The following is a 144179-nucleotide window of genomic DNA, read 5'->3' as shown; positions in this document are numbered from 1 at the left end:
GCTGAGAGAGTCTATCCTAGTGACGTCATGAAATCCTCATGACGTCACTAAGATCAAAACTGCAGAGCTGTGAGGTGTGTTCACCTATCCAACATGTGAAAGTTGCGTAAATTGTAAGGTTTCTGTATGTTGCGAACAACATAATAAACTACACTTATAACTAAAAGAACATAATACCATGTTGAGGTATATTACCTTTACCATTTATTTATTTAGTATTTTTATGACATTTATTCGAAAATAATATTTCATGTCACAAGGAGGATAATGTGATTTGGGATTGCCGATGGCCAAGCGGAATAATACATGGACCTTAAATCTGAGTTAAAGATAGTGCAGGTTCAGTTCATGTCTGCTACCGTAACATTTTTTATCAATACCATCGACTTTGTATGATTGAAGAAATAAAATTTATTCATTTTGGGGTCAAAAGGTTAAAGGACAGCAAAGTTTCCCGTCGACTTTCGTTATATTCTGTCGGATCCTTCGGTACTTTGTTGTATCAGTTTATTAACTCTAGTTTAAATAGTAATTCCTCTTTGTTTACATGAATGAAACTAATTAATAAAAAGTATCATTAATGTGGACAGTTTATATTCCAAATACTTTGGTCAATACAAATAGATGTTTTAAATTAGTTGTAGATGTTTTTAAATTGTATTACACCGACCTACGCAACATGAAGATTAATTTCTACGTTACGTTCTGTTTTAGCCATATAAACTATGTTCAAACATTTTATTGAACTTGGAAATCAACATGTACATGATACTTGTGTTTAATAAAGGGAATGTTCTTTCATAACAATTAATGTCTTGAAATGTGGAGACGTCCGTTGGAGTATGTCCAAACAAAGGCATATTTTACGTGAATATTTAATAAGGGTGGGCGTGATCATTGCAAAGGATAAAATGATATGCAGCCTCGTTTCAAGATGTGTTCAGCTGTTCTATACCAAGTATGTTTAGTTAATAGCTTAATAATCAATGGCAACCAAGGGAGTTCTTCAGTTTTTATGAGGAATCAGAACCACAGATATTTTGGTAAGGCTGTTGAAAGCCAATTTTCAAGGCAAAATTTCACCCCTTCACCACCCATAAATGACTTGAAGTCCTTTAAATGACTGTATTTAAGCCAAAGAGTTGAACACAACACTGATTTAAATAACACTCTTCCCTCAAAACAAACCTTACAATCCGATCTGCCACTCCTAATAGTACGTAACTTATGATGCAGTTACAAAAAAATAACTTTGTTAAGAAAGTTGGAGTGAAGATAAAACTTTGAAGAAATAATTCGAGAAAGGAGAGCTAATTTGCAATGTATACACACACATTAACTTTAAATGAAATCGATAGAGGAATTCCTCCGACTGTTGTTAGCATCAGTGAATAGTCTAATATCTGTGAAATCCTCCTAAGAAATAAATCGATCGTCAGTTGCACTAACTTTGGTGGAGGCCTGGATCAAAAGAATTTTAAATGCAAATGACCATTTTCGGACTCAGATTGTTCAACTTGTCTCTCTTTTAATCAAACGTCTGACGCCTAAATAATAGTTAAATGAGCGTCAGCCTACGAGATATAAAGACATAGCCGGTCTTTTCTCGGTTGGATGACGTTGATGTAACGTTTTATCTGGTGGAAGATTGGTTTTGAGTGTATCGAACTAAAATTATTACTTTAGAAAAATTATTGATTACAATTTTAACCATTTTAATGCACTAAAACTATCGTGGCTGTCGATGTATTTCTTTCGTGGGGGGAATTATTCCTACCTGTATATCCATATCACGTAAAACTAGATTATGTGCTTATAATATACAAGTTGGCACTCGTCTCCCGGATGACCAATGGATTAGGAATATTCCAAAGGTTACTGGAATATTATGCATAGTGGATATATCGGATATAGGACAAACCGATTCAAATTTATAGATGGTTACTGACGATAAAAATGAATCTAATTAAACAAATATATCTTGTATACTGATAATAAGTAACTGCATAAAAGAGTTTTAGTGCAGAATAATGACTGAAGGTTATCTGAGCTTGATGAATCCAAATTAACAGAATCTGATTTTATTCGAGTCATTTTACAAACCCAACAAACACTAAATTTGTTTAGTACACATGCCAATTTAGGATGGATGTCACTAAAGGTTGGTGTAAAATTTCCGACAATAAACGTTAGATTGCTAAATGCCAAGAGAAAGTAGCAATATATTTATGCAGACGAAAGCCGCTTAGAGGTTATGAATGTCGTATCGCTGAATGATGATCATCACTGACTGACTGTCAGGCCTGCTAACTGTTGAAAGAATAATTACGCGACATTCTCCTGTCGGATGTCGCGGTGTTTGTCTCTTTCTGCGGTTATCCAAACACTGGAGAAAGTGTTGAGATATTTCAAAAGTATAATACGGATATCTATTATAAAAAAAGTGAAGCTCTATTTTGGTCTAAGCTCGGCCTCCAAGACACATATTTATTATCATATCATATTATATCTCATAAAATAACTTAAATAACTTGTAATAATACAATGTGTACATATCCGTTGATAAGCAGTTCTTGGCTTAGACGGTATACAACGTGCCATTGACAAAATACCGAAGGTTTAGTTTACATGGTAAGACCAGATATTTATCAATATCACCACAAAACGTAATTGTTCATAGCATGTGTAGTTAGAATTGTGTTTTATCACTAAGAACAACATTTAATTGTATTTACCAAACATTAAGACTTTTCAGGCAAAAGTTTACAGAATTCTCAAAAGAAAATTTAATTAGTTAACATAAAATGTGTTCTATGAGTGAAATGTAAAAGAAAGTGAGTGATTCCTGTGACGAAGCATTGAGTTTGAGTGCCTTCATGTAGGATTATTCGATATTCAAATTAATATTATTTAAAGAAAAAGTAGGACTTTCAAGCTCAACTTCAGAAGATAGAAGGGATTTGTAGTGGCGGATAATAAAGCCAATAAGAAAGCGTGCAGGGAGGTACAATGTCTAATGTCTTCATTTGGTTTTGTCAAAGTGTCAACGATTTGGATTGAGCCAATCTGCGGAATGAGGTATAGTTTATTATTTTTTTGTAACAATAGACTGTCACTTGAAAAGGGCGGATCTTTTCGTGATTTGCTGAAGATATGATGTAAGAAGACCTAATATGCTCAAGCTTAACCAATCAACGACCAATATGAACAAACGTTATCAATGATTAATATCGTTAGTATTTATTTATATTATATAGATTTTATTTTTTTACTACTACTGTTAATATTTATTACTAAATTATATAGATTGTTTTGTTACTACTTTCGTTAATATTTATTACAAATTATATAGATTATATTTATTGTTGTTATTATATCGTTTTTGGATTGTAAATTTATTTTCTATTTTATTGTTATGTTTTCGTGTATTAGTATTGAAGTCCGGTTCCATGTTTGGCTTGTCCCTTAGCTTAAGATTAGGTTACGCAGTTCCGTTGCATGTTTGGCTTGACCCTTTATGTTTAATTTAATATAGTCATCTTGTACATGAAATGAAATTATGTTGATTGTGAATTTGTCTTTTAACCGTTGGAAGGAAATAAATAAATAAATGTGGCTTCTTTATCACAATAGGATTTGACAAAACAAACCTACTAACAAAAGTTTTCTACCATTATAACACGGACACCCTTAGATGTGATTAAGAGCAAAAATTAAAAGAAAACGTCAATACAGAAAATACTGAACAAATCTGGCAACTTCTCGAAAAGTTGGCAGCTTAAGGTAATTAAGCCAACATATTGATCATGTTATTTGCGTCATATTGGTCATTAATTTGATGGTTAAGTATGAGCCAGCCACAAATGCTCTGCTCCTTTCACCTCACCTTTACATATGAAAACGTATTATTGGCAGTTTTGGTTTAACATACAGGTATGTTAGCTCTCCCAATAAGGCAGAAATATTTCAAAACTTGAATTGTATAAGCGAGTTTTGGCGTAGCGTGAACCGGGAATAAGTAGATGTTAGCTAAACCAAAATGGTTAAAAGTCAAGACTATTGTCATTAGACTTTATTATTTATATATTAACACTCGTAAATGTTACATTTTTGTATGAAAAATGTTTGATTAAAAAAAATTTTATCGTGAGGTTTTACCACTGTGGATAAACCGATACAATCATGATACGACAGAGTATGTCTTATGATTGAAGTCAGTTTTATTAAAAATTTGTTCATTCGTTGTTCTTCATAGTTCGTTCATATCCATAAACCCTTGTAAAATTTAGAATGTTATTTTTACCTTCAAATTTGACCTCTTAATCCAAATAAACAGATGTTTTCTTGAAACGTCACTACCAAGTTTCAAGTGTCTAGAACCTTTCATCAAGAGTTATTATATATTATTTATATATAACAACTCTATTTATATTTATAATAACTCTCAGAGTTATTTATGTATAATTTCAACAATCATTAAATGTAATCACAGAAAGTACTTGCTCCGCCGGGACTCTAACACGGATCTTTCACTTGCCGGGTGAGTGCGCTACCACTACACCACTACCACTGGGCCCTTACTTTTTACGATTTAATAATTTTATATTCAACCGAATGAAAAATAATTACATAGTTACATAATTGCCATATAAGAAGTAGTTACTTTTGTCGGTCAGTCCCGTGACTGCCTTTCTATTTTTCTGTTACAATTTAAATAGTAATTACTTCGTACATATTTGTTATATCTACAACACTGGTTACTACAGTTTATTGCTTCGTTATTTTATGGCCTTGTTATTTATTATTGCCACAAGTGTTGTTTTGTTATCTTGATATATTTCTCAGTTTTTTTTAGTTTATGTTGAATTGTTGCACTAATGATTATATCGATAGATCTATATATATATATATATATATATATATATATATATATATATATATATATATATATATATATATAATATCCATGTTCTATAATTATAGTTCTTTCGTTTTTTTAATTTTATTTATTTGTTATAAATGATTTCACGTTAGTGCTTGTAATAAAAAACCAACAAGATATATATTTTAATTACGTATTCTATAATTATAGTTATTTTTTTGTTAATTAGTATGAACCTATTATGTACACACATTGAATTCATTTATATATGCAAATTTTTGTTGTTTAATATCTTGGTGCCTGAATTTTGTAGCCAGTTATTATAGACTTTGATACATTTGTATTTTCTCTTTTCGAACTTAATGTAATCTTTACTATGTTTGCATATTGTAAAAATATATTTCCGTCAAATAAAATTAAATAAATACTGGGTATAAGAGGTACCAAAACTTCCAGGCGACACTTTGCTGAGTTGGAAATACTTACTGTAACATATCTTTATATTTTGCAACTACAACTTGAGAAGTCAAACTCATGATCACAATACCAGGAAAAAAGACCATATTGATTTAAACTACCTTAGGTCAAGTAAATCACAAAAAGTGTCAATAATATTAATATTGTTATTTAAAACGTTTACCAGTATATGCTAGTGATGTTATTGTTAAACATTTTAAAACCCCACCGGAAAGGTGGGTGAAGTAAAAATGCTTCTATTACACAATCATATTATTATTTTAATAAAAATATGGCTGATTTGTATTTTTAAAGTCATTTTTATGTGTGCATACAGAGTAAATAGACGTTTGCAATTTGTATAAATGTGTAAAATGTTTTTAATTTACTGATGGATATAGCTTAGATTCTTTTTTTTTGTATAAGTTAACTGTTGTTTTTATTTCTCAAGATTTGTTTTTGTCCAATTCTAAACATTGTATTAATATATTTTACGTACAAGTTATTGAAAAAGGTACTGTGTATTTTAGACTATTACAGGTACACATAGAACACACAATAGAAAAAAGTTATATTTAAACTGTAACTCTACAATGATTTTATATATGTGTAGTACGTTTTGTATTTACAATTAGGACTGTATACCTTAATAGTGTTATAAATATGAGAACTTCTAACAATAGACCAATATCACAAAAGTAATTTTTAGATTTATTACATTTATGACATTGTGTGTTCCAGCCTGTCCTGTTTACTCACAGTAGAATACTGACTACTGAGTACAATATCCACCACCACACTAACACTAACGCGCTTGTCAAACGATTTCTTTCTTAGAGAAAAACTTTCCCACGGAATATCAGGCTGTGTGCTTATAAAATACGAAGTGTCTCTCTGAACGGAAGCGCGGGAAAGGTGACACCTGTGAATGATTGTCCAAAAACAACCAACAATCACCATGTTGATAATAGTGGTGACGTCACGAAACAGAGGGCCAATCAGAGGCCGTGTTGTGTAACAGCTGGTTGGTTTCATTACGCTGAATGGAGAAGAAGAACAATCAAGAAGAAAGGCGGTTCCCATCTCTGTTTGGACCGGATATTAATTATTGTGACAGTGTACATCTAATTTTACATTTTCTCGCCATTGGATATAACATCCTGTTTCAACTGATTTATTTATTTAGTTTTGATTTCCAGATCTTTTCCTTTTGGGAATACCTTTTTAACGGAGCCGTTTCTCCTGTCTATTAACTTACTACTGAACTACAGTTCTGATGAGTATTTGTCATTTTGGGTTTTAAAATAACTTCTGTATGTTACATAGGGTTTATATTTCAAACAATTTATATGTATTATTAAATATATGATTAATTATCATTGACACTTCAAATGCTAGAATAGCAGTAGATGATGGGGCTATCAATGTAAATATTGCTGTCATTTTTAAAAACGCAGTGTTATACATCATAGACCAGTAGTAGAACACACCTTAAACAAAGTTTATTTTGTGTTTCTAGTTTTTCTCTGGACTGCTAAGGAAATACCTGTAATTGAGCTTATGATTCATGTTTAGATTAAATTTAAGATAAAAATATTTAACTAAATGTAAATGCAAAATTTGATATGTCTTTTATGAGTATAAAACTAAATACATTCATAGACATAGATGTTTTAAAATTTGGATCATCTGCCAGATGATTATGCTATGCGATGCTTATTTGAAACTCCAAACAAATAAATGAACCAATATGTACATATATTTTTTAAAGACTACAACAGAACATTCATGTCGTTAGTATAGAAGAATTAATGTACTGTTCATCTTGTATCCCTTGTCATAACTAGGATAATTCAACTTCTTGTACAATGTAACGTAGTAAAAATGAATGAACGGTCAATTAAAAGTTAGGATTAAAAAATAAAATCTAAAGTCAAGAAGTAGAAGTAATATGCATTGTGCTGTAAGAAACATTTTCTTAGGCACGAAATTTTGTCATTGTTGGATCTCACCGGTAAATTAATATATTTAGGCGGCGAAGACAGGGAAGATGAAAACAAACAATCATAAATCCATGCTCTCTCTGGTTTCTGGCAAATCACTGTTTGAAATGTGGATTTCTCTAAGAGCGAAAACCACTAAGTCATCATCAGGATCTCCGTGGGTGCAAAGACAATAGGCTCTCATCAGAGAGTGGAGTCGGCTTCATCTGATACATCATCAGTCACTCCTGGAGAGACGGAGGCTTTCATCGATAAGGGTTTTGTCGAGTGGTTCCAAGAACATCGAGAGACATTGACCTTGAGGTGTTTCAGATTTAATTAACAATTTAGAATATCTCAAGTTGTAACATACTATTCACATCAATAGCTTGCAGCCAAGGTGTGGCTGAGTGATAGAAAATCCGAAGCATTAGAAGAGATAATGAAAGCTTACAAAATCAGCCAGCTATTGTATAAGAAGATCAAACAGAGGTAGAGGCTATGAATGACGACAGGATTAATTATAGGGAAAGCGATATCGGTTATTGGAAGACCGATAAGACAATAGTCGGACGAGATGGATGGGACTCACCCTAAAGGGATCGCAAGTTAGGAATCGATTCATCAAGTGAAAGCGACCTTTCCCCTTCGACCGGGACAATGCCACTTTCCTGCAGTCACGAATACGACGGTAGAGTCGTGCTAGGGCTTGCGCAGTCATTGTCAAGATCACTCACTCCCCACGCAGGCGCAGCAGACGTCATCGAGTAGATGTTCCATTATTTGTCAGATGATGTAGGGGGAACATGAGTCCCTCGTGTTGGTATCTTGAGACATTCGTAAAGTGCACGTTAGAACGTAGCCTACATTACGTCTGCAATCTTATCGTAAAGAGGCTGCATGGTTGTTTTCATAATGAAAATGGGAATTAGATCTCCTGGGTTTTGCAAATCACCTGATTGTCACAAGTGGGTCATGTGCGAAAAGTAGCCAACACACCGAATATGACTCAGCTGACCTCTGAGTGCGCAGATTTCTCCAAATATGGGCGGAATCTCATCATTAATGAGTACGGTGTGTGATTTACTAATAATGGCAATCTCTACGAAAAAAGACTCATGTATGACGATGTAAACACAAGAATAATTTCTTTGAGATTACCTAGACGAATTAAGTGTCCTGAGTTACGTAATTAGGACTTAGGTTTTGGTGAAGGAAGCGGGAGAATCAGTCTAATAGATAAGCACATAACACCGGGTAGTATGGAATAAACCAAAATATATCTAAATCTTAATAAATTAAATAGGCCTAATTTATAGAAAACATTACTCATTGTTTTATTTTTAGGCTATTTGGGCGTTCTATCCCCCTTCCTCCATAGCTACACCTTGATTACAAACAAGCGTATAGGATAACCCACATTTTAAAATTGTAAAAAAGTGATAAAATGGACTTTTCTATCATAGCAGCAGCTCGTGTTTGCGTTTTATTTATTTAAAATTTACTATCGTTAATACGTGACGACGATGTTTACTTCACATCTAAGAAACCGGTTTCACCATTTGTTCTTTTGGGTCATCACATCCTTAGGTGATATCAAGAGAAGTGGCGAAATGACATCCTGCCTTGCGAGAATCAGAAAGCCTTACCTTGTCATCCCGAGATAATACATATACTTAAGGCATACATCTTATTATTGTTTATTTATAAACTTTACACTGTCACAATATGTTCTCATAATCACGTGCAAATGACACACATTGTGTATCACTAACAAATTTTCTGCTGTATCCCCGATCGTGCGTGGAAAAGTGAAAGCAGTCCTTACGTAATTGGAGTTAAGTGTAAATTTGGAGGCCCCGCGCCGACCGTTTATTCAATGCTAATGAGGAGCCACGTTATATTGGCGGGAAAAGTTCGCCGGTTGTAACAGATGATACCCTTCACCGCCCGCGTTGTAGAGTAGATGTTGTCCGTATACGATATATGACGAAAACACTGCTACTAGGCGTGTCTGTGACGTCATCACGTGTAATACATCGGAAATTGTGTCAAAGGCTTTAAACCAGTCACATAGTGCTTAACGATTTGGTAACTATTGAGGCTTTTTCCTGCACAAGCTGCAAAGGCCTTTAGAAAATTAGGCTACAATATGAACTTTAGTTCTTAGTCTTATGCGGCTGGAATCAGGCTGACTCCTGGAATCTGAAATCATGTTCGTCTGAATAGGTCCAATCGTAGTGCACTCAACTGTGCACCAGATGAGACAATGAAAAAAGCCTGAATTACACTTTACTTTGTAGTCCAAGTGTCTCTGATGTCGAATAGCTGAGATAACCAGTTTACACAGCGCCAAAACATTGTTAACCAGTTAAAACCATTGTTAAGATCAGCAAAACTCTTGAAATAATAAAGCTCACTATGAAGAGCCATTTTCAGTCAACAGATGTTACACAGAAACTGCTGATAAACCATGCCTGCTTTTATAGGTGATTTTATGTAGCAAAAGGTTGACCTATTTTGATTAACATGACAAAAAGTCATTAATATGGATATTTTACAAACACGTAATTTTGATAACTTCTATCTTCTTTGTTGAAGTTATTTAGGTTCTTCATTTTTTCTGTGTTCCTCTTAATATCCTTGTATTGACCATTTTCAAGTAATTATTAGAACTTTCTATTAGAATGCCATTGCATGTTGATTATTGCAATCATGTTCCGCTATGGCCCACTTTTTCGTACCTAACTCTTTGTGTCTAATGTGTTTGCGATACGTGTGTAAATATTTGTGTTCCCAATATAAAAATCAAATAATCATCAAAGAATTTCCAATGCAAAATTTAGAATGTCATGGTACATATTAATCAGTATTCGCGTGATTTTATACAGTGTGTGGGTGGAAATGTGTGATATAATTTATTCTATCTAGGTCGCTGTTACCACGAGATCAGAGGAATTTGGATGTTTTTCAATCTGAATACAATCTTGTTGACTTTTGTTTAAACCTTTTTTAGTTTTCTGCTGGGGTTATTAAGATTTTAATTGAAATACCATTGTTATATAATGTCAACAATGGTAGTTCAAATTTCTAGTCCTAAATTTCTTGGAACGGCTTGATATTTGTAATAGCTTAATTTAAAATCCTCTGCACTTCAATTCACTAGGAATTAAAACATTTTTAGACCCATGAGTTACTTGATTTGCTAAGGGGTTCGGTCCGCGAGGAGTCAGTGGAAAATATTTTCTATCGCTGTCTTAATACGAAAATGGATTAAAATAGTGTTAAGTTTCTTCATAGAAGAACAGTTACTAGACAAATAATATTTTTAAAGATTTAGTGTGTTTTGTTTTTGTGACGAAAAGTATCGTTCAACACTCGTCTCGATAGTACTATATGGTGCTCGATAGCAATTCCTAAGCTCACTTCGCCTTGCACGTAGGCTATATGCAATCTCGCCCCGCAACAAGCCACTTTCGAGTATAGCAATGCAATTTACTTTCTAACTTGCAGCTTGCAATACATTTTAAACTAAGCAACTTCACTTATGCTTTTGTTAAAGAATGTAAATATAAGTCAAGTAGCATACTTATAGGCCTTAATAAAACAAAAAACATATGTAAAAACAAGTATTTTAATTCTTGAAAAATGATGGCTATTATACGTTGTAAGTATTACAAAACAAACTTTGAATTACAATAACCTGAGCCACGTTATATGGGCGGGAAATTTCCATGGGTTGTAACACACCCTTTTAACGAACTTATAACTTTATACATGTATTCATAAAACATTGAAGTCAAAACTTGAATCTACTGCAAGGTACGTTAAAAATAAATGTGTAACATATAGTAATTCTGTAAAATATTACACTAACACGTATTTTGAGGAAAAGGGGGAACTGAAGGTAAAATTTGTTTTTTAAGTAAATTTTACTTTGACATAATTTACTAAGTTTTTAAAAAGAAAACTAGGGTTATCTGAGTTGCAGCTTTGTAACCATCATGCATATAATTTTATATTATTAACTATTTAATTTTTTAAATGTAAAAATTTGTGAGCAGTCTCAATTTTGTTCTGGGACGTCCCATTTCAATTTTCTTATTTTCGTGCTAACAATACCTTTACAGAAATTTGCAATATGACCTTGTATTTATATCAAAATATGTTAACCTACCCTTCACGAGGCAACCTCCTCGGATAGCGAAGAGCTAACTAAAACAAATAGTATTTGGTTCCATATTGATATACTTTCTGTGATATGATATACAAATAATGACAAATACAAAGCCCTTCCTTCTGAACTCAGATTAAAATTCGCGACTTGATAATTTAAAAAGACACATTCCTGGTACCAAGGACTCAGAGCGAAGAGGAACCATCTCTACAGTACTCGCTCACCACCGATCATAACAGGATGTTTGCCACTTTCGATTTCTGGCTCTCTTCCGTCATTAATGCATTATTAAGTTTCCATTGTGGTACATTCACGGTGTTAATTGCAAATCACTCTATTGGAGGTAGGAACCACGCCAAGTGGTCAGGGGTTCCGCGTACTCAACCACTCCCCGGTGTTCTGTTCCATATTGTTCACCTTAAACTTGTTCGCCTCTTTATCCTCGAATATTTGTTTAACTCCCTTATCTGATCTGTTATGTTATCTATATCTTCTCTTTTTATCTACCATATCTTATGTCAACTAATTTGTTATCTTGCCTCTTTGTCCTATATAACGTTACTTTTATAAATCCTATTTATGGTAATTCTTTAAATTCATGAACACGGTAAAAGTAAAAAAAGAATGTTATTAATAATTCCATGAGAAATTGTAGAAGTTCAAAGTACTATTTAGGATCGTAAGAAATAAAGAAATAAGAAATTAAATCCTTATTTTCGAAAAAAGAAACTACTTTAAGTCATAATTAACAAAACATGTAATTTTTTAACAAATACTTAATGTAAAAGTGCTACTCCGCTACATACTACAAAATTCAAATTTCCTGCTTTAATTACTGTAACTCTTTATGTAGTGATCAAACACTTTTATTCTGAAAAATTAACAAAAATTTAACTTGAGCTTTCCATTCTAAGGCCAATGTTATTACTTACACTTTACATTATGAATTTTGATGGTGATGAGAGATTAAAGATATACTAATACGCATTCAAAGGAATTCAGTTTTTTTTGTGAAGAGTATAATTTTTGCTTGTCTAAACAATGAAGTAGTGAACGGTATGGTATACGTTTTCTGAACAACCTTCAAACATATCGAAAAGTTAATAAGTGTTTGGATGCGTATTAATTATATCTTTAAATTATACATCTTCCATAATTATACGACTTATGGGGTTAAAATCAAGGCCACCAGAACAAAATGGCTCCTAAGGGCTCTGAAATTAAAAGGAAGAACCAAAAGCGATTCCACCGTGTCGCGATTAACATCAGTCTAACGCCCATTGTATAGTAAGTTCCAGGTCCCCTCCATATATAGATAACAGACTATTAAAGATACTTTTACTCGAAATGTATTTATTGTAATGAAAAAATTAAACCTAAAAATAAATAAAATTGTAAAATATCTAGACTTACTGTAAGAGTTTAATATGAAAACTTGCACATAACGCAATCGTATAAATTGTAACGGATTTCAACGAAATTTTGGGAGATTAGGGCAAAACTATACAAGCACGAAAGGAATATTCTGAAAATGTTAAAACATTAAATGTAACTGTCACACTTCATATTCGTAAATTACTTCAGGTAACACAATTACCTTATTTTGAAATAAAATAAATTGTTTCAAATTTCGTTGGAGTAACCTTCAGTAGATAAATAGAATGTTCTAGATGAAATGTGTGGATGATAGAGTTGTGATTTTGAGTAAATGTCAAACTTCAATGTGAGCATGCGTTGATAGTCTGCACGACAAACTTTTGGATTCCCTTAAGATGGTGTAGTATGTTTTTAAGTTAGTTTTTGTGAAATTTAATAGTCACGATCTTTAAAAATACCTTAATTGAAGACGGGGAAACACAAACACAATTTTACATCATTTAAAGTGCTAATTTTGGACAGTTGTGTGACTAGGCTCAAGAAAAAAAGGTTAAAATAGGAATATGAATTTTTACAGTATGCACATTTTACAGTAAATGAATTGTGATTACTTCTATTACTTCTAGTTATAATTCATACATATTACGCGACTTCTTATATAATCTTCACCTATATTGATTTAATTACGTAATTATATACGTATCTCTAAAACAAACTATAATCTTTAATTTTTACATGAACCTTCTTACTACATAGACAACACCGTGTTAGAAGATGCTGCATGTCAACCCATGGGATTTGGCTGAGCATTGGCGAATAGTTTTTACATTGGTCTTATGGGTAACTATGATGACAACGAGAAAATAGCAAAATAGATCAATTTGTTAACAAACTGAGTACAATCGTATGAGACATGTGATATTTTTATTCATAGAGTGAAAAGGAAAATAATAGAGTAGAAGATTAATGAAAGTAGGTGACAAGATATTATTTCAGCTTACTCTTTCACTTTAGCATTTATTTCCTATTATTTAAACACTGAAATGTAATTTAATTTAATGAACAAAAATGTAATTGTATGATTTAGCAAGATATATCGAAAATATTTTATCTATAAACTTGAAATGTTGCATGAATCTTCATTTTGATATCAAAATGAATTCTATGATGGTGCATGTCCAACCAAAAATTGGCCGAGAGTCATTGAGTCTTATCACTCAGTAGGTTGAGATAATCTCTTTTGTCTACCGGGGAAAATATTTTTTTTGCGATTGTTTGCTCGACTAGCTGTCCGCAGGACATCTCAAGAATGAAATGAGCTATAGATTTGAAATGTTGCAAGCACCCTCACCGAAGCCTGTTACGCGACACGTGGTGGGGTGTACTCCTGCCTTGTTTGTATTGGGAATGAATTAGAGTGAATATCAAATTATACATTTATAGTTTAAAAGAGCAAGACTAGGAAATTATTCCTCCAATCACCAAATCTTTCTTTTGTTGCTATAGAACATCTTAGGCCTTGTTTATTCTTGCAGAGTTGTTTACGAACGTTCGAAACACGTCTTTCTCCCCACATCTGTCTCTAGATGTAACAGGGGGCCGCTGAATTTCCCATGGCTCAGCTGTGGGATGGGCCTAATTATGACGGAAGTGTGCGATGGGAAGCCGCCACGCCGCTTTCTTCCGGTCGAGGCCGAGGCTGACTCATTGTCAGGATCATGTTGAGTTTGCAGTAAACGTAACATTGCAAGAGGTAGTTAATAGTCACTTTATGACCTCGGACCTATATGAGTACGGCCTCCGTCATTTCCTCACGGACTTGCTTACATGTAGCGGTGAAATCTTCCAGATGATTGCAAAATCAAACTTGCCTAATACAAAAGTCTATTACTTATTTTTTGTATAAGAAACAAATAGTATAGTAATACATACCATGTTTGTATTTTTAACCGTACAATTTAAATAATAATAGGATCTAATACATTTTTAAATTGAAGATAGAGCAGTTTAAGTTAGTTTTAGTTAGTTAGTTTTTAGTTAGTTTTTATAAGTTAGATCCATATAATTGAACAACACCGCAATTGACATAATGAAGCTGATGTTAAATATGTTTTCATATAAAGAAGCATACAGAGCCTTTATATCTAATGAAGGTCCCCGAAAAGAAATCTTAATGTACAGGGTGTTTCTGATTACCCGGACGCAACTCCTGTGGTTGGACCGTTTGATATAGCGCGATGCAATAAACTTTAAATCTAATAAATCTCACACGGCGAATGTTGCAAAACTGTTTTTGTCACATTTAAATACAAGGTGTGCCCGAAAATGAGGGTCACAGGTTCGAATCACGAACATTTAAAATAGCAACATAGATCATGTGGCACATCAGTTCAAAGGTATTTAAACGCTGAGCAATTTTGGTACATAAAAAGACACAATTAAAAAAAGAAACATTAAAAAAAAAAACATTTCTATCTCTTCTAATTTACAAGTTATTTGGAAAACCCCAAATTTTAAATACGATTTAAGCATAATTCTTAGTAATTCCAAATAACAATAATGTAGTGAAATATGTATGATGTAGTAAATAGTGCTCATAATTTGCTATAAAAATGCACCGATAAAAAATAATACACTATGCTATTCTCAGAAGTCCTATAATTGGGATAGAGAGGTTGGTATCTACACGAGATCCATTACAGCGTTTTTAAACATCCTTGTACAAACTTTAAAACAGCTGATCAACAATGATATATTACGATAACATGTGTTTTTTTAACGTATGCAATCATTTTATTAAGTTATTGTTAACTTTAGTTTGTTTGGTCATTTAGCTTGTTGTTCGTCTTAACATCAATATTATTTTCTATATTTTGCAGTTTTTGATAATCGTGACTCGGAATGTTTTCCGTGTGGGATGCTCACACTCGGGATATCGCTCTGCGTACAAGCTAGCAGCACCTGTACAGTCCTGAAAACATTTTCCTAAAACCATAAGAATATCAAAAGCTAAAGCTTTCGTGTCATTTATTTCCAAGCAAAATGTACGTGCTTTATGTATCACAAGTGGATTATAGTACAAAACGAAAAAAATAATATTCGTAATTAAGTTAAACAAATAGGTAATGGTAAAAGTAGATTTTGTTAAAGCAATTGAAAACTAAGGCGTTTAATATACGTGATCATTGCATGTTCATGTCCATCCTTCGCTCAGTTATCCAAATCTTTGAGGAAACAGCTTTAAATAAAATTGTATACTTTATACATGAAATTTATTTTAAATTTTGATGGTAATGTTATTGCACAATTGCTATTGGAAACGGTGTGAATGGCGCCAGATATACGACCATGATAACCCACGGTCGGCTGCGGCCACGGTTAATGCACTCTTCAGGTAAATGTAGGCAAGACCCAATGGTCGGAGAGTGAAAATTGCAGGGAACAGAAACAACTTCTTCACGGGTTAATACACCTATCGGCAGTGAATTGCGCTGTTGCTTCTACAACTTCCATTGTGTAAGAACGTAAAATTGATTCAATTCCTACTTCCTCTAACATGTGATGAGAATGTTAGACATGTTATAACACGAACTGAATGTATCAGGTACGATCCCAGCAAATTCACATTGGTTTTGGGCCCTTCTGCGTCCCTTTAATTGTAAAGTAGTGAACATGTAAGACCTAAATGTTGGACAAACCGACATTTAAGTTACAGAGATAATTGTGTGTGTATTCAAATTTATTGTTATTTTGATTTTGTACTCATTTATTAACCTTTTATATCCGAGAGCAAAAAGTGTTTTATTTTATAGATGAAACTAGGTTGCATACGAGATAACGCTTACGAATGACTTGCATGGATTATAATGGTGAGAACACAAATAATAACGAATCAGTTTGGTTATTAGTCATGTTTTTGAGTGAACAGGATTACTTAATATTGTAATGAGTTAGATTTTAAAATAGGAGTGCTCAATAATTTGTTCTAATACTAATTCTTGACACTTGTATATGCTAGTTTTAACACTTAATGATAGTGTTATTAGTAGTTATTAATAATTACCCATACTGCCTCATAATTAATTAATTGTTATCATTGCTACCAATTCAAGCAAATCAAAACTTTTTCGTAGAGATTATTTCAATTTGTGTTGGTTACTGCCTCACATAAATTTGGATTGGAAATTGTTGTTTCAACGAATGAAATTATCTTCTTTGGTGGTTTATTATGGACAACTTCATTGTACACATTACATAACACAGCAATGTTAAAATTTCACTTTATAACCCTATGCTCTAATATGAGTAATTTTATGATATTATTCATCGCATAAGCGGTTTCAGACCTCTAAAATCAATTAGCATGGTCCTAAAAACTAGATAAGTTAGATAATATTAAAATTGTATCATTAAGCTATATGCGTAACCAAGTGTCGACAAAAATCCGAAATAATACACTTTGATGGGTATGGAAGGCCTTTTTAGTGATTACTTGATTCAACAAACAATTACAATATTAAAGTTTACCAGCGTTTTAGTTTGATTTTCTGAAAATTAAAATGCCAGAGCGTAGTTTCTTACCAGGTATTTGATGTATTCACATTGCTCTAAACTTGACATTGAAGATATTTGTGTCTCAGAAAACAATTATTTTCCCTAAGAGAAGGATTTTGTCTAAACGACAGAACAATTGTTTGTGCGGTCGTCGACAGCTGGACCTAGTATTGGTGGAACGTAAAAGAATTAGTTCTTGCAGTATCTAGCTGTAGCGGCGAGTGTACCGATTGATAGGTTTCACACGTAACGAAGTCGTGCACGAAGTTCATTTAATGCTTCACGGACGAGTGAGTCTCCAGACGTATCACTACAGTTCGGCACGAGATGAGAGGTGAGACGTACCCAGGTGGTGGGAGTGTACAAGTATGTGGCTGGAGCGGGGTCACTTACTGCCCAAGTAAGTAATCATCGTGTAACATAAAAACGTTTATAAGCATGTGAATATTTTCATTTCTTTTTTGTACAAACATCGTTTTTCACTTAGTTAAATTACCTTTACTTAAGTGAAGTACTATTTACTTCACTTTATATTTTATGTCAGCATATAAGTAGTTTTGTTTTCAAATTTTTCCTTTTGTGATTTTCCGAAAACTTTGATTTTTCCACTGTTTTCTCAATAACTTATAAACTTATAAAGGTATTAATTTTAGCAAAGAAATGTACTCAAAATTTACATCAATACAGATTTTATACATGTGTACCAAGATTTCCCAAACTAGTCAAAACTCTTTATATATGTATATGCATCATAAATTACTAAAAATTGTTGTTATAATATTGTTTACAAATTCAGACTATGTTCAAGATTTAGATCTAAAACACTAACGACAGTTTACTAATTCATGATCATAGGTTTATCCTTGCTTGAGTACGTCATCATTAACTGTGAGTTGCATGTTAGGTACTCTACTGTTTAAAATCAGCCCGGTCATAGTACACAACTCAAACAGGACATTTATTTGGAGGTAAACAAATACAAATACAATCAATATTTAGTGTTCTGAAAACGTTAAGAAATTCAAAATATATCAAAGATGTCGTATAGAATAGTTGTAAAGGTTTCTATGGTTCTTGATCTATGTAAAAGAACTATCCTTTGTTTAAGATTTTTCTTTATGTTTCTAGAAGAAGACTAAAATAGCATTACATCTTTACGATTGATTACGAAAAACTTATGTAGACATTAATAATGTAGTGTATGTACGACTTTGATAAGTTTGTAATCTAACATTACCTGGAAAATAGTTATGTTCTACTTTTTAAATCAATAAACTGTTGTTTTTGCAGTATGCGATTTTGAAATACAATCTAACTATACTAATGTACTACACCCAAAATGCCACATTGTTGACCCGTTGATAAGAGAAATACTGATAAGCAATAATGTCAACTGGAGACTTACCGTGCGAGGGTAATCCAAGAAGAGCACACAGACAGACAGACAGACGGGCGCACAACGGCACCTATATTTATATATTCACCGAGAGAGGGAAAGTGAAGACGCTCCGACCTCCCACCTCACCTCCTCTCTGAGGGCACCTTCGCAATCGGCTAGGGGTTTTATACGTTTTTGAACAGTTTTAACACTAGGGATATAATAAAATACGCTATCGCACAAATATTTACTTATACCATCTTCAAACTTAAAATCTTACTAATATTTTCATGATCCACTGGAAACACTCCTACAAATACATACTGTATAATGGAGAAAATACTAAAAATATTGGTTGCTTTTGTTGTACTACTAGAAAAGCTACACAGTCTAAAATGAATAATACGTGAACTTTAGATACGAAAACATCAGATCGAACGCCAAAACGTCTTGTCGTTATAATGACATTTTAAGCATTAAAGATTTGCAGTGAAATAAAAACAAATCCTTCTAACTAAATTTCCAATAATTTGGTACCTAATATGTTGATATTTTTCATTTAATTTATATCTGTATACGTTAAAAAATCTTGTCTGGCTTACTTATATTTTTAAATATACTAATCCACAAGTAAACACTTTAAACGGTATTTCTTAAATCACAATAACATTTAAAAAAAAATACTTATTAGCGTTTTAGCGTGAGGTTGTTATTGATGATGAAGAAAAGGATACTTGTGTAAAGTTTCGAGCGTATAATATGTCAAAGCCTTTCGACACGGTTGTCCATAACTGACTTAGTAAAAAGCTGTCATATTATAGTGTTCGTAAGATTTTTGAAGATGCTATTATGTCTTATTTAATTGAAACGAGACTTAATTTTATTATAAAAATGCTGTTTAAAAGGCAGATCAATCGCATTTGGTGTACTATAAGGTTCAATACTTGGTCCACTATTATTTAATGTTCACATAAATGACCTACAAACAATACAGACAATAAATGCAATCATGAATTACTATTTGCAGACGATTTTGTTTTGAAGGTAACGTGCCACAGGATGTTGGAAACAAACTAAACTTTATTTAATGGCACTCATAATTTAAAAGATCGGCGTTCCACAAATAATTTGTCATTAAACATTTAAAAAATCTGTGATTTGTATTTTACAAGTGTCAATAAACTGTTAAACAGTTTTCAAAACAATACATTACAGTTCATAAGTATTTGGTTAGAATCTAACTTAAACTGGAGTACCCATGTAAATCACGTAACAAATAATATGTCTATGAATATATGTTGTAAAAAGGATTCCATATTACCGATGAGAACTGCAGCTTAGATCAAATCAAGAACAATTAAACTTGTAAACAACTGAGAACAACGATATGACATTTTAACAAGTGACGTAGTAACACATATAGCCTAATGACAACGTACTAAGCTATAGACTTATAATGTTACATACAACTTGAGCAAGGCTTGTTACGCGACACTTGGTGTGGTGTTCTTCTACACCGTTTACAAAAAAAAAAAAAAAAAAAAAAAAAAAAAAAAAAAAAAAAAAAAAAAAAAATTGGTCTTGATATACATAAAATCGCCCTCATCTGATGTTATTATATCCCCAGAGATACAGATTTGAATATTGTCAACAGTCCAAATATTAAGATGAGGGTTGGGAATTTTGAGGCAACCGGTATACATATCTTTAAACGTTGAATAGGTATACAACTACTACATAAATATCGATATAATTTAATATAACAGTTTAACATTTTGATACGTTTTGTTTTTAAATTGAACCGGTATGGTTATGCACAATAGTAATATTATTTATTATTATATAGTTAACCACATAATCACTATTATTTCAATGTTTAAAACTCACAGTATATTGTTATTACACCTAGGAACCGAATTTGTTTTGTATCTATATTCAAACGTAATACTCTTCATTAGCTGAAGAATTTAAGACATGCTGAATAGCAACTAGATACTGTTACTTACGTCAAAGCGTGTACAGAATGTTTGACTGTTTACAATCAGTTTATGGAATTTCAATTTGATTGATGAATCTTATAGCTTATATAGAACCTTCAGTTTAAGTGCGGACATCTTTAAAATCTAGTCACGTAACAAAGTACAAATAGCAGAGCAAACGACGAATTCAAACGAGTAATCCAAAAGTCAAAGACCTTACAGTCACAGTGCTCTCGACAAGCTGGCGGGAGGGGAGGTACCCTTGAACCCACGTCGCGCCGCTCCCTGTAAGTGTCCAAGTCAATATTTATTCGAAAGAGTGCCGATGCATCCTTACTTCGCCATCGCATTTATGTAAATCCCATAGTTGTTCATCATTGCCCAATTCAATAGGGACGTATTTGTCAAAGAAATATTTGACTGCTTAAATAACCAAATGAGAAGGAGATGCGAGATTTAAGAAATACGTTTTAACTAATTTACATATAACGATTATCCATTGATTAAGATGATACCGTCCATATAGTGTCATATTTTAGTAAAACAGTGGATATAGAGAAAAACAAAATATTTAAATTGATCTACTTAGAGTAAATTTTTATTTGTTTAGTTGAAATTGTTTTTCAAGTCTAATTTAACAAATACATATTATTGTTATACAATACAAATTGGTGCTTTGATTTAAATCAATTTGAAGTGTGTAATACCTTAATACCACCATCGGGTGAGGGGAATAATGTGTAGGGGGGATGTCTTACTTTGCCTAAGAATAGTAGCCGCTTGATTCTCCGAGTTTTACGTTTATACAAGTATTATGTGTTTTATTTGTCCTATTCATTTTTTTGCCATATTAAAGGTTGATTGATATTTTTGTGCAGATGGCTAGAAACAGGATTTGATGGTATGGTTGATTTTTATTATCAATACCTTTGGTATTGGGTTTAAAGTTGTATTCTTTTTATTAATTCTACTACTTCAAAATAAGATTGAAGCACATAAACTGTGACCTCAAGTTACATTATGACAAATATCCAAAGGTCATTTAGAAATTTAAAAACGTTATGGGTAAAAGACTTTAGGAATGACACAAAGCTTAAGAGTAACAATTAATTACTTTACTGAACATCGTTGTTCACAACCATTATTACCACAAACGGAACACTTTGATGATGCTTCCATTCTTGGAATTTGTTTACGTGTAAGTTTCAATACATCACCGCATTAAAATGTTATATTATTAACTAGTTATTCTTAAATTACAGCTCAAATTTTCTTGTGAAAGAAAGAAAATACTGAACTACTTTATATTTTATTAGTATACTTTCCGTCGTACAATTTTGAATCATTCAACTTCCATACTTTACGTAACAGCGAAAGACACATGTTAGTATTTTTGGACAACTGAGTAAACTTTTAAAGATGTATTTACTTCGTTATTTTAGAATTGTATACTAAATATTAAGTGACTAATTGATAGTAAATTTCATATTTTCAATTTGGGTTTTTAAATATCAGAAAAATATATTTTTAGAAATGTAGTGGAATTGTCTCAGATGTACATGTAACTTGCAAGATTAGGGTATATTTTGAACACGGTTCTCTACAACTTAGATTGCACAATTAATGAGACACTGCTGCTGCATCAGAAGTGCACTATCATCTCCGTCTGCATATACAGTAATAACAGATGTCTGTAGGTTGTGTACGCGCTGTAGTCCTGCAGCATCATTGGAGGGTAGATCCCACCGCCGCTGCCATGCTTTGCGGCACCCTGTACTCCTACATGCTGTATGTTGTGTAATGTGTCGTCACTCAAGATTTATGGCCAATCACGCAGAAGAGCAAGCCTTTTGGAGTCTAGTTAGTTACACGGGCATGTCATTACCAGATGTCTGTACTCATAAAGGTCTAAAGCTTGGTTATAAATCTTGAGACATCCTTTTTATTCCTTTGACCCGCATTTTCCCATGTATGTATTAATGAATAATAACAGAACATTCAGTTAAACAACCTAAAAATAAAATTATTACCTAAAAGACAATTTCCTAATTCAAGATCTGCGTGATTATAATTTTGAATTGAAATTTAACGACAGAGACTTTAACGAATGGTCGCATTAATTGATTATATTCATTGTGTGGCATAATAACAGTTTTTTGGTTGGAATATTTTTTTTAAATAAAACATAGCTACATCCCTTTTTAAGATACTATATCTGAAGACAGGTAAAAATATAATGTAAATAAAAAATAAATTTGTCATTGTTGAATAAAGCTTGACACAATGTTTGAAGTGGAATTAGGGACATCTTGTAATCAGACAAAAGTAAAAACAGGAGAAGATAAAGATATACACTTTTTACAGTACGTACATGAAAGATATCTGAGGATTTTCAGTTGTTGTAAGAACAAATTTATTTAGAAAATGTAATTTTCATAACTTTTAATAAAAGATATATTTAAATAATAAATCAATAATTACTTGATTGCAGATCTCCTACGTCTACTTTAAATGACTGTAACTCTCTACTGTTCTGTCTTCAGAAATTATCTAAAGGGCTGAGAATTAAAAAAAGTATTTTCCAACTAGAAACCGAAGCCGATTGTACACCTTAAATGTCTACACACCAACTACCATAGTTACATTATCTCATTTATTGTTTTACTTCTGGCAGTTAGTTGTGCGTGTGAAATTAAACGTGTCTTTAATAAAGAAACGATGTTAGGGTTTAAGCGTGCTTTTTAGTACTGTATTTTTCATATGGAATAAAAGTGTTGTTTTTTTATAGAGGGCTAGGTTTTTTCGGCCTGGTAATGACCTCTCAGCCGGCAAAATGTGCACTCTATTCTAGGTTTAATCTATGTCAAATCCTAAGCCTTTACAAAAACCTCGAGATCTTCTGTACAGTGCTTACCTGGCCTAATCTCTCTTCAGTATACCTAAAAAACCAAGGGATCTAGAGCGTTTGATCTGTAACGCAGAACATTCAAATATGCTCAGCAGTTCATCAATCTCGCAACATGAACACCTATTCTGTTCATATGACTTCAACATATGACTTCGGAATATCCAATGTTCTGTAATAAAACCAGTCACCTCGCGGATATCCCTCCTACTCATTCGACAGCCATCTGCTGTAATGTTCCTTGATGATCCATTAGTCAACCGCTCTGCTTGGACGTTTCCTTTAATTCTTTCCCAATGTATTTGGTGTTTGAAAAACAACCATTCTCCATACTAAACTATAGGAAACTCCATACGTTGGTACAGGACCAATTAGAAGACAATAAGCTACAAAGTTAGGGCAACTATCTGTCCCCTCATTACCTATGATTTCTCTGTGCCCAGGAACCCACGTTAGTATAACTTTATTCGTTTTCGCCAGTGATTTCATAATCATATGACATTCCCATATTGTCTTTGGGATGCAGCCATGGTTGGCAAAGGCCTGCAGAAGCAGCTTTGATATCCGATTTAATTTGAGATTGTTTTGCCTTTATAGCATATTTCCACAAAGGCACTTTTCGCAAGGCAGTGAATTCAGCTCGAAAAGCAGTTGCCAGTTTGCCTAGACTAAAGCTAAAGCTGTCTCTACGTTTTGTCACCGAGTACCTGCCTCAGTGTCCTCCAGAGTATTCGACCCGTCCGTGTGCCAGGTTAGAGCCTTCTTCATTTAGGCAGGCTTTCCATTTGAGCATAATTTTTTCAACATTTTTTCACTTGAAATGGGTTTTTCCCGTCCGTAACCTTTGACATTTTGTCAGACATCATCTCTAGAATGAATTTAGAAAATCAGAGATCTTGGAGTGCTTGCTAGCATTGCGATATTAGCAATTGCCATTGCACTGCAGTCTTTAGGCAGCCATCGTAGCATATACTACGACAGTTATGTCAAGATGTGGGAAGTTTAGCACTACTTCCATAGTAGCGGTTGGTGTGCCCATATCTTGAATAGCGCCTATTATCCTCAAGCAAGCTAACCATTGGACACTTCATAGGCTTTTAACGACAGTCACCTGTCGAACTTTCGGCCACTAATACGCCGTATACCATCATCGGTCTTATAAGCCTGGTGTACAACCAATGTGACATGTTGGGTCGAAGCCCTCATCCTAGCAAACGTCTCACTATCATTAACGTAGTCTGAGATCGGCTGATTTTGTATTTTAGATGACTTTCCCTGGTGATTTTATCGTCTAGTTTGACGCCTAGATACTTGAACTTCCTGCTTACCTGTATCTGTCCCCCACAGAACAATGACTGTGTTAATTCCAGTTTCTTCTTATTTTCGAATGGTATTATGACGGTTTTAGAATGTCAGAGATCTTGGAGTGCTTGCTAGCATTTGATAATGTCAGTTCTCATTGCACTGCAGCCTTTAGGTAGCCATCATAGCCTCTACTACGACAGTTAGGTCAATACGTAGGAGGTTTAGAACTACTTCCATTAACTGCTAGTCCACCTACGTTACACCACTGCTCCACAATGGACAGTGATCTCTGCATAATTTCCAATGACCATATGTTTACCTCTAATGAGAATGACAACATCGTTTGCATGGCCCTGAGCATACATGCCCTGATCATTCAGAGTTTAGAGTAAGTCATCTACGAGTATATCTATGTTCCACAGGCTTGACAATACAACGCCTTATGGACATGCTTGCTGCGTTTTCACCTCTTGTAACTCCACACAGGGATGTCTGTGATTTTTCTGCTAGCATGTTGTGTATCTATCTATCAACAGATTTCTCAGTACCCCTGGATATAATATAAAGACACTATTGAGTGAGCACTCGTGTTATAAAGCTCCTTCTATATCCAGAAATACTGCTAAGGCTATTTTCTTTTGTGGAATAGCTTGCTCAATCTTACCAACCAAACAGTGAAGAGATGTTTCACATGTTTTACAATTCTAATAAGCATGTTGGTTTGAATGTCAGGTACGAGAACTGTGTCCCTTAGGTGCATATATAAAACCTTCTCCGTGGTATTGAGGATAACGGATGTTAAGCTTATAACAAATAAAACCAACACTTTTTCAACATCATAGGAGAACTTATTTGGCTTCGGGATAAAAATAAATCTAGAGGTCCTCTAGGATGAAGGTGTAATTCCAGTAGCAGGCATGGTTCTTGTTAACGGTCGCAGGAGCAAGTCCGCACTTTACTGCAAGAGAACAGGGAACATTAAATCGGTACATGGTGGTTTAAACTGTTAAATAGACCTCAGGGCCAATTTAATCTCTGAGAAGGCGACGACATTTTTGCACAGTTCCAGTCCTTCTTAGACGAGCTCTCTTTAAGTTCTCGCCGGCTTTCACTAGCAATTATTTCAAAGGTCTGAAAAGATCCTGGGAAGTGTGTGTTCAGTAAACATAGAAGGGTCTCCTCAGGATCTTTCGTGTGAGTAAGATCTTTACAAAGTTTGGTACCTACTACATTTATGGGGCGTGCTTGGACTTTTTAAGGTTTTGAACAGTACCTTTTCAATACACTGACAGAATAATCTCCAATTTCTCTTGGCTCTTCTCATCTCTTTATAATATTCCTGTTAGAGCAAGAGAGTACTTATCCCAATTCCCTGTATGTTTGCATGTATTGTATGCTCTGCGGAGGGGTTTCCTCAAGATTGCCTTGGTTCCACCAAGTGTTCTTCCTTGAGTTATTTTCCGTTTCAGGGCAGCATTTATGGTACGATTATTTTGTGGCGTGTTGCAATGAGTTATAGCCATATCATCGAATTCTTGCCCTTGATAACCATTTTCCCTTTTCAGATTGATTCTTTGCTCTGCATTAAAAGCTGCCCAATCTGTTTTCATTGGATTTTTGTAGGTCTCATATACTCGTATGTTTTTCTACCTCATTATAAGAGATATAGTTATGATCTGAAGTAGATGCTTCATCTAGCACACACACTCCAGTTTAGAACTTTAGTAGCAATTTAGCTGCTAGCCAAAAACCTCTTCTAAGACCTATAACAATCTAAGATCTCTTCTCTTATCCATGTACTTTCTCTTTGTACCAAAGTTAGTCTACGGCCTTGTTTTAGAATAACTAAATTAAATTCTGCTACAACGTCTAAGACATACTCATTCTGGATGTTGCTGCTTCCCCAGCAACAACAATCAACCAACCAACAACAGTTTTTTTACTGTTTTTTGTGGCAACCGACAATTAGGTGCCTTTTAATTAGAGTTCCAACATCCTCAATACACCTCATTTTTTGTAGTTGGCGGTGGTTTTTAATCTATTGTATAGAATTGTATAGGAGGTAAACTGCTGCAAACAGGATTCTGATGTTGCCATCACCTGTCTGCAAGTGCACCTATGTCAGGGTTGTGTCTGTGGAACACATTTGTGCCTTTTTAATGATTTAATTTTCTTACTGACATAATATGTACATGCCGTTAGGGTTGATACTGCCAGCATCATAAATCAACTTACCTTTAGCAGTGCTCATCCCCATCACTTGGCTGCCGACGGTCCATGGTTCTCGCATTTGGACCTAGCCTATATCATCAGCCAGGACCTTCTGGCAGAGCGTTGTCGTAGCTGCTCTGCTGTGGCGAACGTTTATCTGGAACACCTGTATCATCCTCTATTGATCGTTTCCTCCCTGCAGCTTGAAGCTATCGAAATAAGTATACTATTTTGAAACAAAATTAAACAAATGAAAATATTATGTCCATAAGGAGTCTTATAGCATTTAATCTCCCACTACCTAAAAACGTTTATATATAATAATAACTCCTAGAATGTAACCGTCCAAGATGGCCGATTATCTTAGTATCTAATATCACAGCACCTACAAAATTGGCTGTGTTGTACATACGTAAAGAATAATGCAAATTTAATGTCTGGTACTGCATAAAGTGCGTGTTTTGTGTCGCCTGTGGTATGTCACTTTACACTTGATAGCCGGTGGTATACGATTATGTGCTCTACCACTTAATGTTACGAGGCCGCAACCTTGTGTGGTTGGTTGTTTATGCCTCTACCATAAATACGAGTATGTTAACCACATATCTCAAAAATTCTATGTTCATGGATGTTGTGGGGTTTAAAGTTAAATCCCAATCACTTTTAGAATATATATTATTTTCAGAAAAGTATAATAAACAATATACATAATTCAAACAACCAGTAAAATAAAGGTGAGGGATACCACCTAGGACACTGGTGATAGACCAAGATGAACGCAAGCATACACAACTACACCAGACAAAATTTGGCCTGAGGTGTTTATCTGCCACAGACTCTCACACTGGGTATTCATGGACAGTTAGAGTTAAATTAAGGCAAGGCCTAATTTTTTGAATTTAATAGTGCCTCATTTTTGCAGAATTTTTATTTTTCCTTTTTCAGAAGAGAACTTTGATTATTTTAAATTTGTTGCATCTGACATTTTCAGAGGTCAATTTTGGTTACATGCTATTCAGACACTCTAATTTGTACTAATTTGTACCATAATTGGTTTTATAAGAAAATCTCAATTTCTATCTTGGCTATTCTTCAAGATAGAATAGCCAAGACTTAAATAACAACTATAGCAACACGAAATCTATACCTTTCTACAAATGAATCTTCATCAATAAACCGAAGCTCCTCTCCTTACAATTTATAGTTTGTACACAATGCAAGCTGTAACTAATTTAAAAATCTCTACCACAGCAAGGGAGTTTATAATCCTTTAAAGGGAATTTTAGGTACTAGTATAGTATAGTGTAAAGTTGAGTGGCGGTTTTTACACATTTATGTATAATACAACACTATCAAGTTCTATTGAGTCCAAGTATAGATAGATTGATTCATAACCACATAGAACCACTTAACTTAACAGTAGTTGTATAACCGAAGTCACTGCACTTTCCCTGTTCGTACAGCCAGGACTGGTCGCTTCAGTCGCTCCACCTCGTACATGACGCATACGTACACACGTACACTGTATAGCTAATCACCCTATTGTCCGGCGGTTGCATACTCCATACCTGCTTTAGTTATGCTGTATGCAGTTAGCACTCACTATCTGTTAAATGTAAGTAGCTGACACAATACTTATAGTATTTTCGTGAGGACACTAGCTTTAACAGGTATGAAGACACTAAAAAATTGAAACAAAATTAGACAACAGTTGCAGTTGTAGCCTGTTATTTTCTATCACACAATGCAGATTCCTATTTTAAATAAAAATAACGGGATTGGTGCAAAGGTTTTATAAAGGCCATTTTCTATTTTAATTTAAAATTTTTTATCATGTGGTAAAAGAATTAATGATTCTGTTCACAAATTGAATTTCGAATAATAATTTTCACGTAACTGATTATCTTTTGCTCATTTACTGAATTGTAATTAATCATTCCAACTAATTGTTATTAATATACAAGATTTTATAATAAAATCGTATATACCTTTAAGGAACCATTTGCAGCTTTAAATTTAGGTACAACAATTTAGATGCATAGCCGAAATTCACCAATAACTTTATTTAAAAACAATATTTTACTTTAAAGAGTTTTACTCTTCGAAAGAGAGGGAACAGTAATACGTTAACTTGATTTAACACCTTGTATTTCTTGTGTCGATATTCAGAAATAAAATAACAACTTAATAAACAAGAATAATCAATTTTTATCTTTATCTAATTTTAAATAATTATTTAACAAAACAACTAAGATAAACTGCAACTAAAGCATCAGAACTCTGATTTTGAAGTTAGTAAAAAGTCCTTAATTTTAAATGAGATCCTTAGTTCCTTGCAAGTGCAGTACATTTTAAATGAAAACGTGTCCTAGGTATAGTACGAATACAGTGAGGTGTTTGTTCACTTGAAAGATCACTCACCCAATTAAATAGTGTGGCAATACCAGCGCCGAAGCAGATTAAGACAGTTTGTAGAATTCCCAGACCTAGATTGTGAAAGGGTTGCAGATAGGGCCGGATGTGTGTGGCAAGTGTGACCTGATCTCCAGGTAACACAAGAGTTTCCACTTGAAAGTTGCAGCCTAAGATATGAAACTGAGCTTAATCATTAAAAATTCAGCTAAGGTTAAAGTAATATATCAACAAAATTAATAATTTACTTTCTTACCTTAAGCTAAGTTATTTCTGAACTTAGAAATAAAAATATGTGCATATCTCCATTAACCCTCTTTGAAATATAAGTAATTATATGCCATTGTTCTGAAACAATCTTTAAGATTTCAGATCATATCCTCGCCATGGCTAGTTCTCCACTCGCTGTCCCCGACTACCACTAGAGAAATCTGACAATCCCTGTGTCGTGTCCTTGTGTAGTGCAATAGTATATGTATTGAAATTGAGAAGGTAAAAATAAAACTTCATTTTACATAACTGGTTTATTTAACATTAGATTATGAAAACAACAAGGAGTTACCCGCGGCTTCACACGCAAGTTTCAGGTTTTGCACCAGTATGAGCACGTTTGTAAGAGAATCGAGAGATTTAGTTTAATTAATATAATTGTATAACGTGACTTAAATTATTTACTTATAACTTTTTACGATGAATTGCTTTTCACTAAAGTGCCACTTTTAGCTACACATATAATGGAGAGTAGCTACACATATGATGGACACTAGCTACATATATGATGGAGAGTAGCTACATATATGATGGACACTAGCTACATATATGATGGACAATATCTACTTATATGATGGAGAATAGCTACATAAATGATGGAGATTAGCTACATATATGATGGACACTAGCTACATATATGATGGACAGTATCTACATATATGATGGAGAGTATCTACGTATATGATGGAGAATAGCTACATAAATGATGGAGATTAGCTACGTATATGATGGGAGAGTAGCTACGTATATGATGGAGAGTAGCTACATATATGATGGATATTAGCTACATATGTATATGATGGAGAGCAGCTACGTGTATGATGGAGAGTAGCTACATATATGATGGAGATTAGCTATATATATGATGGAGAGTAGCTATGTACATGATGGGTGGGTGGTTTGGCTGACAAAATTCTACAAAATATAAATGCAGTATATCCTAACATCATGTTTACTACACACGTAAGAGCAGTTGTTTACTATGTTCAGACGAAAGGTCAACAAGGACATCAAACAAGAGTATAGGTCATTCGGTATGTATTCACTATGGTTCAAGTGAATATTATTTCCGACTTCATTGTTAACTTTGCCTTCTTCCCACGATCAAAAAATGTGTTAAAAAGTGTATTTTTATGGTAATTGTACTTTTATCCGATCTTATTATTTTTGTTCCATAGCTTCTTTTGCCTCTTTCTCGATGAAGAAAAATATATATACATACGCAGCTCTGACAACCTACTTTTGTTAAAAGGCAACTAATTAAGGTTTCATAACAGTCTTTAAATGTAAAGTAAATGTTACACTACATTGTCTCTTATATCTGCACTGCTAGCAGTTACCTACTGCTATTTTGCACGCAATTTAGTAATTGTTGCACGTGTATGACACTGCTGGTTCGATACGAATATATCCGACGCCAATGTTGAGTTTGCCTTGTTGCCACAACGATCAAGAAAATATGTCAAAATGTTTATAGTTATGGCCATTATTATTAACTTGTTCTTAGCATGATATGTTCCATATTTGATTTTACCTTGTTTCCCGATCAAGAAAATATATATCATAGATCAGAGAAGCCCACTCTGTCAAAAGTGAACTAAAATGAGTTTTATATCAGTCTTTACATTTATAGTAAAAGTTAGATGGTGACCTTATCTTTTAGATCTAATGCTTAGTATTTGATAAAAGTGTACAGTTAAAACTACATTATTAATGAGACTAAGCGTTTTTTTTTTCTTTATAAACTGAAAAATATTGTTTAATATTTTAGAACATTTAGAGCTGGAATTAGTATATTAGTTCAAAAGCACAGTCACGCGAACTTTAAACTAACATCGTACGTGCCGACTGCTTCAAAGACAATCTTCGGGTACTTGAGTTGATGAGTACTTACCTAATCGCTGAAATCTAAAACGGCTTTTAAAATAATGCTTAATCCTACCATTATTAAAAATTCCTCATATTAGAATGTACTCACTATAAATGAAAACGAATTGAAAATAGTATACAATTAAATGTTTCAGATTTTAAAATTATTTTCAGATATGTTTTATTTCGTTTTCAGGATTTCGTTGATCTTCCCAGGTGGTTTTAAGATTTTGTTGTGTTCAACGACGTGGTCTAGGAACTTTATGCGTTCTTGAAAGAAAGAACACTTTTCTTGGTTGAGGTGTCAAATTTATGCAGTTGCTTGAGACAAACGTACAAGTTGGATCTGCATTCTCTCATTGTTGAGCTGTGGACAACGACGTCGTCAAACTAGTGTTTGGTCTTGGGTACCATTTCCGAGAATTTGGTCGATGATACGGTTGAATTCTGCTGGTGCTGTTCATTCTGTACGTTCCTCGGTGAGTTGTTATTGTTTGTATCGTCGACCTGGATGTGTAGATAAGCTACACCTTGTATCGGCAGACGTATTTGGAGTTTCGTATATTGTTTAGTAGAAGTTCGGTTTTCTTGATTTGATAGAGGGAGTTTATCAATGTTTTGTTCACTCCTACTTTATAGTCGACACAGAGGCACACTGCACTGTCTGCTTTAGGAATGAGTACAAGGGGACAGCTACTTTCCCCTACTTTGCCCCAATCGCTAGTGTCGCTCTTTCTGATTATTCCTTTCGCTTCGAGAGAACCTAGCTAAAGATTTACTTTTCTTCGCTATACGTAAGGAACATCACGTTCTCTGTTATATACGGGCTTGGTGCCTTCTCGTAGCTTGAGTGAAACTTTGAAATCAGGTACGCTACCTATTTTCTGTCCAAACAATACAGGGAATGTTGATGACACGTCTTCGTTAATGATAGATTTGTAGAGAAATTGCTTGCTGGTTATCGATATCAAATAAGTTATGTCGAGGTTGCGAAGCCATATCCGTACCCCCCCCCCCCCACCAAAGGTCTCGTATAGGCTGGTAGTTGTCGTTTACGATGTAAAACTCACCTTTGAAAGCATTCGATTTGTAACTCACATAATCCACTAACTTCCCACATGGAGTCAAAACATTTTCGAAGTAGATCTAAATGCTATGTTTGTAGTCTTAAGAGGTAAATTTAGATTTAGTTGATTGAACATGTTTCGTGGTATAATGGTATATCCGGACCCTGAGAATACTTTAACTTTTAATGGTGTGTCTTCAATATTTACTACCCTTTTCAATGCTCTGTGATAACAAAATGATCGCTTTCCAAATTCTTTCTACTCTACAAAATAGGTTCCATTTTCTTACAAACAGTTGTTTCGACTATGAAAGTGTTCAAAATTTAGAAAGGTCATAGATTTTAATCGCCCCGCTTAATTTTGTCAGTAGTCATAAAATAAAATCTAAGAAGTTTGTAACCAAGTTAAACGCTAAGTTCTTTAGCCTCAGGCGCAATTAATAACCATTTCTAAGGGCCAGTTAATTTTACAAGACATTCCTTACAATAATAAACTTTTGAAACAATAAGACATTCTAGAGCTCATATTTTATTTTAGGTTCTATATTTTTATTTTTGTCAGTTAAAAATATCACGATAAAAAGTATTTATGAATTACTTTTCTTCGTTTAGGACAAGAAGCCGAGGAACATCTTACTACAATCCTAAAAGAACCTTTGCGCTCGCTTCTGGGGTGATAGGATATGTAGGATGGGTAGGGTTGGATGAGTAGGGGCTGTCTCGTGTCGAAATCCCATGACGAGGGATAGCAGGTACTGTATCTCAATCACGTCGCCGTAAAGAAGGGGAGGCGAGATCTGTTCCATCAAAGAAGATCTGATCCAGTCAAAGCGCAGAGGACAATATTCCCTCATGTTTAGTTTAGCAACAACCATTAACACACTAAGGGAGGTCTACTCACTCCAACAGTCATCATCCGCAGTAAATCGACCTTTACTTTTATTTATGACCTTCCTTTATCTTTGCTTGGAAATTAATTTCTTATAATTATTCAATGGACTAACAGTTTTAAAGTAAACTGCTTTTTCGTACACTATTAACAAATTTACCTTCATGGCGTAGATCGTTTACTTATATTTCTTTTGACTATACCCGGTGTAATCTATAGACAATAATCAATCGTTTGACTTAAATGTAGTAAAAGTAAAAATGTATAATGTATGCCATCACAATGTCATAACATCCGGCATATCATGCACATCAGCCATTAGAGTAATTCAACACTAAAAATGTAAAAGGGGTTTAGCAACACGTTTATGTCCTCAATGTTTTTACGGCTATAGTTGTGAGAAAATGTTAACATTCAGGTGATGACTGTTTAAACTTTATGATCCGTGAAGTGTAGATGGTCCATCAGTGCGAATAAAAACAGCATAAATCTTCCTGCCTTTGGCAAGAAACTCTCGCGAGGAAACTCGTGCTAATACTTTCACACTTTTTTATCAAAAAATACTCTTACAACAATTACTCCAAGAATATTAAATTATTACAATAATTTTCAATTTTATTTTATTTGCAACTCATTGATTGTATAACCTGTTTTGTTTACTTAATTACATTTAAAATTTCGCAGAAAATAAGAGTGACAATAATTCACTTTTTTTAAATATCGTTTTTAAATGGGGAAGTTTCTACGCCAGTGTCATCTTAATTTATTATAATAAATGTTTTAAGCGTAAACCGTCCAAACATATTCGTAAAATTGTTGTGATCTCTTCGAGAATCGAATTCGTTACCTCTTAGTGCTCAGAGAGCAGCTGCTTTGCAATTACGTTTATTGTTGAGAGAAATTAAAGCACATATCAATCAGCATGTTATTTGTATAACATAAAATTTTCATTTAGTTTGAAAAAGTTCTTTAACATAAGTCACAAACTTATCAAGGCTTTAATATTAGGTGGATTGTATAGAAACTATTCAAATCTATTAAATATTACTTCAGGTTGTAAGATGGTGGGTGTTCATTTTCAAAACGGATGATTACAATTTAAGTTCCAAAGGGTTGTAAAAAACGAAAAAGTATTGTCTAAACAATTCTTGACTTTTTCTCACCTTTAATAAAATCTAGACGAAACCGTTGAACAATAAAAAAAAATGTTTTTAGACTTATAATCCTATTTTGAGCATACAACTATTTAGGTATTATTTAATGTTTCAAATTGAAGGCCTTAATAATTTTAAAGAGGAAAATTAATGTCAACTACTCAACAGTTGTCATAGAACGAATGTATGAATTAACCATTACTGTAGTTTAAATCTGATAATTTGAAAATGACACTCGGACATGACGTAGGTCTTTACCTTTCTTCCGACCGCGCCGAAAGGGATATCTTAGTTATTTCAATAAAATGATAACTATCCGTAGAGGTAAATATGAAGATGTCTCGCTGAGGAAACCGATTAACTGTTAACGACCATTAAGAATATAATGAAGTCACGTTATAAATATTCGACATACACTTTACATTGTCTGTACGTAAGCAAGCAATATGAAACTTTGAAAAACCAAATCTCAAACATTGCATCTTGTATAACGGCATGTTGTAAACGAAAAAACCGTCCCTGCTTTGGATGTCCAAAAACATGGTTTGCCCAAAAAATATAAATACTTTCTTCTTATTTCATTCTACACTATACTTTATAAGTTTGAGTAAAAACATGACATGTATTAAAAAGGCTCTTATTGTCAATGTAGACATATTTTTGGTTCAATAGTTTAAAAGTTAGGAAAATAAAATAAACTTTTTTGCCTAAAAAATACAAATACCTTAAAAAACCTTTTTGTTTTTTATTTAATAGTGGTAAATAACTGTTATATTCCAGATAAACACTGCTTTCAGTACTTCGCAGTTGTAAGTTTTGTTTTGAAAGATAAAAATGCGCAAGATTGGGATATATTTTCAAGTAAACTCTCAAGTAGAAATATTATACAGTGTTTTATACATTTCCTAGAAAGGTGTCTCAAGTTCCATCCCTCCATCTTTATCCATCAAAAACTAAACAGAATGTATTCGTACTTCTAACTCACACTGTATATCATACTCGGAAGGAAAATTGTCAATGAGGGCATTCATCTTAAAAAGATAATGTTAAATTAGTTCAAGATCCAAAGAAGACGACTTAAATCCTTTGGTTATTGATAGTTTCATTTTGTAATGAAACAATACGTGATCTATAGTTTACTTCCTGCAATAGCCTGTTGTTTATTGTAAAAGGCTTGAGGATACAAATCATAGAAAATAGAAAGCAGTAAAATAAAAACCGTGACGAGTAAAGTAACTACTGAGTAATCGGACTCATAGAAGTATGGAGCAGCTAATGCGCGTGCGCGGCTGAGACAATAAGTTCCGTGCACAGCACCGGCGCGGCGCAGCAGAGGTCAAGAGACTGTGCATGCTCTGACACTGCGCATGCGTGACGGCAATAGCTCTAGCACCTCCTGAGAAATGTCAGACTATAGAAAGCGACTAGTCTGTTTACGACATTTACGCATACAAAACGTTATTACGCGTAATAACCCTAATGCGATGCGCGTAATGATGAAAGGTTCATCAGTGTTTCGTGGAATATGTCTGTCTCTTAGACAAAAGTAATGATGTTGCCTACTGAGAAGACACGTAACGGTTCCAATCAGCTCCTTATAAACGGCATTAAAGATGATGGCGATGTGTTTCAGAAATTAGATTTCTTATAGGAACGTGTGTATTTCACACTGCAATATATATGTTTGTACTTTTGGAGGTCATCAGCAATTGGTGTTGATTTTGGAGAATAATTGGTGCTAATTAAAGTAGGTACATGATACGTAAAAATCCTTTATGTTTTGAACTCATATTTCATTGTTGTAGTAGATCACAGTGAGAAAATATTAGATAAATTTTATGAAAAACGGACAAAGGCGTAGTTTTAAAACTTAACAACTTGGAAGTCGGGCTTTCAAGATTCCTTCAGGCTACGATATGTGAATATTTATGTCTCATGGAGCTTTGTAAAGTGTAAAAGTAACAATCTACGCAGAGGTTATATTTGGTTTTGGAAGCTGGATTTCAACATCCTAGTAATATATCAAAGACGCTCCTGAAGGGTTCACTTCTATATGTAGCTTATGTAGCAAGTACAACCTATACTGGGTACAGCAAAGAAACGACGTGTCACTTAAATATGGGCAATCCAATGTATATCTAGGAATGCACATCACTAACCACAAACGGCGAGATAATGGGGTAAAAAGTTAGTCGACTCTGAAGGATTATTGCATGTTGGAGTGGATCCTAAACATGACATGTTTTTAAAACCCTAAACACAAAGAAATATGACTTCTCTGGCCCACTTTAACGGGAAGAGGCTAGAGCAGAGCCAGCCAGTAAGCAATATGACTGAGATAGTGTCCCGTTATCCCTCCTCATGGGATATCGATAGGAGGCGGCCCTACCCCCAACATTACCCATTTTGATTATTCTGTCACTTCCGGAGCAGCGCAAAGGTCCATTAAAGACTGAATGAAATGAGAGGAATAATGTTAAAATAGGGTTTTCTTACCCTATTTTAACATTAAAGGCAAGAATTAAACTATCGTAGTTGTGATTCATTGAAAACTTCGTCGCTTTAAGGAATAAAGGGCGTATCTCAAAAATGTTCAATATTACGACAAGACTACCATCATGTTAATGACGACGCGCTCTATCCATCTGTATAGTCACCTTAAAGCTGTTGAGATGGTCTCTTAGCCGTAACCCGGTAAAAAAGACTTTACAAGATTTCTTCTGAAGTCTCCAATGCGTGTGATATATAACTATGTGTAGCATCTTCTGCGTTCTGGCCATGGTATGTTCATAGAAAATGAGGGAACTTTTTTATATTTTTGAAGGTACTCAAGGAGTGAAGTACAATAGTATTATAGATAATCTCTGTGTTGTTTTACAGTATTACAGTTGTAAAAAGTTACAAACAGTTACAAAAAGTATTACAGTTGGGATACGTTGAGGAGATATTGCATCCTAGCACATGGGTATATCTAACAACTTCAACAAACTATCTCAAGACAAACTGGTGTATATCGAGATAGTATGTTTGTGATGAGCGGATTTGGGGGATATTTCCATTAGCTTAGGGCGTAACTCAAAATACGCCTCTTCGTCATGAAAATATGCAGACTCCCTCGATTTCAAAGTGAGTGACGTCCAGAACACTTAACATTGCTGTGCATATTCAGTAGGTTTTTGAAAGGCGAAAGACAGTTTTTGTTAACAGCTTTTATTGGAATATGCCATTTACAGCTACAGCTACTGACGTCAAACAACAAGATGCTAAAAATAATACAATGTGTGATCCTAGGAAGTCTAAGAGTGTTTATTTTTCCTTCTTAAGTATGGCGAACTACAAACAGTATGTAAAACAATGTTTTTGAGTAATTTATCCGTTAGAAAATTTAAGTTAAGAATATGTATTTTTATGTTATTACTTTACTGTACTGTACTTTTATGTGTATACTTTAGCATTGGCTATTTTTCATAAGTAACTTTTATTTTTCCTTTCAAATTATTAGCTTAATTGGAAAATAACTGTTTTATAACAAATAAATTCGTCTTTTTTAATGACATTGTTTACTTATTACATTATAAGTCCATTACATTACAAGTCCTTCCTTGGCAATGGCAATATTTTTAACTTTATATTATTCTTCTAGCACAAGTTTTACGACCATAATAACTTCATGAATATTTTAAATATTTCGTTCCAACAATCAACAGTTTCGTTCCTACTTTAACATACCAAATTATTTTAAATTACAATTTTGAAATAAACAGTACTACACATTCTTATTTGTATCTAAATGATGTAAACAGTGGCCTTTATTTTTTATACTTAATAAATTAAGTACATTATTATTTATTTAGAAATATGCGCATCTAACCCCTATGATTACCATTCAATAAATTAATTTTAAGACAGTAGGGCATATCTCAATAATTTGTAAAAAATCTGTAAAACCAAAAACGTGTTTTGAATGTTAATTGAACATAATGAAATTGAAAACGTGATATGCATATTTTGCCGATAATTCAGCAATTCGGTTGATAAATGACTATAACAATTTCATTAACTTGGGTAAAATCACAAAATTGGCTCTCCTGAAATGTAGCAAAAAATGAGACACCTCTTTTTGTCCTGAGAGCACGACTTATTTAAACCCTTCAGACACCTTTTTATTAGTAATCAACACTTGTTATGAAACGTTCGGCCTCAAAATAAAGTTTATACTTACATCTCACTCCATTCTTATTCCTCTCGAATAAGAATTTGGGTATGTCAGCACCTCAAGATATGATCACTTCAAGTGATTAATTAACACGGTATAAGCAATAATTGGTATTTATAATCACAGTCTCCTTTTTTAACGTAAATATTAGTTTAAATACGACAGAGTACTCACATAAATGGTTTTCAATTTCTCTTATTGCCGCGCTTCCTGAATGAAATGTCAAGAGTCGCAGCGAATCTGCAAGGAAGTCTCCAAAACCACTCACGTGACAGGGCCGTGTTATCTGTGGGGTCAAGGGGCAACCGTGCCTCCCTCCCCCCTCAAACAAACACACTCACACACGTGAGCTTGTGCAGTGGCACTAATGGGGATTACACAACGACTCACACACCTCTTCGGAGACAGGTGTTATCAAGACGTCTCGTGGGAAGTTTTACATTCTCAGAACGAAGAGAAAACACTAAACCATGTTCAACAGATTATTATTTTTTTTACTCAAAACACAGTGTTGCTAAACACTGCATGGATGATTATTATGGTGAGTTGGTCTCGGCTATCTCTAGATTCTTGGAGCAATTTTAACGGTAAAACTGAGTAAAAATTCAAAAAAGTATATTTTTTATAGTTTAGTTATAGTTAACTTGTTCACAGCAGAAAACTTAACTGAAAATATAATGTTGCACTCTATTAAATTATTATGATATCAACATAAATAGCAAAAAATATCAATTGAATTCAAAATATAATGGTAGCCGAGTTAGTAATCAACAAAACTGAAGACAATTATTAAGATTTGTATTAAATATATTTGTAATAGGTTTGTAATTTTGTGATATAAACTAAAATATTTATTTTCTTAACATTCTGATCTAGAGCAACGGGAAAATCATTTCAAGTAATTTTTACTACGGGAATATTATGTTTGTAACAGTTACCAGTATTGTTCAATTTGTATTGTATATTAAATTATACTTTCTCGTCAGTATTTTGTTTGTTACGCTTTTCCCCAACAAGGCGGTAGATTGGAGAAGATTAATCCGTTTACAAATCTTACTTATCTTTGTTTTACGGAAAATTTAAGTTACAATCTAAAGATAGACTAAAACATTGTTAGCTAGACTGAAACAGGCAGTAAAAATGTAGGTATAAGAACAACAACACGGATGATAATAATTCGATTTAATTGCCAATTCCTAGTATGTGTCTTTCAAGCGAGAAGAGATAAATCGGTCCAATTTAGAGAAAGGTGGGCCTTTTCATTCCGTGCAATGGTGTGCGTGAATCCCACTTAAATCAGAATGTTCTTCCGAGATTTAACACACAATAGAAGTGTCAGGGTTCAAGATGAAAGGTAATCTGAGAAGATCACGACCGGTTGTTGGTATAAGGAAAGCGCAAGTTCAGCCCGGCTACTGAAGGCGGAATAGCGGTAACCACCTGGCGACTGCACCATTCAACCTTCGTGCCACACAACTGGTTTGTGCGTCCCATTCTGTAGTATGGTCTCTTCGCCAATTGCCGTGTTCCTGCGGCACTTCCGTAGCCAGACCGACAGAGGATGCTTGCTTATGTAACAATCGGTGCTCACTTGTGTCACTGGATCCGTTTCACGTTTATTAATGATAAACATACATACACATTGACATGTCTAGTAGCCAGTAGACAGTCACACAACAACATACGTAACAATTCACACTATTACCTTAAGCCCAGTCATGCGTAGACTGTAATAGAGTGTACTTGGTATACTGGCGCTCTCATGCGTTTATTGGATAAAGCTAAAGAATATAAATATTCCTTCCAGGTAATCTTCAGAACTTCATCGGTATATACCTATATATCTTCGTAGCCCAATGAGGTTATATGAATGTTGAATTTAACTCCAGTTCACCTTCCTCTTTGTGTCTAGAACTGATGCTGTTACTTCTGGAATTTGGAGTCATGTTTGTCTAAAGAAATCAGCTCTTGATAGAAAAGTCCTTGATACTTAAAACTTGGTACATAGATTCTTCTGGGTCCAAGGAAGAACTCTTGAGTTTTGTGTTTGGAAGGTTTATAGAAGGGAAAAATAAAATTGTAACAATTTTACATTTGTCTTATCATTAACCATGATGGTAATTATAGAATAATCCGAATGCATTAGATCTTATCGTGTGGAACAGTAGCAAAACTCTTGGAATTAATTTATTGCATTGATTAACAAGGTTTTGATCAGGTTCCGTCGGATCCTTTCGGTAGTTTTGATTTATTTTAAACCAACTTTAGCACTATGATTGAATTCCATTAAGGGTATTTCAATATGAAGCGCCAGTGAAATTTATTCATCAAAGTTGCAATTCACGAATTGTTTAAATTGTTAGTGCAGTGAAGCCAATCCTTTATTGGAATTGTGTAGACTATTCTTCAAAATTTTACAGCAATATTTATTATTAACTACTGCCAAGACACTTCAGTAGACATTGTTCTGTCGATGGCAACACAAGCATATTCTGTCTTTATTACTGCCTTGACCCATGTGACATTTCTCTCCTTCGGGAAATGAATTACACATTATTGTAGATGAATTTCACATATGCTTTATTTTTCATGTCCGTATATAGAAAAATACGATTATAATGAACTCTCTTGTTACTAAACACAAAGGTTCGTTAGTAGTTTTCGTTATAGGACTCAAAAAGTGACGTCAACTACAGTTAAATTTTAAAACAACATGATACTTTATGTCCTGCATTAAAAACTGAAATATTTGTATCATTCTTGAGCTTGGAAAACATATACAGTTAAATTGATTTTTACTTTATCGACATTGTACTAGTGCTGTATGTGAGTATTATATAATTATATCCAGTAAAGCTCTCTAATAGCTACATTTAAATACTTTTACGATTAAAAATATTGAATTAACCACTATTTTGAACTGGTTTGAGATACCGAGCAATAAGTTTCATTGTTAGTTTACTTTTATATACGTATAAAAGAGGTGTGACTTGATTGGAGTGTTTATTTTTTAAAATTTTAAGTTGGGTCTAGCATTTGATATTTTGTGGGCAAGGACAATCATGTGATACTAACCAAAAGTGCAATTTTGTACCCTATATAGATATACTGCGTTAGGTTTTTCTAGGTGCGGTCGTTATTAGTTACTAACCTCACTTTTATTCGCCCCGTAGAGGAAACACGTGAGAATTTTGTATCTATGTCATAAGGTACCTAAACGCTTTAAGTTAATCGATACTATTTTAGCCACTTTTATTGTAAATATCGCATTATGATTTGAAGTATTTTTTATGAAACATCATTACATCACATGAACCTTGTCTTCACGCCTTTACGTAATGACAGTGAGTTTTACATTCTTAATTGATTTTTTGATTGTAATCTTAACAAGTATAGACTAAATATTGAGTAGCAAGGAAACGAAAAGAGAAGTTTGGAAGTGGTTTCAGTACCTACATCTAAGTGATTCGTTGACATAAAAAACTGCTCTCAGAGACCCGCTATTTCAAACCGTCATTTTTCTTGTCCCCATATTGCAATTTCTAGAAAAACATCGAATGCAATCCATGTACAAATGGAGCAAATATTCAGTACAGTATTAATGAGTTTACGTAAGCTCATTCGCCCTTTGGAACAGGTTTAGACATGCTGAACTAGATAATTTCACTGTCAAGGTAACCAGTGGTAATCTTCTTACCCCACTGAGCTGAATGCGGCAGCAACAGAGCCAGTTCCACGCCTGAATACACTGACTGATACATTTTGTAGCACAGATTATGCTCGGTCAATATACACGCTAATAATGCACTGATCTCCTTTAAAAGAAAATTAAAAACAAATAAACAAACAAATAACAAATAACATACTAACACTGTAGTTCAAAATTAAATAGTTTTGGGCCGCCCAGTCAATAATGCGTGAGGCATAATCTAGCCTTGATATTATAACATTTATACTTTCAAACCTGTTCATTGAATTAATATATAGTCATAGATCATAAGGAAAGATAAAACTTTGAATGGACCGTACATTCGAAGAAAAATGAAAATTTTAAACAACAAAAACATTGCGGTTATTGTACGGTTATTATACGAATAATGGTATTAACTTAACATTAAGTGCAGATGTTCAATGGAATACTAGATGTCTACTTATAATCAATTATAATATGTCAAGTAATAATTTAAATTGTTATTGTTATTAAAGGCTACCGTGATACATAACTTTTGGCAAATCATCTTGAATAAGAAACCAGTGTGACTATGCAGATAAAAATTTCTACATTACCATTGATAGTTAAAATACAGAATCATCCTCATTCACAGACAATACTACAAATTTTAAAGCCTACGTTGGGAAAGTTATTTGAATGTAAAAATCTTAGTTCTTAGACTTATGAAGTAGTATAATAACTAGTATTTAAATTTTCCGGTTCACACTATGTTGAAAAAATATTGATACATTTAAAAACTTGTAATATTTCAGTCTCGCCGTAGAAATACATTTTCAATCAGCAGATGTTAAACCGTAACTGCCAATAAAACATCTGCGTATACAGGGGAGCTGGGAGCTATCTGTAATAGTTAGATTGTATATATGATAAAACAGTGGTCAATATGAACCCTGACGTAAAGCCAAAATACTACCAAACACCCCTCCAAACGTTACAGTCTGGCTCGTCTTCCACAGGCTCATGGGGAAGAACAAAGGAGACTGAAATCCCCAATACTCGACAAAGAACTCCCCCACGCGATTTGTGGAGTGGTAATCATGACCTGGCAATTCCAACTCTGTATTGAAAGCCTGTAAGTTGGGAGAATTGGTCGGTCCCTTGATATTAGTATTAAAGGCAAAACAAACTTACTGTCGAAAACTGAAGGGATATACTGGAGGCGACTACGCGGGATATACTCCCGACATCTTGTCTTAACTGTTTGTTTAGCCTTGTTTGACCTCCCAGTTATCTCTCTCAGAGAGCTGATCGTAACGACTTACAGCAACTTTCAAACTTCTTAACCAAAACTGGGCGAAATCTCCTGATTTCTCTCGTTCGGAACTATAAAGCGGTGAAATCTTACGAATTCCAGTATCAATATTTTTCGTTACTAATGGACGTTTATGATGAGGTTTATGATTATGACCTTCTTTGTTTGAAGTTTGTTTTTTAAGTTGGTTAAAGTGTGTTTGTTTGAACTGACGGAAAAGTGTATAACCTTTATATACTCTTAATTGCACGTTGATTTTTTAATATATGAAAAATAAAATATTAGCTTTAATTCAATAGGGTGATTGGGTTGTCTTTCTTTAGTTTACATTTCCATTCTACTTTTAAGCTCTAGCTAGTGTGGGAAATTTTCGATAATAACACAATCTGTTAAGACAACTAAACACATGAGATAATTGAGAAATGGGTCAACAAAATGCAATCCCTTCTACAAGAATGAAATGAGACGGAACTATCTAGATTTAGAGTTTTTTCATATAAAGGAACGTGTGCTTTCCAGACGTTAAATATTCCATTCTTTCATAGGGTAATACGAGATGTTTGAAATCTTCAGGAAGAGGTGTAATTTTATAAAGTATGCGTCGAACTTATAACTGAGTAAAGCTGAGAGTATGTTCGAATCATAGGTATTCAATCCCTCCACACATTGTGTTGTAAGTGATGTAACAAATCAATCGTCAATCGGTCGTCTTAGCACACAAGTAATTGCAGCCCCCTCGTGGAAGAAAGGGCCAGCCTCTCGCACGGAGAGCTTGGAGTGGATTCCGAAGATGTGGCAAGAGCGAGATGGGCCTGTAATTAGTGGTAGTGTATCGGATACTATTGTACCCGCACTTTCTCCTTCCGGCCGGGCCGATTATGCATACTGTCCGGCAACTTACCTGTTACCTCATGTTCCCATGATCTTTGTCAACGAAGATCAACTCAACATGCAGTTTTGTCCCTGAGACTTTCTCTGCTGCATATTGCACTAGGTCGCTTCTACTGCATCTGCATCTGTATTGATTTTCAATTAGTTACGGAAAGGTAGCTCAAATGAGAAATACTCATTGGAAAATACAACTTACCAATGTTGCATGAGTAATTACCACTATTTTAGGATCGTGCCGTTTCTTTATTAATTTTCCTTTGATGAAATCCAACATTAATATAGATGATGTTTAAAATCAATATAAGAGTGCAAAATAATTCAATACAAGATACCAGATAAACGGGAACAACAAAATACTTAGATATGGATTAGAATTCATGCAATGCTGGATAACAAACTTCAAAGATAAATTAAGAACAAGTTGCAATAACGTAACCAAATTGCAGTGGTAGTGCAATTGAACACATAGTTTATTTATTGGATTAATATGTTTTTAGCGTAATCAACGAACTTATTTCTTTAAAAGATTAAATATAATATTACTGCGTCTCAATCCCTTCTATCTATTACAATTTCGGAGCAGTCAAATTATATATGTCCAAATTTAAATATTAAAATCAAAACATACGAGTATTTACGGTGCAGAAAATTCAGAATACTTTAGAGAAATATTACAAGTTACAATACTTTGTGGTTCGGTGTCCTAGAATGTCTAGTCTCACAATCTTATGCACAATAAGAGGTTTTGCTTGAAGGAACTACATACTCTGCTTTTTCGGGGACTCCTAAACCGTTCACGAAAATTTTATCTTTTGCTTGTATAACTGTTGATGGCTGAATATTTTAGCAATCCCATCATCCTCTTCTGCTGGGTAAAGCAATATTTGAAACACATTTATAAAATTAAGATTGTTAACAATGTTAACGAAGTAATAGACATTATGAACCTCTTTTAGTTTGTGTATAACAGTTAAAAGTATAGGTGTTCCATATGAAGACAAACTTTGTCTATGAGTGCTCTTAAACTTAGTACCCTTTTACTATGAGTGAAAAATGTATTATCTTGTAATTAAATCACAGTTTCATGTTGATTTCCCTTAATTTATACGACTAATTACTCAGTATAAACATGATTTGTTTCGGTTATATGCCTTGTTCGGGTTTAAAACAGGAAATAAAATATAAAAGCAGATGTTTGATAAAAGTACAAACAGTTTAATACTTTTACAAAGAATAAAACCTCTCGTATTGCAATTATAAGCTATCAAGGACAGTGTCAATCTAAATATACCTTAAAATTCCACCAATTTTAGTTTTAACGAATTTTCGTTCTTTCAAAATATACAATGTTGCATTATGCATTGTTGAAATAGTCTAAATACCTGAAAATGCTCATGTGTTTAACTGTGGTGGGAAGTATTCTTGGAAGTAAGTGCAGTAGAAACAGTGTTTCATTTGCTATAAATCATAATGATTTAGCAGCCATTGAATTTTAAAATCTTGTCTTCAAAATGGGTAAAGACCTCAAATGCCTGTTTGTCTAAGTACTGTGATAAGTGCCAGAAGCATAGCTGATTCTATCGACCTAGAGATTTTGAAACCAAAACCTAATTAATCCGTATATGTTTTTTCAATGTTGAAGATAAGATGAAAAAGTCCCATGATGATAATTTTTTCAGTCAGAATTTTTAACATCATAACTGTAACGTTTATTTATCGTTGAAGAAGATTAATGTTGATTCGATATGTTTAAATAGTTGAATATTGATAGTTTGGTAAAATTTGTGTAAATAATATTTATATCTATTTGATGAATACAATAAAGTGTTCTACTCTATCCAATGGATAAACTAACATTGGGCTTGTATTTTCCCAGTAACATAATCAAAGATTCCAGCAGCTTTTATCTGTTTGAGGATTCTTGGAAGCAAATATTCACAAAATTCCTTGTTATAATACATTTCAAACTCATTTCTGACTACAATTTCATCTTCAGACATCAGTGCATTTGGATTTAGAAGCCTTTGACTGGTTACGGCAGGGTAGAACACGGCACACATCAATAGAGCAAAGGGACTTAATATTTTTACATTTTCCAATAATTGCTCATATGTTAATCTCTCAGGACATCCAAACTCTTCTAACTTTTTATTTAAAGTCTCACAGTAAATTTGGTATAGATCTTCTAATTTACTTTCACGAACATCATGGATTGCGCTTGTCCACAGGAAGAAGACCAAATCATTAACAGGAGAAGAATATCTCAACTGCTGGAAGTCCAAACAGTTTGGCATCTATCACCTTTCCTGAAGAATCGTACTTGAACATCATGTTTGGGGTCCAAGGGTCTCCTTGGTGAAGAGTATTCAGACTTGCACTAGGTTTAAGTGCTTCAACAGCCAAGTCCCAAACTCCTGATGCAGAATTTCGTAAAATGTTTGAATATCTCTTGTATTCGTCTAAAAGCTCCATTTTATCTGCCAATACACGCATCCCAACCAAGTTATACCTCTTTATTAATGCAGCAGGTCCAGGATCGTTCGAAAACGTTTTCTCAACACCAAGTGATTCAACCAGATTCGGTTGAATTTTATGGATGGCAACTGAAACCGCATGAAAGGAAGCTGTAGCAACAACATAGAGTCGGCAATGGTCGAAATCTAACATCCTGCACCGATCGGCCATCAAATATCCACAAGCTTTTAAATCCTCTAGTATGATAACATCGGGAACGGTTGATACATAAGTCTTTGGTGCAAAATTAATATTTGGTGAAATTTTGTAGGCTTGTGGCATGAACGATTTGTAAAATGTAGGCTCTACCATAGTAAACTGTCCATAAGCTTCTTTCATTGATTCTATTTCGGTTGGCTTTTTAACTACCAAAGACAAACTTTGAGTATTTTCAATGCCATTTTCTTGATATTCTACATGTACCCTCCATAAACAACCCCCAAAATTGCTTCCAGGAGGTACTACTGAAGTGATGTCTACTTTGTTCACAACAAATGATTTGTGTGCTGCACCATTCTGGAGGCATGTGGAGAGAAATCTGTCATCGAGCCATTCGGGTCTGTCCAAAGACATGTCTGAAATAAAAATGTATAATTAAAGTAATTAAACCGAAAACAGGTAAAGATTTTGTAGTAAATTTGTAATTTAAGTACATAAGGTATGTCTCTTAAAAATATTCCATGTTATTAGGAACACGTTACTAAGAAGTAGTTCTGTAAAAATTTGGGTTAAAAAGTTTTGGTATCAAGAAATTTTAAATATATTTATAAATTTCACATACATTTGGTTAGTTTTAACTTTAAAATAAAACAACTTTTACAGTAAAAAATAAAGCTATGTAACGAATCTTAATTCAGAAACTACGAAGCTACAGGTATTGTGGAGAGTTGAGTATCCAAAACTAGTAAAACACAATAAATAATTTAAAAGATAGTCGGATTAGATTTGAATTCAAAACTATATAACTAAATTCGACACAATAATAAAACTATCAGTAATTATTACGATTTGATTTATGGACTTAATAATCTGCTGAACCACATACGTATAAGTATCCGATACAACTATCAACAATCAATACTCGAACAGAAGATGCGCGATAATGTAATCATAACAGTCTTGGGAAATGTTTTCAATGACAAAAATAAACTGTTTTAGCTGTAGAAAACTGAATTTGAGTGGCTTTATAAACGAATAAATTAATTACGATTAATATTTATTAAATGGTAACGAAATAACTGTATGGCTATGGAAACTATATATATGTTCTACAGAATTGCACATTTCGAAAAGGCCTACAAAAAGTCCACATTAGCATATATCTATCCTAAATAATATCCCAATGATAACCAATTTCCTCTTTTAAAGTTTACATCATTGTAGCATTTCCAAACAGAGTAATACTGGAACATTAATGCGTAACTGCTCATTAGCTGTTTGGGATGAAGCTGCCATGCCAAACAAAACACCAGTGGAAGCATTAGACAGAAACATTTTATTCTCATGTGACTTTCGTCAAATCTTGCCGGTCGAAACAAGAGGAACGTGTGCCGATAAGAAATAAGAAATAAATAAATAAATAAATTTATTTCCAGCCATAAGCAACACATTGAACATCTATAGTAACTATGCATAGAAATGAGATCCTCGCATGGGTCGTAACCTGTGCGCGAGAATCGAGTCCAATCAGTCCACATTCAGTAACTAAGTGATACATAAAAAATTAGCAGCAATTTTACACATTCTCTGTTTAAAGTGGAAATAACAGAAGCAATATATGTGGCCGCACAGACTGTGGCTCTAACTATAGCAAGGTACAAATATGTATTAAAACTGTAAACCATATGGGGCATAAATCTTTTGCCCTGCGTAACTCATTTCCAAATAGCAAACATTCCACGCACGATTGATTTCATAAACAGACACAATCACAAGGTTTACCTAGTACCACCTAATTTGCGAATACACCCATCCTTTCTAGAGGTCCCACACACGCCAACTCTCTCTCTCTCCACACACACACACACACACACACACACACACACACACACACACACACACACACACACTCACACACACACACACACACACACACACACACACACACACACACACACACACACACACACACACACACACACACACACACACACACACACACACACACACACACACACACACACACACACACACACACACACACACACACACACACACACACACACACACACACACACACACACACACACACACACACACACACACACACCACACACACACACACACACACACACACACACACACACACACACACACACACACACACACACACACACACACACACACACACACACACACACACACACACACACACACACACACACACACACACACACACACACACACACACACACACACACACACACACACACACACACACACACACACACACACACACACACACACACACACACACACACACACACACACACACACACACACACACACACACACACACACACACACACACACACACACACACACACACACACACACACACACACACACACACACACACACACACACACACACACACACACACACACACACACACACACACACACACACACACACACACACACACACACACACACACACACACACACACACACACACACACACACACACACACACACACACACACACACACACACACACACACACACACACACACACACACACACACACACACACACACACAAAACCGAGATACGTAAGTACCCCGGCATTTAAGTTGCCCTGTAAGTGGACTTAGAGAGATTATCTATCCCTGTTCTACCTAATTCTACTAGCCAGTTATTAACTATTTTCTTATATGAATAGTAACTGCATGGACCGGGAGTTTTCATTTGGTGGGGTAATTTTGAGAAAACAGTACTAGCTATATAATAAGTGTCTGTAAAATTTATAGATTTATTGATTCTTGGTGTTATAATACCCGAGTTAATCTGTGTTCTTGTAACGTATGGGTGGTTGGTTTTTTTGAAAATATTTTCTTGATTTTTAAAAATATATAAGATTATTGTTCTTGCATATAACTGAGTTATATTAAAAACCTTGAACTCATTAAATAATAATTCAGATGAGTAACTAGTTGGTTTTTGTAATACCGCTTTCATAATGGCTTTCTGTGAAGTATGTAATGGTAGAAGAATAGTTTTATATGCTCCGCCCCAAGCAACGATACCAAATTGTAATAATGATTGTACATATGCGTGATAAACTGTTTTCATCAAAGCCGGCGTTAATATTTTATGAAGAACAGAAAATATATAAATAAACTTTCTCAATCTGTTCTTTAACAATTGCACATGAGCTGTCCACTTAAGTCTACTATCAAATATTACACCGAGGTACTTGTAATCTGACACTCTTTCAACAGTTTCGCAGTCACAATCATTCTGGCCTGCACAAGTATGGAGTTTCAAGGTAAGGTTCACAGGATCTCCGTCAGCTCTCAGTGATATTGCCATACACTTGGTTTTATGTAAATTGACTGTGAGCTGATTTTGGTCAAACCATCGCTTGACAGTGCGCAGCCCCCGCTCCGCCGCTCCATATGCTTCCCCCCAGCTGGATCCCTCGAACAACAAGGCTGTGTCATCTGCATATAGAAAGATCTGGCCACCTAAAAGGTTAATTTTACCAATATTGTTTATATAAATTAGAAACAAAAGTGGTCCTAATGTACTACCTTGAATAACACCATATTCAACCTGTTTTGTTAAACTATGATTGCCTAAAATTGAGACAACCTGATATCTCTCGCTAAGATAATTTTTAAACCATTCCAAAGTCGTACCTCTAACACCTATACAAACTAGTTTTTTTTTACTAGTAACTCTCTATTGACTGTGTCAAAAGCTTTGGCTAGATCTATGAAAACTATTAGTGCTTTCTTATTACGCCCAACTGCATCATGAATTTCTTTTGTAAATGAAAATAAGTTATCGTTCAGGTTTTTATCACTCCGAAAGCCAAATTGGTTTCCATACAAAAATCCATGATTAATAACGTAATTTTGAAATTGTTTTCTAACACACTTTTCTAAAATCTTGGCGAGGACACTTGCAAAGTGATAGGCCTGAAACTAATGCACTGATTTTTTGGACCTCGTTTATATATAGGGATGACTTTTCCACTTTTAAACGCGACCGGATAAATACCTTGTCTAAAACTATTATTTATTACGTGTGAAAGTGGAAATTTAAGAACTTGGATGTTTTCTTTTATAGACCAAACTGGTAGGTCGTCCAGTCCGGGGGCAGACCCATCTCGCATGTCTTGTACTACTTCTACAATATCCTGCTCAGTGACAGGTTCCAGGTGAAATACAGAGTCCACCCTGTGCATGTCGTCGTCCACTACACACTCGGCCACAGGAGGGACAGCGCCGGCCAGATCAGCTCCCACTCCTACATAATACTCATTAAAAGTATTCGCCACATTGATAATGTCTGAGTTCAAAATATTATTCTTGTTCGATAAAAATTGTTCAATCGGAAAATTATCTTTTTTAGTCACAGTGCCTGTAATTTCTCCAATATTTTTCCACGGTAATTTGCTATTGTTTCCCGCTTTACAGATATTCCTCCTGTAGTATTGGCACTTTGCATTTTTAATTGTTTTATTTAAGATATTTCTATAGTTTTTGAAGTTTTTAAGTAGCACTGTATTGAATGGTTCTCTTTTGCAGCGCTGACTTAATTTATCTCTAAATCTAATCAATTTGATTAAACTATTTGTGATCCAAGGCTTAATTTTTCGTTCCCTAGCCGAACAAAATTGAGACTTTTTTTATTTTTCCATTATGGTCTAAAGTATTTCAACAAGAACATTACAGCTTGAATGTAATGATGCATTAAAAGATAAGATTAATGCATCACTAAAACGATCATACATCTGGCCATATGTAAATGGATTAGAATTTAAAACTAATATGAGTTTCCTTGTTTCATTAAAACAAGAATTTTGCAGAACTGTTGCTCGAAATTGGTAATGGCAATTTACCACAATTCAATCGTAGAATAAATATAGACAATGGAAACCTTTGTGTACTATTAAATGACTTCCAAGAACTGCTCGAACTGGGGAAATTTGCTTTTCCAAACTACTAAACATAGCGTACCACTCCCTTACTGCTGCAGGGCAGTTAAGGAGCAGGTGTTCAGAAGCCACACATTCTACAGAGCGGATCCTTCCGAAGCATACTGCCTCTGTGGAGATGCTTCCTCAGGTGACCATGTCCCGTGATCAGACCCATAATCCGGGAAGATACCGATCTACTCAGACACCGCCCTAGGGGAAGGCGACTGTAGAAACATTTTACTCATTCTCAGACCCGGATGCAGCCTCCACCTTCTCTCATGTTGAGCCTGAAACCATTCGGAGGTCCCATCATATTGGACGCTGATCCCAAGTTAGCCAGGACACCGGCTCTTTAGTTCCCAGAGATCGCCTCATGACCATGAACCAAACGAAGTCACATTGTTGATTCTGGTAAGAGAAGAAACAACTTGATAGCAGGAGTTGAAGACAAAAAAGACAAACACTTTCAATGCTGTCTGGCTACCTTTGAAAATGCTAATCGTCTTACTCCTATACCGGAAATGAAGATTCTCACGAGCACACCTAATAGTGGTTGTGACGTCTGCCTGAATGACTATGGCATAAGAACCCATAGGGATCACCAGCTCTCTACATGGTCTCACCCCCACTATTCCGGCGCCTGTGCTACTTTTTGCTTTAGAACCATCTGCAAACCATTCCAGTTCCGTTGGTGGAAGAGGTTTCTTTTCCTCCGACCAAGTCTCCCCAGGTATGACAATCCTGAAGGGTTTGTAGAAGGAAAATCTTTGTGGCATATGATCTGGGTGCAAAGCATTTCCCTAATCAGGATGCTAATTCTGCACTTCCCCCTGATGCAGTCCGAGGCCGACCAAATTCCCGCCTGCTGAAGACAGTAGGCACTCCTCCTGGTCATCATATCCCGAATGACGATGTCCAGGGGGGCGAGGTTGAAGCAAAAATCTAGAGCTGCGCCCAGCGCACTTGGAAAAGACCCGGTTATAGCAAGGCAGACCAATCTTTGGATGCTAGCCAGACCAGCTATTGCCATCTTGGCCTCACTTTTTGTCCACCACACAACAGCCCCTTAGTGCAGGCCTAACCACCGAAACATAAAGCCAATACAAAAGCAATCGGCCTAAGTCCCCCCAAGACCCACCTATCACACGTCTGCATTGCATTAAAGACCATTTCTCTCTGGCGATAACCCTTTGCAGATAGGTTATCCACAGTTTAGTTCAACTCTATCACCGATTACGCCCAGGGAATTAACCTGGGCTTTAACTGAATAGAAGAGCCTCTCAGTAAAATGAACCGATACCCTCCAACTAACGCCTCCTAGTAAAGGCACCCACGGTAGCCGTGGGGGTTTGATTCTAAGGCCCACCCCATAACAGCAGTGCCCCATCATGTTTAGAGCTGCATTGGTCGGTTACGTGACTATTGTGTTGAACTTGCCGCTTACAAGAATCACATGTCATCCGCGTACCCCTGTAAAAAGACACCAACGTTGTTCAAAGAGACGAGCAAGTCGTGCGCAACTAGGTTCCACAGAAGAGGATAAAGGACTCAATCCTGGGGACAGCCCCTCGTAGTCCTTGCACTGATGCTTATCCAGTCACATATTTGACCATCAATACCACATCTCTAGACCACATTGACAATCGCCTGAGTGACTGTATTGTCAAAATCCCCTTCGATATTCACAAAGACACCTATGGCTATTTCTTTCGCTGCCAGTGTCTTCTAAATCCTGCATACGCTCCAGGAGAGATCCCTTCAAAACACACCTAGTAACCATTTTCTCCACGGGTTTGAGAAGAAAGGAGGACAGACATATCGATCCATGCTAGACACTCCCCTGCTTCGGTATAAACACTACCCCGGAAGGTTACCACATGACATGCCATTGTGAGCGAGTGGCGTCCCGCAGGTTTCCATCCAAGGAGTGATTGATCCTTGTCATATATATATATATATATATATATATATATATATATATATATATATATATATAACTCCAGTAGAGAGGATTTGTATGTTCTAGGACAACCGTTACATGTGACGTCATCACTCAGGATTGCAGGGTCAACAACAGCCCGAGGTCAATGACCTTCAAGGTCACGGTCGAGGTCAATGACCTTTTCAAGGTGAAGGTCGAGGTCAATAACAATCCTCGAGCGGGATATTTCCTTCTGAGAAATTTCCCTACGAGCGGGATATTTTCCCTGAGAGAGTTCAGTATATGGACTAACCGGTTGTGATTAGTTATGTAAAAGACACCTGTTTGCAGTGCTTCATTAGAATTTGTAATGTGCACGTGGAGGAAAAGTGATGTTTTTGTTTATTACAAAGTAAGTGAAGGTTGTTTGTTAGATGTTAATTGCACCACATGTGTTGTATATTAATAATTCAAGACATTGTTGCAATAGCTAGTAGATTTATCAAGCGCGTGATGTATATTGATGAGCCATGACATTGTTGCAACAGATATCGGATTTACCAAGAGAGATTCAACTATTGATTTTCCTTAATTTACCATTTGATAATGTTAAATTAATTGAATGCTCTTATTTTTGGCAAATGTATTGTAGAAGAATTAATTTAAATAATAAAATATTGGATTTCGATTGGAAAGCTAGTTATATTTTACACTATATGTATAATAATAATTTAGAATATATAACATCTTTGCATAGCAGAAGTTTATATTTTGGACATATCTGTATTAATAGATTGACTTCTTCTTTTCTTATTGCTGAATATATTTCAAATATAATGATAATGATATAAAAAATTGTAACTATTGGTATCATATATTTCGTTTTAAATATTTACAATCTGAAGATAGATTTTGTTTTAAGAAGTCAGTGTAGACAACGGTATGTAATTTTTATTGCATATTCAAAACAGTCCATTAACAGACGTGTTAGTATAAAGTTTGTGCCGGATTTCAATTGTAACGGAGCGAAATCTAGCAAAACTAATTTCATATTACCAATTAAACAGTATTATAGTGATATTCATAATTTTAATTATATTTCAATACACAAATATTTGCCTCATCATGATATTCAGTTTCAACAAATTAGTGATGGATCTCTTGTTTTAGTACAAAAAAGCAACAATTGTATAGGATGTATTATTCCTCATAGTTGTCAATGTTTTTGGAAAAGTTTTTGTTTGAAATATTACACTACATGATTTGGTTCACGATAAAACTGTTAATAGACGTTGAGGAACATTTTATAATGTCAATCAAAATTTGTTTTACTATAATTATTGAAATTACTGAAGTACTTTTAGAATTATTTATTTTTTATAAAGATATTGTTAAAATATTTTTGTAAAATACTTAATTCAATTGGATGTGTTGTAATAACACAATGAACTATTTTAATGAAACAAGTGCTGATATTTTTCTTTTCCAAATGTTTATAACACATTATACCGGTTTAAATATAGTTGATAGTGTTTTATGAAAAGAAATTATAAAAAACTAGTATTATTTGTTGTGCAAGTGTGTGAATGTAAGCTAGTTACGTGGAATCAACTAGTAGATCTGTCCTTGACTGTTCCTTTTTAAGCCGGACAAGAAAGCTCTGTCTTTAGTGCGTTTCAACCGTTGAAGTAGAAACACTCAAACTACAAGTATGTATTTGTTTTTACTTTATGTTTGAATCTCTTTACCGCTGAACTTCATTAATAATATGAATAATTGTTTTATTTTTTATTAATAATCTTGAATTTTGTTTTAGTAATGGATTCCGATGTTGTTGATTTAACATCTTCCGAAGAGAACACCAATAAATTACGACAACTGTTAAGCACTCCTCCTACACCATTGCTTAAACGTAAGCAGCAGCAACAACAACAAGAAGAAGAACAACAGCACCAACAGCAGCCGCAACAATCAACCTCAAGCCTCGGTACGTTTTTAACATTAATTCAAATTGTAGAAAATTTGTGGATGATAGGCTTTAGAAGTTTGGACGTATGGCAACAATTAGTTAGTGAGTTACAAATATCTCAAGAAATTTATATGAATCCAATCGCAGTACAGTTGCTCTATGTATTACAAAATTTGTGTGATGTATTTTTCAAATACTGTATGTTAGAAGGCGATCTTTCCCAAGATAAACAGGTTTTTTATTTATTAGAAGAAGAAACTTGCGAACATTTATTGAACATTTTTGAACCTGTAATAAAAAAAATTCTAGACTTTCATTTCCTGTAAATATTATCCAAAAGATACAAGACATTGGAAGGACTAAACTAATTGAAAATGAAAATAGTATTGAATTAAAAGATAGTAAAAAAACTCCTAAAAAAGGCATTAAAAGAGCAAAACGTGTAGTACCTTCTTCCTCATCTTCGTCTGAATCAGATCATATCGGTCATGATGACAACAATGACGATGGTGAGTCAGATAAGTTTGTAAAATTGTTTAATCACAAAGAAATAAGTGTTTATTTATTTCTAAACATTTACAGCAACAATGTGGTGATCAAAAGAAAAAAATTTCTACACCAGGTGAGACGGGTACTCATTTAATAAAAATAGAAGTGAGTGATGTAAAAGATTTAAAAAAATGTAAAAGTGAAAAATTGTTTTGGCAAAAGGTGTCTAGAAAAGGTTACTTCTTATTAGATATTAAACAAAAGTCAGAGGATAAGAAAATGTTTGATACAATTAACAGTGTTTTAACAACAATAGGTCGAAACATGTTAAAATTAGAAAATGTTACATATGACAAAAAAGGTAAGTTATTTTTAAAATATATGTATAATGTAAATGGGTTTAATTAATTAATATAATATATTTTTTCAGCAAATACAAAATTAAAATATGTACGTCTTTCGGAAGACGGATATCCACCTACACACTGTTCACCGTTTGCTGCTGGTTTTGATTTAAGAAGTGGACAAACAGTCGTGTTCGAACTTTGAAACCGTTAACATTAAAAAATTTAATTTTTTTACAAAATCTTCCGGAATTTAAACGAATTAAAAATGAGTAATATATTAAATGTTATTGAAAATATAGAAATTGATGAATCCCTTATAGAACGGGAATGGCATTCCCACAATCCATACACATCTAATTCTTTTAAAAATAGCGATGAAATTCGTATTCCTGTTCATGAACAAGACGCATATACATATCCTAATAAAAGTTTTTTACTGATTGAAGGAAAAATTATTAACTCCACTGATTTGAAAGATGACACTACTTCAAATCTAATTAATAACTGTAAGGCTTTTTTATTTGATGAAATTATATATGAAATTTGTGGAAAGGAAATTGATCGTGTAAAAAATGTTGGTATAAATCAAATCAAATCAAATCAAATATTTATTTGTTGTAAACATGTTCACATGTATAACAAAGTCAACTTAAAAGGTTACTTAACCTAACTTAAAGAGTCAACAACTTCGTAAAATTCTGTTACATCGTATAAGCAGGTTTGCAACTAGAAAGTTCTTTAGTTTTTGTCTAAATCTAGTGAGTGGCAGCTCTTTAATACCTTCCGGCAAAACATTAAAACATTTTTATGCTTGGTATAGAAAACTCTTTCTGAGTTGCAGAGTATCTGCAATCGTTCACTTTATAAGTTTATTTTTGTTTCTAGTTGCATAGTTATGGACTCAGACATTGCAGGCAAAAGTGCCAAGTTCCTCTTAACAAACAAGAGTGTGTGCTAATATATACATAGAAGGCAATGAAAGGACACCTAACCTAATGAAGAGCTCTTTACAGTGGGCCTGCCAGTGTGCATCACAAATCAGACGGATTGCTTTTTTTTGCAGCACAAAAAGCTTCTGTACATATCCATGGTTTGCCCAGATTGAAGTTCCATAAGAGAGGTAAGCTAATGTATGTGGCCATAGTAAAACACAGAGCAGAACACCAACAGAGACACTGCCTTTAAGTGCGCTGATCATGAAAATGCCTTTTGAAATTTTGTTCGCAAGACTGTCAATTTGCTGATGCCATTTAAGATTGCTCTGGACTGTGAACCCCAAGAATTTTGAGTGGGTTACTTCCCCCCGATTTGCTAAGGCTGAAAGCAAGGTCCTGAGTTTTCCCGTCATTAAGGCTTAACTTATTTGCATTACACCAGTCATGAATGGTTTTAGTTTTGGTGTCGATTATGTAACCCACATTTTCTGCACTGTTACCCTGGACACACACTGCCAAATCGTCAGGCAAATAGAAATGATTTAACTGAATGAGCATTTAGGTTGTACGGCAGGTCATTAACATAGAGTATGAAAAGCAAGGGTCCCAAAATGGACCCTTGTGGGACACCTTGTTTTACACTTAACTGTTTTGAGTAAGAGCCATTTAGGAATACGGATTGCCATCGATTGTTCAAATAAGATCTTAAGAACTGCACTACACTGTTGTCAATAGAATAAAAATACATCTTATCCAGTAAAATATGATGCGACACTGTGTCAAAGGCCTTGGACATATCAAATGATCTGAAAAGAACGTTCAGGTTGTTCTCCAGTCCTTCAAAACAATTCAAGATCAAATCCTGAGTAGCTTCAACAGTGCTATGGTTAGGTCTAAAGCCGTACTGATTCTTGGGACAATAACTTATTTGATTTTCCAAGAAGGGAGGAAAGTTGTTCATGAATGAGACGTTCCAAAGACCTTTGACAGCGTCGGAACAATGGGAATATTGGCCTATAGTTGGCACAATCATCCCTAGGCCCTCTTTTGTGTATTGGAATGACCTTACTTACTTTTAGTTTGTCAGGATAAATACCTCCTGCTTAATACACAAGTTGAAAAGATATGTTAGTACTTCACAAAATAGACCTAGCTGATAACTTCAGTATTGCTGCATTGGTGCCATATATATCAAGACAAGTGCTATTATTCAGTTGGTTTATGGCTAGGTAGACTTCTTCTACTGTAAAACTTCTAAGAGTGAATAACCCTACTGAATTGTTTCCTGTTGCCACAGTTCTCACTATTGTCAAGAAAAAACACTTTGATTAGGCTTATTTACATCAGTTGGTATGCTATTACAAATTTGTTCTACACTGGTAAGAAAAAAAATATTGTTAAAAGCATCAGGCGTTAAATTAGCGTTAATATTGGAGGCTTACTGTTAACATTTCTAAGCTGATTTATGACAGACCATGCAGCTTTTGATTTATTGTTTGAACTGTCAATTAATGTTGTTATTATGATTAAGTTTTGGCTTTTTTAATTTCTGCCTTGTACGTTCTCTTAAGAGCAATATAATTTTCTTTAGAACCTGTTACAGTTAGTGTTGCAGAATAAATAGTAAGCATTGTCAAGTTTATGTGGACCTTTAATATTCTTAAGTCCTCATTGTACCATTTGTTGTTAGATTTACTATTTCTGTTGGTTATCCCAACAGTTTTCATAGGCATTGCGCTGTTTACCGCCCATAACAACAAATCAAAGAAATTATTGAACTTATTGTTTAAGTCATCCTTACTATTATATATAGCTAACCAATTTATACTATTAAAGGTAAGTTAGAAATAGCTTAGAGTTCTGAGGATTGATAGGCCTAACAAGTTTCTTTAACTTAAGATTGTCTGAAGTCACGTTCATTGGTGTACTGAAAATGATGGCGTTGTGATCAGACACACCTGTGTGCAAAACGGAACTAGTACTATGAAACATATACTTACACTGAAACCGGGAGATGAAAACTGGATTTAAAATGCAGGCTGGAATCTACCTTCGATGGACGTTCTTGAAGATAAAACTAATTTTTCATTTTGTGTGCCACTCCAATTATTATTGGGTTTTGCAGAAGATTATAAAAAAATACTTTTAAATGTAAAACAAGAATTAGTGCTGATACGTGCTTCAACTGATAAGAATGCAATTCTTCAAGCTACACCAAGTCTTCACGAGTGTTCATTTCAAATAAATAAAATTGTTTGGAAAGTTCCTTATGTTCTTGTTGATGATAATATAAGATTATCACTACTAAAAATTACTGACTCTGATCAGCCAATAACAATGGCGTTTAGAAGATGGCAACTTCATGAATATCCGTCACTTCCTGTTTCTAAAGCTCAAACTTGGACTGTTAAAACTACATCTTTAACGGAAAAGCCTCGGTATGTAATAATAGGCTTTCAAACAAATAGAAAGGATACAAATGATAAAAATTCATCACATTTTGATTTTTGTAATTTGGAAAATGTAAAACTTTATTTAAATAGCAAGTATTATCCTTATGATAATTTCAATGGATGCAAAGCACTAATGTATGAATTGTATTCAAGATTCCAGTCTTCATATTATGCAGGAAGTGATACCCAACCTTGTCTAAGTAAAAATGGGTTTTTACAAAAATTTCCACTTTTTGTTATTGATTGTTCAAAACAAGTTGATACAATAAAAACTGGAGCATTGGATATAGGAGTTGAATTGCAAGCGAACGAAGACTTTCTAATTGGAACTGCAGTTTATTGTTTAATTATAAATGATGTAATTATACAATACACACCATTATCAGGAATTGTAAAGAAAATTATGTAGAAATAAATGTTGTTTTTTTTTAAACTGATGGTTATTACTTCCTTTCTGTATTGAAAAATGGGAACTAAAAATAAAATAAAAACAAAGGTAAAATGTTAGTATAAAATATATTTGTTAATTTTATGTGTTATACATATCATAATACAGCATATTATACAATATATGCATAAACACAGTAATGGACTCATTTTTTTAAATAATTTATTTCCATAAGCTAACGTATTTATTCCATCGTTAGTAATGAAACGTTTGTCATTATTTCCATTTAACGCTAATTTATTTGTGGTTACAGTTCTTAATATTTGCTTTTTGGATTGAAACATCCTCATTTTTCGTCTTATATTAGATGATAAAAATAAACAGTTTTTATAGTCATAAAATGTAATGTGTTTTTTTATTATTGATTTTGTTACACCTTTTGCTTTTTTCAAATTCATTTTTTTACACTTTTTTAAATACAAATCATTTACAGTACGTATAATACATACGTATAAAGTTTGCTTCTTAATCCAAAAATTTCCTCTATAGGAACACCCATACATTCATCTTTGAAACAACCTATTTTCTTTTTATTTTCTTCATAATAACATTTATGATTTGAAGGATAATCTGACATATCAAAGTAATTTCTCATATTTTCACTATTAAAATCATTATACAAATCATTAGTAAAAATTTTATAAAAAAATGAATCTGTATAAATATAGAGTAAGTTGGTATTAGTATCTAAATAAAATGGTTTCATTATATTATAATGAAAATCATACATATGAAATTTACTTATTTCTAAAACTGTAAATCCTATGTAAATGGGTTTGTTAAATAATACAACATCTTTATTACATTCTACAGCACTTAAATGTTCAGAATAAATTATTCTGTTTTTTAAATTAGGCCTAGAAATTAATTTTGTTAATCTTTTCTCAGTATTGACTAGTTCCAAATTAAGTCTATCTTTTACGTTTTCAATTGATTTTCCAAACATGGCATCACTGAGTAATTTATAAAAATCTTTTTCAAATTCATTTTTCGCTTGTTTTCTGTTATTCGTATTAAATAATATGTACGACTTAAGCCAAGGACTTTTATTAAACTGCAAAACTCTATGTATTCTTTTTAATACCAACCCGTTGTCAAGTGCTTGTTTCAAATTAACATAATGACAAACATAATTGTCTTTATCAAAAAGTGTAGTGAGTAATTTAACCTGTTTTGAATTTGGTGGAGATTTTGTTTTTGGTAAAAATGGTAAATCATTATGATGTTCATGTAAATAAGATGGATATCCAACACTGCACTCAATAATATATCCTATTGGATTATTATTTGGTACTGATTGTACATTAAACTGTTTTATTTCTTCCGTTGACAACCATTTAAATCCATCTTTTGGTATACATTTAATCATAGCCCAAACCATATAAATTGTTTGCATATATACATGTCAAATAACTAGAAGGTTTACTAGAATCATATAACACGTCATTCAAGTATGTATTATTAGCTTTAGCATGTCTTTTTACACAACTTTTAATACCGCCTCGTATTCTTTTTTCAATAAACATATAGTACATAGCCTATCATAATTATGAAGTAATTCTAATTCTACTTTTGTGAATTTTAACATTGCGTCAAATGTTAAACTAGGAACTAATAGTGGGCAGGATCCAATTCATAATTATCAAGACATATGGTACGAAAATTTTCAAAAATATCTGCTAATAACAATACGTCAGTACGTAAATATAAATCTGAATAATCACCTAATGTTTCACAATTAAATCGTGACCAAACATCTTTTGCATGAACAAAATCTTCATCTGAAATATGTCCTTCAGTGATTTTATTAAACAAACACTCTTTTGACGGTAATTGTCTGTCTTCCAGTTTAGCTCATGAATCAGTATATTCATAAAGATAGGCACCTTTTTCTGTAACATAACGTAAATTATCATGATTAAAAAACAATTGAGTATGATAAAATTTGTCTTTTGGTAAATTATTTGCCAATTGAGCTAGACTGGAATTTTAAAATCTAAAACTATCGAGAAAACGTAATTTAATTTTACCACTCGTTTGTTTAGAAAAACTAACATATTTTTCAGAAGAGTTTGGAATAACACTAATTTTTTGTTTGTCACAATTTATTGTTTAACAATAAAGTGTGTATCATAATTAGAGCTTCCGTGTAAAAATTCAGGTAAAAATGTTTGGTTTTTTTCTTTTTAAGTTACATTTATTGCAGAGTAAGTTTCTAAAACGGCCAGTTAAATGACAGTGAATCATTGAAACTTCTAAATCACACGATTCACAATTGGTAATAGTACGAATTCTATTTTCTTCATCAACCGTCAGTGGAATCATAGGTTTATTAATATTACTCAAATCAGCTAATAAATTTGCAATTGAAATGAGATAATCCATAAATTTCAAACTTGCATTTGCTCCTCGATAAAGATAAGGTTCGTTCGGTAATTGACTTGCAATATGTTCCGGTAAATCTTTATCAATAACTAAATAAACACAAAAAGTCATAGGCTCATGTATTTCATTAATAGTTGTATACATTGATTGTTTTTCATCAACTTTGTTTAAAATACATTCAAAATCACAGTATGCAACTATAGGAACCTTATATTTAAAATGAAAATTTTGAAATTTTAAAGTTGACTGACGAGGCGGCATTTGTGCTTTCAAAGGTTTATTAAATTAATCTTACAATCTAATTTGTGAACATTTAACTTTGCAATTTTATTACATCCCGAATAGTGTGCAAAACATCTTTTACAAAATACCATTTTCCTTGTATGAAGAGAAATTTGACTTGTAACTAATCTCGAAAAATCACTTACATAACAATAATGGTTATTACCTAGATCGTTTGATAACAGTAATAGATCAAAATGAGTTCTGGCCTCTTCAAAACATATTCTAAGTGGATAAATTTCTAATTTTTCATTTATACCATACACGTTCACACTAACTCCATTATTATTTTTCTCAAATTTTTAAATTTGTTTTAAAGTACATGGATAAGTTATGTCATTAAAATTAAAATTATTAATTATAGATGTACGAGGGTCAGTCAAATATAAACAGGACTTTTATTACTATACCCAACGTCCAGGTTGTAGCAGGTAGCCATGTTGCAGTAGTGGTAGGGGGCAGCCTGGGGGAGGGGGAAAGCTGCAACAATGCGTTCTCAGTGATGTTTTGTTTGTCATTGTAGCCATGTCTGAACAAGAGGTTGTACCTGCAGTTGCGCAACGAATTATTATTAAGTTCTTGACAAACGAAGGTGTTAAACCAAGTGAAATTTTTGTTAGACTGACAACTCAGTTTGAGGATAAGACTTTATCACGTTCTCAAGTGTACGATTGGGTTAAAAAGTTCAAAGGCGGACGTGAAACAGTTGAAAATGAAAGTCACAAAGTCAAGGACCAGTTTGACTAATGAGAACAATTGTGCTGTTCGTGAACTTCTTGAAAATGATCGACGCTTAACGATAGATGAAATTGCCAGTGAAGTGGAAATTAGTCATGGTAGTGTGCATTCCATCGTCACAGAGCATCTGGGTTTTCGGAAAATTTGTGCAAGATGGGTCCCTCGGCTTCTGACTCTCGATCAAAAACAAACCCGGAGAGACATTTGCCAAAGGCTTTTGAATCGGCTTGAGAGAGAGGGGAATGGTTTTTTAAATCGCATAATAACCTGTGATGAAACGTGGGTCCATCACTACACTCCTGAATCCTAAATGGCGTCAATGGAGTGGCGAAGGAAAGACGAAACTCGCCCTGTGAAAGCCAAAACACGGTTGTCTGCTGGGAAAGTTCTTGCCACCATCTTTTTTGACTGCAAAGGCGTTTTGCTTATTGACTTTTTACACGAACGTCGTACTGTGAACGCTGCTTATTACTGTCAACTTCTTGAGCAAGCAAAAGCAGCCTTTCGGAACAAAAGGCGTAATCAGCCAATCAGAGATGTCATTTTGCTTCATGACAATGCTAGGCCTCACACAGCTGCCTTGACCCAAGAGAAATTACGCCAAATTCATTGGGAAACATTGGAACATCCTCCCTACAGCCCAGATTTGTCTCCATGTGACTTTCACCTGTTTGGTCCTCTCAAAGAAGTACTTGGTGGAAACCGTTTTGAAAGTGATGAGGAAGTACAGGAATTTGTGTGCAATTGGTTCAAGACAAAACCTCAAATCTTTTATGAAGAAGGGATCCATAAGCTATCCTCACGCTGGGAAAAGTGTGTGAGAATTGAGGGAGACTATGTAGAAAAGCAGTAACATGTAATCATTGTATTGTTTAGCTTTAATAAACGTATAAGTAAAAAGTCTTGTTTATATTTGACTGACCCTCGTATATCTCTCGGGAGTTGGTCTTTGGATAGTAGTTTGAATCTAACGTATTTTACTAGTGCAAGTTACTTACTGTTTATAACTTTGTTATTGGTGCTCAGGTGTATTTAGACTGTATTTATATCATCAATTGAACCAGAGTGAGTGCATCTACTATTAGTTCTTAAATTCTATTGTTTAATCTTTTGCATAATTTAATTAATTTTTGCAACCCTATTTCACTTACCGTTGAGAGTGCAAACGGTCTCCAGCTGTCATCATCACTCAGCAAGTCATAGACACTAAAATTCAATTAACTGAATCCCAAGAGCCCTGGCATGTTATTTATGCATGTAGCCTGTATATTTTAATTCGCTTCGCTTGGTATGGTTGTTTGACGAATGTATTATCTCGTTCCTTGTTGCTTCTCGCTGCTTTATAACATAGTTCGTCAGTCAACGTGACAAATATCAACTTACTTTTTCTATTTATGATACATAATTTACTCATGTTTTGAAATTATTGCTTAGTGTTGCCAGTCATTATTTCAACATTATTCAATTTAGGTGATATAAAAAAGCACACTTTCAGTGGTGAACTGAGTAGCTACTGATTTGTGAGCTGTTTGCTTTCTCATTGTTGCATTTCACAAAGTATAGTTTTGAAATATAAAATACAGTACATTCTTTATATTATGTCTACGTCTACTTCCTGTCCTGTTTGCGTAAAGAAAGTCTTAGATACAGAAGAAGGCTTGTGCTGTGATGCCGAGTGTGAGAGATGGTTTCACAGAGAATGTGTGAAAAATGTCTAAATCTGAATACCAACGATTTAGCAACGACAACAATACAAAATGGTATTGTCATTGAACTGACTGTAAAAAGACACTGGTAAGCCCAATAGATGCCAAGCTGGATACCATTCTCTCTAAGTTGTCTTCCCTTGCCACTAAAACAGAACTCTCATGAAGGACTACAACTTATAAAAAAAGACCTGGAATTGGTGACCTCCAAATTACTGGAACTTGAGCCTCGCTTAGCCTATGTTGAATCTGAAATAAAGCACTATCAAGGATAAACAGGTAGCGGGTTGTGATCAGCTTTTTGAGGATGTTTATCGAATGCAACGATCGTAATCGACGTGCCAAAAATGTTATTGTACATAACATCCCCGATTCAAACACAATCTCAAAACTGCGGATGCCGTTTTTGTCCAGGATTTTCTTGCTCATTTGAAATCTAATGTTCAGTATTCAGATGTTCGTCATTTTAGATTGGGAAAAAAAAAGGACAAATCGTCCTCTCATGCTTTGTATGCCGTCTGAAGGCACTGCTATTCACATCTTCAAAAACTTTCAAGGAAAATGATGTTCCTAATAGCATGCGTGGAATTATCAATCTCTCATGACCGCACTCCCCGAGAGAAAAGACATCTGGAGACTCTTCGTGCCACCTTAAAGTCCAAACAGGATGCTGGTGATACTTCCCTAACGATTAGATATAAAAATGGAACGCCTTCTATTGTGCCAAAAAACGAATAGATTCCAACGGTAAGCACAGCAGCATGTTTCTCTGAATGTTTACTGCCAAAATGTAAATGGTCTTCGTTCGAAGCTTATTGAGTTAAAAAATAGTTTATCTGCATGCCTTGAGGATGTTATTCTATTATGTGAAACAAATCTCTCTCCTGATATCCCCGACTCCGAAGTTGTTGGTGATACTGACTTCATTGTTCATAGATGTGATAGGTCTGCTGCTACAAGTCACAAAAGTTCTGGTGGAGGAACCCTACTTGCAGTTCGTAAGAAGCTTTTGTCTAAGCGACTATACTCTGGATTCAACATCGAAAGCGTCTTTACCCTTGTGAAATTAGGATTTGGTTTTGATCTTCTTCTGGCCTGTGTCTACATCCCCCCTTCAAGTCCTCTTTCTGTTTACCGTGAATTCTGTGATGTGGTTACTGAGACAGTCGAATTGGCAAATTTCCCAAAGAAGACACTCATTTTTGGAGACTTCAACTTGCCTCACTTCGATGTCAATTTACCTGTATCTGGCCTCCCTCAACATTGCAGCGAATACCTCCGTGACATGTCTTCTCTGCACTCTCTCTTCCAGATAAATCATGTTCAAAACCATAGAGGAGTAACATTGGACTTGGTCTTTCATTCTGATAGTGAGGTGCAAGTTAGCAGGGCTAATGATTGGTTGAATTAAAACCTGAAATTCATCATCCTCCTCTGTCCCTTACTCTTGAGTGCTATATGCCCTCTACTTGTGACAACAGCTACAGCGGCTACAACTTGGGGAAATGTGACCTCCCAGCTGCTTTTACAGCCCTACAGGAAGCAGATATGGGATTTATTCACCAGCCGATCTCAATTGATGAAAAGTTCGACATTCTGGAAAGTTCCTTAGAGAAAAATCGTCAAGAATGCAAGTCCGTTGAAGAAATTTGGTATCTCACGCTTCCCTAGGTTGGTTTAATAATGACCTAAAAAAATGCATTATCGAAAAGAAAGCTGCGCATGCACGTTTCAAGAGAAGTTTCAATCTTGCCCATTATTATGAGTTCTCGAGGCTGAGGGATGCTTGTAGGTCGCTGTCTCGTGAATGCCACATTCGATATTTGTCCAATGTTCAATCAAACATATCTTCTAATCCACGAGCTTTCTGGGACTAGTTAAAGCTCAAAGAAATACTCCTGATATGCCATCTAGTCTGCATTTAGATGATGAAGTGGCCAGTGACACAACAGGCATTTGCCAGCTGTTCTCCAGTTATTTCAACTCAGTCTACTCTCCCCCTCGTTACGAGTTTCACCTAGCTTTAGCTATCCCGTCTTCGATTCTCTTTGTGACATAACAACCTCAACAGAAGAAGTTCTCAGCAAGCTTAAGAATCTGGACACTACAAAGGGAGCTGGAATTGACAATATACCGCCATCTATGCTTCATCACTGCCGATCTCTCTTAGCTGAACCCCTCGCAGTGTTGTTCAATGAATCACTCAACAAAAGGAATCTTCCCTTAGCTCTTTAAAGTTGGGCTTCATCATTCCTTTACATAAAGCAAATGATCCCAGCGACATACGGAACTACCGTCCAATCACACTATTCTGCCGGCAATTGGCAAAGTTTTTGAAAGTATCGTGGTAGATAGACTGAATCCTTTTCTATCCAAAAATAATCCATCCTTCCCAACATGGTTTTATGAAGGGCAAGTCTACTGTCTCCAACCTCCTGCTCTTTCAAGAATATGTTTTGTCTGCTTTTCGCAAGAACTACCAAGTTGATACAGCCTACATCGATATGGCAAAAGCCTTCGACAAGGTCGACCACACAATTCTTGTGTCTAAGTTGCTGGGTTACGGAGTGGCTGAACCTCTTTTGTCATGGATTTCTAGTTATCTTCAAAAACGTTCTCTGGTCGTGAGGATTGGTTCCGCCACTTCCACTCAGTTCTCTCACCTTCTTCAGGAGTTCCACAAGGTTCTTTGCTGGGACCTTGCCTCTTCAATGTCTTTGTCAATGACCTACTAGACAAATTAACTGTAAAGGCCTTACAATTTGCTGACGACCTGAAGATTTTCATCGCTGTGTCTACACCAGAAGACTCTCAAGAAATTCAAAATAGCCTTTCCGGAATTGAGGATTGGTGTGTCAGGAATAACATGTCTGTAAATCCAAGTAAGTGCTCTTGTATAACTTATCACCGCATCAAATCTCCAGTCATATACGTATACTCCATTTCTGGTACATCCATTCCACGGTCCCCAGTGTATAAAAGACCTAGGCGTTATATTTGCCAGCGACATGGGATTTTCTGGACATATAGACCACATCAGTAGCAAAGCAAAACAAGATGCTTGGTTTCATAGCAAGATTCTCCAGAGGCATCGACAAACCCTTCTGCTCTTCGCTCTCTGTATTGTTCCCTTGTGAGACAGCTTGTGGAATATGCAAGTCCCGTTTGGTCGCCTTACACTGTTGGCAATAGGACGAGACTGGAAGCTCTACAAAGGCGTTTTCTTCGCTTGATTGGTGTCCGGCTGGGTTTTGCCTATCTTGATGTGCCTGTGGAGGAACTGTCCAGCAATCTGAACTTGTCACCTCTTGCCCTGCGACGTGACGTGGCTGATGTTGTCTTTCTCTGGAAGATAGTGAATGGTCGCATGAACTGTCCCAGATCTCCTAGCTGAAATCGACCTCAGAGTTCCGGCTAACACAAGATCTCGAGATCTGCTGGGTCGAAGATACCACTCAACCAACTTCGACTTCAACAGTCCTTTCGCAAGGTTTATTCGCCTGGGAAATCAGGTTGCGTCTGGGTGTGACCTGTTCTTCGATGGACTTCACCAGGTTCGCCCGGCAGGCCTTCTCTCTTCTCTCTGTGAGGGACTAGTGACTAAGACCTACAGTAGTTAGCTTTAATTTGTGTTAAGTGCATGGTCATTGTATTATATGTTGTATTTATTTAATTTCACTGTTATTTGTTAAAATGTTATATATTATATTTTAATTTATTAGCACAATTATTTATTTATGTTCGCTCCATACTTGAATAATTATTGTTGTTTGTTAATTTTTATTTTTTGTTATGTTTTGGATATTTATTACTTGTTACATCTTTGAATACTAATTATTTATTATCAAACTTTGTATGATACCTATTTTATTACTTATGTAGTAGATTTTTAATTTGTTTGTATTAACTTTATTTTCCGCTGTATCTACTATCCATGCTTGTATTTGTAAATTGGCTGCTGCCGTTGGGAAATAAATAAATAAATAAATAAATAAATAAATAAATCTCTCATCAATACGTTCTTTATGATTTCCTTGAACATAACAAGCTATAATCGACCATTGAAAACATTTATTATCGTTTATATTTTGTGGATAAATAATTGCTTTTTTATCACTAATATATTTTGGAAGATTAATATAAGAAGATCCTCCCAATGGTCTATATTTACTAAATCGTAGAAGAATTCCATCTACAGAATGTAACGTCCAACCACTGCCTAAATATTCGTTTTCTTCACTACAAATTTTAGTAATCATATTTCTCTAGATACTATTTAAAGAATCTCCTTGAACCACTGCGAAATTGGATGTTTTGAAAGCTATCTCTTGGGTTTCTTTTGTCAATGGTTTAACATAACTACACTCAACTATAGTATTAAATTTTAATGCTTCAAATTCATTTAAAAGATTTTGAACTAATTTTTTCATTTCTTCTTTCGAAACTTGTAAAATCAAACAAATATCTTTTAAATTAAAATTATTGTTTTTTAAATAATAAGTTTTCAATATACCTCTAAATGCATTTTCAAGTTCTATAAATTTATTATCAGGACACGCTAGTTTCAATCTGTTCTTTTTACGTTTTAAATTTGGAATTTCTGGTGTGTTCATGTTTTCATCGGATAATAAAGAAGAAGAAGATGGCGATGGACAAACTTCTTCATTCTGATCTATTTCCATTGTTTCTTCATCCCTATCTAATCTGTTCTTTTTACGTTTTAAATTTTGAATTTCTGGTGTGTTCATGTTGTCATCGGATGATAAAGAAGAAGAAGAAGAAGATGGCGATTGGCACACTTCTTCATTCTGATCTATTTCTATTGTTTCTTCATCTCTATCTACTTCCAAAAATAGGTGTTTCAGTTTTTTAAATGGTAGACTTGAATCCATGATATAGATCTGAAAACAATTAAATATCTATCTTAATCCTGTAGATCCAAAGCCTTTTTGTTCTCTACTTGTTGAGTCTGGTGTACTAATGGAGTTTCCTCAATTTCAGGGTAAAGTATGCGCTCACAAATCAATTGAGCTATTCTATCACCAATGTTTACTTTAAAAACATTGTTTGAAAAATTAAACAGTAATATTCCAACATTTCCCCTGAAATTCGGATCAATTACGCCAGCGCCTAAGATTATCCTTCAAATCATAAATGTTATTATGAAGAAAATAAAAAGAAAATAGGTTGTTTCAAAGATGAATGTATGGGTGTTCCTATAGAGGAAATTTTTGGATTAAGAAGCAAACTTTATACGTATGTATTATACGTACTGTAAATGATTTGTATTTAAAAAAGTGTAAAAAAATGAATTTGAAAAAAGCAAAAGGTGTAACAAAATCAATAATAAAAAAACACATTACATTTTATGACTATAAAAACTGTTTATTTTTATCATCTAATATAAGACGAAAAATGAGGATGTTTCAATCCAAAAAGCAAATATTAAGAACTGTAACCACAAATAAATTAGCGTTAAATGGAAATAATGACAAACGTTTCATTACTAACGATGGAATAAATACGTTAGCTTATGGAAATAAATTATTTAAAAAAATGAGTCCATTACTGTGTTTATGCATATATTGTATAATATGCTGTATTATGATATGTATAACACATAAAATTAACAAATATATTTTATACTAACATTTTACCTTTGTTTTTATTTTATTTTTAGTTCCCATTTTTCAATACAGAAAGGAAGTAATAACCATCAGTTTAAAAAAAATCAACATTTATTTCTACATAATTTTCTTTACAATTCCTGATAATGGTGTGTATTGTATAATTACATCATTTATAATTAAACAATAAACTGCAGTTCCAGTTAGAAAGTCTTCGTTCGCTTGCAATTCAACTCCTATATCCAATGCTCCAGTTTTTATTGTATCAACTTGTTTTGAACAATCAATAACAAAAAGTGGAAATTTTTGTAAAAACCCATTTTTACTTAGACAAGGTTGGGTATCACTTCCTGCATAATATGAAGACTGGAATCTTGAATACAATTCATACATTAGTGCTTTGCATCCATTGAAATTATCATAAGGATAATACTTGCTATTTAAATAAAGTTTTACATTTTCCAAATTACAAAAATCAAAATGTGATGAATTTTTATCATTTGTATCCTTTCTATTTGTTTGAAAGCCTATTATTACATACCGAGGCTTTTCCGTTAAAGATGTAGTTTTAACAGTCCAAGTTTGAGCTTTAGAAACAGGAAGTGACGGATATTCATGAAGTTGCCATCTTCTAAACGCCATTGTTATTGGCTGATCAGAGTCAGTAATTTTTAGTAGTGATAATCTTATATTATCATCAACAAGAACATAAGGAACTTTCCAAACAATTTTATTTATTTGAAATGAACACTCGTGAAGACTTGGTGTAGCTTGAAGAATTGCATTCTTATCAGTTGAAGCACGTATCAGCACTAATTCTTGTTTTACATTTAAAAGTATTTTTTTATAATCTTCTGCAAAACCCAATAATAATTGGAGTGGCACACAAAATGAAAAATTAGTTTTATCTTCAAGAACGTCCATCGAAGGTAGATTCCAGCCTGCATTTTAAATCCAGTTTTCATCTCCCGGTTTCAGTGTAAGTATATGTTTCATAGTACTAGTTATACCAACATTTTTTACACGATCAATTTCCTTTCCACAAATTTCATATATAATTTCATCAAATAAAAAAGCCTTACAGTTATTAATTAGATTTGAAGTAGTGTCATCTTTCAAATCAGTGGAGTTAATAATTTTTCCTTCAATCAGTAAAAATATATGCTCCGATATATTTAGATATCCGAAAAAAAAGATATGTATATGCGTCTTGTTCATGAACAGGAATACGAATTTCATCGCTATTTTTAAAAGAATTAGATGTGTATGGATTGTGGGAATGCCATTCCCGTTCTATAAGGGATTCATCAATTTCTATATTTTCAATAACATTTAATATATTACTCATTTTTAATTCGTTTAAATTCCGGAAGATTTTGTAAAAAAATTAAATTTTTTAATGTTAACGGTTTCAAAGTTCGAACACGACTGTTTGTCCACTTCTTAAATCAAAACCAGCAGCAAACGGTGAACAGTGTGTAGGTGGATATCCGTCTTCCGAAAGACGTACATATTTTAATTTTGTATTTGCTGAAAAAATATATTATATTAATTAATTAAACCCATTTACATTATACATATATTTTAAAAATAACTTACCTTTTTTGTCATATGTAACATTTTCTAATTTTAACATGTTTCGACCTATTGTTGTTAAAACACTGTTAATTGTATCAAACATTTTCTTATCCTCTGACTTTTGTTTAATATCTAATAAGAAGTAACCTTTTCTAGACACCTTTTGCCAAAACAATTTTTCACTTTTACATTTTTTTAAATCTTTTACATCACTCACTTCTATTTTTATTAAATGAGTACCCGTCTCACCTGGTGTAGAAATTTTTTTCTTTTGATCACCACATTGTTGCTGTAAATGTTTAGAAATAAATAAACACTTATTTCTTTGTGATTAAACAATTTTACAAACTTATCTGACTCACCATCGTCATTGTTGTCATCATGACCGATATGATCTGATTCAGACGAAGATGAGGAAGAAGGTACTACACGTTTTGCTCTTTTAATGCCTTTTTTAGGAGTTTTTTTACTATCTTTTAATTCAATACTATTTTCATTTTCAATTAGTTTAGTCCTTCCAATGTCTTGTATCTTTTGGATAATATTTACAGGAAATGAAAGTCTAGAATTTTTTTTATTACAGGTTCAAAAATGTTCAATAAATGTTCGCAAGTTTCTTCTTCTAATAAATAAAAAACCTGTTTATCTTGGGAAAGATCGCCTTCTAACATACAGTATTTGAAAAATACATCACACAAATTTTGTAATACATAGAGCAACTGTACTGCGATTGGATTCATATAAATTTCTTGAGATATTTGTAACTCACTAACTAATTGTTGCCATACGTCCAAACTTCTAAAGCCTATCATCCACAAATTTTCTACAATTTGAATTAATGTTAAAAACGTACCGAGGCTTGAGGTTGATTGTTGCGGCTGCTGTTGGTGCTGTTGTTCTTCTTCTTGTTGTTGTTGCTGCTGCTTACGTTTAAGCAATGGTGTAGGAGGAGTGCTTAACAGTTGTCGTAATTTATTGGTGTTCTCTTCGGAAGATGTTAAATCAACAACATCGGAATCCATTACTAAAACAAAATTCAAGATTATTAATAAAAAATAAAACAATTATTCATATTATTAATGAAGTTCAGCGGTAAAGAGATTCAAACATAAAGTAAAAACAAATACATACTTGTAGTTTGAGTGTTTCTACTTCAACGGTTGAAACGCACTAAAGACAGAGCTTTCTTGTCCGGCTTAAAAAGGAACAGTCAAGGACAGATCTACTAGTTGATTCCACGTAACTAGCTTACATTCACACACTTGCACAACAAATAATACTAGTTTTTTATAATTTCTTTTCATAAAACACTATCAACTATATTTAAACCGGTATAATGTGTTATAAACATTTGGAAAAGAAAAATATCAGCACTTGTTTCATTAAAATAGTTCATTGTGTTATTACAACACATCCAATTGAATTAAGTATTTTACAAAAATATTTTAACAATATCTTTATAAAAAATAAATAATTCTAAAAGTACTTCAGTAATTTCAATAATTATAGTAAAACAAATTTTGATTGACATTATAAAATGTTCCTCAACGTCTATTAACAGTTTTATCGTGAACCAAATCATGTAGTGTAATATTTCAAACAAAAACTTTTCCAAAAACATTGACAACTATGAGGAATAATACATCCTATACAATTGTTGCTTTTTTGTACTAAAACAAGAGATCCATCACTAATTTGTTGAAACTGAATATCATGATGAGGCAAATATTTGTGTATTGAAATATAATTAAAATTATGAATATCACTATAATACTGTTTAATTGGTAATATGAAATTAGTTTTGCTAGATTTCGCTCCGTTACAATTGAAATCCGGCACAAACTTTATACTAACACGTCTGTTAATGGACTGTTTTGAATATGCAATAAAAATTACATACCGTTGTCTACACTGACTTCTTAAAACAAAATCTATCTTCAGATTGTAAATATTTAAAACGAAATATATGATACCAATAGTTACAATTTTTTATATCATTATCATTATATTTGAAATATATTCAGCAATAAGAAAAGAAGAAGTCAATCTATTAATACAGATATGTCCAAAATATAAACTTCTGCTATGCAAAGATGTTATATATTCTAAATTATTATTATACATATAGTGTAAAATATAACTAGCTTTCCAATCGAAATCCAATATTTTATTATTTAAATTAATTCTTCTACAATACATTTGCCAAAAATAAGAGCATTCAATTAATTTAACATTATCAAATGGTAAATTAAGGAAAATCAATAGTTGAATCTCTCTTGGTAAATCCGATATCTGTTGCAACAATGTCATGGCTCATCAATATACATCACGCGCTTGATAAATCTACTAGCTATTGCAACAATGTCTTGAATTATTAATATACAACACATGCGGTGCAATTAACATCTAACAAACAACCTTCACTTACTTTGTAATAAACAAAAACATCACTTTTCCTCCACGTGCACATTACAAATTCTAATGAAGCACTGTAAACAGGTGTCTTTTACATAACTAATCACAACCGGTTAGTCCATATACTGAACTCTCTCAGGGAAAATATCCCGCTCGTAGGGAAATTTCTCAGAAGGAAATATCCCGCTCGAGGATTGTCATTGACCTCGACCTTCACCTTGAAAAGGACATTGACCTCGACCGTGACCTTGAAGGTTATTGACCTCGAGCTGTTATTGACCCTGCATTCCTAACATTCCTAAGTGATGACGTCACATGTAACTGTTGTCCCAGAACATACAAATCCTCTCTACTAACTCCCCCCACAAATAAATTCTCCTGTTAATAGCCGTGATCAAATGGACCAACAATTGCAGATGTCAGCAGATTTGTCCAGCTACACTGTATTGTGAATCCGTTTCCGGTTACTACCGTCAGATTCTAGTTCTTCCCTTAGGTTATCCTTGTATGACACCCAGTTCCTGTTTCTCGGATTCCTATACTGGACTTTCTCAAGTTCTAGGTCTCCGATTTTAAAGCAGATGTGAGCATGACCAGAGAAGGAGAAATCGTGCAGACACATACCAGCCACGTATCCGATCCGATCCATACCCTCCGTCATCATGGACACATCTATCACCTCCCTACGAGGCCGCGAGCGAAACGTAGTAACATTACCCACATTTGCAATCACTAGACTGCGGGGCATTACATACTCCAGAAGTGACAACTCTTGATGGTTTTTGCTGGTGCTGTCCCACGCTAAATTGTGTGAAAAAGCGTCACAGCCAATCACTAACCCCAAACCACTTCTCCTAACATCATCAAGGTATCTATCTCTCTGGAGGGCTTGGAATCCACACTTTCTTACAGAAGACATGATGTAATCGTCAGGGTTCGTCCAGTACCAGCCCCAATCAGCCTGGCTGTGGAGAGATCCCTGAAACAAAATTGCAGAATAGGAATGCTGTTCGCCTTGTTGCTTATAATAATACAAACTCTGGCATTATTAACATGGGCACTAACAATTTTGATCCCTGCCATGGAAAGCCCTGATATTTTACCATTACAAGTCGAGGGTTCCTGTACCAGGGCCACGTAAAATACTTTGCCAAAAAGCGTCTGCAGGACAAAGATGAAGCACCTTAACAGATTACATGATTGCAGATTGATCTGTAGGACCTTGATCAGTTGCTACATCTCGCACCCTGGTCTCAGCACATATCAGCTGGTCTGCTTGACATTTACATCATCACTGCAGATTGATCTGTAGGACCTTGATCAGTTGCCACATCTCGCACCCTGGTCTCAGCACATATCAGCTGGTCTGCTTGACATCTACATCAACACTGCCAACTGTTGAATTTTGTTAGTTGAGCGTTATGAACAAGCAGAGACGCCCAAAGCCAAACCGCCAGATGCAACTGTCTGATGTAACCTTTCCAGATTACGATTTGTTGAGTTCTTGATTTCAGGACCCATAAAAGGTCCCACAAGTACCGAGGAAGTAAAAGGTTCGCCCAGTCTGAGCCCCGCTTTACCAGGTAAGGCTATTTACACTTGGAAGGGTGCCCAACACCCACGGGCTCCGTTAGTGACGCACTATCCCTGCGCCAAGCATCCCCTAGGCACGGATCGGCTCACACCGTGGGATTGGGGACCCCCAGTCATGCATAAACAATGAGTGGTACGATTCCGGACAGACCAATCGAAACTGGTCATGGCCGACCTGGCACCACTACTGCGCGGCGCCGAGGGCAACCGCCGCGCAGAGTGCACAATCGTGGCACTAGTCTAGATCCTGGGGGTTCTGTCAAAAGCAGGGCCACCTCTTGCCGGACGCTTAACTAGCGTTTGTCTGAGCCTAACCGTTGGTTGGATTCGGATCCCCCATTGGTCTTGAGTGGCACGAATGTCAACCTAGGGAGGTACTTTCTCAGTTCATTGGGGATTACCCGAACTAAGGTCAGCCCATCCCCTAGACCCCAGGGACAGTTAATTTTCCTTTAGAATTCTTGAATTCCTGGCAGCCCTCTGAAATACCTCTGCATAAATATTAGTGTTGCAAGTAGGATGTTCCGTCATTTTACTACGTAACCTTAATCCCTCTAAATTATGCAATGGTACACGATTACTGGTAAAATCTGTAAAAATCTACATAATAGAATGCACGATAAAAACTTGATGTGGAACTGGAGAAGTTGTTTTGATCCCCTGGATTCCTTTAATCTCCACAGACTTACTTTCCCAATTAAAATGGGTACAATTTCCTGTGAAGTTGTCTTTTTCAATGACCATTAATAAGTCAAAGGGTCAAGCATTATATGTTGCAGGATTAAATTTAAGCATTCAATGTTTTTCACACGAACAGCTACTGTATATGTTGCTATTTCACAGGTAATTTCCAAGAATACCTAACCCATTTGTGTTGTCTAACGAAAACCTACTGTAAATACTGTGTATAAAGATATTTTGTAGTTGTTATTAAAGACCAAAAAATATCCACCAAAATATTGATATATTTTGTGATATTTGTTTTTTATAAATTATAATAGTATAATTTTAGATAAATGATATTTATTTAATTTCATAATATCAGAAAAAGTGTATACATTTGAGATATATTACCACCTCTACAATCTTACCCTAGAGATTTTTTTACAGCTTTGATTATTTCACTATTTTTTCCCCAAAAATTTGCAAAGACATGCTTTGATATAAGATAAAAATGTGTTAAAATACCTTAAAAATGTGAATTTTTGAAATCCTTAATAAACTGTTCTGTAATAAATGGAACTAGAAAAAAATAAGCTGTCCCTATTGCAAAAAGGAAATTTCAAGAAATAATTATGGAAGACATCACAACACTACAATACATTTTAAAGACAAAGATATTATAACTCATTTATCAAAATTAGTTAAATTCTTTATGAACCTGGGCTAGAGAAAACCGAATAAATGACTACCAAAAATGTATGATATTCAAACATTACGAAAATTAAGGAAAATCTTTAAAGAAAATAAGGAAAATCTAAACTTTTTTACTGATGATAAAATTCAGTCAATTGCTGGTAAATTATCAATTAAAATTACTAGTAAAACAAGATCTGAAATGATCGAACAAATAGGAGAAAAACCTGGAGAAAATCTTATTAATGTCGAAGTTTTATCCTCCACACATGGTCTATTTAAGCAATAAATTTTAACAAATTCTAGGAAAAATTTGCCCGTTTACAAATACTTGTCTGTAATGCGACCCGAGATCAAAAACTTGGTCGAAACATTCTTAGAAAATGTTAAAAATAGTCAAGGATATCTCTTTTTAAAATGCAAATATGAAAGAACTTTAGTAAATGGCAAACCACAAACGTTTCCAATGTGCTTTACTATCCAATCTGATGAAATATACCATATTGATGATTTTATCACTAGTCAATTCAATAAATTATCACATTGAGAACAAAGAATAATCCAAATGGTGGATCTAGATGAACATTAAAACACTGCAAACAACTAATTTTGAACCTAAATAAACACGAAGTTATGAATGCTGGGTCATATATTAATTTACCGAAGGAAATGGAAGAAAAAAAAGCTTGTATGAATATAGAAAATAAAGACGATTTCTGCTTTATTATTTTACTCAGGCAGGTGCGCTATTGTAAAACACAAAAATTTCAAATATGAAAAATGTATGAATGACAAGATATTTTCTGGATCTGACTATCCAATGACATTCAAAGATATAAAATTGTTGGAAAAACGAAATTTGGAACCAAAATACGGATATCCGAAATGTCCGTAAATATCTACAGTTATGAAGAAAAAATGAACATTATTCCTTTGCAAATTTCAGAAGTTTATGATGCCGGAATAAATATTTATTTATTGTATGTGAAACTAGATGATAAACCTCAAAATTTTTGATAACAGATTAAAACAAATTTGTTTCTTCTCAATTATCTAAACATAAAGAGAATAAATTACTATGTAGGAGATGTTTAAGCCATTTCTATAAATCTGGAGATTTAGCAGATTATTTGGAAATTTGTAACAGTTTGCAAACCAGTTATGTCATTTCCAAGTCAGGCAACAAAATTAATCAATTGCCGAAAGAAATTCATATGTAATTTGTATGGATTTTGAAAGCATTTTTGAGAAAATTCCCACATGTAAGACCGAGCCACAAAAATCACCAACTACCAAGATTCAGAGGCATATTCCCTATGGTTTTTCTCAATTTGCTATCAAATATTACGAATCACAAACAGGTATGTTATACGGTGAAAAAGAAGATTTGCCTAATGTACCTGCAAAATTATTTGAAGAGCTCAATAAATTATTGAAATACATAGCTAAAAAATACAACTCCAATATAACTGTGAAATTGACTGAGGAAGAGATTTTATATACAAATTCCAACATTTGTAACAATTGGGAAACTGAGGCATTTAGTAATGAAACCAGAAAAAAGTAAAAGATCACTGCCATTTAACCAGAAAATTTTGAGAAGCAGCTCAAAGTACTTGTAATCTGAATCAGAAATTTCTGCAAAATATCCCTGTTTTCTACCACAATATGTCAAATTACAACACTCATCTGTATATCACATTAGCTAAGAAATAGGGAAATGTTTATTTGATTGTGAACACTGGTGAGAAATATATAAATTATTCTGTAAATTCTGGTTATGGATACGAGTTTAATAGGGATAAACCTAGGAAATCATTAAAAGTTCCTTTTGCAGATAAATTCAAATTTATGGCGTCGTCTATTGAAAAACTTGCAAAAAATCTCAAAAGAGACGTTTCAAAGACAAACCATTTTATAATAAACGGCAAAATATTAGAAATACAGCCAAATAACGAAGATGAAATATTCCAAATTATTTCAGGAAAAGGTGTATTTCTCTACGAATTTATGATAATATAGACAAACTTGATCATAAAGAAAAACTGAAAATTCAAGATTTTTACTCAATTTTGACAGATAAGAGCATTTCCGAGAAAGAAAAATCGAAGAATCTACTCAGATTTATACAATATTCAAAATGTTTTATTACTTACAGATATTTTTGAGAATTTTGATAAATTTCCTTGAATTGCTATAAACTCGAACCAGCTCACTGTCTGACTGCCCCTAGTCTTGCTTGGGATGCAATGCTAAAATTATCGAGCTACAATTAATTAGCGATTACAACATGTACTTGATGATCGAAAAAGAATCACAGGTGGAATTTCTCAATGTATAAAAGATATGTCAAAGCAAACAATCTCTATGATTGGGCACTGTCACAAAAATTGCTGTATAATGAAATAAAGTGGGTGCACCCAAAAATGTGTACAAGAGAAGAGTGGAAATTTCAGGAAATAAAGATTTTGGGTACATTCTAGAAGTTGATCTAGAATATCCAAAAAATGTATATAAAAATCATAAGAGATTGCTCCAGAACATTATAAAAACAAGTTATGCACAACTTTACTAAACAAAACAGAATATGTCGTTCATTTGAGAAATTTGAAATATTACCTAAAACAGGCCTTTTGAAACATGTTAATAGAGTGATTGCTTTTGACCAAAAACTGTACATGAAAGAACACAGATTGTAACACAAATACGAGGACCAAAGCGGTAAGCGACTTCGAAAAAGACTTATATAAACTGATGAACAATTCTATCTTTGGGAAGAGAATGGAAAATGTTCAAAATAGTTGCGATATGAAACAAGGCAATGAAGCATTTTCAATGAAACAAGTGAAGAAATCCAACTTCAAAAACTGCACAATATTCACTGAAAACTATTTTGTGAGCCACATGTACAAGCAAAAAATAAAAGTTAACAAACCAATCTATATAGGATTTTTTGTACTAGACCTTTTGAAGTTGCTAATGTACGAGTTTGTGTTTATGATAAATTGAAAAAATATGAACCAGATATGAATCAGACAGCCTTTTCCTTGAGATGTCGAAAGATCCTTAAAAACTTATTAAAGAAAATTTGAATGACTTTGATACAAGTGATTATCAGAAAAATAAGAAATTTGTCTGTAAATTCAAAGATGAGCTAAATGGCGAAACACTACAAGAATTTTGTGGTTTGCAGTAAAAAATGTACGCGTTTAAATATCTTGATAAAAATCAGATAAAATGTAAAGGAATTAAGCAAAGTGTTGTAGGTAAAACAATAAATTTGGGTAAGAGATGCTTATTCAAAAATAATAGATTTTAGAGAAATTACCTTGATAAAGAGTTACAGACACAAACTTTTTAAGGTAACAATGAACAAATTAGCGCTATGCTCAAAAGATGACAAACGAATTGTCTTAGAAAACATGTGCGATACTGTACGATATGGTTACAAAAATGAGGGAATATCTGACATTTTAAGTGATTTAATCATAGGAAACTTTCTCTTAAAATCCATGAAAAATCTGTTGAAACAACTGAATAATAAATGAAAAAATCTTTCAAGAATATTATCAAAAACTGCTAAATATCGAAGAAAATTCTCTTAAAGTCCATTAAATATCTGTTAAAAGATTGTTACGCCCATACATAAAAAAAAGATATATTCAGAGAAATATCTTTAAAACAAACTGTAACAGAAATAACTTTACAGAAATATCAACCAGTATATGATATAGACTATACCAAATATTTAGAAAAATAAATAAACCTATATTTAAATAAAAATATAGCGAAAACGTATTTCATCTAAAGACACAAATATATAGAATCAATTGTATAGTAGATAATATAAAAACAAAAATCTATAAAAGCATGGTAGTTACCGAATTTATTTCTCAAATAAAAATATTTTATAATTTATTGAAAAACAAAACAAAATAGATAATTTATTTGGATGAAGAAAAAAATAGATTTGTAGAATAAAGATTAATATACAGGTAGAGATTAATAATCGGTACAAAAATTCTTACAAACTGATTTAGAAATGCCCAATTTAAATATTCTTCATTTTACCAACTCATTTAATGATGAATGATTGAATAGTGTTAAGAAAGAGTTTCTCGTAACAACACATCACCAATACACAAAGTGTATTATTACAGTATGAATTCCTCTTTATATAATAAACATATGGTTTATAATCTACAGATATTTAGAAGTTTCTGTAAAAAAAGGATTGGAAATAAAAATTAAAAATATTTTCTAAAATTTGTAAAAATGTAGTATTTTTTGTAAGTGAATTAACGTAATGAATATAATAGATTCTTACCCTTTTTAAGGTATATAATGTAAAATCATATAAAAAAACACAAGAAATACTCTTTTTAAACTAGGAAAAACATGAAAAGGGATAGTACGTGAAGTTTTCTTCAAAACAAAATTACAATTTTTTTTAAACGTCTTTTTCATAAATTTATTGTGTTTTTAAAAATCACAACAATAATAAAAAAATTAGTTTCTTATATGTTTTATCCTGTTTTGTTTGGATAACTAAAACTAAAAACTTTTCAGTGAAGTTAGTAGTTTTAAAGACCTGTTGCATTGTCATGAACATTTGACCAATGTACGGCATGTAATAAACCTGAAATAAAAAAAACTTTAAGAAATAATACTGTATAATATAGCCTTTATTGAGTTTATGATTTGAAAATTGAGTTAAAAGTGTTGTAAACCCTGCTTTGAGACTTTGGGCCTTGAATACGAATCCTTTTGCTTCTCAAAAGGATCCATGTGATAGGTAAGAAAAAATAAAACAGGTAAGAAATATCTAAAATACCTATAAATATTTTTTAAATGGTAATATGCAATATGTATATATTTTTTATTTGTAATAAAAATGTGTTTATTTTGTAAATTTTGGATTTATATTTGAGTGAGATTAGTAATGTGTGTGCTTTGTTGTGCTAAATGTAAAAAAAGTAAACAAAATATATTTTTTATCATAATCCTTTAACATGTAATAGTATTTGTAATAATGATTTTCTTATTCTGTTGCTTTTGCTAAAAAAATATATATAATATGTTACACTTTGTTAATTTGAATGTACTTATTATTTACTTTCAATATATGCTTCCAAAGTTCCTAAAAAATATGTAGCACTACAAATGAACATAGTCAGCACTTGGAGGTAATTTTCAGTTTAGTTACTAATAAAATATTAATAGTATTGACTCAACTGCACAAGTCAAAGCAGACATATCCAAATCTGTTTCGAAAACGTACATGTTTGACATTTTCAACCTCTTTTTAGCCTGATTTAAATTAAAGTTAGATTAGTACACATTGAATTCTCAGCCACCATTGAGTTTAAATTGTAGGAATGTTTATAGAATTACAATTAAAAAATGAACAATGTAGTACCTGTAATATTGGTTGCTGATCTTCCAAACACACGACCAACTTATACAATATACACATACATTTATTCAAAATATTTGACAGTATATTTTTACTAACACCACTGGCTTTCTTTAACTTGAGTTGTGAGGTATGTAATTTCTAGTATCTACTAGTATGATTTGTACCAGCCCAGAACTACACAGTCACAGAATATCAAGGCAACTAAACCCAAACTGGTTCTTCAAGGTCACATTAATTGGTTAGTTTGAAGTCCATGAAGATTAATATACTCTATGTGGTGATGAAAGCTAATGTCATTTCAGACTGTTCTTCATATAAACATGGATATAATATTGTATGCTTATTATCTTTTTTACAGGCAACTCCTCACTGCACACAGGTATATCATATAATAATATGTGCAATGTTTATTTACTTGGTATCAAACTCCAACAGTTAATTAAAAATACTATACTCTCTAAAAATGTCCAGACATTCATAAAAACCCTGTTGAGGAAAAATGAAATAGTCCCTGTGAACCATGTTCAATAAATTTAGTTTTCTATTTGTCTGTCTGAATGTATTTTTTAAAACAAGATAGGAATGAACTGGATTGAATTGAATCATAATTTATTTCCAATGTTTGTACATGAAACAGTGAAATTCAAACTCCTTAAAAAATAAACTAAATGTAACAATGTAAAAATTAAGTAGTAATTATAAGTTTAGATAATAACATACAATTAAGGAATCAATTTATACGAAATAGTTGTTCATTTGTTAATAGTAGCAGATAATTTATTTTAAGAAGTTGAACTCATTAGGTATTAATAAAAAATATTAGTGACCTAGGAAATAAGCCTACATGTGCCTGAGCATAGGCTCGAGTTGCTGCCATGAAATCGTGGAAGAATTGTAATTTGTGGTTGTCATTATAACATATAATATCATGCGAACCAACGTGGTGCATACAGTGCACACGCCCAAATACACACACTACATGAAATATTGTACTAATGTCAATCTAAGCGAATAATTAAAAGTAATAAAAGTATCGACTATATACAGTGGTTACTTGCAGAGGATTCAAGTGAATGCAGTAAAGTTGAATAAATATATTACACTGAGAGCTACTATAAAACCATTCATAATAGTCGGTAGTGGAGTAACAGGTTAGATAAGGAGGGGAGGGCCAATGTTAAAAGTAGTCCCGTCTTTATTCAGCCGCAATACCTGATTCAGCCTCGTCGATACCGATAAGAGACAACCATTCATTTGGACGTTTCTTACACGTAAATACAGATGGTGAATCGAAAATGTGGTGATCAAGAAAATAATTACAAAGATTTCTAAATAGAAGATGGGATATGTAAAAAGAATTAGTTGATGATATGGATTTACTAATTTGCATTGGAACAACTCCAATATTCCATACATATGGAGTATTATGAGAATGTTAAGTTGTTCAGAAGATTGTTGAAAAGTTGTTATATATATATATATATATATATATATATATATATATATATATATATATATATATATATATATATCAGTGAGGATTGTTTTTATGAAGATTTTACGGATTGACAGAATAGCGGTTTCTTGATATAAGGTGTCAGTAGGATATCTCCTACATTTTTTGTAACCGGCCTTTAATATTGCGTTCTGAACTATCTGCAGTGGCTACAAAAGTGTTTTGTATGCTCTGTCCCAGGCTATTATTCCAAATAAAAACAATGACTAGGACAAGTAAAACAATTAGGGCACAATGATATGTAACCACATCAGTGATATTAATTTTTGTATCAATGAAAAAAGAACTATAAGGATTTCCCTTCTTAAACTATGTATAGTCCAATTATTATCAATAAAGTACTAAATTTCATATTATCTGGAAAGACTTAAATTATTTTCTCTGAACAATCCAGTATTTACTATACATGAGCATAGTTATATAAATTGCAAATAAAAACTGTGGCCTAAATTAATGATATTTAAGAATACATTTTATTTACTTTCTACATAAAATAAAAATACTCATATTTATATACAACCTTCAGATCATAATTATCTGTATTGAAACCACCCCATACTCTGAGCCATTGGAAGGTTACATTATAGTGCAAGAATACTTTGATGATTAATAAAATTTGATAATTTGTTCTTTGTCATTGCGGTTTTTATGCAATTGCTCAACAAATCTTTGGTAGAATAACCTCAAAATCAAAATTTGTTGTTTTCCAAAAATTTTACAAAGATTTAATAAGTAGCAGCCAACAAATTATTAGATTTTTAAATGGTTTCATTCTTAATTAATTATTTCTGTAATAATAAATGTTTACAAGGTAATGTAATTCTCTATTCTTTTACCTTTTTTAAGTTCATATCTTTCTCTTTTCAACTTCATAATATATTATTTTATTAACACCTTTACTGCGGCTCTATACTGAGAGATTTTGATTAGTGACAAGGGACTACCGCAGTGTAAGGCACTTGCTGCAATCAATGTGTTAAAACTTTATTTTATTAATAAACATTGTCAAAATTTAATTTGGTTGTATGGTATCAGAAGGAGACCACAGTTCAAAAGAGCTTGGCAACCACTTAACTATTGTGACATGTTTGCCATCAATCACCAAACTAGTGCAGCAAATTAAGGCACGAATGTTGTACACCAGATCTGTTTTGAAGTTGATATGAATCATGCCATAACGCCATGGCTAAAACACATACACACACTAGCGCGCACACATGTTTTATAATTTTATTATATTTAATTTTCTAGGCTCAGGGGATTGCCTGAATATGTTCTGATAATGCTTATAGGCACAGTATACTTAGAGAAATATTTAACACTAAATACAAATCACTTATGATGGCTCTTTAAAATTATATTTTATGTTATTTGAAGCTTAAACAGATGTATATATTTAATGGTGCATTAATTCTTACACACGAGGAAACTGAAGCTTACAGGAAAATTTTAATTTTTAAATTATACAAAAAACAAGTAAAAAAAATGTAAGTTAAAAACACTGTATATAAAGAGTAGTGGGACCAGAGACATTTCCTGTCATCGTCTCTAGTCTACTTAAAATTGACTTTGCATTAATTTCTCAAGTTTGAATACAAAGTATCTACTTGAAGATTCCCTTTTGGAAGTCAATTAAGGAAATACTTGGTGTTGACTTGTTGTCAAATCGTAATCTATTCTTGTTAAATAAAGCAAGAGCTCAATTCAAATTAGAAAGTTTCAATAATCATAACTAAGGATAGGTTTGGAATTGGAATGGATGAAACAACAATTAATTTACCTAGTCTTTATTCTCTTTAGGTACATCTATGACTAATTTAAAACAAGAAATACTGTTCAAATCAATACTTGGACTTACTGCAAAAGAAATGGTTCTTTTTCAAAACAAAACTAACGTTATATTAAGTTAGAACGTTTTTAAAGTCAGATCAACATTTTAAGTTATGCAACTGTATTCTAAATGGTATATGTATTAACAAAAATCATGATATTGCCTAAAATTTACAAATTTCCTGATGTTTTATTAAACAAAGTTATTAGTTACTACAGTTGTTGGATAAACATAAACATACTTCAGCATCAACATAAATATGTTATTCAAATATTAAAACCTATTGTAGAAACACTTTCCTAGTCTACAAATTTTTCTTCATTGTCAAATTTAAACAAGACCAGGTTTTCTGTTAGCCAGTTGTTGGCAACAAATGGTAGCACTGCCTCATGTACCTTACTCATCTGAACTAGTTTCAAAGTGATATTTTCTTATTTCCATGTATGAAGAAAGGTATGAAAGGACTCAAGAGTTGACAGCACTGATAACGTCCAGTTGAAAAATGGAAGGAGCTGTCAATTTTTACAAAAAATTAATATTAGCCCTTTAAATGCCAATGTCTGATTTTAGCGGACGTAAAAAGTTGTCTGAAGTGCCAACATCCGATTTTACTGAATGTCAACAGTTGGCCAAAAAGTGCTAACGTCCAATTTTATTGGACATTTTGGAAAAAAATCACTAAAAATAAAAAACTTTATATTTTTAAACTAATATTATATTAAATTGCTCATGAAGAACTGTTCTTTTTAAAATAAATTGTCAAAGTACACTTCCAATCAATTGACTTTAACAAAAATCAGTATAGAACATTTAGTTTCTTACATGTTGTTATTGAAGATAATGATATACATTTTTCAAGATTTATAGACAATTGAATACACTAGAATATCCAATTGAATATACAATGATATAGACAAAGAAAAGGATATGATTTTTTTGGTAATGACAGGTTGAAAAATGAAATTTAAATAAATGCTGGAACTTTTGACGTAAGTCCATCTTTGATATTCCCAAATTTAATTTTATGGTAACTTTGTTATTTCATGTTAATTAAGCAGTTTTCAAAGAAAAATTACAAAGAAAGTATATTGATAGCTTGTTAAATAATCAAACTGTGATTTTTTTACTGAAACCTTGCAAAATGCCTTCAAAAGGGCTGGCACATTTAGGTGCACCCACCAGAAAAATACCGGGCACTTTTTAGTACACCCACTCAATAAATACTTGGCACTCAAAGGGTTCAAATGTTTTCAACAAGATCATCAATTTAACAAATGTAATGTAATCTATTTTAAAAAGGATAAAAAGTTGTTTGGTCTAAATAAATAAATTATATATATATATATATATATATATGTGTGTGTGTGTGTGTGTGTATATACATACATAAACATGGCCATCCGAGCTATCAGCATTGCTGTCACGGTAAATAATCCAAACTATCTGAAAGGTCACGGTGTGGTCAGCTTTAGTGACCATCCAAACGCAAAGGGTTAAGTGCAAAAGTTAAGAAATTTGAAAATTTTAAAGTATAATTTGATACAATTCAAAAAAATATGTTTACTAGTCTAAAAAAGGCAATTGCATATTCCAGGATTATCATGAAATAATTTTACTTGCATAGCATAAGAAAACAAATATGGAATAAATGTTATAAAGTAAAAGACAGCTGTTATAACCACTATCTGTCATGTGACCCAAAGAGGAAACTCAAATTCCCTTCAAATAGTATAATAATAAAAATCTTAAAAACCTAAAAATTAACGAAGACATTTTATTCTTCTCTTTGCAGCCATATAAATTTTATCACAATAAGATTACATTTACTCCTTAAGTTACGTAGAATAAAAGTGTGCTAACAGATTGAATTTGTGGCAGTGCTTTTCAATAGCAGTCTAATGTACTGCACATATGCCACTTTATTAATGGTTGGACAGGGTAGTTCTGTAATCCGACTTCTACGAGTTCAGATTTTAAGGTTACGTTGTGTTCAAGTTGAGCTGTCTGAGTTATCCAATGGTCTAATTACTTCAATAACATGAATTTTGTGTTAGAAGCAGTGTACATACAAAGCTAAGATCAGAATCCCTGAGTCCCCCAACTCCATGTAAAACTTGCATTGTTGCCATTGATTATACAAGAGTGGTTTGGAAGTTTCTGACCTTAAAAAGACATAAAACATTTTTTTTTTAACATTGTCTCCTTCCAACTCTACACACTTCTTCCAGCCATGCTCCCATCTCTGTAACCTGTCCAAATAGTACTGTGTTTTACTCTGATATTGTTCATAAAGGTAATTGCTTCTTCATGTGACGAAAATCTTTGACCGCCAAGTGTAATTTTTAGATGAGGGAACAAAAGGAAGTCACTTGGGCTAGATCTAGTGAGTAAGGTGGATGGTCAAGCAGTTCAAACAGCAATTCTTGGATTTTCACAATGGCAACCGCTGAGGTGTGAGGTGCATTGTCTTCATGAAACAGGATTTATTTTCAGCAGACTTTTAAGTTCTGCCTTCAGCTAGTCAAGTAATGATGCATAGTATGCTCCTGTAATGGTTTTGCCTTTTTGAAGATAATCAATTAGATAACTACATGGCTATCCCAAAAAAAGTGTTTGCTTCCTTTGGGGCCGGTTCCCCCTCTTGGAGTCAACTGTTTGGATTGTATTTTAGTTTCCAGCGTATAATAGTGTATCCAAGTTTCATCTATACTGATCGGTGCCAAAACTCTGATGTATTTCGCCTACACTGCACCAAATACATTGGTAAAGTTTTTGTCGGTTGTTGCAATTTTTGGACGTCCCCAACGTTCATCGTCTCCCAAGTTTTAACGATCACATTTAAATTCAGCAGCCCAAAATATCACTGTGGTAAATGATGGTGCAGAGTTCCCTTATACAGAATGCAATTTGTCTTTGGTTTGAGTATTATCTTCTACAAACAAATATTTAAGTGATAGCACAATACTCGTTTTTGTCCATTTTCACAAAAAACTCACTCAAAATACTGTTAAATAAAAACTGTGTGTCCAAAATAGATGAAACTTTGGTAAGTAACTGTCAGCAGATGAACAACGAAATTCAGTAGCTTTTATTTATGAGTGCTACCATCTTCATATTGAGGTCAGAAACTTTTCAGACCACTCTAGTATTTGGGCTATAAAATTACACTTATGGAGATTCAGTTGTACTTAACTCTTTAAAAAAAATAAAAAGTTTTACAATGTTCTGATGCATACTTTTGACGTGACTACTTTTTTCTGAAGGGTGTACTGAAGACAAATGTGAAAATAGGGAAAAGTAAATGTTTCATAAGTATAGTATTAAAGTAATAAAGCTTAACATATAATTTTTTGTCCTATTATTCACAATAAAATTGTATACAATAAAAAATTATTTAACAGTAATTTTACTGGGATAAAATTTAACTTTGTTTAGTGTTTTAATTTTTTGTTTGTTTACCATTAGTTTAAAAAACTAATAAGAATAACTTAAAAAACATTATTCAGTTTTTTTTACTATATTCTTTCTAAGAATACATCTGATGTTGATTGGTTGAAAAATGAGAATAAAAAATAAAATTACAAAACACAATTGCCTGAATGATGACACAGCTAGAGTAACGTGCTGTAACGCAATTTGAAAAATATGTAGATGACTTCTCCTACAATGTACAACATGGTGATATAAATACATGCAGAAAAGTCATAATACGTTAGCATAGAAAATATGTTTCGTGATTCCAACATTAAAACAAAAATCAGGTTACAGATAGCCCACTCGTCTTTTATGACAAGACAGTATAGGGACTGTTCAATAAGTATCAGTGGAGGGGGGGTCCGACCAGTCAGCCTCGGTAGAGGGGTTGCTCACCCCTTAGGCACACTTTAATTCAGTTGCCTGCGGGCATGCAAGAGACAAGAGGTGGGTTTTTGTGGTGTGTGATTTAGTATGGTGTCATAACACCAGCATAGAGCGAACCGTCGAGCAACGCTGCACTGTGAAGTTTAGCTTTAAACTCGGGAATTCCGCGTCCGAGGCACTTGAACTCATTTAACAGACAGGGGATCATGCCTTAAGCCACATAAGTGTTTAAGTGGCACACAATGTTTAGGGAAGACCGGGAACTTGTTGAAGGCAATTACCGCATCGGACACCTGATAACCACTCGAACCCATGCTCAGGTGGCCAAAGTGAAAACAGTTTTGGGCTCTTGACAGGTGTTTTACCATCGCCCTTATTAGTGAGGAGACTAGCCTTTTAGTCACAACCTTCAATACCATTGTAACAGAGAATCGTGATGAGAAAAGTGTGCGTGAAATTGGTACAAATGTTTTGAGCGAGGATCAAAAACTGTTTACTCGTGAAAAGTTCACAAGAAAATTTGGACTGCGTCCAGGAAGATGAAGATTTTCTTGACAATGTTATTACTGGCAATGAATCGTGGGTGCAGCAGACTTTTTTGCGTGTCTACGAATGAAAAGGGAGCTCAAAAGACATTGGTTCGACTCCATTGAGGCGGTTCAAAAGAAGTGACAACAAAGGTTCTCAACAGTATTCCGAAAACCACATTCCAGCGGACTTTTGACAAGAGGCAGACATGCCAAACTAAGTGTATTGATGCAGAAGGAATGTATTTTGAAAATTATTAAGTAATTGTAATGATACTTACAATAAATTGTTATTTTTTTGAAGCAGTCCCGATACTTATTGAACAGACCCTGTATCATTTTCTTGGGCAACAAACTTTGCAGGCTATAAATAGGATTACATGTGAACTTACCAAGTTGGTAATTAACTGATGACTATGCTGTATTCTTTGAATAACTAAAGTCACACACTGGTATTGTTACTGATGGTGGTATGCTACAATGTCATAAAAACAGCAGAGCCACTTAAAAGAAAACATTTATTAAGTTACTAAAATACATACATTTGTTGGTTTGTTGGTTGTTAAGAAATTAGCATACAAAAAAATTTTTCTATTAATAAAACTAAGGCAGTAATTTATTTATTTAATCACATGGAAATCTTAGATAATACAAAACAAGATAATATGAAACAAAGAGAGGAAATAATTCTTTAAAATATTCACGTACTAGTTACTATATTTTGTTAGAAGTTTATGTTTTGAGATAAACAAAATTCAATGTAATCCAAAACATCAACTTGTTCCAACTGCTTCAGAATCCTAGGAAGCTGAATTTCACAACATTTTATTTTCGTCAGTGTTTTTAGACCACAATACTTCTGCACACGCCATTAAAACCATGGGATTTAAAAGCTTCACATCTTCAAACAGTTGGGTGTAAGAAAGTCTCTCAGAGCATCCATACTCTTCTAGCTTCTCATTTAGAGTTTTGCAGTAAAAGTGGTAAAGATCTAGTTTGCTTTCACGCACATCATGGGTGTAGCACTTGTCCACAAGAAGAAAATCAAATCATTTACAGGAGAAGAGTATCTCAACTTCTTGAAGTCCAATAGTTTGAAACATGTCACCTTCCCTGAAGAGTTATACTTGAACATCATGTTAGTGGTCCAAAGGTTGCCCTGATGTAGAGTATTACTATTTAAATGATATTTAAGGTCTTCAACTGTCAAGTCCCAAACAATGTTAGACTAATTATGAAGAAAACATTGTAATTCAGCCACTGAAACTGCATGAAAGATCATGCACTAACATACACTTGGCAATGATCAAAATCTAACAATTTGCAACGATTGGCCATCAAATATTCACTAGTCTTTAAAGCTACAATAATAATTACATGTGGAGCACGTGAAACATAGGGTTTAGGCATAAAGTCAACTATTGGTGAAATTTTATACATTTCTGGCAAAAAAAGTGTAATATAATGTATGTTCTGAATGAGAAAACAGGTTAAAAGCATCTTTGAAAGCTGTTGAAAGTTCCTTAACAATCACGATGAACTATGAGTATCTCGAAAATCTCCTTGATACTTCAATACTATATGTCTCAGGTAGCCATCGTAATTGTTTCCAGGAGGGACTACCCACTCCATATTCCTTTTTTTTATAACAATAAATTTCTTTACATTTCCACTTTGCAAGCACGCACGGATCAATTCTTCATTCAACCGCTCTGGTATATCATATGACATTTCTGAAACAAAAGAAGGCAATAGTAAATTTGAATAAAAATACTAATTACTGATTTTGTTATGAGGTTAAAACGTTTATAATAGATGAAAAATTTAATTTTGTTCCTTTTTTTATTCTATGGCTTTTCCTGCCAAAATTATGTATTATATAAGTTAGACTATAAGTTACTTTGACAACTAGAACATATTAACAATATTAAAGTAGATTACACACCATCTTTTATGTCATTTGATTTGTCTAAGTTGATTTTTGAGAAGGATTTTATTAAAGGCTTCATCCATATGATCACTCTTAACATTTTCACTGAACAGATAGTGGTAAAAAATTAAAAAGATTTTCCGTAATCTTTCAAATTGAGAATTATTGAAAAGAATGTCTGCACGGTTGTACACGAAATCCCCAGTCTAAAAATTATGTCATATAGAATCAGTTTTCCAAAAATAATTTTGTTCAGCTTTCCATCTTAGCTCTTGGTGTTTATAAATATTTGTCAGTTTCAATTATTGGGGATCTGTTAAGGGGATCTGTTACTGAAAAAATGTTACATATTTTTTTTATTGGTCATTGTTATTCTCTAATTTATTTCTGAGTGCATTGATACCAAACACACAGTATTTCATACTCATCTTCAGGTTAAAAATTAATTTTCTAACTTTCAATAAACGAGGTGGAATTTTATTATTGATGACAACTTTATATAGTTCTGCACAGTACAGTAGGCCTAGTTTTCATTTATTCTTTAAACACTTCTGTATCAATAAATATGCTTACTGAGCAGAGGAACTCTTCAAGAAAGTCAACCAGGTAGCTAACATTGCTAAATTAATGCTCGAGTATGAGAAGGAAGCTAAAGCCAGCGAAGCTTACCTTTCCTGTAGTTAGCCTTCATTAAAAATCACAAAAGCTCTATAAATCTCATCCCGAAAGTAATTTTTTTGGAATACTAAGGAACATTTTTCAAAACGTAGTTAGGATAGATTCCTGACATATTTTACTAACTGTTTAATATACCATTTCAGAACGGTTCAGTTTATTTCACTCATAAGTCAACTTAATAAAGTAAGCAAATCATATCACAGTGATAACACATTTTTTAACCTTCTTTTATTTAATAAACTCTAAATGAAACAAAAAGTTCTAAAAATTCCCAGTAGCTTTTAAACATAATGGTAAATAATATCAGAACGCACGTGAGTGCCAGGGGACCATTAGCAAGTCAATGTGAACTCTGTCCCAATGTATGATGAAAGGATTAATAATACTAGTTTCATACAATGACATTATTATTGCCAAAGATAATGAGTCAATATTTAAGTTCAGTTTAAAATTTACTCATGTGATGAAATAATTAGCAAAGGGCATTAAACTGTAAATGTAGCAATCAAAATCACCTGAGTGGGTGTGCAGGATGTTTTATGATGCATATAGTGGTTCAGTAAATGTTTTATAAAGTATGCATAAATAACACAAAATATATTTTAGGTTATAATATGTCTTAAAGATTAAACTATTATAACTTTTATAATGATAGATTATGCTTCTAAAAAATAAATTTAGGATACAACACAATTAATTGGTTTTCAAAAGAAAAATCTTTTCTTTCTCAGTTTTATGCATTTCAAAACTAAGCGCATACAATAAATGGTTAAACAATAGAATTTTAAAAGACTGTATGAACTTTTTTATGTATGAACTTTTAATTTTTTTAATGAGCTGTACATACGGAAACAGTTTATCATTGTCTGAGGTTTGAAAGGCCATCATAACAAATTTGCTACCAAATTATGTCTTATTTTGGAGACATCGGCACCAAAGATGGTGCAAATCACCAAATTGCTCATTTTTATACAGTAAAAGAATGAAAAGAGAACATTTTTGTCTGATATATTATAAGCTTAAGAAACTAAACTAATTTTGGTTGAAAACAAAAAACATTTTTGTATGTAAAAAAGAGGTAAAACAACGAATAAGTGTGTACAAACCAATGTTTACAATTCCATTAAGTTATGTAATGTTTCCAAAATAAACACTGGACAGTAAAATTTTTCTAAAATGATAATCATACTATTAAAGCCAACTGTAATTGTGGCTATTAGATTTAAACATCATAAAAATATTGATCAACTTCATAAAACTTGAACCTCCTTATTTTTATTAATTAGGAAAGTGGTTTATTTGAAACACTTTATAATTTTTTTAAATATTTGATTGCATATTAAAAAAAGTCCGTGTCCCCTTTATTTTTTACTGTTTAAATATTCAAAACTGGGACAACTTTATAAGAAAAGTTAAAAAGCTTTTAGAAATGTATTTGATATGTACTTATTTTCAGCACCACATTTATTGTGAAATCAATTATTTTAAATTTATCATCTGAATTACGAATTAGTACAACACAACTGGCACAGACACTCTTCTATTCAATATTTAATATTTAAAATATTCCTAAAAAACTGTTGTATACAACTAGCCTTTATATACTAGAATTGCCAAGAATTCACTGTCACATTAGCCTAGTACAAAACATTACAAGTACACCCAGCTTTATCAGCAAACCCATTCCCTCAATTTCATAGTGGCATTGGCTTCCTGGCAATGGTATCTAGCAACACTCAAGGCAATACCAGGCACAATTGGCCTGGCAGCTCAAACATGCTGATATGATTAGACAGAATTCCCCAACATATACAATGCCACTTGCTACCCACCTGTAGATTTGCAGACAATATAACAGAAGCATTATAGGCAACCCCTTGTTACATCCTTGCGAACTGAACACAAAATGGTTCACAACTACAGTTTAGAAACCAAATTAAGTCCTGAAATAAAATCTGCACTAAGTAAATAAATAAGGATTATTCCACAAATTAAGGCAATTGGTAGGTCAATGGATTATAATTTGGTAGGATATATATATTTTCTTTCACAGTAACAGTGTTTTAAGTAATTCTGTAACCAGGCTCAAAGGAAAAAAAACTGGTGATAAGAATAAACATTTGTTAAAGATGTACATGAATTATGACCATCCACTTTTTATTAGTTTCTATGCATTGTCCAGTGCTTCAATAATAAATATTTAAAACTAGCAAAAAAGGATAAAAGCACCCAATAATAGAGAAATATCAGTATTTAATGTGATTTATTAAGTGTAACTCACTAGTACCCCACTAGGTAAGTCTTTACGATCCTCATCAATTGTCTTAATCTCAGTCCTAAACCCTTATCAAATAATCTAACTCAAATATTCTTATGGCAGACCGAGAAATAGCTTACTTGATGGCTTGCAGTTAATATCAGCAGAATTGATTTTTCATTCTGAACAGCAGTGAATCAGCGTTCTACTTGAGATCAACCTTCTCTAAGGATCTTCCTTGCTTGATTCTCGGTGAAGGCTAAATCAATCAAAACCATCAATAAAATACATGTTTTCATACAAGTTTGAAATATCATATATTTATAATATATACATTCTAGAAGTTCTTTTCTTATTTGAATTCATAGTTAATTTAAAAAACAAACACACAATATTTTTAATATAAAAATTTGTATTATTGGACGGTTTGTTTTCAAATTAATTTAGGATGTATTGTTACAAATTCCAATGTATGCATTTGAATCTATTATTCAGGATGAGCATACAATATACATAATAGATGATTGCTCACTTCTGTTATTTGTTTCAAATACAACTGATAAGAAAAACTACTCACTCTGAGCAACTGCAATGCATGGCTTTAGACAAGGCACCATGAGATAGACAGGCCTAAATATGTCTCTCCACCTCAGCCAAAATGTCATGAATTGTGATGGAAACTGCATGGCAACAGCACTTAACTGAGATAATTGAGCTGTATGCACCTGTTAGGAAATAACAAATGTTGTATATGAGGGAAAAAACTTTAAAACTTGCTTAAATTTTAAGTTAAAACATTTTGTTTCCAATACAATTAGAAAAAAAAAACAGAATGTGAACTTATTTTGTACGCTGTTTGAAAAGACAAACATAGTCTCTTTAATATAAGGGCAATAATGAATGGTGTCAAATTTTAATCATAGATTTGTAATGATGGAAAACAGTTAATGTACAAAATGCTTTTAAATGGAATATATTTAATGGTCCTAGCAGAGAAGTGAACACATAAGATGTCATGTATTCACTGCAGCAGAGATATCAGTATATCCATTGTTAGATGACTATTTTATTAGATTTCAAAAAGTTTGCTTCCTGGATAAAGAAATGGAATAGCCTAATTATTTTCAGAACTTGTAGTAGAAGGATGGGGTGGAAGAGAAAACATGAGAAACTGACTGATAAAATCTATATAGTCTTTGTCGTTACTGTTAGAACTATGATTTATATTGTATTTTTGTTAAAAACCACAAAAAGTTCTACTGCAAGCTACAGTAGACTGTTGCTGACACAACCTCAACGGTATAAAGCTGCCGACACTCATTAATGAAAATACACCAAAAACTAGTGGAATCGTTTGTTAAACATTTTGTTTAGCTTTTTTTAGCATTTGTATAATAAATGATAAAAAAAAGTAATTGTATTTTATTTAATACTGGACAATATCTAAAGGCTGGGTTAGCATCTTTATTGCAAACATTGTTGTTTTATTTTCTGCGATAAGCAGCCTGCTGGTCCATTCCACCTGCACTCCGAGTACCAGGAATCTGTGTCATATATTTATCTCTCTCTACCCCAATCTTCCCAAACCCCAGATCTTGCAGTTTCTAAAGTAGCAGTGCACTATTTTATGTTTTGCATTCTTCTTTTAGAAATACATAAAAAAATATTTTTATACTCAATGAATCAAGTAATTGGTATTGCTGTCCTAATACAATTCTGAAGTTTATGTATGTATCACTTGCCTTGTTATACAGTATATTCATTTTATGAGGTTGAACGTACAAATTTAAAATGTTTTAAACAAATTCTTCAAGTTTGCCAAAACAATGTGAGATAGTAAAATTGGTTTCTAGAATGTTACAAATAAAAAATTTATATATAACCATTCTTTCCCCAAATTGTCAATAGCCGTCAACTTTTGCTTTATATAGTCATATATTAAATTACACAAACTGCAAAGAATGGATATTTTTAATTAGCTGGACAATACAATAAGAATTTTCCATTCAAAATGTCCATCAGAAAGGGAAGGAAGGGGAACTATAAAAACTGCCAGCTTATAATTTTCGGTCCTTTTTGGTAATTTATCGTGATTAAGTTGATGACAGTGCGCGCCGTGTTTCTAAATTTTTTTCTGCGAGGGATTTTGAGGAAAGCACCAAATTTATTGTACGTTATATTGAAATAGTTTTCCAGATCTGATATAAAATTAATTTTGTTGTCTGTTTTATAGGAAATAATTAAATGTATAGAAACTTCAGAGCAATCTGCATAACTGATTCTTGATGAACAACAAAGCACAATAGAATCAAACAAGTTACATTTGGTTCAAACTTGCAAGAAAAGTGAATTAAAAGTGAACTTTGTTAATAACTTTCATTGGATTTTGTAAATTTCGTAATTTATTAATATTTAATTTGAACTGTTTTATTGTTAATTTTTTTATTGGAAATTAATTGAACTTTAATTATTGTTTGAGAGAGTTCTATCTGAATTGCAGACTTGAAAATTAAGGTACAACTAGTGGAAAGAGAAGTTTCATTTTTTATTTTCGAATTTTGATTGAACTTAGAGAAGTGAACATTTTTAATTTAGTTATTTCCAAGTGGTATTTGATTTTTATTTGAAAACTTTATTATTTTATTTCAGAAGAGAGGTCTAATTTTTAGTTTGATATATTTGACTGAAATTTGTATTTCTTGCCAAAGGACTATTTTAATATTACTAAATGGTTTGTCAATTCTTTTGTGGAAAATAGAGAGTGATGAAATTCTGATGCATTGAGTTATTTAATTTGCCATTTTATATAAATCCATTATTTTTATTTAGAACTGTGATTTTTATTTTAGACAAACCAGATAATATTTAATAGTTAAAAATTTAGTAACAAATTTTACTGAATATTCACTGATAGCTTACTAATTAAAATATATTTTATATTGTCTTGGATTTCTGATTGATAATATTCTGGAATATTCATACCTATAATCCAAGTCGTTATACCGTTTTTACTATAATATACTAGATTTATTTCTTGATTTTGGTATCATGTATCTTAGTAAAAGGAGTAAATTTTCAAACATTTTTTTTTATTAAACAATAAAGCGGGAATTTGGAACACTTTTCATTATTATTGTCCTTTTTGATAAAATTGGATATTAAAACAAGTGTATCATTTATTATCATTTATAACATAATATAGTAGAATCATTTTTACAACAGCAGGGTGGCCACTCAAAACCTCTTTTCAAATACCCCGTTTTTTCCCGCTCGAAAAAATTTCTATTATCTAGTCTATTTTCAAACCAAATAGACAACTGTAGTACTGTATTTAACCTTTACGCTAAGTGCAATGATGACGTTGTATCGTCACAAGCAGTATTTGCAAGAAATGCCACAAAGCTGCGGTGCTCTAGCATTTTGTCGCTAGTAATATGCAAGAAATTCTGTGACGATTTATCGCTATCACCTATTTTAAGCTCCTTAGTTTTTATCTCTATGTCTTTCGATGTGTCGACATAACATTGTGTATACCTAATAACTTTCCTTCCTGTGATGTTCAGAAAATACATGTATCCAATTCGGAAATACAAATATAACAAATAAATACCAACACAGCGCTACTGTAGGGTGGACTGCAGCCCAGTATTGCGGATCAGAGGTCTAACGGTAGACAAACTTTTGGTACGAGACAATGATTTAAAATTCCAAGTCATTTTTCCTTTGTAAGTAATAGAAATAGTAGGTTATAAATTGAACTTCCAGAATATATTACATTTACGTAAAAACGTATGGATGTTTATTTATAGAGAATATATTTATTTAAAGTACAACGTACAGATAAAATATGAATTAGCGATCGTCTGTTTACTATCGAGAACCAGCAGACACGCTAGCATTGAAAAATATAGACACATAAAAAACTAACTTCAATTATAATATTATTTATAGATTACGTTATTCTGTTGCTATATATTTCTAAATAGTTTTATACACAAAGAACTACAAAAACATGTTTCATCAATCGCTAATTTAAAGTTGCCGATCATTTTTGTCCACGAATAGACAGTGCAGACTTGGTCAATTAATCTACAGTCAAGGACTAACGAAAAAACAAGAAATAAAGATCCTCATGCACGTTGGACTATTTGGTTTAAACAGTTCGAATCGTCTGAACGTTCGAAGTCGTTCCGGTAAATAGTTGACCAGAGAACTGACGGGTTTTCAAGCCGTCGTCCAACTAATGCTGCTCTGACAACAAAAACTGATGAGCGTGGCTGATTCGATCGGCTGGCCATCTGCCGTTTGCAGACTGCCAACAACATTAAGTTGCGTTTACACTGACAAGAAAAGTTGCGAGAGAATTTGCACATCTACTGTAGCATAATGTGAACAACATAAGCAATTTTACTCATGAGAACTGTAACAAATACAGTTGTATCGCTGGCGGTTCCGGGAGTCAAGACGAAGTCTGTTTTCACATGACAGTGATGTCTCGGCAATGTTTATAATTGAAATTTTAATAGCCGACACTATTCTCCAGAACCAACTGTCCGACACTGGTTGCGGCAGCGCTCGCGAGAGCTCTTGTGCCCGTTTAGACTAGCGATGTTTAGTTGGACACAAAACTTGCACCGTTTTGTTGGTGTAAACGCAGTTCAGTTGAGATTTGGGTGTGATCGTGATATCAAAACATAACCTATGTAATTTGATGACAATCGGAACGTGTGTGAGGAGCAATCGTTCATAGACCAACCGAGGCCTCGGCCGCTATTAGCAGTTTGGGTTGTACTTATGGGGAACACTTGACACTAGCCACGCATATAATCACAATTACAATACTAGGCATGCCACCAACTGCCTAATGGTGTAGTGTAGCAGGTACATTGGTTATCGCAAGATGACCGGATCAAGCAACGTCGAGCGTGGCTGCTGCTTGGATGGGTGACCGCAGAGCTATCCTGTCCTTGCACGCAGCCCGCCTGCCTGGCCGTTGGTGGTGGTTTGGAAGTCACCTTTAAGCCGTTGGTCCCCAGGTTAAGTGTTAGAGAGGGCTTCTTAGCACTAACTTCGCCTGATAAAATAAGACATATTTACTTTACTTTTTACCAACTACCAACTCCCAGTACACAGACTCACTAAGAAACCTACCGACGCAGGAGCAAAGTTATGGAACGCCCTCCCAGAACACCTTAGAAAGACTGAAAAACAGCAGTTTGTAAGACTGGTTACTGGAGCATCCGTTTTACCAACTGAAAGAATTTTATGAATGGACTAATAACAATGAAAGTCTAACTGTTTTATATTAACTTGACAAAATTTTCCATACTAGACTTCCATGACCCTTGTTCTTATCTCTATGATAATGTACAACAGAATGTAAATAAAAAAAAATACACTAGTGGAGGAGGTAACCTTAGATCAACTGGCGTCAGATGTAGGTCACGAACATATGTCGATCTTCATTCACAATTTCACAAGCCATGTCGCGTAAAATACATTGTTTCATGATTAATCAGTTCTTGATTCAAGAAGCTGTCAAATTATGTCTTGATTTTATAAGTTCTTGGAGACGGAAAAATTATTTTTTAAATTTTCCCGGTTCTCAGAAACATTCCCAGCTTATTCCCTGTTTTTTTCTGGTCCGTTAAATTCCTGGCTTATTCCCGGTTTTCCCGGTCAGGTAGCTACCCTGTTTGAATGTTACAATGCAGTCAAAATCTGTCTTTGGATTGTGTTAGTACTTTGTGAATATTTTTATCTAAGTTTAAAAGGTTGTTGTGGAATTTATTCAGTTTTTTGAAAGATTAGTTTTGCAACTACTATTTCCACGAGTAGTCAACTCTTCTTTAAAATTAATTTACAGAAGAGTTGAAAATAAATTGTTGTTGACTATGAGTGGCTTCCATTTTTTTAAAGTATTTGAAACTTATTTAGTGCAAGTTTTGTGCAACAATCAGTAATCTGCTATTTTCATAAAACCTTGTTATCTCCAAGCATTTTGGACTAGTGGGCGTTTATTGTATTTATTCACTGATCTTGTATAGAAAATAATCGTTCTTATTCCGTGAGAGTACAAACTATTTGAGCACACTGCACTGCAAAAAATGTGTTTAAAAACGGAATATGTGTTCCTAATACAAAGCATATAGCAAACAACCAAGTTTATTCTACAAAATGTTGAAAATTAATGTAATATCTTTATTTCTTTTAATTTTTATTTCTAGATTCTTAGATTGAATCTACTTTTTAATTGTTCTAGAGAATATAAAAAGATATTACTTGAGTGTAATTTTATAAAAAGGACATTAAATTATCTACTGATACACCTGAGTTGAAAATATTCAGAGTGAGATTAGATAGCTAATGGACATGGTTAAAAATCCTATAAACCAGGAGTACAATTAGAAAAATAACGAGGAGTAGTATATGGTAGTTCCAAATTGCCAGGTATACCAATAAGTCCTGAATTCTCAAAATTGTTATTCTGTATATATTGCAAATATAAATTTATGTATACAACAATATTCTCACTAGGAAAACAAAATGTAAAATTTATAAATTAATAACACAAATAATACTATTTATATACAAATATGTTAAATAACTATGTCAATGCTAACCTCCTTTTTGGTCTTTACTGCTCACTTTGCACACTCTATCCACAACTGAATGTTCAACATAGTATAGTATTATAAAGACAACACCAGTCATCTTTTGGTAGTTTTATTAGGCTAGTACAGTCTTCTGTAAGAACCTGCAACAAAAACAGTTTTGCCTACAAAAATTTGATGTGATACACTGGCAGTTATGTTTATTACAAATGCCAAATAGTAAAGCTTGTAATTGATTACTTAACAAAATTTCAAGTTATGTTTTCTTTGTCTTCCATACTTATATATTTGAAGTAAGAACCAATAATAACAAAATAGTTAACTAAAATAAAAATCTACAGTCTCAAAAAATAGACATATCATTAAAAGAAAACTATAGGCCGTTTTAAATAAGAATCAAAATATTTGTACAATAAAACCAATTAGATGTGTTAAATTTTTAGACATGTATGTACATGAGAGTATGCTTCACACAAACATAAATCCATTATTAAAAATGTCATCTAGCCTCTATGGTCATAAAAGATTGTCACAAACATCTATACAAAAAACCACAAGAGAGTGCAGTTGAGGGAGGAGCCTATTTTGCCCGTGACCTTGGAGCGGCCAACGAGAACTGAGCGACGTTGCCAAACTTGTTCCCCGCTGTAACCACAAGCCGCGCGAGTCCAGCGTTCTTAAAATACTTAACCGTTACGCACGAAAGAAATGTTAGAGCTGTCATAAATTAATTAACTACGTATTACAAAATGTAATTTTACAGTCATTTAAAAAAAAGTACATCTTTGTAGCTTATTTCCATGTTGAGTTAAATGGATTGAAATAAATTATTATATTATATTACTCATATACGAAGATCGTAGGATGAAAATCTTTAGCCGAAATATAAATTAAAAAGAAAACATAAAAATACCGCAAAAACGTTAATTTCCCATATTTAACAGTTAGATAATGCCATTATCACTGATATATAATAAGGCATTACATGTTTGTATAGTATAATCATGTTATGTTAAATGGATTTTCAATTTGGTAAGAAAGTTATCTAATACATCTGAAGGTATCAATTTACAAAATTGTGACCATGGAAAGGTATGTTCATTTTTTTTCCTGAAAACTACAATTTTTCCTGAAAACAATAGTGAAGAAAAAATTCGTCGGCAACGAAAATCAAAGGAGTTACGATTTTTTGAAATCCTCTGAAAACTCTGTTTTTGACAGTACCTCTGGCAATTTTACTGAAATGATGACGTTAATCCTGTCAACGATGCCTGCCCGCTGCGCAGTGCTGCACACTGCTTGCTCTTTTAGAAAAAAAATTAACTCGAGCTTGCAAAAGTCGAATCCCAGATCACGTGATGCCCCTGATCCTTAACCCTCCAAGTGTTGTTCGACAAAATTTTGTCGGTTATTTTCCATCTTTAATGCAATAATGCCCGAAAGGCATCAATATAATACAATGATATACTTTCCCCCCAGTTTATATGCACCTGTGATAATAACACTTGGCTATAAATGCCCAACCCATGAAAAAAAGTCCATTTTTCATGGTCACGGTATTGTAAATAAATACCCATCTGAAATATATGTTCTTTTCCATAAATATACTTATTCAGTACATAACGATGGGAATTGTTGCCACAACAGTTTTGTTACGCACTTCGGTTCTCATAAATTTATAACCATTTGAAAGCATTTTTCCTACCTGGCTATTAATAGTCTTGAATCTGTGCTATGTAAAATTGTTTTCACACGTGGGTGATTTAAATATTTAAATTGGCCATAGTTGAAAAATCATATAGCACAAGTATTTTTATAATATGAATGCACTTTCTTATAAAATTCTAAAGTAACGGTTTTCTATAACATCCAATGAAATTTGAACACAGTACATAATAGATGATGTCAGACAAGTGAAAATGTGGAGGAAACGGGTGAAATACCTGTAAACAAAAGCCGCACCAGCCAACAGTGGTGGTAATACCAGACGGATGAGTCATACTGTTTCCAAGAAACAGCCCCTTCCTCCTTCCGGTCTCTGACCGTCAGTCAGTGCCTATTGTCGCTTAATCAGTGGCGGTTGAAAATACTGCATTCTTTTCAATTCCAGTACGCGTATATTATTTTGTGCTGAATTTTACTGTTGATGAACGTTTTCGTGTTTTTAAGTGTTGTTTATTGGTAGCTATTATAAGTGTACCGATTATTTTCTGTGTAGTGTCATTAAATTGTAATGTACTTGTTATTGTGATACCTTATTTGGACAAAATGGAGTGTGATGATGTTTGTTCAAGTGCACAGCCATCCAGAAGTAAGAGCGGTAGTGGAAAAACCCTACGTAATGGAGAACGACGTATTATTTACAACGTTTACAACTTTTTCAAAAAACTGTCGTTGACAAATTTCCGAGAAACTCTAAACTTTAAGCAAAGTGGTAAACTGTGTGCTGAGGCCTGCGGTGTAAGTGAAAGAACCGTTAACAAAATAAGTAAAGAAGCTAAGCTGTCCGAAGAAGATGGACCTTCATGATCAGAAATTAAGTTTTCAACGCCAGGAAAACAAAGAAGTCAAAAATCAAAAATAACAGGCTTTGATGACTTTGAAAAAATGTTTTGAGATGAACTGTCCTTTCGTACTACGACAGAGGGGAATTTCCCACATCAAAAAGAATCACGCAGGATCTCAAACAAAAACTTGATTACAACGAATCGGTAACTTCAACAAATAGATTATTAAGGCATGTTGGTTTCAGGTATAAGAAAACCAATGATGGTAGAAAGTTTTTATTGGAACGAAATGATATTGTAGCGGCTCGTTTAAAATTTTTGAGAACTATGCAAGAGCTTAGAGAATCTGGTGATTGTAGGCCCATATATTACCTCGACGAAACATGGGTTAATGAAAACCATACTCGAAAATACATATGGCAAGATACGACTGAGTCTGGTGGACTAAAGGTTCCTCTCTGCAAAGGTAGAAGATTAATAATTTGTCATGTCGGTTCGGCAAAAGATGGGTTTTTGCAAGAATGTAAGTGGGTTTTTCGGTCTACGACACCATCGGTACTATCATCCGATAGTGTCATTTCATCCAGTTCGGACTATCATGATGAAATGAACGCTGAATCGTTTAGAAAATGGTTTAAAAAATTGCTAAGCATTTTGGAAGAAGGCTCGATCATCGTTATGGACAATGCTCCATACCACTCAGTACTCGCCGAGAAAATTCCAAATTCATCGTGGAGAAAGGAAGAGATTCAAAATTGGCTGTCTCGAAAAAACATACAATACTATATGAAAGAAACGAAACCAGAACTTAGAATGAGGGTTCTCCCATATAAAACCCAACAAAAAACTTATGAACTCGACGTATTAGCCAATGAAATGGGACATACAGTTGTCAGGCTCCCTCCTTATCACTGCCAGTACAATCCCATTGAAATGGTATGGGCTCAAGTGAAGGGAGTGGTAGCACGTAATAATAAGACATTAAAAATAACCGACGTTGAGAAACTTGTTCATGATGCTCTGGACAAAGTGACTAAAGAAGACTGGCAATCAAGAGTTCAGCACTCAGAAGCGTTGCAGCAAGCTGATTTTGAAAAGGAATGTATCCGCACAAGTGTTGTAGAGCAAATAATTATAAACTTAGCAGACAATTCTGACACGAGTAGCAGTGAGGCAGAAAGTGAAAATGAAGAAGACTCCGAGGTTTTGGCTACGATATTGCCGCCTGAGAGCGAATAAATAATATACAAGTGCAAAGGTAAGAATATTATTAAGTCAATCATGCTTTTTAAAGTATTTCATTTTAAAATAGTAGGCCCTAAAAGTTATTTAGTGGAAAATTTGATTATTTCATAATTTAAAAATATAATTGTTTGATAATTTTAAAATTGATTATATTGTTATATTTTTTTAATTATTTTTAATCAAGCAACACGTCATGCAGTGTCCAATATAAGCAACATGTATATTAATTTTGTGTGTGTTTAGTAATCGTTTAAAATCACTGAAAAGATTGTTGTATCGTATGGAAATAAGCAAGTACTTTACTCTGACTAACTGACGGGACGATTTGTTTGTTTTAATCGATAGTTAGTTTGTAATAACATTAATAAACTATAAAAGTAATTTAAATATAATATAGCAAACTGTCAATGCATTTTAAATATTGTTTTTCAATTATACTGATAAGTTTTAAATGTTCAGTATCAGTGTTAGTTGTGACAGCGCAGCGGTTTATCAGCCACAATGCGCCAGCCGTGCCGGGCGGCAGCGGCAGTTGTGTGGCAACGTCGTGCAGGCCAGTCCATTCTATTGGTCGCCGCCAACTGCACTCTCTGGTGGTTCCTTGTATAGTGTAGATTATATATTAACAATGTATTATACATTAATTATGAATTCTCAAATAACATATTGAATTGTTATATACACTAAAACTATAACAAATGTTTCAATAAAATTTAATGCTACTAATATTAAAAAAAAACTACATATACCGGTAATTATATATTTCAAATCAAAATCAAATTAAATCTGTTTTATTGCTGAGACAATAATACATCGTATGGCAAACGTCAATTAATAATAATATCCTAAAATTTCAGTCATTCATACTATAATACACATACAATGTTTAAAGTCACACCTCTTTCATTCATCGCCAATGCAACCCACTTCGAACAGCGGTGTCATTCTTCAAATTGGGCGGCCTCCCAGTTGAGAGCCAAAAACTCACCTGCATTATAAAACGCTTGAGACACCAAGAAGCGTTTTAGGCGAGTCTTAAACGCCTTTGGCGTTGGAGCATCTTTGATTGGATTGGGCAGTCTGTTGAGGATTTGAACACCCGCTTGTGAAGGCAGGCGTTCATAAACCACCGTTCTGTGTGTACCAGTTCGGTAGTTTGCTCTGCCACGTGTCTCATACATGTGTATGTCTTGTCCTCTGGTTAAGGTACATTTATCCACACAAAACATAGTTGTTTCCAATATGTAGAGACATGGCAGAGTCAACAGCTGCAATTTCTTGAAAACTTGCCTGCACGACTCTCTGAATTTGATTTTAGCGATGATTCGAATTGCTTTTTTTTGGAGTCTGAAAACTCTTTGGAACTGAGTGTTAGCGCAAGCTCCCCAAAGGATCACTCCATAGGCCAGGTGGGGGTATATCAAGCCATAATACGCCGTAATCAGTACCTGACTCGGGCAGTATTTTGCTAAAGACCTCAGAACAAAGATGCCTGAGCAGATTTTGGCGCAAACATGATCAATGTGCACATTCCATGTCAGTCCTCGATCAAGGTACATTCCAAGGAATTTTGAAGAGTAGACTTCATCCAGTGTGGAGTCAGCCATCAAGATGGCAGGTCCGCACTGGTTGCCCGCAGTGCGCAAAGAAAAATTTAAAACGTTGGTTTTTGAAGAGTTTATTGTGAGGTTGAGGCTGTTGAAGTATGGACACAGTTGTTGATATCAACAAAAGCCTGTTGTTCCAAAACTTCGCTTGATCTTGCATTGAAAAAAAGAGTCGTATCATCTGCAAACTGCACTGTTCTTCCATGCAGAAGCGATGATTCTATGTCGTTGACATAAAGCAGGAAAAGCACAGGACTGAGGATAGACCCCTGGGGGACTCCATATGTAAGGTCTATTGGTTTGGATGATTTATTTGATATCTGGACAACTTGGGATCTGTGGCTTAGAAATGAGCTAAGCCATTTAAAAGGCACGCCTCGAATGCCGTGGGACCCAAGTTTGTCGAGCAGTGTATTGTGGTCAACGCAGTCGAATGCTTTGGACAGATCCAGGAACACACTCATCGTGTGGTTCCGACATTCAATCCCCTCTACAATCATATCGACAAGACCAACGACTGCGTCGGTTGTCGATTTACCCTTTCTGAACCCAAACTGTTCATTTGAGAGCTGATTGTATTTGTCCAAAAAGTGAAGCATTCTTATAAGAAAAAGCTTTTCAAAAATTTTGCTGAATACTGGCAAAATTGAGACAGGCCGGTAGTTATTTATAGAGGCTGGATCGTCTTTTTTTAAAATTGGAACCACTTTTGCAATTTTGAGGAGAGAGGGGAACACTCCTGTTTGGAATGAATAATTTACTAATTCAGTTAAGGGTCTCACTAAATGCTTGCAGCATTTTTTAATGAGCCATGGGGACATCAGATTAAGGTCGTTTGACTTTTTGGCTGGGAGCTGCTGGATAATTAGGTGAAGCTCATCCTCAACAACAGGCGCCAACACCATTGATGCTGCTGGGCTTTGCCTTCGCGAGGGGCGTACTTTAGGGTCAGATGGCCGAGGACCTTGCCCGTCAGCAACGGATGCGAAGAACTCGTTAAACCGACTGGCAATCTCAGTCTCATCCTCCACAAGCCTATCCCCAACTTTAATTTTGATTTGTTTGTATGCATTTGTTTTATTGTTTATGATGCCCCAAGTTGTTTTAGAAACGTTTTTTGAATAGAGAATTGATTTGGAGACATCGAGTGCTTTCGCAGCTTGGATCACTTTCTTATATACTTTTTTATAATTCCTGAAAAATATTTTGAACTGTTCATTAGAAGTGTTTTTATAAATTTCGGACATAAATTTCAGTTTCTCTCTAGAAACTAAAATGCCTGGTGTGATCCAATTGTTTTTTGAATTTTTGTCACAGACATTAATTGTTTTTGTAGGGCAGCAGGTGTTAACGTGGAAATTAAAAGTGTCGGTAAACAATTTAAACTGTTGCTCAACGGGTTGAGATGAATTTAAAAAATTCCATCTTTCTTTAGAAAGGGAAGCGTTAAGGTGAGCGATGTTTTTTGGCCTTATGTCTCTTATTGTTTGTTTAATTTTGGGCTCCCTTGTGAGTTGTATCCCACTAATGACGGCCTCTTGGCCGTAGTGGTCAGATATAGCTGTATTCACCACTGACACTGCGACACTTGGGTGATTGGTGATTATGTAGTCGATTACAGTTTTGGTTGCAGCCGTCACTCTCGTTGGAGATTTGACTGGCAAATCAAGCTGAAATGACCTAAGTAAATCGACCAAACGAATTGTTGCATGGTGAGTGTTGTCCAACGCGTTGATGTTGAAATCCCCCATAATGACAAAATGCTGACGTTGGTTAGTCAGACGTGTCAGTAATTTTTCGAATTTTGAAAAGAAGGTGTCTTCGTTTCCACTGGGAGACCTGTAAATTCCGATCACGAAGAATTTTGATGTTTTTGTTTGTAGTTTGATCCCGACTGCTTCAAAATCTTTTTCGATTGAATCCTGGATCGGAAAGGGGGCAGATGCAAAATTTTGTTTCAGAAAAATGGCAACTCCTCCTCCTCTGGAGTGGGATCGGCAATACGCGGAAACCAATTTATAATTTGGAATTTTGCACAGTGCGATGTTATCCTTGTTGAAACCGTTTTCCGTTATTACAAGAAGATCTGCTTTCAGATCCTCGCACATGAGTTGGATTTGATCTAATTTGTTGGTTGCAAATTGGGAATTTTGATGAAGCAGCCTTACTTCCGTTTGTCTGTGAGTGTTTGTGTGTTTCTGATGGTTTTTAGTAGTTAATTTTGTCCGCTGATTCAAAGTGGGGTCCCTAAAAAAACCGAGTCAATTCCGAGTCAATATTTACATCAAGAAATTTAATTAGAGATTAGAAAATTAAGATTAATTTTTTATTCAACCTTTACATTTTTGAAACTGTTAAATATTTCAAGTGTCTGACTACCATACTTTCACCCCCTTATAATATCAGAGATTACTACACAAATGAATCACATAGATAAGAATTTATCATAAAAATGTAGTTAATGTACATATACCATAAAGTCATGAAACAGATACTGAACAGAATATTGCACAACTTTTTTTAACATTTACCATAATTTAACTTTTAACTAAACATACCTCTGTATTTATTTGAAGAATATATTATACCTTTTATCTATTTAACAATTTGTCTAAAATTGTTTATAGTATTCTTTAGCTCTTAACCATTAATATTTATTACAACTTAACCCTTTTAATGCCAGACATTTTTTCAGTGACCATGCGAAAAATGCCAGCCTGTTTTCAAAAAGTACATGTGATGAATGCAAGGCCCTTTTTCCATAATTTGACAACTATTTTTTGAAATGTATAACTTTTTTATTTATTGAAGGAAATTATCCATTGAGGTGTTGTTTTTTACGTAATAATGTGGAGTGTTAAAAAAATTAGTATTAACATTTTTACAAATTTATATTTGTAAAAAACAAAAAATAAAAAAAACAAAAACTTAAAAAATGAGCAAACTGGCAATTGTACTATATTTAATTGTTAACAAACACACCAAATTTGAAGAACTTACCTTGAAAAATAGAGAAGTTACAGCAATTTATCGAAAACCTTGTAAAGTCCACAATTTATAGTAAAATTCAATAAGACATATTTTGGTCAGTTTCATTCAAAATCACTTTATTTACATGTGTTGTTTAGCCCAATGTATAAATTGTTTGTTGAAATAATAAAGAAAGTAGGTTACATAAAATTAAAATTAATTATTTACAATATAGGGTACACAATTTAAAATTTTTTAACACTTGTGTTTGCCGAAGCACAAAATATGAATCCCCTTCTTGCACTTCATACAAATTGTTCTTGTACATTTTCTTGTCCCCCCAGTACTTGTACTAAGAATGCTGCATACACTGCAGTTCTTCAACATTCGACCAGGTAAATATTTCATCCCAAATTCAAGATTTTGGGGTACATCTTCCGAACTGTCAATACCTCCCATAAATTTATTATAATCATGTATTATTGTTGGTTTCTTGTTTAGTTTGTCAGGAATCCTTTTACTTCTACATTCCACACTTTCAGCTTTATGTTTAGTTGACAGTAATAAGACAGGGTTTTTTCTCATGGTATCCTAACATTAGTAAGTTATCATTACGCATATAAGTCCTTTGTCCAACTGCAAATTTATTTTTTAGCTCTTGTGGTATACCTTTGTGGTTTCTTCTAATTGTCCCAGTGATGTAAGTTAGGTTCTCAGACAGATATTTTGCCAGTGGAATGCTCATAAAGAAATTATCAACGGATAGATGGTAACCTTTTTGATAATATTGACCAATATCCAAAAGATTTTTCACAACATTGTAGGGAAGTCCTAAGTTACTCTCAGTGTCTCTACTACCTCTATAGTATACAAAAGCCAGACAGTAATTGCTGACTGAGTCATAGAGCATCCATAGTTTGATTCCCCAACAATGGTGGTGTTTGTTGGGGAGATATTGAAGGATTTGGGAGTGGCATTTTGTGCCCACAAGACTCTCATCTATTGACACCTCACGGTGTGGAGTATAATATGTTCTGAATACCCAGTTAGCATGATCTACAACAAAATTGAACTTGCCACATGGGTCGTAGTCAGGTTGTCCAGGTTTAGAAAGTAAATCATTATCCGCTACATGAAAAAATTGTAACAAGCATTGGAATCGATTCCGGCAAAACATTTTACCAAACCAATTTGTGTTCATATGGCGAGTTGTGGACCAGTATGATTCGATTGTGGTTTTTTTTATAATACCCATATTCAAGAGAGTAGCAATAAATGCTTTCATTTCTTGTATAGTTACGTTCTTCCAATCACGGGCCCTAGATTCAGGTGACATGTTATGAGTGTGTGATCTTATATACTCTCTGGCATATTTATTTGTCGTATTTACGAACTGAGTAAGAAGGCCTACAGTAAAAAATAAATTGAAATATGTTATTGGAGGGGCATCGTGGGGAGGACAATGTTTTGGACCAGTTACTTCACTGAAAACAAAAGTCTGAGAAGCATTATCATTATTTTCATTTACTACAGTCCAATCAGGAATAATATCAATACTTCCATCGTTATCAGAATCATTGTCAGATACGATGTGGAGAAAGGGTGGGTTTGTTGCTACTTCATCAATTATTGCATCTACATTAGACCTACTACTAGACGGAACAGTCCTACCTGATCTTGCTGGCATTGCATCACTTTCATCAGATGACATACCTGAAGCCTCATAGTCAGGATCATTGTCCGTATCATCATCAAATCCTAAACCTAATTCACTATCAGTTTCTGATATATTGTCTACAAAATGATCACTAAGATCATCTTCACTAGCAACAGCGAGACCACTTTCTAGATACAGTATGCAAAGTTTAGTGGCATTTGGTCAATAATTAAAACTACAATATAACAAAAACCGGACAAGCGCCCCCAGCGCACGTCGGCATTTTTTGTAAAACCTAGTGACGTGCGATTGTGGCGCACGTCGGCATTTCTCGAATAAACAGTGACGAGCGCTCGCGGCGTATGTCGGCAATAAAAGGGTTAAATATATATTTTTTAACATTATTAATTTTTAAATTGACTTTTTCCCTCATAATCTTTGTAAAATACATATTCATTTTATAACTTAAAATATTTTAATTTAACCAAATTAAATTTATTATTTATTTCAATTAATACAATAATACTATGTCAAAAGTTACAGCTGAAATTTTCAAATGTTACATTATGTTACAGTAACAAGCACACTACAACTACATAAACTTTTAATTTTTAAAGTTACTACATTAATTTGTATTACTATTGGTTAGATAAATTAATACTTTAAGGATTTCTGTTCAAACCTAAATGTTTATAAAACTCTACATGTCTTGCTCAAACTTACTTAAAAGTTAATTAAAATTGATCCACATTTTTAAAATTTAATTATAAGAACACTACTGTTTATTATTTTTACTTTACTTTAGCTCTTAAATATACGAGTTTAAAATGTTAATAATAGACTAAGCATAACAAGAATAACACAACTAGCTAAATAATTTAGAAGTACTATTAGGAATATTTTTATTAAAACAAACAAACAAAATGGGAAAAAGTTATAAAAATTGGAATATATGACACCATAGTCTGATAAAACTTTGTGATAGTTGCTACACTCCCGTCAAGCCAATTGTCAATGTACATGAAAAGTATAGCTTATAAATATTCCTAAACCTACAAAACTACCTCTACTTATAGCTGAATATATAATTTTTGCACTGCTAAAAATACATAGAAAATAGTAGTCAAGGAACACCCGAACATATACTTCATATTATTTATCCATTACCTGTTGTAGAAACTGTAGTAATGACACTTTTTATGAATATGCATCTCCATATCACTAAATAGCACCAATAGAACACCAAGTATATTCTTATGGTAGTGCATCCTTTTATTGTGCTATTCACCAGTTGGGCTTCCATCCATTCTGAAAAAAGAACATTTAAGTGTTGAACATTAGAATGAAGTGAGTTACCCTCATTTCATAGATCAAATATTAACAAGTACTACTCATAGGAACCAAGTCACTGATAGACTAAGGCATGTCAACTTCCATTATCCAATCCACCATTTCATATTGTATGAATGGGGAAAATGTAATTCTTCATTCAGATTATATAATAACCTCCCTGTTCATTTAAAATTGGGATCTCCAACCTCAGAAGTGCCCTTAAACAGCATCTCATTACCTGTGTGTATTAGTGTTTTTGAATTTTTTAATAGAACTTAAATTATTTAGATAATTTATTAATTACAGGCATGTATAGATGTATATGGACACACACACACATTTTGACAAGCTTAAGCTTAGGTAAACTTATGACACATCAATTTTTTATATAAATTATGCTAACCTACATTAAAATGAATAAATTTAAATATATATATATATATATAAATAAATATATATATATAGAATGTTATTCTACAATTAAATATGTAAATCTACTTTAGTGTCCAAAACTTCAGAGACTGAATAATATGGATTATTTAATATTACCAAGCCACTCAACAATTTTACTTTTAAATCACGTGAAAGTTACATTTCAAAGCTGTACTTTAAAAGAAAAACTTTTGTCCTGGAATGAGTTCATGGCTTTGGAAAGTCTGTGTTAAAGTTCAAGTTTGAATTTGCTTCTGGTGTTATGCGTCTTCTTAGACTGAGAAATCCAGCAAATTTGATGGTGTATATAAAAGAATATGAAAAATGTATAGATATATTATAGTTTAAATTTTGAAATAAGAAAATAGTTGGTGACAGTGATCCAGGTTTAGCTCTAGCTTGAAAATCAAAAGGAACTTTTTACTGTAGGTCCCAAAGAATGAATCCACAGATGATTCCAAAACAAACCTGAGGTAGATGACATTCCATAGGTATTTTTTAAATTTCCAAAACAAAAAGATTATTTTACAGAATTCTTTACAAATAAAACCAATCTGACAATTCCAAAATAAATTTTGAATGTATATGAATTAAATCAATTAATTTTACAGATATGTAAAATGTTCGGAGGGATTTTCATGAATTGTTTGGAAGTATAATAAGCGTTTAATTGATGATATAGCAGTAACAACATCAGCAATAATAACCAATTGAAGTCTATTTTGTTATAAATCTTAAAAATGTGAGGAACCCACTATAACAAGTTGTTTGCAAACACCATGTCAGTTATATCCAGAACAAAAGTATTCTTTATGTATGATAAAAAATAAACATTAAAAACCAGTTTAATATTTTTTTACCTCCTATTGTTGATGTTTTCCAGTTGACAACAGTTCACTATAACTAAAATGTTAAATTATCAGCAGTTATGCCCAAAGTTACTGTTTTTTAAGGGGGTTCTTTCTACAGCAGTGGCATTTAGTTGGTCATAATAAACATTTTTAAGGGAAAACAGTTAAAACCCATTTGCAAATTTGTATCAACCTCACCAAGAATTGAACCTGTGAACTTCAACTAGAGAGCTGCAGCCTTACCCCTATACTACGATGAAGGTCAACTATGGTGTATTACTAACCCTGCTTGTTATTCATGATTTTAATTTTTGCCCTGTTATTCTCCTTGTACACAACTGAGGATGTGTTTATCTACATAATTTAAATAAATAGCTTTCTACTATCCAGATGAATATTTGAATTTAAATTACATAATTTTATAACCACAAATACTTTTTTAAGTTTAAGGAATATTTAAATTAACAATTATCATTAATTGTATCAAACCACTGTAAATTTACTGTAACAATATGAGGTTGAATGGTAGAGAGTGCTTCATAGGCCTAACTTCACATCTTTAATAGAGGCATTTTCATTTCATCCTTGTTATAAACCTATGACATACAAAATATATAACACCTATTTTATGTGTAATAATCTAATAAATTATTGACTGAATGACAGCTGGTTTCTAGGATTTCTACAAGAAACTCTACATTGGAACAAATGTGAGTATAAGAGAGTGATGGTTTATATTTTATATATATATATATATATATATATATATATAATTTCAATAAACATTGAATCACAAAAAGCTATTGCCATTTATACAATTTAACGTATATATATGTATATATGTATGTATATATATATATATATATATATATATATATATATATATATATATATATAGCCTAGACCTGAAAGTAGCAACATTGCCCACATCCACTAAGTTAATCTGTTACAGATAACAAACTCTAAATGTGACCTACCTTTATTGATGATGTTGGGACTGCCTCACACCTCATTGTAAAAGCTGGAGCATAACTCACAGAAGATCAGATTCCATCCTCCCAGCTTGGTCTACCATGACAACCAGCCTTCCTGGAGGATAGAAGCTTAACACCATCATAACACAAATATGATGACCAATGCATCAGGAGCTAACCATTGTCAGTCCCAAATAGTCAGACATTGGACAGGTCACTGCAACAATGATCCAAGATAGAAATGCTGTTCAGCCTGTTGCTAAGAACTACGCATCCCAATTTTTTAAACAGGATAAAAACTAGCTTAACCCTGTTCATAGATAACCCCGATACCCTACCCTTATTAACTCAGGGTTTCTGACTCAGGGCAACGTAAAATTTCTCTACTATTAATTACCTACACAACACAGCTAGCACCGTTTTGTACTGAAGGTTAATCTGAGGAATATTTACCTCTATGATCAACCTTCCCAAATCTCGGCCCCAGCTGGATCTGCTCTATTCCAATGAACACTCTCCAGTTCCTCGCCCTAAGAGTGTCTGCAGAATCTTCATCAATTAAGAATGCAATGGTCCTAGAATTCCCTGCCTGGACATTCCCAACGACTTTCCAGTCCTCTGCAGAGATTCCATCATTTTGAATGGAAATGTATTTCAGGATGTCCTTAGGATCCTTCTGTGCCAGAAGTCCACAGACCTTGAGGAAGACCTTGGTAGATCGAATGATGGTTTTATAGTCTCCAACGATCACACCCCTCCCCTCAGTGCCACCAACCCTCAACCACGGAGCCAGATCCAGCAACCAATCTCTAGTCTCATCATTTCCACAAAGTAAGACAAAAGTACCTTTCTCAGAAAAGCACTTCCTGAATTGCAGGCGCACACCTTTGACTGAGAAAACCTCATCAAATATGCGCCCCTGCAGCTCTGAAGCCTCCTCCTCTGAAAAGCACTCTTCAGGGTAGTTTTCAGGAGCAACAACCATCTTATGCCCCATTTCTCTAAAAGTATCTCCCGTTCCTTCAGACCAAAGAGGTTGGAAACTAGTGTGGGTTTGAGTTTCCATTAGACGCTTCTTTGGTGGACACCTTACTTCATTTGCTGATGAGCCATCCGACCACATCAGCCTTTTGCTAGATGGAGTGGGAGGAACTGACTCCCACCTTGTGCCTGACAGAGTAGAATTCGTCTCTACAGCAATAGCCGGAACTGGCTCCAATCTTCTGCCTGATGAGGTAGAGTCTGTCCTTACAGCAAAAGCCGGAACTGACTCCCACCTTTTGCCTGATGAGTTAGGGTTTGTCCCTATAGCAAAAGCCGAAACTGATTCCAACCTTCTGTCTGATAAGGTAGGGTACGTTCCTGTAGCAACAGCTGGAACTGATTCCCACTTTCTGCCTGATGAGGTAGAAACCGTCTCTACAGAAATAGCTGGAACTGGTTCTAGCCTTCTATCTGATGACGTAGGGTTCGTCCCTGCAGCTACTGCCGTAACTAACCCATACTTCCTCCTAATAGCAGCTTCTTTCTTTCTAACATTGGCCGATTTCTTTCCTCTTCGCCTCCTCCATTCTGACTCCGGAAGCCAAGAGCCATCAGCCACCTTTTTCTCCTTCAATATTTGCTTTTTTATTTTAAAAGGTACTTTGAGGTTATAGTCCAGTTCACCTTCCTCTGACACGGTGTCCATGGATTTACCTTCCACAATGGCATCACCACCTGCCATTTCCTTATCGGTGGTAATTGTATGTGATGAACAGGCAGAAACTTCCAACACCAGATTGCTTGAAGTTACTGCCTGCTGTATGGTTTCCAGATCAAGATCTGTAGGGTTTGATTTTTCTTGTTGATTCTGTGACTCCATATAAGTCCCACGAGTACCGGGGAAATAAACAGTCCACCTGGTGAGAGCCCCGAATGACCAGGTAAGGCTACTTACACTTGGGAGTCCGCCCAGCTCCCAAGGGCTCCGTTTAAGACGCACCACTCTTGCGCCATGCATCCCCTAGGCACGGGTCGCCTCACACCGTAGGATTAGAGGGCCCCAGTAACACAGCTGTCAGTGCACAGCCCTGACAACTGTGCTTCGTGGTGCGACTCCAGCCACTGGGCTGGACTGGCTCCACTACTGATGGGTGCTGAGGTAACCGAACACCCACCAGGGTAAATTTTCCGGGCACCAACCTGCAGGACCACTACATGCAGACCGCAACTTAAAAGATGCAGAAGCACAACCCCATTGGTCCTAACTGAGTGAAGTGAAGATGTGTCACACCTTAAATAATTCAGTTCTCATCCCTTGAGGATTGAACCTGCCCGTCTTCAACTCTAGATTAGACTCAAATTTTCCCTTTAGTAAAACCAATAAAAAACCTTAGGTAAGTCACAGAACAAACTAGCTACATTCTATACACACCCTTCAGAATTGAATCCACAAAATCTAAAACAATGTAGTATTTATATGACATTTAAAATAATATTTTCATCTTAAGGAGCTATGCAGTATCAGATTATTTGTACATTTATCTTTTTTAACTGCTATTCTTCACACTGGATTAAATTTATGAAAGTATTTGGCAGCATTGAACTCCACTGAGTTATTTAATGAGGTGAAAATAGAACCATCCTTACATTTAAAACCTGGAGGTGGGATCCTTGCACTTAAGCTGCTGGGATGTCAACTTACAGAATGTCTAACACAGTACCTTTGTCGTCATACTCGAAGGCAGTGACAAATTCCAGATTTGTCGTGCTCGAGTACAGTGGCATTTGTAGAATTTGATATTACGATGCCAATTCCATCATTAGTAAAGAAAAGGGAGTGGTAATTTTATATCTCCTTTTTTAAGTATTATATATATTAATGATTCAAATTACATGTAAAGTGTGAACCATAACTTTGGCAAATGATTAAATGGATCAATTAAACAAAGTTTCTTTTCACTTCCTTTAACAATTTTATGATCCATTAGCTACCAGTAACCTAACCTGAACAATGCCATATTTACTTTCCTACTCTTATAAAGTTGTAATGGCAGTTCTCTCTAGGACAAATCCCAAATGTTCCTGGAGGTCTAAAATAAAAAATTCCAGATCTAAATACTACCAAGACATTTATGAACCAAACAGAAAATCGATTATGACAGATTTATGCTAACACTAATTTTAATGAGTGACATGATAACATTGATTATAACATATTTTAATATGACATCAGCATATTTAAAATCCATTTTTATTTAAATGTAAATAAATAATTATATTATTTTTAAAAAGTGGCCTATACCACTGTGGGAACATTGTGTTACTTTTGTATAACATTTAGAGACCTCTTTTGTAGTTTCCATTGACTTTCCAAAGCAGAATCCCTAAAACTATGGTGGCATAATCAAACTTCACTAAGGTCTTTTAACTAAAGAAAGTGATATCTAGAATCTTTTGTTAATTAATTAGCTCCTTACCTCTGTTATTTATTTAGGAAACTCCCCCAACAGTATGATGGACATTACTTTCTCATCCTTGGATCAGAGCCACTCTTATCTCTCTGTAGTTATCAAAGTCTTTCCACATTTGGAATAAGAGGAGTAAAGTGAGGCAATAACTACCTCTTTTTCTCTTTGATGAGTGATAACTTCCATTTACACTATTAAGAAATCCCTTGTATTATGAAAATTATTATGAAATAATAAATAAGATAGGTTGCTTTATCCTTTTTATCTTGTTCGTTTTTCTGTTTTTCTTTAACTCATTGAGGTAAGTTATTTATTCCTCTTTAATCCAGATGGTAATAATTAAATGTATAACAAATAAAACGGTTTAGTGATATCCTTAACACTTTTTTCTATTTGTTAAATTTAAAACCTTGTTTAAAAGAAATACAACGTACAATGACAATTTAAAATGAAAATATGTAATCAAAAAGTTTATTAAAAAAAATCAAAATTAAGCAAAAATTAAAAATATGTTATTATTTTGTTGGAGTAATGAACTATGCTATTTACATTTTTTTCTGAGAGTACATCTTTTTCTAAGAGGATCCTTCTTTGTCTAGATTTAGCTGTATTTTTCCAAACTTGAAGCTAACCCACGGACCCTCCCTCTCAAGTTTGATAGCTGAAGCATTATCTATTGCAATGGTTAATAAAACAGACTTTCCCTCTTCACTCCTCTGCAGTACATTCCATTCAGTAGTCGACATTCCCTTGTTTTGTGCATTGATATAGCCCAATATTTTTTCATTTGAGTCTTCCTCACTGTTAGGAAAAGAGGCGGTCACAATTCTTCTATGAACAATTTCTTCCTCTGGAATTATCCTCAAATTTGCCCCTTCCCATGGCTTGAATTTTTCTTGCTTGCCTCTCAGCCATTCAGCTGTATCTTGATTCTCACAAGTAAGTATCAGAAATCCTTCCCTCATGTTGATATCTTGAAAGCTTGGAGAAACTGATCCACCAGCATCCTCCACTATCGCTGACAAGATGGCATTCTCTATTTCTTTCATCTGTTCAGTGCTTAGGAGAGTAATCGGAAAGTTAGCATCTACTATTCCTAATTTTACTCCTTCAGTAACATTTTTTAAAGTTGTTTGGGGAGGCACATTACAACTCTTTACTTGTCTTACTCCACGACTTATTTCTACTTTGAATTTCTTTACCTGGTGTCCTTTTAGAGCCAATCCACAAGAAAAAGGCCTCTTGAACCTCTCTTCTATTGTGACTTTATCTCTGAACATTGGGTTTAGCTTCCTGGGTATTGGTTTTAAAGCTAGTTCTCTGGCCTCGTTTGGTGAATGACCTTGTCTCAACAGCCAAGCAAACCTCTTTCTTGCTGCCCCGCATAATTTTGGTTTCTTAAAATCTTCTTGATAATCTTCCTTCAGAATTGTGTTCTGTTCTGAAGTACAGCTTTGAGCCAAGTTAGGTGGACTCATACTTCTATTAGAGAGCCTTTCAATCCCCTTTACATAGTCTAAATCTTGAGACATGCTAGAGTTTAGCTTAGTACTTGGAAGGGTTTTCAAAAAATTGGAATCTAGTAGTTTTACTCCTTCAGTAACTTTTTTGAAACTCACTTCTGCTGGGGCTCTTTCTTTGAACATTGGGTTTAGCTTCCTGGGCATTGGTTTTAAAGCCAGTTCTCTGGCTTCTTGCGGGGGATGTCCTTGACTTAACAGCCACACATACCTCTTTCTTGCTGCCCCGCATAATTTTGGTTTCTTAAAATCTTCTTGATAATCTTCCTTCAGAATTGTGTTCTGTTCTGAAGTACAGCTTTGAGCCAAGTTAGGCGGACTCAGACTTCTACTAGGAAGCCTTTGAATCTCCTTTACATGGTCTAAATTTTGAGGCATGCTTGGGCCGAGTTCACCCTTTACTGCCTGTTCTACATTTCGTGAACTATCGTCCACACTTTGAGGTCTACTTGAGTCCTCAGGTTTGGTTTCAGATTCTATGTTTTCATTTTGTGCACTCATTTTTATTCCCACGAGTAGCGGAGATCTAAAAAGTCACTCTAAGCAGCGCCCCGCTATACTCAGAGAAGGCTAATTTAAACTGGAGATTGCCTGGTATCCAGAGTCCGCATATTCTCGATCAAGCACTCCCTTGACCACGCAGCCCTCGGCATATGCTGTTCCACCTTGGCTTGGAAAGAAGATAGGGTAAATTTAAAATGAGAAAAGGATAGGAAGAACAAGTTTAATTGAGTAACAGATGACCCTATAGCTGAAGTACAGAAAATTCACTACTAATTAAGATAAGAAAAGGATCCTGTCAGTTCAACTCAAACTGATCCGAACTTTTGTAAGAAGAGTCATTGGACCTGAAAGTTTTCAGGTAGATGCACATTAAAGAGCTCTTAGAAGGAAGAATAAGTAGCTGTGTGCTTCTTAAGAAACTGGCTCGGCACATATGAGGAGGTATGGAGACCCCACTTGAGTAAGAAGGATCCAGGGGAAAGCACACCAAAAAAGAATTTGGTACTCTCATTGATTCCAGGCTACTCTTTAATCCTAGGAGTGAATCCTAGTTTTATGGTTCACTCAATTTTTCATCTTGAGTAAACCACTTGAGTTAAGGTCCAAGATTAAATTAATATGGCAACTGGAAAGAATTTCCTATCATGGATGGTCTAGAAGTTTTCTAAAGTAGGTTTTTACCCCAAGGAAGGTATGAATTGTAGATTTTATAATTAGAAAAGAAGCCTGTCAGTTCAGCTCACCCTGGTCGGAAAGTTTGTTAGAAGAAGAAGAATAATCATTGGACCAGGTAGTTTCCAGGTGGATGCGCACTAAACAGCTCTTGGAAGGAAGAGTAGGTAGCTGTGTGCTTCTTGGACATACTGACTCGGCACATGTGAGGAGGTATGAAGACCACCACACTTCCCACCCAATGGTTATAGGTATAAAACTAATTTTTTCTTCTGAGATTAGGGGTAGGATCTAGAATAGAACACACCGAGCAAGATCTTGGCTTTCTCATTGAGTCCAAGCTTATCTTAGAAAGCTAGAAAAGGCTTGGGTCTTATAATATGAAACACTCAATTGATTAATAACAAAGACTTGATCTGAAGTCATCTTGAGTATACCATTGTGTCTGGTATAAAGACAAAGGTTACATACATATAGCTAACAAGACTTAGTAGAGAAATTCCTATATTGAGTGATTAAGATGTTTTCTAAGCTATATATTTTTCTTGAATTCATTGTGTTCCTTTAACTATAAATATCCAAGTAGTTGCTGACTGTAGTAGATCCACAAACTGTGGGGATGCCTCTTTCACCTCTGAGGGCTTACAAAATGTTTTTAGACTCACTGTTACTGACATAAAGAATCTATCTCCTCATTTTATTTGATGCATTCATTGCTGGCAACGATACCAGCTCTATTTTTGCTTTTTTTAACCTCTTTCTTAATTTATACAACTAAAGGTATGTTTACACCAGAGTTAACAACTAAAAATTGTCAATATTGATTGCAGATGACAGATGCCAAAGGAAGTTTGCAATTTAATATTTGCTACAAAATACATGGTTCTCTTTAGTTTGATATAGAAAAAAACTGCTACATCCAGAGCCAGTCTACAGAAAGTCAATTGTGGAAGAGACTCTACTTGTCACAACAATGTGTGTTATTTGGGTTAAATGTAAAACACCAAGAAGGGTTAGACTTACTTTATAGACAAAAACAGCAAGATATAGCGATATCAATATCCTAAATAATTGGTTATTCATTTTATCAGGCAAAACAACACAATATGTTCACTTGCAACTACTTCCACATGAAAAGTTAAGAGAAGAGGCCACAACAAGATGTTGTGCGGAACATGAAGTGAGTTTAATTGTAGACTCATGGTTGGCACTGCAACTCACATTATTGACTGAAGGTTAGCAAATGCCATTGATCTTTATCAACTTCCACTGTAAACTAAAAATTGTATTGCTTTGCCAAATATCAATTTGATTATTTTACATGATAAATCCAATAAAACAAAAAATCAAAAATTGTATTACTTAAATAGTTTCTTATGATTGGGATGACAGTGGAGTCATGCAGTAATATCATCCAAGTAGCAATGTAGTATCACTCATTAATGCCTCAAATGGCGGTCAGAAATATCTGACCTATAGTGTCAATTACCCAGTAGCAAGGTCGGGAATATCAAACATAACACCACTTAATTTGCAAATGCAATTTAATAATGTATTAATACAATGATAAATGACTAATCAGGCAAGGGTCTGTGCACCGTGAGGCTGCATATAATGTCTACTTACAACAAAAATGAATTACAGCAAGCAAAATGATTAGCAGTTGAGGAGTATATTGGAAATGCCGCACACCCCTGCAAGGCAGCGTGGAAGGTGATAAGCAATAAATTTTCTCCAACTCATAGTAGTGAGGTCAATCTTGATCGACAAGAAGACTCTGTTAGTTGGTTATGCACAGGAACAAATCCAGAAGAATTTTTGGGAAAAAGGGAAGGAAATCAACTGTCATTTACATGGTCTGAAATATCTTCATTGGATGTAATTAAAGCTATTTTAAAATTTTCAAACTCAAATTCTATGGATTATTATTGGCTTTCTAACTATCATGAAACAAACAATTGATCTGATTAGTGGAACCGCTTGCTTTTGTTATCAACAAATGCTTGTATGAGGGGTATTTCGCACAATCACTCAAAATTTCAAAAATAACCACAATTTTCAAATAAAGAAGATACAAACTTGCCCCAAAATTACAGACCTATTTTGATCATTCCTATATTTTATAAAATATTTTAAACAATCAGCTTTGTTATTTTTTTGGGTCCCAAAACTTACTTTCCACATGTCAACATGGATTTTGGCAGGGTAAATCTACTACCTCTGCTGTACTTAATTTAATTGATTTATCTTTGGATGCTTTAATCTGTTGAGACAGGTGTGCCTCAAGGCTCCATTCTAGGACCCTTCTTTTTCTTAGTATATATAAATTATTTGCCTAAAAATGTATGTTCATTCGATTATTTATGCTGATGACACCACTATTGGCCCATCACAATAATCTTAATTATTTAAAACATGTTAGTTTGGTTATTTAAACGCATACGTGACACATACAGCCAAATACAAAATAATTGAATCGTAAAAGTTAAGGGCGCTGTGGTGTAATGGTAGCACATTCACCCAGCAAGCGAGAGATCCGGGTTCGAGTCCCGATGGAGCAAGTACTTTTTGTAATTCAATGTATGTGTATATATATATATATATATATATATATATATATATATATACGTTAAATTGTATAAATGGCAATAGCCTTATTTAATTTCAATATTGTGATTCAATGTTTATTGAAATTATATATATATATATATATATATATATATATATATATATATATAACAGAAACCAACTACAATCCAGAAGTATTATCAGGCCCTTATAACTTATTTTTAAGATATTAAAGATCATGTTTTAATATCTAAGATGAGTTACCTTGTTGTCCAGATAAATAAAATATATGTAGATATGTAGGACTAAGAGGACTAAGAAGCCCTACATCTATGGCTGTTTTATCAAAAAACTATCAAAAAGTGCCTATTCAACCATTTAAATTTAATTCTGGTCTAACGTATTTATTATGCCACTTTTAATTTGTATATTGCCCTGATAAGGAAAATATAGTGGAATATTGATATGTCAAACCTCATTATATTGAATTCCTTCATAAATCAAAGTTTTGTCATTCTCCTTGAATGTGCCATTTACTTGAATGCTACTTTTACCTCTATGTATAACATAAATAAAGGTTTAACATAAATAATCTAAATATATCACATTTTCACCCTTAATTTGCCTACTGTTAACCTGTATATACTGAAGTTTCAGTTTATCAGTACAATGAACCAAAAGTACAGTACCATATTTTGTATGTCAAGACTTGAAATCCTCTCCTTTGTTTTGTGTTGTCATAAGAGGTGAATTTCCACTCCACTCTCAGTTTGATTTGGATGTTACCATGATTTGAGCGAATTTAAATTAATTCAGTGAACTGTGCATGTTAGACTTTTAACTGTAAAAATATTTTGTGTAAAAGTGCGATAGCAAACACATTTTATTTATATTACTTTTTCAATTATTATTTCACATTCCCAACTGTACTGTACTAATATACATGATGTTAAAATTAATAAATTCAATTTTATGTACAATACTTTTTTAATTTCTCTTACAACACATTTCCCGATAAAGTATTAATAATCTGGCCTACATTATTACTCATTATTACCATAGTTGCTGTGGACCGATTTATATCGAAGTCTGTTGATTTAACCTTGATATAACAAACAACAATTAATTGTAAACCTCTATATATACAAAATATATATATACACATACACACACACACACACGAGGGCAAATCAAATATAAACGGTAATTTTCAAAATTATATTTATTGAATAATATTATACAGAAACTATACCTTCAACATTTTTCAATGTAGTCTCCTGCATTATCTACACACTTCTGCCACCGATTTGGAAGCTTGAATATTCCCTGTTCATAAAAAGATTGAGGGCGAGTTGTTAACCAATCGCGCACGTGCCTTTTGACGTCTTCATTGTTTTCAAATTGTTTTCCTCCAATTGATTCTTTCAGGGGCGCAAACAAAAAATAGTCACAAGGGGACAGGTCTGAACTGTAAGGAGGGTGTTCGAGAGTTTCCCAGCCCATTTCTTTCAATTTATCCCTTGTCAACAATGCGGTGTGAGGCCTTGCGATGTCATGGAGAAGGATGACATCTCTAATGGGCACACCTTGTCTTTTGTTCCGGTAGCTGGTTTTTGCTGACTGTAGTACCTGGCAGTAGTAAGCCGCATTCACTGTTCGTTGATCGTGAAGAAAATCAATGAGTAGAACTCCCCTTGAGTCAACAAAAATTGTTGCAAGAACTTTTCCGGCTGAGAGACGAGTTTTGGCTTTCACTGGACAGCCTTCATCCTTCCTTCGCCACTCCTTACTTGCCATTTTCGATTCGGGAGTGTAATGTGGACCCACGTCTCATCACATGTGACGATGCGCCTCAAAAAATCTTCACCTTCTTCTTGAAATCGTTGCAGAAGTCTCCCAGCAATCTCCGACCTGACCTGTTTTTGATTTCCGGTCAACAACCTCGGAACCCAGCGAGCACTAATTTTTCTGAAGCCAAGGTGGTCTGTGATTGCAGACTGAACACTCCCGTAGCTGATACCAGTTTCCGACGAGATTTCTTGAACAGTTAACCGGCGATCACCTTCAATAAGCTGTCGAACCGCACTAATGTTGTCATCTGTAAGACTTGACCTTGGGCGTCGACCGTGACTTTCGTTTTCAACACGTTCTCGGCCATCCCTAAATTCTCTGGCCCACGTATACACTCGATTTTGAGACAGAGTAGTGTCCCCAAACTGTGCCTGCAAACGAGTAAAAATTTCCAAAGGCTTAACACCTTCATTTGTTAAAAATTGTATGACGATGCGTTTCGCAACAGATGGATGTACCTCTCGCTTGGTCATGGCTGTACTGAAGGCAGAACACAACGCTAGTGTGAAGCAAGCAGTTCCCCCCCACTCCTATTAAGCAAAACGACAATCGCCCACAGCCGCATCACGTCCAAACGTGTTTGGTAGTCAACAGCAAAATTACCGTTTATATTTGATTTGCCCTCATATATATATCTCGAAGTTTGTCCTAAACAGTATTAATATATGGAACCTCATGGTAATTTATAGTAATTCACGATATATCAAAGTTTTGTATTCCCACTTTAGGTTTGATATACATTTGTGTTACTTAGGTTCCATTGTACATACAAATGTTAGTTTTAAAAATCTAATTGGGTAAAAAATTGTTTACTTCCGATCCTTATACTCTACTACTACTGGTCTAGGATATTTTAAGTGCCATAATTGAGATTGCCTTTTCATAATGATGATTTTATTCTGGTTGTTTAAGTTCTCTTCCAATATAATTTATTTACAATTCCATAGTTGAGTTTGAATTGTTGCCCCAACCAGGAAAATATATCCATATATGGGCCTCGGGAACCAACTTATATTAATAAGCTTCTGCTTAGTTTACAATAATTCTAGAGTTATAATTGATTTTGATTTTTTACCTAGATCAAGAAAGAAAAAAAAATATATATATATATATATATACCTAGGCTTAAAAAGACTACTTTTGACCAAAAAGAATCTTCTTCCATTGCTTGTGTTCTGTTTCTGGTATAAGGGGAAGAGTGGAAAATCCTTGAAACTAAGTAGGCTACATTCAACATTTAAAACTAATCCTGTATAATAAGTTTTGCATAAAAGTTTTATTGTTTTTCGGACTATATTCTGAGAGAGAATGGCTCAATAAAGCATGTATGTATCCCCTTGTAACTTAAGGTACAGTAAAAATGTTGTATACTATGTCAAGGAAGCCAACCGATTTGAAGTACTTTAAGTGCAACAGTTTCACAGCTTTTTTTTCATTAATGTGGATTTTACCATAACATTTCCATAAAGTTTATGCCTTTTTGGCGAACTCAGCTGGAAGTGTCAATAGCTGTTTACTATCAGATAAATTTGTATTATATTCTTTTTAGAACAGCTTTTATATCATCATTTTTTCCTAATTCTAAAATATGGGAAACTTTTCCAATTTTCTTCTTCATAAAAAGCTTCCTTGCACTCCAACAAAAGTTTTAAAAACTAATAAACCGAATTGGTCCAGCTGTTATTGAGATCAACATGTTTGTTAATAACATGTTTATTTATAAAAATTTTATTTATAACATTATACAAAACATTCTAAATATATTCTGAAAATATTTCAGCTATTTTATCCATATTTTCTTAATTGTTTCATAAAATATGCAAATCACTCTTTTTATATTTGTAGAATGTTTTAATCTTAAAAAAATATATTCTGCATAAATAAAATACATGTATTTTATACTTTTTCCTGATAAGTAATATATTTTGTAACATTTTATGTAATCTCCATTTGTCCTAAAATATTAAAGGACACTATATTGTTACAAATTATTTTACATTTCTTTTGTGACTATCTAAAAACCAAAAAAATTATATAGATGATTGTAATTTAAATCCTTGTATTCTTCAAAACTTAACATTAAATTTAAGTATTCATATGATTAAGATGTCTTCACTATAAGGATTCCATATGAATTTTTGAAAACATTTTTTTCACTCTATCTAGTATCTGGTAGCCCCACGAAACAAGTCCATATATATATATATATATATATATATATATATATATATATATATATATATATTCACTTCGGGTGTATAATGCAGAATTGCTCTATTATAACAATTATTGGACTTCTTAGTATAAATTTCCTTTAATATTTCGGCTTTGCCGTTTTCAAAAAGGTATAATAAAAGGTATAAAACAAAAATAACACAGCAAACAAAATTTACTTAAATAAGTTTACTTGTGTAAATTTTGTTTGCTGTGTTATTTTTGTTTTATACCTTTTATTATACCTTTTTGAAAACGGCAAAGCCGAAATATTAAAGGAAATTTATACTAAGAAGTCCAATAATTGTTTTATACATATATATATATATATATATATATATATATATACACAAAACATATCAACAACATATATAAATAAACAGTAATAAAGTCAATCTGGGTGAAATACAGTAAATTTGAACATTTATCCACATTTTATATTTTAAATGCATGAAAAAGTTTTATTCTTATGAACGTCAGTACACATGAAACTGTATTAAAACTGTAATAGTAAGATGTTATTGCCATTTTTTCTTTAATCAAGCTTAATGTGGTACATTGGTTTAATCTCCCTTTCCCTATTATATCAGTTCTCTTAAATTCCTATGAAGTTCATAACTTTCAATAAAAGTTTTACAAAATGCAATTTATAACAAAATCTGGTTCCATTTTAGACAAATGACCAAGTAAATTGTGAGAAATAAGTTGCAATAGATTATACCAATGAGAAGTATAGGTGGAAAAAATAAGCCAATCAATGTATAAAATGGCGAGATATTCAATCTTATTAGGTCAATTTCAATAGGTATTTTTTTCTACTTCATTTTTACTTGTAAAATAACTTCCAGCCCGTTATTTTTAACATTGGGATTATAAATAATTCTGCAGGACTACACCTTAACAGTGCGAAAGATTTTAATAGTGATAGAACCCTGTTTTTCAATTTTGCTAGGGATAGAATTAAGGACATGCACCATTATTAGTTAATTTTGGCTATATGGAAATGAAGTTTCATATAAAATTTTCAAGTCTACAGCTCATGGACTTCAAACCTATTACGTGCGGCAATGGACAGCTAATAAAAAGAAAAGAATGACTTTGTTAACATACCTGAAAACTGCTGGAAGTCCAGATAGGAGATAACGAATCTCGGTGTTGTCACTGTACAAACACATGTCACACCAGCACAAGTAAAAATGGGAATCAGCTTTGCGACACCAGCAAGAGTGGCATGTCCGGAAAGTAAATACGGTTGTGTCATAATGCCGCAGAGTGCGTTTGTCATCAGTCAGCTCATGCAAATTATTTGTTTAGATCATCAATCAGATTGTAACTAGCCACTTATGTGTCTCAATCTGTATTCCTGTAAGGTTCTAAAAAAGATCAAAGCTTAACTGAACACCAGTTCGAAGTAGTTTACTCACCTGGTACCCTCTGACTACAATTTGTTCCTGCACATGAAATATGATGATGACCCACAACATGGAGCACAGATATGGCTGTTGTCACCGGCGGATGTCTTTGTGAATGTTTAGATAAGCTCGTCATCCGCTACAATGCCAGAACAATGGTGGAAACTGTGTTCAAAAACAGTTAAAGTTACAAATCGTTCATGTAAAATAAAATTTTATTTTCAAAGATTTTTATTACAAAATGTTCCTTAATTTTTATACACACCTCATATAAAATTATTATACATCAAAAACAGTACAATTAATCTTCTGAAAGTTATAAGTTGTAAATATTAGATTCCATTTCAAAAATTTGGAAAATATGAATAAAATGCAAGACCATTTATTAATAAAACAATTACCTGGTATCCTGGATGATAAATGGGATTGATCATATACTACCACTAACTCGCAGCTTCTCATGCCATTCCTGTCATAGACATATCCTTTTTAAATGGCATATGAAACACTCAGAGATAAGTAATGGTGACTGAAAAGTGTTCCAATTTCCTGATCCATTTCATAGTAATTGTACTTAAGTTTCAAGAGTAGTGTTTTGGTATCCTGAAGGTCAAGAACGTTATAACAAAGTATGAAAAAAACAGACCATTTTAATAGATATGACATATGGTACAATATTAACTTCATTTCCATCTGTTAAAATTTATTCTCATATTTAAACAATTTTCATCTAATATTTAGTCCAAATGGAATTTAGCTATTCAACAAATATTGATGAACCAGGTTAGATTAGCAAAGATATTTATTTTGGTGTGAAGGCACTTTTTGTTCCTTTCAAGAAGACACATTCCTCAAAATTTGTACTGTTTGGTCACAGTGGTGTAGCTCTGTGATGTTCATTCTCAAACTTAGAACATTGCTGGCGAGGCCAATGTATATATGTATATTTCACACAGGACTGAGAAGCCTCATACTGTAAAAATGCATCTACTTCCAGCGCCTGTAATCTATAAGTAGAGAGAAAAATCCCAACTTTCTTACTCTTAAACAGTCATACATTGGTGCTAAATCTTTCTACTGTATATAAACAGATCTAGAGTTGAGCAAACAAACTTACATTGGCCCACGTGTGCACACACACGTGCATATGCGCTTTTTAAACCGTATTGATTTACTAATGATATTTGTGATTGATGTTTCAATTTGTGATTCGATCAGAATAAGAATATTGATGTTCAGGCTTACAAAAGCATTGACAAAGTCATCCAAATTGAGCAATATTACCATGTCACGAACTTACTTAAATAAATACTATAAAAATACTTAAGGTTGTGACAATAAGTCAATAAAAAAGTTATGGTTTGATAAAATTTCACAAACTTGAATCTTTATGAAAACTACAGAGCAAAATAACAATCGAGACATAAATTATACATAAACAAACAAAACACATTTTTTTTATTAATAATATTAGACAGACACTTATTGTAAAACATTAATAAATAATTAAGCACGGTTGCACTGTATAAAAGGGTTGAGTAACCACTTATAATTTTGTTTTAAATATTTTTACTGAATGTCCACTGATTGTACACTTTCAGAGACAATACATGAGACTTGTTAAAATTTTCTCAATCTATGGTACTCAATTACAGCCTTTTTCTTATTAAGAGTATTGTGGTGATGAATTTCATTTTAAGAAGTCACTATTCTTCAAAATGAAAGTAATCAAATCAAATATAATATATAAATTGATGATAGTTTGTACTTCTAATTGAGTAAACAAAGATCTACAGTGAGCTTTTGTATCTGATTTTATTACCCCAATTGCTTTTCTTTTTTTTTTTTTTTTTTTGAAGAATCAAAATTTCATCAATCTTGCAGCAGTTGCCAAATAAAATTAACGCATATTGGAAAACTGATTGAAAATAAGCATAATATGCTGTTTTCAGATAGTGACTTGCTACATAACTTGCCAATTGTTTTAAAAGATATATAACTCTTGATAATTTTGAGGATATACAATCTATATGAGTCTGCCAACTTAACTTATTAGAAACATCGATAGGATAGATTACATAGATTCCTAACGTATGTAACATCTTTTGAGTTTTATTTTTATTATGCAAAATCTATTTTTTTCAAAACAAGTGGCATTTAATGAGATTAGTAAATCATTAAGACTAATTAAAAATAAGAGTGACTCCAGTACATATCCTTTAGGTATTCAACAAAAACATCCTTGGATAGTTCACCATTAACTGAAAGCAAGTGTAAACGGTTCTTAAGATTAAAAAAAGAGGTGTACCAGAAATACCATATTATTTCAACTTAAAGGGGCAGAGTTATATTTCTTGTTTATAAACAAGGCAGAGTTATATTTTAAATAAATGTATTCTTATATCTAGGTAATGTACATGCCAAATTTCGATCAAATTATCTGCTCACTAGGTTTTGTTTGAACATTAAAAATTTAAACATCTTCACAAACTTCCGCATTTATAATATTAATACAAGGGCTGTTTTTTAAGTAAGGGCCGTTTTTTTTTTAAATAAACAACAATTTTTTTTTTCAAGATACATTTATTTTCAGAATCTACATACTTTTTTCTATTTTTCTACACAGTTGTCTTGTTTGTTAAGGCACTTATCATATCTTAAAACTATGTTTTGAAATCCCTCTTCAAAGAAATTTGCCGCCTGCTCTGACAACCAGGAGTTCACGGCCGTCTTGACTTCTTCGTCGTCATTGTAGCGCTTCCCGCCAAGACGACTTTTCAAGTACCGAAAAAGGTGGAAATCGTTCGGAGCAAGGTCGGGGCTGTACGGCGGATGATTCAAAACTTCCCAGCCAAAAGAGTCGATCATTTCCTGTGTCCGAGCACCGGTGTGAGGCCTTGCATTGTCGTGGAGGAGCAGAATTCCCTTTGTCAGCATGCCGCGTCTTTTGTTCTGAATGGCGCGTCGGAGACTGGCCAGGGTTGCACAGTAGGCTTCTGAGTTAATCGTCATTCCTCGCGGCAAAAAGTCCACTAGCAAAACACCGCGCCTATCCCAGAACACAGTTGCCATAACTTTGCGCCGCGACAGCGTTTGCTTGGCTTTGACTTTGACTGGAGATGTTGTGTGCCGCCATTCCATGGACTGTTGCTTTGATCCTGGAGTGATATGGGATACCCATGTTTCATCTCCTGTGACAATTCGACTCAACATGTCGTCTCCTTCCTCGTCGTAGCGGGTCAAGAAAGTCAAAGAACTGCTTAATCTCTTTTTTTTTGTGATCCTCAGTGAGAAGTTTGGGTACCCATCTTGAGCACAATTTTTTAAAGTTTAGGTTTTCTGACAAAATTTTGTACAGTACTGACCTGGACACTTGAGGAAATTCCATAGAGAGAGTGGTTATTGTGAACCGTCGGTCCTCATGAATTTTTGCGTCAACTGCAGTAACCAAATCTCCCGTGATCACAGATGGCCAGCCTGAGCGATCTTCATCGTGGACAATTTCGCGGCCATCTTTAAATTCTCGGACCCATTTCCGCACTTTACCTTCACTCATTGCCTTGGCACCATACACCTCACAAAGCTGACGGTGAATGTCAGCAGCCGACATGTTTCTTGCAGTCAAAAATCGTATCACTGACCGAATCTCACACGCGGCGGGTGATTCGATAATCTTAAACATTTTAAAGATCCACAGTAATGCATACAGATTTGCTACAGAGCTGCAACTGACAAGAAGTTGTTCGCTAGGAATGCCGGGAGGCGGGGCGCACGCTCGTTACGGCAGGAACGCGAACTACTACCGTGTACGGGAGAACGGCCCTTACTTAAAAAACAGCCCTCGTAGGATTGCTTCAGTAAAAGAAATTGTTCACAATTGAAGAATAAAGGAAAAAGACCATACACTCTGCTTTAATTTCCAATAAACTAAAATAATTATGAAATGTACATAAATATAAACTGCGCTAGAGATCATGTTTATTTTTAAATTGTACTATTTAAACTCTGCATGTGTTTAATTAAATGAATATATGTGAAAACATCTAAATTGATATTATTGTTATTCTCTTGAATTAAATGTTTTCATATTTCATATCTAGAACTGAAGAAGAATAAAATCCAACAAAGGAAGTATATTTAATGCAAACACAAGCACCCACAGTGAATTGCCGGAATTTTCTAGCATTGAGTGCAGCTGTTTCATTTTTCACAGAAGGTTGTGCAGCTATGTAATCCTCGGTAAACTATCCCCCTACATGACCTTGGGCTGGATTAGTGTCTTGCTGGCCGCCGGAATGTGCAGTACCTACCTTATCTCAAGCGCTACCCCAATTGTAAGCAGTTTGGTAACGTGCGTGCTGTAGCTTTTTTAACCGTTAGCAATTTGCTCATGCGCATGCTGTCATGTAATTTAGTGTATCCAATACATGATTACCAATACATTGCGTCTAAAAAAATTGGTTTTTAGTGCACAAGTTTTGGATATTGGACTATAAATTTTCATAGTAAAATATCGATTCATATGAAGAGGAACAGAGACGCATAAGGGACTTAATAGTCAGTTTCAGAGCCACTAACAAGTGAATTAGACAGTGCATTATCTAACTTGAGTAATGTGAACGAATCTGAAATTATTCGAAACTTTAGTCAGGACAGGGATTCTGAAGAGAGCATTGAGCAACCATCAAAAGAAGACTATGGTCAAGAACGTAGTGGTAGGAGTATGTTAGTTCTCGATATTGAACCATGTCACCAGGACTTAGCAGCCGCTGGACCCAGTCACCAGAACTTAGCAGCTGCTAGACCTGGTCTCCAGAACATAGCAGCCGGTAGACACAGTAACCAGAACTCTTAGAGTTAGAAGTCACAACTTGATAACACAACTTCCTAGCCCTAGGTGTGAGGCAATCAGTGCAAAATCAGAGCTAGAATATTGGATGTTATTTTTCCCCAATTAATAGTAGTTTCATGTGCTAACAAGAAAATTGTCCAAAATAAGGCAAATTATTCTCAAATTCGAGATGCCAACGAAACTAACTACATTGAAATGAAAGCATTATTAGGCTTATTCCATCCATCTGGTGTTTGTAGTAATTCAGGTGTACAAAATACTTTAGATTTGTGGCGCAGTGATGGTTTTGGAGTAGAGATATTCAGACTGGCCATGAGAGCGAATCGTTTTAAGTTTTTGTTGCAAAACTTTCAGTTTGATTAATAGTCAATAATCTTTATTACAATTTCTTTAAGAAGTGTACATGCGTCAACATTTCTACACAGATTGGTCAAGTTGTGTTGGTTTCTCTTCTCCTCCATTCCAGGAATTCATCCACAGAGTAGAATGGTCCGTTGATGAGCCATCTGGTTAGGGTCGTTTTCAGCTTCTGTCCTTGGAGTCTCTTCATGTCGTCTGGAAGAAGGTTGAACAGCTTTTGGCCTATGTAAGATGGTTTCTTTTCAAACTGAGAGGTGTGGTGAAGGGGCAGGTGGAAATCTAGGTACATGGCGAATGTTATGGCTATGGATAGTGTGGCCTCGTTGTAGATGTTCCTTGTCAACATACATAATAACTTCTCGGAAGTATAAACCAACTATTGTTAAAATCTTTTGGCTGGGAAAAAGATTTCTATAGCTCTATCTAAGACCCAGTCCTGACATTATTCTCATGGCTTTTTTCTGAAGCAGCAGAATTCGATTAAGGTTTCTTGTTGTTGTTCCTCCTCAGACTATGAGCCTGTATCTCATGTGCGACTCGAACAGAGCATGGTATGCAATTTTAGTTGTGACTTCATCGCTAGTATGCTTGATTCTTTTTAAAACGTACAGGCATGAACTTAGTTTCTTGGAAAGATTCTCAATACGATTATTCCATCGCAAGTTGTTGTCAACTATCATTCCAAGGAACTTAGTATGAGATTCCAATTTTACATCCGGATTACATAAGTAGTGATGACAGAGACTTCAGAAAATCCCAAGACAAAATGTAATGCGTAAGAAAGTTGTTTGAAACGTTTGTTCAGAGCTGTCAGCAGCACTACTCTCACATTGGATTAAATGCTACCAAACTTCCAAGACAAGTGCCTCTTCCGTGTGTACATGCCAAAAATCCAGGAAAATTTTGTATTAAGGTTTGGGCACTGACAGATTCTAAGATTATACTTTTAGTTTAGAAGTTTTCATTACGAATCAGTATAGAGGGCTCTTTACTTTGAGTGATATAGTTAATAGAATGACTTCTCACATAGCTTATACAGGCAGAAATATCGCATGTGATAACTACTTCACTTCCATTCACATTACACGCGATCTTCTACAGAAGAAATTAACACTGGTTGGTACAATAAGAAAGAGTAAAACCGAAATCCGTCTGGAGTTGATCACTGTAAACAATGGAAACGAGAGACCAGTAGAGAGCTCTATATTCGCATTCACACAAACTGAGATATTGGTATCCTACAAACATTCAAATAAAAAGTTAGTCTGATCATCTTTGTCTACTTTTTATGACACACATGACATTGGCAAAGATTCCGACGAGGACCGCAAGCCCTCCAACATTACATTTTACAATAAGACCAAATGTGGTGTTGATGTAAGTGATGCCATACAAAAACAATATTCCATGTCGAGAATCTTCCACAATTGGCCACTCACATTATTTTTATTTCCTTCTCAATGTTGGAGGTATTAATGCTTATGTGATACACAAAGCAAGTAATCAAAGAGTAACCACGATTTGGTCCTTCCAAGAAGAACTTTTCTCTCGAATCAAGGGCGACAACCATATGTCCAAGAAAAAAAATCGAAAAACAGTTTTTGGAACAGCTGTCAGACACTGATTTGCAAAGAACACACTGTGATCGCATGAACAAGATGTTCAGGCTTACAAAGAAGACGCCAACAATGAAAATAAGGACTATGAGTAAAAAATGGTAATATTTAGTTTTTCAAGTATAGTACTAAAATAAATATTCTTTCTTTTTGACATAAATATAAATGCACAAGTGATTGTTCTTTGTATTTAAGAACAGAGTAGGCCTACACAGGTCATTTAAATATTATTTTGTTTTCTTTATTATAAAAGATAGAGAATATAATTTAGTTTTAGAAATACTGTACGTTTGTACATCACTGTAGTCCTACTTATAAAAATAATACAAAGTAAATTAAATTTTGTTTACATTATACAAATAATTTACATTACTTTACTTTTAACAATAATTAATATATAATGAAGATAAAAATAAATTTATCATATCATCATTATACAGGGTGATTCAAAACTAAACGGCAATCTCTCGGGAGCTTATTCTATAGCTAAAAACAAGTAAAAAAGTTCATATAACCATATGCCCGGAAACGCTTCGTTAGCGAGTTACGCCTAGCGAAAGATTTCGCCCGGATTTCAGAACCCTTGGTGAAGTCAGGCCGTATAAAAATGGTAAAGGTAGTTACAAAGATACAAATACGATTGTTTTTTATGTTTTTATATCTGACAAATTTATTAAAATTCGTCCCAGAGCTGTAAATGCAATACTTTCAGAGATATCTTACGTAAAACACAAGAATTGGTGCAAAGAAATAACACATTTTTGTGTTTAACGTAAGATTACTTCCATAAATGTTAAATAAAGGTAATTTTTTTCTTAAACAGATTTGTAGAACATTTAATTCTGAAAAGATTCATGTGAATTACTTAGGAAAAAAATTAATAATAGGTATTGAAATTTAGCTTTATTTAAAAATAAAACAGACGCACAAAAATGCATATTCTTATCTGCATAAAATATGAACTAATGTTTAGGTTGTGAGTAACAGCTGATCATTTATTCTAGACTGAACATTAACATAAAATGTATTTACCTTTATAAAACTGTAATAATCACCTATAATAGTTGCTCAAAGTGTCCTCCGTTTTTAGCAATGCACGTTTTCGCACGACGAATCCACTCTTTTCTAGCGCGTTTCATAACGTTTGGAGCATTCTTGATAGTTTCTGCCGCCTCTGTAATGTGATTACGTAACTCCTCTATGGTGTTAATCCGTTTTGAATAAACAATTGACTTCATCCAACCCCATAAGAAAAAGTCTGCTGGCGTGAGGTCAGGAGAACGTGGTGGCCATTTTACTGGTCCATTTCGACCAATCCATTGTCTACCGTATGTATCATTTAAATAGTTTTTCACATCATTAGAAAAATGTGGAGGTGCTCCGTCGTGCATAAACCATGCATTTATTCTGTTTTGAACAGGAATATCTTCCAAGAGGGTAGGCAGGTTTGTTCTTAAAAAGTTTAAGTACGCTACTCCATTAAGTCGATTAGGGAGGAAAAATGGACCAATCAAATTATCACCCAGAACACCAAGCCATACATTGACTGAAAATGTATGTTGAAAATGCCTTGTCGCAGTTTCATGTGGGTTGTCGTACGCCCAAGTATGGGTATTACGAAAATTTACAATTCCATTTCTAGTAAAACAGGATTCATCAGTAACGAGAATACGCCGAAGAAAATACTGATGTCGTAAACAATTTCTTCTTAACCAGCGGCAGAACATCTTCAGTTTATTAAGATCTTGCGGTAATAAGTCTTGAACACGTGTTATATGGAATGGGTACAACTGTGCTTCATGAAGTGTCCGCCATACGCTTGACTGGCAAATATTTAACTGACGTGATAATCGTCTGGTGCTTGTGGTTGGTGATAATTCTACAGCATTTATTATTGCTTGTTCATTATTATAGTTCCTTGCGCTACGTTGACGACCAGTATCTATTCGCTTTGGTTTAAAGCTACCAGTTTCTCTAAGTCGTCTCTCCACAGCTTCAAATGTTTTGCGATCAGGTGTTCTTCGATGTGGAAAAGTATCACGATATTCCTGAACTGCAGCTAAACCATTCTTGTTAACTTTGCCGTAAATCAGTATCATGTCCGTATACTCTTCAAACGAATACATACCATTTACATTATCTGCCATTATTTACTAAGATAATTACATACACTTTTATAAAAATATTTAATAAAATATTTTAAAAATAAATATTTAATAAAATATTTTATACACTTGTATAAAATATTTCAAAATAATCACAGGATCTCACAAAATACAATCTTCACACGCCACAATACAAAAACCTCCATAAAGGTTATTCAAATATTACTTCATGAACTTAATTTTAATTGTTGATCAGCTGATATTGCCAACCTTTGCAAAGAAAATATGACGATAAAAAGTGTTGAATAAATGATCAGCTGTTACTCACAACCTAAACATTAGTTAATATTTTATGCAGATAAGAATATGCATTTTTGTGCGTCTGTTTTATTTTAAATAAAGCTAAATTTCAATACCTATTATTAATTTTTTTCCTAAGTAATTCACATGAATCTTTTCAGAATTAAATGTTCTACAAATCTGTTTAAGAAAAAAATTACCTTTATTTAACATTTATGGAAGTAATCTTACGTTAAACACAAAAATGTGTTATTTCTTTGCACCAATTCTTGTGTTTTACGTAAGATATCTCTGAAAGTATTGCATTTACAGCTCTGGGACGAATTTTAATAAATTTGTCAGATATAAAAACATAAAAAAACAATCGTATTTGTATCTTTGTAACTACCTTTACCATTTTTATACGGCCTGACTTCACCAAGAGTTCTGAAATCCGAGCGAAATCTTTCGCTAGGCGTAACTCGCTAATGAAGCGTTTCCGGGCATATGGTTATATGAACTTTTTTACTTGTTTTTAGCTATAGAATAAGCTCTCGAGAGATTGCCGTTTAGTTTTGAATCACCCTGTATATATATATATATATATATATATACAAAACCTAGTTCAAACAAACGTGATAATATCCTATTATATAATACGGTACAGATATTTTGGTTTTAATATTTTACTAGCTACCATTTTGAAATTTATTTTTCAAATTCAACCAAACTTCTTTAATACATAGATTTGATCAACATAAAGAGTATACAAAAATTTGGTTGGTTACTTAAAAAAATATTATTCTTTAGCTAAAAAAAAGAAAAACTATATATATAGTTACTGGTTAGTATTATTTTTTACTGATGTTCTTGGAACTAAATTCTTAGACGAATAATAACCTGAGGCTCGCGTAGTAATCTTTTTCTCTTGAACTTTGTAGCCGATTAACAGCTCAACAGTTACCACCTCATTCACCTTGTCTGCAAATTCAAGTATTACTTCGAGTAGAATGATTCTTCTCCTACTTTGATTCTTATCTTCCTTTTTGCGACTACACCTGCAATGTCGACCAAGATGCTGACGTCATGCTGAGTCAACATCAACTTGATAGTTGAAGCTTTCATAGAATTATGTGAGGAATTGACTTGGCAACAGCAAAATTAGTTTATTAGCTCCGATGCCTTTGTGCAGGTTCTATAGTTATTTAAACCTTTAAAGGCTATTTCCTAGTCAATAAATTTCCCAGGGTGCTCAGAGACTTCTTCAAATCCTCTGTACTGAACTGTGGCTGTATTTTGTTCATATCCAAGCTCCTATTTTTTATACAGCAGTCCTGAAAGTACGAGGTAAGAGTAAGCATATCTGACCATGATAGTAGTAGTACTTAAGAGTCAACTATTTCGGCAAGTCCAGCGTGTCGGAGCTGCTAAAGTTGCTTATTTATTTGAATATTTGTGTTAAAAGTGCAAAGATAGAACCCAAAATCATTTCCTGTATATCTCTGTCTGGTCCTGCCTTAAGAAGACAAACAAACCGACCAGGAAATTGTTGTCCGTACAGCTGTAACATTTCATAAATCTTGAGTTACTTAATTACAGCATTGGACCTGGATGGACATTTGAGAAGTTGGAAAAAAGATTTAAAAACTCCTACTGACCAATATTGGGTGAAGTGTTCAAAGTCAAAGAGTTTAGTGAAATGGTCATCCCCTTTTTTTAACATGAAGCTAATTGTCGAGTTTGTCTTACCTTTCTGGGACAAACAATCTAGCAGAAAGAGCATCTTCCCTTATACACAATATGGCCTGAAACAAATCCCAGCTGAAATTTTAAACAGAGAAGCAAATGCCTATCCTTCTGTGTAATGCTCAAGCAACTTGTGATGAATTTTACAAATAGGTCTAATGAACCCTGTTTTGTTGAAAAACTTAAATTCTTAAGAGAAATATAGTTCCTCTGATTGAAAAAATTGTTGTGTACACTTTTAATCACTACAAGAGGGGAACAAGAAAACATATTTGTCACTGCTGTCTCTGTTTAGACTCCACTCTCGACCGGTCCATTTTAGCCATCTACCATTTGTCCCAATGTGAACTATCTACGTTTCAATATTAAGAACAGAGTAGCCCTACACAGGTAATTGAAATATTATTTTGTTTTCATTGTTATAAAAGATAGATAATTTAGTTTAGTTTTAAAAATATATTTGTACCTAAATTTTGTTTAACAAGTCCCACTCAACAATTTTCATTCAAAAGTAATTGGTCTGTTTACTGTCTCTTGGTGTATTCTAGTGTTCTGATCCACAATTTTACAATTTCTCAACATGAATGCTCATTACAAAACTATCAATAGGAAATATATTCAAATATTATAAGGCTTCAAATGCTCACATTATATTTTCTACACTTTGTGTATTCTAGTGTTCTGATCCACAATTTCTCAACATGAATGATCATTACAAAACTATCAATAGGAAATATCTTCAAATATTATAAGGTTTCAAATGCTCAGATTATATTTTCTACACTTTGTGTATTCTAGTGTTCTGATCCACAATCTTACAATTTCTCAACATGAATGCTCATTACAAAACTATCAATAGGAAATATCTTCAAATATTATAAGGTTTCAATTGCTCAGATTATATTTTCTACACTTTGTGTATTCTAGTGTTCTGATCCACAATCTTACAATTTCTCAACATGAATGCTCATTACAAAACTATCAATAGGAAATATCTTCAAATATTATAAGGCTTCAAATGCTCACATTATATTTTCTACACTTTTTGATATTTGTATAGGCTTCTCAGACTAGTCAATTTGGGCTCCTACCACTGGGGAACTGTTGTAAAGACAACTGTAGTTGAGTATCTGAGTACTGTAGGTTGATGATATTCTTATAATAAAAACTAGATGTTGAAGTCCTAATATGAAATTTTATACAAGGGTCTCTGAAAGTTTTGATATATTGGCACACAGTGCATACTAAAATAACCATATTATTCTTATCTGATTGTCCAAGCACCATATCAGTGTCTGATAGCAACTTCACTACTGTACTTATGTCATCTGTTCTGAACAATTTTGTGAAGTCATGGAATTAAAGAGAGAGCATTTTGGGACCATGATTTTAAAGTTTGTATACAAACTTGTAATTCTTTATACAAGGAAAGATTTTAAATTCTTTGCTTGTATAGATATTTTTTATCCTTTCTAAGAAAGACATTCGTCAAAATATTAAAGGATTATATGAAATCTTTTTCTTTTATTGTTTAAAGAAGCCTCTACGCATTATTTTATGCATACAGTATATATAATATTATAGTCTCTAAATGTCCTACACCAGTAAATTCTCAAATAAAATCTATAGGGAAGTCACCTTTAAGAACAAGCTGAGCTTTTTTGTTGTTGTACTCAAGCTGAGTTGACAAGCAAGAACCGGTAACGCTGTAAGTGCCGAGTGTTGGACCACTGTACACACTCGTAGCGCTACACACTGAAATCGGCCACTCTGTGTGGAAACACCGATGCCCTATGTAAAACCTGATTAAGTAGCATATTAAATCACATTGTGGAGCGGTGCACAAGAGCAGCCGACTGCAACGTGCAGGTGCGACGATTCCAAACGACCGTCCACCACTACAGGATTACAGCCTACATCGGCGACGTAGTAGATATGTGGGAGCAATAGAAGGATTC

At 33.7% G+C, this 144179-nt stretch overlaps 3 protein-coding genes across 10 annotated transcripts; 1 reads left to right on the top strand and 2 right to left on the bottom strand.

The window, feature by feature from the left end:
* Positions 1-46152: 46152 nt before the first annotated feature.
* LOC124367198 (putative mediator of RNA polymerase II transcription subunit 21) lies at positions 46153-85723 on the bottom strand. Of its 6 annotated transcripts, none has more exons than XM_046823852.1 (3): positions 84282-84506; positions 74352-74522; positions 46153-48047 (listed from the first exon to the last, which is right to left on the bottom strand). In XM_046823852.1, exons 2-3 carry the CDS (start codon positions 74518-74520, stop codon positions 47203-47205), a joined length of 1014 nt encoding a protein of 337 aa, XP_046679808.1. In that variant the 5' UTR covers positions 74521-74522; positions 84282-84506; the 3' UTR covers positions 46153-47202. The 6 variants fall into 6 exon arrangements, with proteins under 6 accessions (XP_046679808.1, XP_046679831.1, XP_046679822.1 ...); XM_046823860.1 differs by lacking the exon at positions 46153-48047 and adding an exon at positions 61249-63074 and having other exon boundaries at positions 84282-85723; XM_046823894.1 differs by lacking the exon at positions 46153-48047 and adding an exon at positions 61249-63074 and having other exon boundaries at positions 84282-84723.
* On the top strand, positions 56170-57923 carry LOC124367228 (protein roadkill-like). The gene is made up of 2 exons (XM_046823907.1): positions 56170-56528; positions 57430-57923. The coding sequence occupies exons 1-2, from the start codon at positions 56360-56362 to the stop codon at positions 57546-57548; spliced, it is 288 nt and encodes a 95-aa protein (XP_046679863.1). The 5' UTR covers positions 56170-56359; the 3' UTR covers positions 57549-57923.
* A 6792-nt stretch (positions 85724-92515) lies between the features above and the next one.
* On the bottom strand, positions 92516-123471 carry LOC124367176. Of its 3 annotated transcripts, XM_046823843.1 has the most exons (7): positions 120532-123471; positions 117074-117287; positions 114649-114789; positions 103505-103638; positions 97459-97606; positions 97022-97140; positions 92516-93749 (listed from the first exon to the last, which is right to left on the bottom strand). In XM_046823843.1, the coding sequence occupies exon 1, from the start codon at positions 122541-122543 to the stop codon at positions 121098-121100; it is 1446 nt and encodes a 481-aa protein (XP_046679799.1). In that variant the 5' UTR covers positions 122544-123471; the 3' UTR covers positions 92516-93749; positions 97022-97140; positions 97459-97606; positions 103505-103638; positions 114649-114789; positions 117074-117287; positions 120532-121097. The 3 variants fall into 3 exon arrangements, with proteins under 3 accessions (XP_046679799.1, XP_046679792.1, XP_046679785.1); XM_046823836.1 differs by lacking the exon at positions 120532-123471 and having other exon boundaries at positions 103505-103659; positions 117074-120525; XM_046823829.1 differs by lacking the exon at positions 120532-123471 and having other exon boundaries at positions 117074-120525.
* Positions 123472-144179: the final 20708 nt, after the last annotated feature.

The sequence above is a fragment of the Homalodisca vitripennis genome, chromosome 1 (assembly GCF_021130785.1).
Source record: "Homalodisca vitripennis isolate AUS2020 chromosome 1, UT_GWSS_2.1, whole genome shotgun sequence".
NCBI lineage: Eukaryota > Metazoa > Arthropoda > Insecta > Hemiptera > Cicadellidae > Homalodisca > Homalodisca vitripennis.
Note: the sequence above shows the minus strand (reverse complement) of the source record. Positions and strands in the feature narration are given on the sequence as shown.

Excerpts from the sequence above, each read along its gene's own strand:
- LOC124367228 (XM_046823907.1), top strand. The coding sequence starts at position 56,360 with ATGGATTCCGATGTTGTTGATTTAACATCTTCCGAAGAGAACACCAAT. Across the intron at positions 56,529-57,429 it reads ACAATCAACCTCAAGCCTCG|CAAATACAAAATTAAAATAT; the intron begins GTACGTTTTTAA and ends ATATTTTTTCAG.
- LOC124367198 (XM_046823852.1), bottom strand. The coding sequence starts at position 74,520 with ATGGATTCCGATGTTGTTGATTTAACATCTTCCGAAGAGAACACCAAT. Across the intron at positions 48,048-74,351 it reads ACAATCAACCTCAAGCCTCG|ACATGTCTTTGGACAGACCC; the intron begins GTACGTTTTTAA and ends TTTTTATTTCAG.
- LOC124367176 (XM_046823836.1), bottom strand. The coding sequence starts at position 119,072 with ATGCATGGCGCAAGAGTGGTGCGTCTTAAACGGAGCCCTTGGGAGCTG.